General features: G+C 38.9%; 1 protein-coding gene across 7 annotated transcripts; it reads left to right on the plus strand.

Annotated features, from left to right (window-relative positions):
- Positions 1 to 33,946: 33,946 nt before the first annotated feature.
- Positions 33,947 to 117,835, plus strand: ikzf1 (IKAROS family zinc finger 1 (Ikaros)). Of its 7 annotated transcripts, XM_063043943.1 has the most exons (10): positions 34,048 to 34,065; positions 34,489 to 34,974; positions 35,679 to 35,713; positions 37,143 to 37,205; positions 50,651 to 50,770; positions 92,101 to 92,361; positions 92,960 to 93,127; positions 102,309 to 102,434; positions 108,852 to 108,983; positions 114,343 to 117,835. In XM_063043943.1, exons 3-10 carry the CDS (start codon positions 35,689 to 35,691, stop codon positions 115,065 to 115,067), a joined length of 1,620 nt encoding a protein of 539 aa, XP_062900013.1. In that variant the 5' UTR covers positions 34,048 to 34,065; positions 34,489 to 34,974; positions 35,679 to 35,688; the 3' UTR covers positions 115,068 to 117,835. The 7 variants fall into 7 exon arrangements, with proteins under 7 accessions (XP_062900018.1, XP_062900012.1, XP_062900019.1 ...); XM_063043942.1 differs by having other exon boundaries at positions 33,948 to 34,974; positions 35,607 to 35,713; XM_063043946.1 differs by having other exon boundaries at positions 33,951 to 34,974; positions 92,101 to 92,283.
- The last annotated feature ends 25,246 nt before the right edge of the window (positions 117,836 to 143,081 follow it).

The raw sequence follows: 143,081 nt of genomic DNA on the forward strand, positions 1-143,081 counted from the left end.
TGAAAAAATATCTGATAATAATAAGAATGACACTGGACTGCTTAGCCTTAAGATATACAGTGTAAAAATTAACAACAGACAAGCAATGTGGCTTACACTAGAAGTGAAGAGCAAATTAGTTAAAGTGGAATTGGACACTGGCTCAGCTGTTTCAGTCATTCCACAAAATACTTTAAATGGTATTTCAAAGATACTGAACCAAAGCCTGTAGAAATTCAATTAAGAACTTAAACTGGAGAAAAAGTAACTCCAGGGGGAATGACATTTGTAAGAGTGGAATACAACAACCAACAAGCTGCACTCAGTTTGTATGTGGTAATAACAGAAGGACCAGCATTGTGGCGGCATGATTGGCTGAGACATCTACAACTTGATTGGAGATCCACCCACCATTTGCTTGCCACAACCCCTTCAATGAAGCCAATTGAAAGCAAATTAAGAAAGGGACAGTATGAGAATAAATAGATGTTGGTGCCAACCTCTGTTCCTCTGGTTGGAAAGCATATTGGACCAAGGAAGGACCATGCTGCTCAGAGGTTTCATGAAAGTGCCAAAAGCAGTGGTCCAACTACAACAGTTTTTGTAGGCAATATATCTGAAAAAGCTTCTGATATGTTAACCAGGCAGTTACTTGCGAAATGTGGCTTGGTTTTAGGCTCGAAGAGAATTCAAGGAACACCAGGAAAGTTGCAAACATTTGGCTTTTGTGAGTATAAAGAACCAGAATCTACTCTGTGTGCATTAAGATTATTGCATGAACTTCAAGTGGGCAACACAAAGCTGATTGTAAAAGTAGAATACAAGTACAATCAGCTGGATAAAAGGAAGGCTAAAAAAAAGGGGTCAATGGAGATATGAAAACAGATGATTTGTCAGATGATGTTGTGGATGATGAAACCAAGAGGAGAGATTAGATCATAAAGGGACCAATAGAAGGGTTAATAAGAGAATTCTCCACTGAACTAAATGCACCTACCCAGGGTCAAAATGCACAAACTAGAAGAAGAAAAAGGAAGAAGAAAGGTGTCAATTGCTGTCAGAACCACTTCCTGTAGTCTCAGAGTCACAATGTGAACTCGTACAACCACTACGGAGGATGGCCCAGAACCTGAGATTGTTTCACAGCCACAGGTCTCACTAGCCAAGCAAAGTGACCTCCCCCATCCCCACCCCACATCAGGAAAGACGTTATCCCACAAGGGTCAGGATCCTCCACTGCAATTAAATCTTTAGCCTGAATGGAACAATTTAAAATTTACTGTTCTGTGGATGCCTGTATATTAATTTATTATATAGTATACCATGTACAGTATATCATTGAGATGCACTGTATTGAGTTGGAATTTAGAGCTAAGCAGGGAGAAAAGTTGTGTATTTAATATTTAAGTGATGTTTAAATATTCTTGTATATATTTTGGTTGACTAAATATTCTTGTTCATTTAAATAAGTCATTATGGGTTATATGTAAAAATACCTTAATTGTACATGTCATCACGCAACCACATGATAAGTGCACACCTCACTTAAAGTAAACTCGAAGATAGACCTGCATTTCAGACTTCTGTGTCTTCTTTTGAATGAGTTTAATGTTTTGAGTACCATCAAGTATTGACATGCAACCTACAACTTTTGTAGACCTGGACACAGCCTGTCCTGGGGTTAGAGCCCTGTCTCTGAGTGTGAGGGGATGATGGAGTGGGAAAGGAGTTTGTTTTGCTATTGTTGTCTTGTTTTGTTCTATGTTGTTGTTGTTGCTGCTTGTGCTGTCCTGCTGAACATTGTGGCCATGCTATGTTGAAATGTGTGCTGACACTTGCAGGCTGCCCCCAGCACATCCTTGGGTGTGTTGGTCCTTAACAAAATTATGCATTTCACTATATGCTTCAATGCACACGTGCTAAGTAAATGTAACTCTGAATCTGCATGTTGAGTAGTGCAGTAACAACAGTTCAATGTCAGTAAAACTAAAGAAATGATTGTTAACTTCAGGAAGGGGAAGGAGAGTGAACGTGTACCAGTTTACAGTGGATGATGGGCAGTGGAAGGTCAGCAGCTTTAAGTTCCTGGGTGTTAATATATTGGATGATAAATGGGCTCGAGTCATAGATACAAGCATAAGGAAGGTGACAAGTATCTTTACTGTCCTAGAAGAGTAAGGAAATTTAGCATGTCACTGAAATTCTCTATCAAACCTCTACAGATGCACTACTGAAATATCCTGACAGGTTGCATCGTGATCTGCAATGGACATTTGAAAGTGCAGTTCTGTCAGAAACGGCAGAGATTAGTTGACTCAGCCCATTACGTCTCATCCCTCCATCAGAGGTATTTACATGAAGCACTGTCTCAAGAAGGCAACTTCTATCATCAGAGATTCCCACTATCTGGGCCAGGCCATCTTCTCATGGCTACCCAGAGCTATAGAATCCTGAAGTCCCACATCACCAGGCTTAAGAACAGCTACTTTCTTTCCACCATTTATTTCTTGAACCATAATCACTACCTCAGTATGGCAAAACTATGACCACTTTGCACGACAAGATAATTGTGTTCTTCCTTGTATAATTTGGTTTTCATTTATGCTTTTCGTCTGAATGTTGTTTCTCGAACGCTAAGTGACTGAGATTTTTTACTGCACCTTTGCATACAGGTACTTGTGCATATACGCCAATCATCTTGATTTTGGCTTTGATCTTTGTCTCAGTAATGAACCGGTGCCATTGCAGCATGGAACTTGATCTCTTGTGATGATCATGCTTGGATTTGGAGTGGGAATTGAATGGTTATCACATACATCAAAGACATGTTTTGTCATCTCCAATTTTTTTCCCTTATCTCTGTGGGAGCCGCTTGAGATAGCCTTGAAACTTCCCATGAATTTTCTTAAGGTTGAGGCCCACTTTTCATGACTCTTAGCATCAAAGACATAAAATCATGATTTCCATTGACCTCTAACATCAAGGACTGAGCACTGGGTTTTAACAGAGTAGTCAGAATGAGATCCACTCTGGTTATTAAAGTTAGTAGCTCCCATTATTTGGTGGTTCCATCTCTGTACCAAACAAGAATGCCTCTTATTCTAAGAATGAGACCCTTGGTTCTAGAGACCTCATCAAGTCCTGAAAAAAAAACATTTCGATGAGATCACCTCTCATTCTGCTAATGACAGATATTACAGACCCTTTGTCTATCCAGTTTAGACTCATAGAGCAAACCACGACCCGAGGCACCAGTCTGGTGAATCCTCATAGCACTTCCCCCTTAGCAAGTATATCCCACTAAGGAGACCAGAACTGTACACAGTACAATCAAGGTCTATACAATTGCAGTAAGACACCTTTACTCTTATATTCAAATGTTTATGTAACTAAAGCAAACTTGCTATAAGATTTCCTACTTGTATTCGGTACAAGTATATCTATTCCCCACTGGACACCAACAACTCCCATTCTGTTCAGCCTCTTTCTATTTCAAAATTACTGCATATTTTACTTTCTTTCTGTGAATTATCTCAATTTACCATATTGTACTCCATTGTTCATGTCCTCAAATATTACCCCAGACATTCCATAACCCTGAAACCTCTTGATATTCTCCTCACAGCCTATTTTGCTACCATAGTTTGCGTCATTAGTAAAGCAAAATCCTTAAGTTTTCTATTTAGCTGGATATTTTCAGCCCATTTTTATGTAATGCAACTGTTGCATGCATATCATTTTGTATACTACTCTATTGGGGGAGAAAGGTAAACTATTTAGATAGTTAACAACAGGAATTCTGCAGATGCTGGAAATTCAAGCAACACACGTAAAAGTTGCTGGTGAACGCAGCAGGCCAGGCAGCATCTCTAGGAAGAGGTGCAGTCGACGTTTCAGGCCGAGACCCTTCGTCCTGACTGCACCTCTTCCTAGAGATGCTGCCTGGCCTGCTGCGTTCACCAGCAACTTTTATGTGTGTTAATTAGATAGTTAGTTTGATACCGAATTTTTTTTAAAAAGTAGACTCTTTTAATGTAAAGTGATAGGAAAAATGTTCAAAACATCAGTTTGACAGTATCTGTGGAACAAGAAACAGATTTAAATTTTCAGGTTAGAAGCCCTTTGTTAATAATTGCAAAGGAGAGATTTTAAAAAAGAGTCTACTTTTAAATTGTAGAGCAAGTGGTGAGATGGCTGGAGAGAATGAATGGAATATCAGTGATAGTGTGAAAGACCAAGTCAAATGGGTTAATGGGTAATTTGAGAGTGATAATGCTATTTTGTTTGCATCATGTGTTGCTCATAGCAGGGCTATATGACATGCCCAGCAGGTCAGGCTGTATTGATGGAAAGAGAAAGTTGAGACAATATCACAAATGGATAACTTGCATGGAAATGGCAAGTTCCAATGCATCCTTATTGGTCCATTAATGCAATCTGCAATTTAAAATGACGTCATTTTTATCTCATTTTCCCAGTTCTTACAAGTAATCTCTGACCTGAAGTTGCTGCCTCTGTTTTTCCTTCTATAGATGTGGAGCGCTTCCAGCATATTCTGCTTTTAATTTAAATAAGAGTCTTCCCTACATACCGTAATGTGGAACAAAGATCACAGAAGCTTGCTTTTTGTTTTTTAAACTTGTGTATTTTTTTTCTTTTGCTTCTGGAATGACTATGAAACTACCATGACCTGCTTCCTAGTTCTCTGTTCCTTATGCTACAGGAATGGGAAGCTACAAGTATGCTAGTAGCCATACTTAGCAACATTATGTATGTGGCATTATAGCTCAAATCTATTTTTCTGTTCAGTTGTCTACTTCAAGACAGATTTTACTAACAATGCAGCATAGATTTGGAGCAAAATCTACCTTTTTGTTTCTTTTATATAGTTTTAAACCAGAATTTGCTACCTTCTCTAAATGTCTGTTATAAAGATCACAAAACGGTTTATGTGGGCAGTAACATATGATAACCACAAGATGTGCCTTCACGTGACACAAGATTTAACACATTCTCATCACTGAATAATAAGTCTACTGCTAATAAAGATAAGATACTCTGAGCCAACCAAACTACATAAAAGATGACTCAGCACCCCACAGTATGTAAAATCTTGTGTGTAGCATTGCATCATACATTTCCAAGAAGATTACATATCAAACATTAGAAAAGTATAAACACAAGAAATTCTACAGATGCTTGAAACCCAAAGCAATGCAAACAAAATGCTGGAGGAACTAGTAGGTCAGGTCGCATCTATGGAAATGAATAAACAGTCAACATTTCAGGCCAAGACCCTTCTTCAGGGCTGTAAATTAAGGGGGAAAGGGATAGGAAAGGTAAAGGGCTGGAGAGGAAGCAATGGGATACAAGAGGAGGGTGGACCATAGGAGAAAGGGAAGGGTGAGGGGACCCAGTGGGAAGGTGAGAAGTGAGAAGAGGGGAGGGGGAGGGATATTACTTTTACCAGAACGAGATATTGATATTCATGCCATCAGTTTGGATGCTACCCAGATGGAATATATCAGGTGTTGCTCCTCCTCGCTGAGGATGGCGTCACCATGGCATAAGAGAAGGCCATGAATCGACATGTCAGAACGGAAGTGGGAATCAGAATTAAAATGTTTGGCCACCGGGAAGTTGCGCTTTTGGCGATGGAGCATAGGAATTCAACCAACTTCTCCTCTACTTTACAATTGGTCTCAGCAATATAGAGGAGATCTCGTCAGGAGCACCAGACACAATAGACAACCCCGGCAGATTCACAGGTGAGATGTTGCCTCACCTGGAAGGACTGTTTGGGGTCCTGAATGGAGGTGAGGGCAGAGGTGAAGGGGCAGATGTCACACTTTGACCACTTGTAGGGATAAGTGCTAGGAAGGACATTATTGGGGAGGGATGAATGGACAAAGGAATCATTGAGGGAACAATCCCTGCGGAAGGCAGGGGAGGGGGGTAGGTAAAGATATGTTTGGTGGTAGGATCCCTTTGGAGATGGCAGAAGTTGCAATGAATTATATGTTGGACGTGAAGGCTCATGTGGTGTTAGATAAGGACAAAAGGAACTCTATCACTGTTGAGATGGCAGGAAGATGGGGTAAGCGTGGATGGTTGGGAGTTGAAAGAAAGGCAGGTGTGGACAATATCAATGATGGAGCATTCTGGATGATTCTGCTCTTGGAAAAAATACTGCTTTCTATTGATGTAAAATAGAAAGTTCAGAATGATGATATTACACACAAGTGGCTAATTTTTGGCAATGTGGTTTAGCAATGTAAACGTGTTTGTAATTGTCTCAAGTTACAAAAGAAAGGAAATATTTAACCATAGTCACTATTTAAATGTAGAGTTCAGTTAGTTATTTTCAGTAACAATTGCACTTTCTCAAAATTGTAAAATGTAATAGGCACAGGGAAACTAATGTACTTCATTTTAAGGAAATCATCTTAATCTCACTTGATACAATAAATTGTACAAGAAGTTACATTTTAGTTTGAAATAAACTAGACAGCTGGGCAACCAGACCAACTTGGAAAATGGGACTAAAATAGATAGAGTTAAGATTAACATAATATGAGGGTTCAGCAAGCTCCAAGCTTTTTGACTGTTGCATGGAAGCTGGAGATGGAGAGATATTCTGTATTCATAGGACAAAGAGAACAAGAGCCTGCAATGGATAAACCCAGAAGTTAACCTAGATATGGTACATTGAAGATTTCACTGGCATTTAAATTGGTTTAGTATTGTCTCATGCACAATGAAAATCTTTGTTTTGTGTGCCATCCATACAGATCATTTCAATACAACAGTGCATTGAGGAACTATAAGGGAAAACAATAGCAGAATGCAAAATACAGTGTTACAATTATAGAGAAAGTGCAGGACATGCAGACAGTAAGATGCACTGCCATAACGAGGTAGATTACGGGGTCAAGAGTCTATCTTGTATTAAAGGACCATTCAAAAGTCTTATAACCGTGGTATAAAAGCTATCTTGAGCCAGGTGGTACATGCTTTCAGGCTTTTGTAATGGGAATGTGGAGAAGAGAGAATGTCCAAGATGGATGGGATCTGTGACTCTGTTGACTGCATTACTGAGACAGTGAGAAATATAGACAGAGTCAATAGAGGGGAGGCTGGTTTCCATGATGTGCTGAGCTGTGTCCATAATTCTCTGCGGTTTCTTGTGGACTTGAGCAGAGCAGGTGCTCTATCAAAAAGGATGGGTTTTTTATGGTGCATTGATAAGAATTGGTGGGAGTGAAAGAAGTCTTCTTTAACCTTCTGAGGAAGAAGAGCTACCGGTATGCTTCATTGGTCATGGCATCCAAGTGGATACACAAGTTCAGGCAATTGGTGATGTTCATTCTAAAGAACTTGAAGCTTTCAACCCTGCAATGTAGAAAATTGCTCAAACAAGACGCAGATTAAATCTAATCCAAAAAAACTACAGTGTGTTCTCAATCTTCATCTAAGCTACAGATGATGTCATAGCAAAATACTATTAATCAATAGGAAGTAATATTTGTGTGAACAGTGAATGCACCTTTAAATGCCATATCTCACAACACACCATCAGGCTTGGACGCTGCTAAATTCACCAGATTTGTCACTCTCCTTTCACCAATCTATAGGCAGTCAGGGCTCATACCTAATATTCATAAGGCTCACTACATGCACCCTACATGCTTAACACCATCTCATAACTTGCAAATATTACCAACTATTCAAACATGACATCCTTTACTGATTTCTTCCTTCCTCTTGCAAAACTACAACTAGAAAATAGAGGCACAAGGAAAGAATGTGTATAGTTGGACAGCTTAATTGCTATAATGAAAACAGTACTACTCCTTAGTACATGGGCCTTTGCTAATTTTCTGGGCAGTATTTGGGCTGAGTCAAAGACATCTTCATTTTTCATCCTCCTTCCCATATCTCACTTTTCATTAATTTCACTGTCTCTTCTAAATCACATGTTGGAGATCTGACTACACTTGTAGACCCAACCAGTTTTATGCCCATGATATCTTAGAATCAGAATCAGATTTATTGTCACTGATATAATGAGAAATTTGTTGCTTTGCAGTAGCAGTACAATACAAAGACATAAAATTTTGTAAATTACATAAATTAATAAATAATGTAAATTAGGGAATAATGAGGTAGTGTTTATAGACCATCCAGAAATCTGATGGCAGAGCAGAAGAAGGTATTCTTAAATCACTGAGTGAGGGTCTTCAGGTTCCTGTTTACTACTCTGATAGTAATGAGAAGAGGGAATAATCCACATGGTGTGTGCCCTTAACAATAGATGCCGCCTTCTTGAGGCACAATCTCTTGAAGGTGTTTTCAATGGTGAGGGGAGTTGTGCACTTGATGAAGTTAGTTGAGCCTTTTGTGATCCTGTGCATTGAAGGCTCTATTCCAGGCTGTGATGAAAGCAGTCAGAATGCTCTCCTACAGACATGTATAGAAATTTGCAAAGGTCTTTGGTAACATAGCAAATCTCTTCAAACTGCTAACAAAGTAGAATATTGATACCCAGGGAGTTGAAGCTGCTCACCCTTTCCTCTGTTGGCTTCTCAATGAGGAGTGGAGAGTTTTTTCCCGACTTCCCCTTCCAGACGTCCACAATCAGTTCCCTTTCTTGCTGAAAGTGAATATAAGGTTGATGTCGAGATATCACCAAATCAGTCGATTTATCTCACTGCTGTCAGCACTCCAGTTAGCATGATCCAAGAAGTAGTGTGGATGACCAGCTGCAGCAGTAATGGACACTACAATCTACCACCTCAGAGCAGAGCATAGTTCTCACTTTATGGTTCCAGTCAATGCAGTTAATTAACCCTGATTCAAAGAGGAATGCAAAATGCCAAACAGCACCAGGAATGCCTAAATTGAGATGATAACTTGGTGAAGTTGCAACAGAGAGCTACATGTTTGCTAAGCAGCAAAACTCCATGAAGTAGACAGAGCTATGTGATCCTGCAACAAATGAATCATAATCATAATCGAGTTTATTACCACATATGTCATGAAATTTGTTGTTTTGTGGCAGCAGTATAGAGCAATACATAAAAATCACTATAAATTACAACAACATAAATAAATGGTGCAAAGTGAGAGCAAGAAGACAGGGAAGTCAGCTCCCCTGAGACCTACCATTCACTAACACACTGGATACAATTTATAACCATATAACAATTACAGCACAGAAACAGGCCATCTCGGCCGTCCTAGTCCATGCCGAACTCTTACTCTCACCTAGTCCCACCAACCTGCACTCACCCCATAACCCTCCATTCCTTTCCTGTCCATATAGTTGTCCAATTTAACTTTAAACGACAACAGTTGGAAAATTGGAATAGTCCAATTTCCATACGTAATTGAAAAAAAAATTACAGCGGCCAATTAACCTATCAACCTCATACATCTTTAGAAATTGGAAAATCTGGAGGAAATCCATGGGAGAAACTCCACATAGAAAGCACAGAGAGCACTAGAGGTCAGGACTGAACCCAGGTTGCTAGAACTGTGAAGCATTGTTCTACTAGCTGTGCCAGTGTGCAATTGTTCAGGAATGGTCAATGAACAGTTGAGTTTTCACCTTAGTGGTGTTTTGGCCTACATTGTTCAGTCTGCATGGTAATTAATAAGATTAACAACAAGATAAAAAGCATTTGAGTGGTGAGAAAATAAAATAGATTCCTAGTTGTCACTTGTTCACCTTGTTGTAGTCAGAAAAATAGCAAACTACAGAGGCAGCATGAGTGGATTAACTTTAGAATGCATATCCTAAAGGTTTTGTTGATCCAATTGTAGTATGTAAACAATGGAGTGAATTTAGAAGGCAGGTAGAGGATGAGTTATACTTTTCACAATTCAAAATTATGCCACGTTCCATCATGATATAGACGGACAATTCAACAGCTAAAAGGAGGAATCGACTCCAAAAATAGCTCCATCCTCATTGGTGGTAGGCCCCAAGGCCATAAGAAAACTGAAGCATTTGTAACCATAATCTGCCAGAAGTGCCAAGTGGATGATCCAGCTTCAATTCCTCACGAGATTCCCATGATCACAGAAAGCAATTCTCAGTTAATTCAGTTCATTTCACATAGCACTAAGTGACAATTAAGGCAATGTTGGATAATGCAGAACTAGATAATATCTTAGCTGTAGTACTGCAGAAACAGGCTCCGGAACTAACAGTTTTTTCTAGCTAAGTTACTCCAAAACAATTAGAATATTAGTTACTCAACAATATAGAATAAAGTCCTGTCCACTTAAGCCATACAAATCCAATCTGGATAGCTACAACCCAATCACTGTATTCTGAATTACCAACAAAATGATTGAAGGTGTTATTGAAAAGTAGTATCAAGTGGCACTAACCCTCCAATAATCTATTCATCATTGTCTACTTTGGTCTCAGCCTGGACTATTTAGTTCCATATTTGAGCCAAGACTATGGTAAAATAAGGACAAAATTTTGACATGAATTTGAATTGAATTTGAATTGACTTTATTTCTTACATCCTTCACCTACATGAGGAGCAAAAATCTTTACATTATGTCTCTGTTTGAATGTGCAATGTGCAAATTATAGTAAGCACAGCAAGATATACAACAGAACAGTCAATATAGCTTAGAAATACAATTGTGTCAGCATGAATTAATCAGTCTGACGGCCTGGTGGAAGAAGCTGTCCCAAAGCCTGTTGGTCCTGGCTTTAGTGCGGCAGAACCGTTTCCTGGATAGTACCACTGGAACAGTTTGTGGTTGGGGTGACTCGAGTCCCCAATGATCCTTCAGGCCCTTTTTATGCACCTGTCACTGTAAATGTCCTGAATAGTGGGAAGTTCACATCCACAGAGCAACCCTCCAGGAGAATCCAGGCAGAAGGCTTGTTATTTAATCATTCCAATGGTCTCTTCAACAACATGCACAAAATGCTGGAGCAACTGAACAGGTCAGGCAACATCTATGGAGGGAAATGAACAGTCTACATTTCAGCTTTCATCAGTACTAGGCCTGAAACATCCACTATTCATTTCCTTCCTTAGATACTGTCTGATCTTCTGAGTTTCTGCAGCATTTTGTGTGTCGCTCAAGATTTCCAGCATCTGCAGAACTTCTTGTGTCAGTAGTCTGTTTAATCTTACTTGATCATTTGTGTGGCAAATGATCTTCATTGTGTGAATGCAGTAATATATTGATGGGTCACATACAAGAGTCATTAGCCTTGTCATTAGCAGATAGCCCAGTCATAGATCAACCATTCTTTGGTTTGCTGCAGTGGCTCAAATGCAACTGGCACAAAAGATGGTCACAAAGTGAAAGTGTAATTGCTGGTGCAATCAGGCTTTATCATAGATGTTGGGCAGAGTCCCCTCCAGTTCCTACAGAGGACAGTGTTAATATGTAGACATGTGAAACAATATATTCAGTTTTCTTACTGGTCTCTCTGTAATAATAGACAGCCTACTTTTGATATGTTGTGAGAATTTGTAATTTCAGCCTGAAACAACCTAGATGCATTAAAATTTGTTGTCAAGATCAATTCAATACCCACGGGTAATGCAGTCATACTTGATGGTTATTTTTGTGGTTGCAGTAGCTGGAAAATTTTATTGAGGGCATCTTCATTGAAATATAGATGCATTATACACTTTTGCTTGCTGAATGTCTGATATTCATGTGGATTGAACATGTGGATATAGCCTCTGCTCAGAGCTCCTCTTCCATTAGTTCTACTCCTTCCTTATTTAGTACCTTGTCTTGGACCGTGCCCTAGTTCTTATTCTTTTGCGCAAGTTATATGCCATGAGAAATCATTATTATTACCAATGTGTCTGAAAAAACTGGTGCAGAAGACTCGAAGTCAACAAAAAGATCTTCAGCACCTCCCACACCACTTCCTGTAGAATTTTGCAACTGAAAACAATGATAAAAACCACTAAGTCCTTGTAGAATCATAACAGCCAAACAAAATCGACAAGTATCTAACCTTTGATAATCTCTTTATACAGAACTGGTGTAGGGCCCTTCCTGCAGGCAAGGGGAAGAAAAAGAATTAGGTGGGTCAATGAGTTCCCAAATGCCAGGTGTTGAATCAGCTTGCATACCGATGGAGATCTGAATCTGCAAACTTCCTCTGAACATTCAGTGTGCCCACAAAGAAACCCTCCCATTATGGTGTCAGACACATTTTCTTCAAGGACGCACATGTGCCATAAAAGCCATCTTTGAATTCTAAGAGCATTGAAGGCAATCAGTAAAATATAATGGTTTAGTTTCTCACCTCGTCATTCTCCTACAGTGAAGAAATTCAGAAAATCACTCTTTCGTGATGTATTGGTGTTAAAGAACTTTTAATAATAAATGATCATCTGAATCTTCCTTAAGATTATCATAAGGAAGAGTCGTTAATTTAAAAACAACTTGTGGCTCATTAAAGAGATAAATTGGGGATATATTTGGAATTTTAGATAACCAAGTGACAAAATTAGTTTCTATATTACCTACAATAGCTGGCACATTACAGATAGAGAACAGCTTAGGAATGAGCAGTGGCAACTTCTTTAAAAATAAAACTGCAACAAGTGATCAGAAATCAACATTTTCAGCTCTGAAGTATCTTACATGCTTTCAATGTTAAAAAGCTAAATATACAATTTTTCTTTAAGTAGTGGGTGAACAGATGTATTTCTTTACTTGTAATGAGTATTTGCTTTATTAAATATTTCAATTTATTATGCCAACTACTGGGGGATAACATGCTTTTGACAGGAAATTACTGAAAATTATTTTTACATTGAAGTTTTAGTTTTGCATAAACAATTCAGTAAATAATTACTAATCACAATGTGTAGTAAAATCACTGTTGTATTAATACAACTTGTAATACATATAAAAAACTTCAATAATTAAAAAATAAATTTTCAAATGATCATTCAAGATCTCAAAAGTGTTTAAAATAGTGTAATAAGTATTAGATGAAACATTCTGTACCACAAAAAATATTTTAGAAAAATAATACTTAAATAATGTTGATCTAATGAAAGGAATAGTGAAATTAAAACTGCATAACCTTTGAGTAATAGTGAAACTCGATATTTTCTGAATAAATCTCCAATCAATTTGAAGAGATCATTCTTTCAGGAAGGTTAGAAGCTAAAATAATAGACTATTGCTTAGATTAAGGGTTTTCACAAGTGTTGAAAAACACAGGTGTCAAATTCAAAAATTCTCCTTGTTAAGAGGCAAACCTTCAACAAAGAACCACAATGAGACTGGGTCACAAGATGCGATGATGATATACAGTACTTCTCCCAAACAAATTTCCTGCTGAGTATCAACAGAATCATGGAGAGGGGGCTAACATCACATTTAAAAGCAAACTGCTACATACTGTATATATCCCAAAATTTCAAACATGCTTCACTTAAACAATTATAAAATATTCAGCTGCAATATCAAGAGAAATAGATAGAATTCAAAACTTTAGAGGAATTGAATTTAAAACAAAGTTAAGTTAAACTGAAATTCTATTTGGAAAGGACTGTACTACATACAATTCTGTTTTCTCTGTATTATGGAAGTTCTATAGGTATAAGAGAAGATGTAAAAAAAATCAGAAGGATACCACCTGAAATAAGAGAAATGACCAAACAGCCTAATGCTCTTTTGTCTAGAAAGAGAAACTTCAAAAGTTGATCTGTTAGAGGTCTTCAGAAATATAAAGGGGTCTCAGAGGAACCCCTACACATGTGCTTTTCAGTAACAGTGCAAGAAGGGAAGCAAGTCATTTGCTGCTTCATCCTGTCAGAAGCTTGGGATTCTGGTTCACCCAATTCATTGTTCACCCATGATCTGTCCAGTGGCTACATTTGTCCTCACTAAATTCCCAGGATTCTGGCCACTCCCAATGCGCTCTCTGTCGTCTACGAGGTTTCCATCATTATTTCTACACTTGTCTCTGCTGTTTACTTCATCCCTTAATCAAATATCTAATCAGGCATCAGCATTCAGACATTCTAAGCACTCCTATCCAAACTTTGAAGTACAAAGGAATGTTTTAAAAAAAGAATATTTAAATAATTTAATCTATCAAAAGAAACAGAGAAATGAATATCATTTAACCTTTCTATTAGCAATGAAGAAACTCGATTGCTTTTGGTGAGATCACCTTTTAGAAGAACTTGGACCTAAAACAACAGATTCACATTTAGATTAAGAGTTTTCCCAAATATCAAGCAACACAGGCATCAAATTCAAAAATTCTGCCCTTCCTCAGCAGCAGCGTGGAAGGAGGGCGAATAGAATAATGATTCTTACATATTTTGGATCTTGGTCTTGGTCAGGAGTTCCTGAAAATATGCTGATTAGATGAAGGGAACTATTGGGAGAAATAGGATATAAAAGCAGAGTTTAAGAATATTGCTTAACATTTTGAGCAATCTCATTTGCTCTCAGTAATGATACTTATAACTCTACCTCTCTGATCTTTCTGGATCTCTCTTTCTCTATTGAAGAAGGCAAAACATCCACTGATATTTACTATAAACCCACTCACTCCCACAGCTACACATCCTCCCACCCTGTCTCTTGTAGGAATACTATCCTCTACTCTTAGTTTTTCCATTCCCTCTGCATCTGTTCATGAGATGAGGCTTTTCACTCCAGGACATGTCCGGAAAAGCCATGGAATGTTGTTGGAGCTAAAGATGGTGCGCGCGGGGGCGGGGCGCGATTTCTCCCAGCTCAGCAGCAAAACAGTTAAATTCTTCCCATTCTAATGTCTGTACTTTCCTTTCAGGGTTGCTGGGTCCTATTGGCATCTTTGATCTACAGCAGCATTGTAAGACTGTGGTTCTGCACGACAGCATGTTGCCATACCTGGGGCTCGCTGATCAGCTGCGTTTCAGTCCAGATTCGGCCTGACGTCAGGAGCCTTCTGGTCCTGCGTAGCCCTGTGGACGTGAATTCTTGCCAGTGTCACATTCGGAAGCATAGCGGGAGCCGGAACATTGAAGACAGTGAGAGTGGCTCTGCACTGAGTAATCACTTTGCCGATTCTCAAGTCAGGGAACTTGAAATAAAAAAGCAAACTGACTGTAACATTGAAATAGCGACTGTTGCCTCTCTGTCACTGTGGAAGGAGCAATATCTGTTTCTCTCGTTAGTGAGAGAGAGAGCCTGTGGGATGTTGAACTGTTGGATTGAGCAGTTAGTTCTTGATGGACTGCAGACCATGGTCTCTCTTCGGGGGCTTTGCTGCTGCTGGCACGGTGGGTGGTGGGAATGCTGATGCTTTATGCTAGAATAAGTGGGGGAAGTGTTGATGCTGCTTGCTGCTGCTTGAGTGTGGGTGAGGGTTAGGGGGCTTTGGGGTTGTTATAGTTTTTCTGTCATTCATTCTCTGGGGTTTTTCATCTGTTTTTAGGATGTCTGCAAAGAGTAAGAATTTCAGGTTGTATATGGTAAACATTCTCTGACATAAAATGGAACTATTGAATTATTGAAATGTCCTCATTTTTCAGAAAGCATGTTTTTTTTCCTCTACATTAGTTGCTGGAGCCCTCATCCACATCTCCTCCATTTCCTGCATTTCTGGTTTCACCCCAAACTACCCACAGACTGAACAGAGGGAGAGTTCCATTGGCCCTTACCTTTCAATCCACCACCTTCTGCATCCAGCGCATCATTCTTTGTCATTTCCACCAACTGCAATACGATCCCACCACTGATCCAAGCTCCCCTTCCCCAACTCTTGCTACTTCCCACAGGGACCAATCTCACCTTCCCTCCCTACTTCATTAATCCTTCCCCACCCATCCTTACCTGTCACCATGCATTTTTCCCCTGCAACCATAGGAGAGTGCAAGACCTGCCCCTATATCCCCTTCCTTACCACCATCCAGAGACACAACCAGTTCCTCCAGGTGAGGCAGATATTCAAATGCACATTCTTCAATCTTGTTTATTGCAATCAGTGCTTTTGATGCAACTTCCTCTACATCACTGAGGTGAAACCCAGACTGGGAGACTACTTTGCCAAGTAACTGTGCTCTTTTGGCCTGCTTGAGCTCCCTGTCGCAAAGCATTTCAACTTCCCTCCCCATTCCCAAACTGACCTATCTGTCCTTAATCTCCTCTACTGCCAAGGAAAGGCTAAATGCAAACTAAAGAAACTATGTTCTGCCTGTACCGTCTACAACCGGGTGTGAACATTGAATTCTCCAGATACAAATGATCTGTTCCCCTGTGTTTCTTTTTCTCTTTCTTATCCATAGTTTCCCTCATCACCACCTCCCCCCACCAACTTTTCCAATGCACACCACCTCGGGCCCTTATTAGCCAGTGTTTTCCCCTTGCTCTCCTGGTTCCATCTGCCTATCACTCACACACAGCCAACTTGATCCCCTATTCCCTCCATTTCCCCATCCCCCACCATTCCCATCCTACCACTAACTCTCCTTTATCTGATTCCATTTATTACTTTCAATAATTGGCATCCATTTGTTATTGCAACTAATCACTTCCCAGACTCTGTCACTATTGCCATCACTCCTTCTCCCAGCTATTTCCAATTTCCCATCACCACCTCCGCAGCTGGATCCACACACCAACTGCCAGCTCCTGCTTCATCCGTCCCCCTCACTTCTTTCCTCTTAACACTCAGTCCTGATGCTAGGCTTCAATACAAAACATTGCCCATCCCATGCCTCCACAGATGCTGCCTGACCTGCTAAGTACCAGCTGCTTTGCAGGGGGCAGTCTGATGCGTTGGCATTAACTTTCAGCATGTTTTTTTTAACTTCTGTGCTCAATGGTCAATGTGATGGCTGGATACATCAGGCTGCCAGCCAGTGTTTCTGTGCCCCTGCTTCAATACTTGTATCGTAAATCCATGTTTTTTTTAATTCAAGGGGACCCAACATCAAAATATTTTGAATCATCCATCTACCATCTTTATAACTGCATAACAGTAAACTTTCCCTGTAGCGCCTCTCATTTACTGCTCAAGCATCTGTCATCTAACAAAATATTTGATGTTCCACACAAATCTTCAAAAGCCCTTTGATTTCAGACCAGTTATATTCATTGAGTGTTATATTGCTGTGCCTTGTGATACTGAGTCTGACTTCAACTGCTTTACTGACTGATTTATCTAATATCATTGAAAAGTTAATATTAAATCTGGTTCTACCACCCTCTTCAAATAACAAACTCTCTGGAATTTTGCCAGTTTTCTTAAACCTTTGCCAATGCTTCTGAACTGCTCGTATTCCTCCACTGTTACTTCATAGAAAATATGGAGGGATGTCTTTATCAAGCTAAATTAATAGCAGTAACAAGCAGAGGAATTTCTTGGACGCTAACTTTAGTCAAAGACAAACAGTGACTCAGAAAGCAAAGTGGGTAAGGAAGAAACTCCAAGAGATACAGTGACAATTAAATGTAAATAACAACACTGGGGATTTCCTTTGGGGTTCTTCTGATTGGTCACCAGAAGATTTGCAGAAACCCCATCTGTGCTTCTATCAGTAGCTTCCCTGTTTGCCATACCAATGATAGACAGAACCCCAGAGGAATTTTTGGGAAACATTGTTTTTGATTAATTTCCAATACCTATCAAATATAAGATTAATTTCACTTTCCAGCATCTGTAAAAATAATAAGCATACGATTTAAGCATTTTATTGATTGTTGTAGGACATATAAGTCATAACATATTATGAATGTTTTTACATTTCCAACATTGAGTAATTGGGTGCCTCTACTTTGTTCATTCATCTTCTTCACAGGCTGTTTGTTTTAAAGGATGGAGGGTAGAATTAGTGGCCAAGTCCTTATAAGGGTTTAAGCAAAACTGGTTGCAGAAGGCTCCCTCCATTACATATCTATTTTCAGGAACTCACTCATTTACATAACATTTATTGATCATACTCTGTTCCTCATTTCTGTCTATATTTCAATCCCAAGATGAGAGTTCATGTCAACAGGAAAATCAGTTTTTGAATTCACTCTACAATATACTATAATTTGTCTTTTTCATTGAAACATGGAATGCACTATATTAAATTGGTGAATTGTGGCTTATTGTAATTAGAGGTTCATGACTTAAGCTGACTTCTGTGAATGCCTAGACAATGTTGGGACTTGAAACCATGGTCTGAAATGCTGCTCAACTGCAGGAGTCACAGAAGGCTGCCAGCCATGTTCCCGAGATTCTTTCTTTCATGCTGGACCATTTGTCTAAGGTTGGCTCCTTATGCCTGCTTTCTGGCATACCTGTGGCTGATATACAGGGGTTATTAGATGTGGCATCACCATGAATGCACATACTTTACAGTGCTTCTGTAGGGAAGAAATTCCTTAACGTGCTGAATGGGAGCATAGCTAAGGGCAAAAAATACATTAGACAGGGAGAAGACAGCCTCTTGGATGTGCGAGCATAAGATTTCAAAATCAAGAGACTATTTTTGTGAGGTACAGCATTCAGTAAGGTGCCTATGCATTGTATTCAGTATGCACGTAGAACTACAGTATCCTTCGCACTTATTTGTTTAGCTACAAATATTCTTTCTCATTGAATCTTAAAGAAGATGTGGCTTCATATCCATAGATTAGGATCATTGCTGGAGAAGATGAAACCAGCAGAAACCAAATCGGTTAAATTTGGTCAGAACCAAGATCAATGCTCATAAGTAACGAGTGCCACCTGGGACTGGGCGGGGGGCCTTGTGGTTAATGAAAGTTTACATTAGAATGACTCTATCTTCTCTGCAGCCGAAAGACTGCAAAGGAGAAAAGAAGGAAAGAAATGAAAGACACAAGAGGAAGAAGCAAAAATGGAAGGCAGAAAAAACAAAGTTGAGTGACAAATATTTCAGAAAGACAAATGAGAAGAAAAAAAGGGTGAGATGGTGTTGCTTGTCAGGAAAGAAATCAATGTAATGGAAGAAGAAAATTGGCTCAGAAAATCATGAGGTGGAAACTGTGGGCTGACCAAGGAAACACCAAAGGGAAGAAGACATCAATGGTGATTGCCTGGAAGCCCACAAGTAGTAGTACTGATCTAAGGAATACAAATCTAGGGAAATGAGGGAAGAATACAAGAAGCATACAAATGCAATATATAGGTCAAACATGATTAACAATAATACTCTGAAGGAGAAATTCCTGGAATGTCTACACTATGTTTTTTAGATTTTACGTACATTGAAGACTCAGTGAGAAAATAAAAAGCCAGCCTGGACTGGATACCTGAATAGGAAAGTAAGAATTAACAAACCTGTTATATATGTCCTTTAGGAATGAGTAACCAGATCATGACAACGTTCTACATTAAGAAGGAGAGTGAAATAATAGAATCCTACACTAGGATCCTAAATCTGAACAAAGGAAACTACAATGGTATGACAGATTGGGCATCCTTATTAAATGGGATGAAGGTGGCTAGGCATGATAATAAGTACCTGAGTTACAACAATTATTCGTACTTGTCTGATATAAAAATAAGTCATCAAAGAAAGCTCAGCTATGGATTACAAATGAAATAAGGGTTAATTGTAGACAGGCATATAAAATTGTCAAAGAAAGCAGCAGGCCATGAAACAATGAGGCATAGGAGCAGAATTAGACCAGTTGGCCCACTGAGTCTTTACCATTCAATCATGGATGATATATTTTCCATCTCAGTCCCATTCTCCTTCCTTCTCCCCGTTACCTTTGACACCATTACTAATCAAGAACCTATCAACCTCTGCTTTAAATAACCATCTGCAGCCATGTTGGCAATGAATTCCACAGATTCATCACCTCTAGCTGAAGAAATTCCTCCTTATCTCTGTTCTAAAGAGATGTCCTTCTATGCTGAGACTATGTACTCTGATCCTAGACTAATGTCCACTCTATCTTGGACTGAGGATTGGATGTCCTGACGAATGTTATCGGCCCAAAACGTCAACTGTTCCTCTTCCTGGAGATGCTGCCTGGCCTGCTGTGTTCACCAGCAACTTTGATGTGTGTTGATTGGGTGTTTGGAATTTAATAGTGGATCAATTAAGATGGAGAAGATGGAATATAGGGAACATAAAAACTGACTCAAAACTTCCATAAATATGTGAATAGAAAGCTTAGTGGAAATAAATGTAGATCCCTCTACATTAAGGAACAGGGGAACTTATAAATGGAAGCAGAATGGTAGAATAATCAAACACATAGTGCACTGGTGATCATCATCCTAAATTCTTTAGACTGGTGCAATTTGTATAAGGTTGATGTTTGGTAAATCAGCCTTATGAATTAAAGAAGGAAGATTAAAAACTGGGAATTACAGACTTGTGAGCTATTATCAGTGATGGAAAAATGCTGGAATTTATCATAAATAACACTTGAAAAGTATTGAGTAAGATCAGCATAGGTTTACAAAATGGAACGCATGTCTAACAAATCTGAGTGAGTCAGTGGGTGACTGAGGGCCTCCATCGGTCAGAGCTGTCCATGGATATTGCATCCTAGATGTCTAGATACACAAGCATGGGCAGTACGAAATGGAGAGCAAGCTGTTGCCCATGAAGCAAACACACCCTCCCCACACCCCCACAGAATCTGATGAACCCAAAGGGACCACAGAGACCAATACACTTTGGTACCAGCAGCATCACAGGAGTTGCCAGTCAGCATTGAACTCAAACTTAGGGCCATAGGGACTCCAGCTTCAGATTTTTCACTCAGGGTTTACTCCTGAAGCCTTCCCCATGAGTCGGTAAAGACGCAAGGCAGTGAAGGTTTGAGATCAGAGTTTTCCTTCTCCTAGATGAGCTGTCAACCTCAGCTAATGAACCCCATCTGCCTGAAATGACTGGTTTTAAGGCGGCAGTAACTCGCTTTTTCCCCTTTTGCTCAGTAGAAACAGTTCTGCTGGGCTTAGTAGCTAAGCCACACGTGAAGACCAGGAGCTGGACTTGGATATCAGAGGCTTCTTGAGACACACGCCTTTGGGAGCATTTAATAGGTCGTGGGAACTTGTCACCGTTACCACTCCCAGTTATAACAACCTTAAGGATGCTACTCTACTCATGTGTGACAAAGAAGATTCTGCATATTCTGCAAATCTTGAGTAACACGTACCAAATGCTGAAGGAACTCCTTGGGTCAGGCAGCATCAATGGAGGGAAATAAACATCGACATCTTGGGCTGAGACCCTTCATGACAATTATGTGTGATAGGTGGGGGATTTTGGTGAAATTGGGTAACAATGTGGGAGGGATAGAAAGTGTGAAAAAAGGGAGAGGGAACCTGAGCAGACCAGTAAGAATGGGAAAGCAACACAGGCGAAGCGGGTAACTTCAAATTGCAAAATTCAATGTTCACACCATTGGGCTATAAGGTACCCAAGTGGAATATTTTTACTACGGAAATATGTCAAGGCATCTGAGTACAACCTTCACATCATAATTCTTTAGGAAGAGATCATATAATTGAGGCAGATAATTATTGACTCCTCTGAGGGCACAGCACAACTTTTGTAACACCATGTTTAGTTGAAGAAAATGAGGCACAGTCTTTCTAACAGTTTAAGCAATGCACTGTGAGCTTCAATTGATTTATTTATTTAAAGATACAACACAGTAACAGGCCCTTCCGGCCAAAGACAGTTACTGATTTGGATATTATCATTGTTTCCTGCAGAATATTTCATGTCCTATAATCTACTGCATTACAAAAATTATTTTAACCTAATCACTATTGATACATTATCACACCTCTTTATACCATTCACTTAGAAGCATAGAAAACCTACAGCACACTACAGGCCCTTCAGCCCACAATGCTGTGCCGAACATGTGCTTATTTTAGAAATTACCTAACGTTACCCATAGGCCTCTATCCTTCTAAGCTCCATGTACCTATCCAAGTCTCTTAAAAGACTCTATTGTATCCGCCTCTACCACCCGTTGCTGGCAGCCAATTCCACACACTACCACTCTCTGCGTAAAAAAACTTATCCCTGACATTTCCTCTGTACCTACTTCCAAGCACTTTATAACTGTGCCCTCTAATGTTAGCCATTTCAGCCCTGGGAAAAAGCTTCTGACTATCCACACGATCAATGCCTCTCATTATCTTATACATCCCTATCAAGTCATCTCTCATCCTCCGTCGCTCCAAGGAGAAAAAGTCAAGTTCACTCATCATAAGGCATCCTTGCCAATCCAGGCAACATCCTTGTAAATCTCCTCTGCATCCTTTCTGTAGTTTCCACATCCTTCCTGTAGTGAGTGAACAGAATTGAGCACAGTACTCCAAGTGAGGTCTGATCAAATATGATGGTAGAATATAATATTAATGGTAAGACTCTTGGCAGTGTGGAGGATCAAAGGGATCTTGGGGTCCGAATCCATAGGACACTCAAAGCTGCTGTGCAGGTTGATAGTGTTGTTAAGAAGGCATATGGTGTATTGGCCTTCATCAAGAGCCAAGAGGTAATGTTACAGTTATATAGGAACCTGGTCAGACTTGAACTTGCCTTTTCTGAATCTGCTTATCAAAAATCTTTGTAATCGTAAATATTTTATCAGATTACTTTCATGTTTTTTTTGTTCTCACAAAGCCCTATCTTTTTTTTGATATTCTATTACTTTACTGATGGAATGACATGCACGTATTTTCATATCTTTATCAACTTCCCCAGACTTTTTACCGCTTCCTGTCCTGTACTCTAAAAAAAGAATCCTTTCTTTTTTATACATGTTCTCTTATTCTTTACCTCGTATTTCATTACACCATGGTAATATTTATTTGGATTTCTACAAAATCTGCAAAACTACTCAGAGATTAGCTACGGGAAAATGCCATTGATATGAATAAGTACATAGAAATGGAAGACAAAGTGAAGGAATGTGAAGTTATTGTTTCATTGGTTGAATAGTGCCGGTACAGCACTGAAATGTTATAGAACATGGAACAGGCCCTGAAATCTGAAAGGCCCTTCCTTTGTGCAATGTTTGAGTTTTTTGAACAATAACCATAGAAGGTTGACGAGGGGGCAAACATAACCTATAGGTCTTTGATAAGGCTCCATATGGTAGGCTGCTATAGAAAGTCAGATGGCATAGTATCCAAGTATACCTAGCTACTTGAATACATAATTGACTTGAAGGTAGGAAGCAAAAAATGATGGCAGAAACATGTTCCTCAGAGTAGAGGACTGTGACTAGTGGTACGCTTCAGGGGTCGGGGTCACTTGAGTCAACTATTTGGATGAAAATGTACCATGGTTGGTAAGTTTCCAGATGATACAGAAATAGGTTATGTCGTAGATATTGAAGATGGCAATCAAAGGATCTTGATCAGCTGGGTAAGTTGTCAAAGAATGGTAAATGGAGTTTAGATAAGTGCAAGGTGCTACGTTGTGATAAGGCAAATTAGGGTAAGCTTTTCACAATGAAGGGTAGGGAAATGAACAGTGTTGTAGAGCAGAGGGTCCTAGATGTACACAGATGTGAATGGGACACCCACATGGTATGGTGCCAGGATCAGGGATGTCTCAAATTACGTCCACAAAATTTTGGAGCAGGGCGGGAGCAGCCAGATGTCTTGGTACATATTGGTACCAATGACATAAGAAGGAAAAGCAATGAGGTCCTGAAAAGAGAATTGAGGGAGCTAGGCACAAAGCTGAGAAGCAGGACCTCCAGGGTAGTAATTTCTGGATTGCTGCCTGTGCCACATGCCAGTAAGGGTAGAAACAGGATAATTTGGCAGATAATATGTTGTCGAGAAGATGATGCAGGGGGCAGGTCTTCAGGTTCTTAGATCATTGGGATCTATTCTGGGGTAGGAATGACCTGTTCAAAAGTGATGGGGTGCAACCTGAACCCAAGGGGGACTAATATTCTTATAGGCATGTTTTTTAGAGCTGTTGGGGAGGGTTTAAACTAATTTGGCAAGGTGTGGGAACCAGAATGAAGGGACTCAGGATAGGATAGACGGTAAAAGAGTAAAGATAACATGTAGTCAAACTGTCAGGCAGGGCAGGCTGACGTTGGGACTTAGTTGCAGCCAACTAGCTGAGTATCAAAACATTAGGGATACAGAACCAGAAAGGATAGCAAATACGGTACTCAAGGTGCTGTTTCTAAATGCGCGTAGTATAAGAAATAAGGTAGATGATCTTGTTGCACTATTACAGATTGCCAGGTGTGATGTTATGGCCATCACTGAATTGTGGCTGAAGGATGGTTGTAGTTGGGAGCTGAATGCCCAAGTTTACACATTATATCAGAAGAAAGGTAGGCAGAGGGGGTGGTGTGGCTCTACTAGTAAAGAATGGCATCAAATCAGCAGAAAGATGTGACATAGGATTGGAAGATGTTGAATCCTTGTGGGTTGAGTTAAGAAAATGCAAGGATAAGAGGGCGTTGAAGGCGGTTATATACAGGCCTTCCAACAGTGGCTGGGAGGTGGACCACATATTAAAACAGGAAATAGAAAAGACAAGTCAAAAGGGCAATGTTATGGTAGTCATGGGAGATTTTAACATGCTGGTCAATTGGGTAAATCAGGTTGGTAATGGATCTCAAGAGAGTAAGTTTGTTGAATGCCCACGAGATGACTTTTTAGAGCAGTTTGTCATTGAGCCTACTAGGGGATCAGCTATACTGGATTGGGTGTTATGTAATAAACCGGAGGTGATTAAGGAGCGTAAGGTAGAATGATGCTTAGGAACCAATGATCACAATATGATTGAGTTCAACTTGAAATTTGATAGGGAGAAAGTAAAGTCTGATGTAGCAGTATTTCAGTGGAGTAAGGGGAAAAACAGTGGTATGAGAGAGGAGTTGGCCAAAATAAATTTGAAGGAGCTGCTGGCAGGGATGTTAGCAGAGCAGCAATGGTGTGCGTCTCTGGGAAAAATGAGGAAGGTGCAGGACATGTGTATTCCAAAAATGAAGAAATATTCAAATGGTAAAATAGTACAACCATGGCTGACAAGGGAAGTCCAAGCTATTGTAAAAGCAAAAGAAAGGGCATACAACAAAGCAAAAATTAGTGGGAAGATAGAGGATGGGGAAGTTTTAAAACCTGCAGAGAGCAACTAAAAAATCATTAGAAGGGAAAAGATGAAATATGAAAGCAAGCTAGCAAATAATATCAAAGTTTATAGTGAAAGTTTTTCAAGTATGTTAAAAAGAAAAGAGAGTGGATATAGGACAGCTAGAAAATGAGGTAGGAGAAATAATAATGAGGGGCAAGGAGAAGGCTGATGAACTAAATGAGTATTTAGCATCAGTCTTCACTGTGGAAGACACTAGCAGTATGCCTGATGTTGTGGTGTGTGAAGGAAGAGAAGTGGGTGCAGTTACTGATACAAGAGTGAAGGTGCTTGAAAAGCTCAAAGATGTAAAGGTAAATAAGTCACCCGGACCAGATAAACTGCACCCTAGGGTTCTGAAAGAGGTAGTGTTAGAGATTGTGGTGGCATTAGAAATGATCTTTCAAAAATCATTGGACTGGAAAATTGCAAATATCACTCCACTCTTTAAGAATGGAGGAAGGTAGCAGAAAGGAAATTATAGACCAGTTAGCCTGACCACAGTGGTTGGGAAGATGTTAGAGTCAATTGTTAAGGACGAGGTGATGGAGTACTTGGTGACGCAAGACAAGGTAGGACAAAGTCAGCATGGTTTCCTTCAGGGAAAATCCTGCCTGATGAACCTGTTGGAATTCTATGAGGAAATTACAAGTAGGATAGATGAAGGGGATGCAGTAAATGTTGTATATTTGGAATTTCAGAAGGTCTTTGACAAGCTGCCGCACATGAGACTGCTTTCCAAGTTAAGAGCCCGTGACATTACAGGAAAGTTACTAACATGGTTAGAACATTGGCTGATTGGTAGGAGGCAGTGAGTGGAAATAAAGGATCCTTTTCTGGTTGGCTGCCAGTGACTAGTGGTGTTCCACAGGGACGGTGTTGGGACTGCTTTTTATGCTGTTTATCAGTGATATAGATGATGGAATAGATAACTTTGTTGCCAAGTTTGGAGATGATACGAAATTGGTGGAGGGGCAGGTGGTGTTGAGGAAACAGGATGCAGATGGACTTAGACAGATTAAGAGAATGGGCAAGAAAGTGGCACATGAAATACAATGTCGGTCATGAACTTTGGTAGTAGAAATAAATGTGAAGACTATTTTCTAAACAGGGAGAAAATCTAAAAGTCTAAGATGCAAAGGGACTTGGGAGTCCTTGTGCAGAATACCCTAAAGGTTAACTTGCAGGTTGAGTCTGTGGTGCGGATGGCAAATGCCATGTTAGTATTCATTTCAAAAGGTCTGAATACAAGAGCAAGGATATGATGATGAGGCTTTATAAGGCACTGGTGAGGCCTCACCTTGAGTATTGTGAACAGTTTTGGGCCCCTCATCTTAGAAAAGATGTACTGGCATTGGAGAGGGTCCAGAGGAGGTTCACAAGGATGATTCCAGGAATGAAAGGGTTATCATATGAGGAACATTATAACCCTCTGTACTTGCTTGAATTCAAAAGGATAAGGGGGGACCTTATTGAAACCTTTCGAATGTTGAATGGTCTAGACAAAGTAGATGTGGAAAGGATGTTTCCCATGGTGGGAGAGTCTAGGACAAGAGGTCACAGCCTCAGGATAGAGGGGCACCCTTTCAAAACAGAGATGCAAAGAAACTTCTTTCGCCAAAGAGTGTTGAATTTGTGGAATTTGTTGCCACATGCAGCTGTGGAGGCCAGGCCTATGGGTGTATTTAAGGCAGAGATTGATAGGTTCTTGATTGGGCATGGCATCAAAGGTTATGGGGAGAAGAACAGGAACTGGGGTTGAAGAAGAAAAAAAAAGGATCGCCATGATTGAATGTCGAAGCAAACTCGATGAGCCAGATGGCCTAATTCTGCTCCTATGTCTTATGGTCTTATACATGGTTCCCTGAAAGTGGCATCACAGATCAACAGGCTGATGAAGAAAGGTTTTGGCATAGATTGAGTATAGAAAGTGGGAAGTTATGGTGCAGTTGTAAAAGACATTGGTGAAGTTGTGCTTAGAGTATTGTGTTTAGCTTTGGGTACCCTGCTACAGGAAAGAGTACAGAGAAGATCTACAAAGTTATTGCCAGGATTCAAGGTATTGAATTATAGAGATAGATTATGCAAGCTTGGACCTCATTGATTGGAGTTTAGGAGAATGGTGAAAGATCCATTAGATGTGTATTAAAATTATAATGGGCATGGTCAAAGTGGATTCATATACTCTCTTACTCATGGTTGGGAAATGAAGAACTACGGGACACAGGTTCAAGGTGGAAGGGGTGAGATTTAATATGAACCTGAGTGGAAATTTTTCACCCAGAGGTGGTCTGGTAATACGAAATAAGCTGATTATTTAGTGCTCAATAACGAAGGTTATGAAGATAACTGAATCTCAGACACAGTCCTGAGGAACTCAACTCGTTATCATTGGTGAGCAACTTATTGTGAGTAAAAGAAGACTGAAAGAAACTCAAAATAGCTTCTATCCCAGTTATCAGACTCTTGAACTGATCTTTGCCAAAAAATAAACTCATGGCTCTTGATCTCTCAACTTACCTCATTTTGGCCCAGTGGACTTTATTTACCAAGCTATAAATGCAACACCAATGACATTGGCATTGGTAACACCATACTCTGCATTTTTATGCTTACTACCTTGATGCCAAACATAATTTATAAGGCTTTTCCTCAGCCTCCTACATTTCAGTGAGGATTAACACAGCCTACTCAATCTTTCCTTGTAATTCCAGTCACATGGTAGGATATCAGGACGTCCAGTGAAATCCCATGGCAGCTGCACATTGACAGCATCAGAGTCAGAAACAAACCTGAGTTGCTGTGGCTGCGAGGTAGCAGTGCTAAATGCCGCATTACTATGCCTCGAGGGAAAGATTCTGACTACCTCTCCTATCTATGCCAAACATAATTTGTTAAGACTCTATAAGGTTATTCCGCAACCTCCTACATTTCAGTGAGGATAAACACAGCCTATTCAATCTGTCCTTATAATTTCAGCTCTCCAGTCCTAGTGAACCTCTTCTGCACACTACCACATCCTGTAGTGTGGTGACCAAAAATGAACACAATACTCTGAATGCAGTCTGACCAATGTTTTGTACCACTGCAGTATGACGATCCACATCTTATACTTGATTCCTCTGTTTGTAAAAGGAAGAATATCATATCCTTGTCCATTTGCCTCTTCCCACTAATCTTCTTCCTGCAAGTGGCCAAAGTGCTACACCTGCTCATTCACCTCCTCCGTCATCTCCATTCAGGGCCCTAAATAGTCCTTCCAGTTGAGGTAACACTTCACTGGGGTCATCTATTATGTCTAGTGCTCCAAATATGGCCTCCACTGGTGAGACCCGTTGTAAATTAGGGGACACTTTGTCAAGCATCTCCATTCCATCTGCCAAAAGCGGATTTCCCTGATAGCCAAACATTTTAATTCGGATTCCTATTTCCGTTCTCAGGGTGGAGGAGCAACCGCTTATATTCTGTCTGGGTAGCCTAGACATTTCCTAGATTTCTCCTTGTGGTAAAAAATACTTTCACTCCCCCTCCACTCTTCTTCTATTCCTCACTCTGGCATCTTACCTCTTCTCACCTGCCTATCACCTCCTCCTGGGTCTCTTCCTCCTTCCCTTTCTCCTATGGTTCACTCTTCTCTCCTAGCAGATTCCTTCCTCTACGACCCTTTACCTTTCTTACCCACATGGCTTCACCTATCACCTTCTATCTATCCTCCTTCCCCTCTGTCTACCTTTTTATTCTGGTGTTATTCCCCTTCCTTTCTAGTCCTGAAGAAGGGTTTCGGGCCAAAAAGTCAACTGCTTATTTCTTTTCAAAGATGCTTCCTGACCTACTAATGCCTCAACCAACAGGCACTTGAACAAAAGAGGATAACTACACTCATCTATTGCGATGTCCCCACAACCACTGATCTCCTTTTAAGGCCTCTTTATCCTGTTATTTCATGCTCTTGTTATTTATTGCTTTTTATTTACATTTGCACTACTTGATCTTTCATTGATCCTGTTTAGAGTTACTATTCTATAGATTTACTGTGTATGCCCACAGGAAAAAGAATTTCGGGACTGTGTGTAGTACATGTATGTACTCTGAGAATAATTTTTACTTTGATCTTTTGAAAGTTGAACTTTGAGTTCGTACAGCATTTTCTGTATATTGATAAGAATACCATATGCCTATATCACAACCCTATCCACCTGTGTTACCATTTTCAGGGAGTTACAGATTTTCATCCCATGATTTCTCTGTCTGCCAATCCCCCGAGGATTCCTGCCATTTATTCTGCAGCATAATTTAACATCTGCAAACTTAATAATCCTACCCTTTATATTCTCAACCAAGTCATTTATCATATTACCGACAACAAACCTAAAATACCAATCAGTGCAGTACACACTTGTTGCAGATTTCCAATCAGATAAACACCTACTCTTACTCTCTTCCTCCTATCACCCACACACTACTGGATCCAGTTTGCCAACACACCTCAGATCCTTTGTGACTTGATTTTTTGGAGCTTCCTACATTGCAGTGCGTTATCAAGAGCTCTACTAAACTCCAAGTAAACCATGCCTACTGCTTTGCCCTCATTAATTTTCCTTATCACATTCTCAAAAGACTTTACCAGATTTGTGAGACTTGATCTCCCATACACAAAATCCTGCTGAAAACTCGTAATGAAGTGAAGGTAAGTCCTGTTCCTCAGAAACTTGTCCAACGACTTTTCTATCAGTGATGTAAGACTCACTGACCTATATTTTCCAGGCTTATCCCTATTGCCATTTTGAACAAGAGGACTACATTAGTTACCTGCCACTCTTCTGCTACCCTACCCAGGGCGAATAAAGATGCAAAGTTCTCCCTCAGAGCCCCAGCAATCTCCTTCCTTGCTTCAATTACATCCTGTCAGGCCTGACAATTTATCAGAATCAGAATCTGGTTTAATATCACCAGAATATATTGTCAAATCTGTTAACATTGCGGCAGCAGTACAATGCAATGCATGATAAATATAGGGGAAAAAACTGAATTACTGGAAGAGTGTGTGTATGTGTGTGTGTGTGTGTGTGTGTCTATGTGTGTGTGTGTGTATTAAGTAGTCAAGTTTAAGTAAGTAGTGCAAAAATAGAAATTAAACAAGTAGTAGTTTTCATGGGTTCAATGTCCATTTAGGAATTGGATGGCAGAGGGGAAGAAGCTGTTCCTGAATCACTGAGTGTGTGCCTTCAGGCTTCTGTACCTCCTTCCTGATGGTAAAAATGAGCAGAGAGCATGTCCTGGGTGGTGGGGGCCCTTAATGATGGATGTCGTCGTCCTGAGGAACCACTCCTTGAAGATGTTTTGAATACTATGGAGGCTTGTACTCTTGAAGGAACTGACTAGCTTTACAACTTTCTGCAACTTACTTCGATCATGTGCAGAAGACCCCCCCCCCCCCATACCAGACGGTGCTGCAGTCAATCAGAATTTTCTCCATGGTACATCACATCTGTGGAAGTTTTCAAGTGTTCAAGGTGACAAACCAAATCCACAGAAATGTGCTCCAGTATATGTGGCACTTCCTCCTTCCTGATACAGACTTTCTCTGGAATATCAGAGTAACCTTCTCTTAACTATCCAACTTTTATTTCCTTTTCCCTACTGAACAGCAATAAAAAGTATTAATTTAGCATCCAGCTCATATTCTGTGGCTCTGCAAATACGATTACTCCTTTCAAGCCCTGAGGGACCTATTTCTCACTTAGGTTCTCACTCTCTCTTCAAATATACATATAAAAGACATTCAGGATTTTCCTTACTCCTGTTAGCTTGGGTTCTTTTCACCTTCCTAATTTAATTTTTGTTTTCTTTTCTATCCTCAAGTGACTTATAGGAAATAGGTATCAAATAAATGACATAAGCCTCCTGATTACCTGATTAAGCCTTTAATATCCATCATTAACCAAAGTTTGCTGAACCTACCATCCTTGTTTCTTACTCATACAGGGGTATACTCACATTAAACTATTACTATATTGCTTTTAAATAACTCCCACTCATCAGCCCTCATCCACCTCTTGTTTTACACAATTGGAATCTACTGCTGATGATTAAAAATCAACTGAAGAGCCAGAATGGATTTGTCTCACAATTTTTGCACAAGAAATTACTATATTTACCACTTTCATGGATAGATACAAGTTTTGTAGCTGTATCAAAGTACTTTGGCTTGAATAATGACATATTAAATTGCCTGATTTTAAGCTACTTCTTCAAATGTTGATATAGTTGACACTTCTGGGCCAATCTTTTCTCTTGAGTAGTTTCTCTGCCAAAATTTTGCAGACAGCTCAGTACTTCCTTCTAATCAAAGTTACTATTTTCAGTCAAGTGCACAGCAATTTGGTGAAGGCACAAGTAATTGCCACATCTGTGCCATTTACTGTTTCTGGAAATGGACTAACTTGTAATTGTGGTTCACAGCAGATACACAACTACAATTTTTGTCCTGAAGCTCAAAAAGTATCACACAGATGGAATAAAAATGGTTTGTTAACCAGAACAGGGGCCATCTCTCAAGAACTCTTAAGAGGTAAATTAGAAGGTTATCTTAAACATAAAAGTTGAATGTAAAAGATAATCATTAGCTATCCAGTTTGCCCACAACAATATAAATAACAATAATTTTTTAAAGATAGGTTTTTATGAAAGCAAAAATCTCATGTACCCATCATACATTACTATACTTTCATTGCAACAGAGCAACATAGTTAAGTGAGTCTTGGTGCAATTTATGCTTTTTTTTGCTCTGTTGATTTTTTTCTGGTAACTTATTTCATAATTCTATTACTTCTTCAAACATCTAGCTTACTTTCATAATCCATATTTCCCAACAATTATTTCCTGACGCTTGGCATACAATTCCTTCATCTCAGCAATTAGTTGTCATCAGTTATGCTTCATCATTCCTTTCTATCTTATTTCTTTAAAACATATATGACATTCCATTTTTAAAATTACTCGGTAATAGATCATACAACAAAAAAATTGCAATTGTTTTTTTCTGTCCTGTTGCAGTTAAAGTCTCACAATAACCTGTTCAAGAAAATGCTTTAAAAGTTAAGTTATGAATATGTGTACATTGAGATCTAATTGTATATTAGCAGTTTGGCTCTCTCCCTGTACCAGATGCTATCTATTAAAATGAAACCTGAGAACTCTCACAATCCAATCTGATGCCCCAAATCCCTTACAGTTATGTATAATATGCTGATATTTTTGGACCCAATATCACTGAAATTTTGGCTCACTCTCCATCCTTCCCATCCCTCTCCATCACAATGACCATCACCACCTGCAGGTCTTATCGTGTTAAGTGAAAATCATTGCCACACCGAGCAGGTGTCATACTGTGCTGAAAGGTCTGATCTGATAATGTTACCATATAAAATGCTACATCTGCACCAAGTAATGAATAGCTGGAAACGGCTGAGAAACATCAAAGGGTTGGACGGAAAAGCAAACTGGAGTATGGTGCTAGGCCTTACCTCTGTAGAAGGAAATGCAAGCAAATGGCGAAGACCATGAAGGTTGTTGGGGGAAGGGAATTAGGGGGTGAGCTGAGAGTTTAGACATGTTCACAGTTCAGGATAAAAGTGGAGACCCAAAAGGTTAGATCAAAACTCCTGAAGCCAACCCAACTCCAAGCATACTGGATTCTGCTTCTCTTTAGGATCAACAACTAGGCCAGGAAGGGAAATTTATAAAAGAGCATCAGGATCAGGCATTTTGGTATCAACTGACAAAGCCTTTGGAATCAATTGTAAAGGATACTCCTTTTTCACTAGAAAGAATACCATCAGTCAGTAAACTGAGCTGCAATATTGACCATCACTGGGTAAATACTAATGACAACAACAATAAGTAGTCATCTACTTCTGTAGGGCGAAGCAGGTCTCATTATTTGCTTATCACGGTGCAGAGCACCATACTCATCTTCAAAATATTGTGATGGTATTGGGTTTGTTGATCACAAAGTTCTAAACTCAAGCCCTGTCCGATATAAATAGCCATGGGGCACCTCCACTAAAGGAAGGTTATACTGTAACTACCAAGCTTTCAAAGACTAGTTCACTTCCCTGCTAATCCACCATGGTGAGTTTAGCTGCCAACACCCACTATTTGAGAGGCATATCCCCTCTTCCTGCCCAGAAAGAGGTGCTTTCAGCCATCAAAGTAGTTTAAACACAGTTCACTTATTTTCTGTGATTCATGTTTAAAACATTGTTAAAATATTTAAAACTCACAGAAGATTTCCATCTTCTAAAATACTTGCAAGTTATAAACCATTTCTAGAACACAAAGTATTTCCAAAACACAGATACATTTCCTATAAGCTAAAAAGACATAGCCATGAACCACAGATAAACCAGTCATCTGTCACAGGAATCGAAGACAGAGGAATGGATTCCAGTTCATCCCATGTTTCTATCATGCTTCTTCATGGCCATTCCTAATAAGTCTGAACTGTCGTCTGCATTTATACTATTTTTTGCTACTGAGTGATTTCACATGTGATATTTTTCCAGATACTTTTTAACAAAAACTGTTTAAAAGCTTCTGAAGGCAGAAATCCCAGGTGCTCACTATTAATGCCATGAAGCTGACTCCTGAGTACACGTACCTTCCAACTATTAACAGATCAGCTATTTGAAATGCTAAATAATAATATCCATCTGGTCTGCAAACATCTATGAATTAAACAACTTAGCTAGTGTTGTCTGTTTTGAAGCAAACCAAAATAAGCAACCCATTGTCTTACACTGAATCTCTTCAGCAGTAAGCCCAGGTGATACGAGCTAGTATCCTGTGTTCTACAGACAGTGTGTCTGTTTACAGAGCTGTCTAACTTCAAACTGAATACTGCTTGCAATTGACATTAAAACTGAAGATTGGTTCCCGTTTACAACAAAAAGCTAAACAAAAAATATTGGTTGGACATTTAAATTATCAAAAACAACATTTTGATCTTTAGAATTATTAGTTGCTGTGTTTAGAAAACTGAGCTTGACAAAAAAATTAAAACTCCTGGCCCAGGACAGTGAATATTAATCGCAGTATCATCTGTTAAAATGAATCAAATCCTGACGTTTAAAAATCCTGACAGTGTAATTCAATACAGTGAAATATGAAGGATCGCTGATTTTATAAGAAAACAAACTTTTTTTTAAAAAGTAACTGCTAGAGGAACTTAGCAGATCAAACAGCATATGTGGATGCAAAGGGATGGTGGAAGTTTTGGCTGGGCACCCTGCATCGGCACTGTTCTTCCATTTGCGAAGAGGTAAAGCCAAGAAGGGAATTTGCCGTAAAATTCGTCGCTACTAAAATTGATCTTGTGTGCTTTATGTTTTAGTTCACGAGAGTGGAGAAAAAGTGGTCACTTTGAAAAAAGGTGAAGATGTCTGAAGTAATTCGAAGCTGAATGCACAACCATAAGGTGACATGGCTGACAGTTCAATCTTCGACTTCTTCGGTGTTCCTCATTCTTGGAATAACAACCGGGCGTGTGTGGTCCACACTTCCCCATTGCCCCTTACAACATGTAACAAACCCGCCGTGCTGACACCGCTGCTGCTCCGAAGCTGTCTGTATACACATACCGCGATGTAAGGAGGAGCGCCTGATGCCTTCTCCCGGCACTTGACAAAAAGGGCATCTGCCGCCAGCGAGCCCTGGGCTCTTCCACCAATCCCAGCACGAGGGTGTGTGCGCGTGGCCGGCGCATTGGAAGGAGGAAGTCGAGCGGGGAGCGATGTACAGCTGCGGGGACTCCAAGTGCAGCCTGCACATGGAGCAGGAACTGCCGGGCTGTGTCTGCCGCCAGCGACCAGGGATCCAGGTAGGAAAGAACAGCCGTACAACTCGCCTAACTTTACCCGAAACTTCACACGGCATAAAAATGGCACATACATACACGAGACTACAATGTTCTGGGATTGCCATTTGCCAAAAAAATGCGGAAAGTCTAATATTATTTTGTCATAGTTTGTTGGAGACACCTGTTAGCTTGGTTGCAATGCCTTTCTGTCATTGTTGTCTCGAGTAGTATATGGCCGAAACGATTTCGGGAGCTCATCATCAAAAATTTGAATATGGATCTTTAACGGCCTATCAATCTGTCTATCTATCTATTTATCTACCTACCTATTTATTTGTTTGTCTATGTATCTAGAAGTTTTTTTTTGGTGGGGTGTTATTCATATAACTTTGTAGCGTTGCAGAATCCCTGAGCACGTTACAGCCAATATTAAAAACTGTTTCGAAAGAATAGTTTCCATTATAGCGTATTGTCGGAATTTGAATATGAAACTATATGTCTCGGTAATCTATTGAAGTAATTTTGCAGTGAGAAACGATTATGCGACGTTGTCGTTTATTAATTCTGTTCAAGAGCTGACACACAGGCCACTTCATTTTCCAGCGCTGCTTGAGGAATTTGTAAACTACAGTGGTGCACTTCTCTCTTCCCAGGATATTACACTACTGAAAGTTTCGAATAAACGTAATTCTGGAGATTAATTGAAGACTTTTTCCCCCCATTAGAATCGCTAACATGCACGGTCTAGAGAATGAGGAAGGTTAGTTGAACTATCTTGAGGAAGTTGTTTAAAACAACTTCTGTTTTTCAGATGCGGTATAGAGAACTTTAATCGATCGTTAATTTCAATAAATTCCGACTTATAGCTATTTGCGGCCACCTGTAATTTATCCAGATTTTCAGATAATTTGGGCAAACGTTTCTGTGTGCAAGAAGGATGCTCACCTAGATTCATTTCCACCTAGAATTTGAAAATTAATATTATTCTGTAAAGTTGTCAATTCATAATTAGAGTTGGGATGTGTAGTAGGAGGAACTCGTTTATTTTGAATGCTTGCTATATGCCAAATTAGTATTCAGATATTTGCATAAATCTTTATTTGTATGGGCGGGGTGGAGGACACTAAAATGAACATTGGACATTTTAGAATTTGGTCATGTCTGACAAGTTTGTAGATGATGGCTTTAAAATTGTTATTTGATAATCTTGATAATATATTGCAATACTGGTTTTGCAAGGTTTAGTTTTGTAATTGCTGAGTATGAAGGCTGACCACATTTCCAACTAACATGTCTGGATATCAATCAAGAGAAATTGCAAACCTACAAAAATCTGTAAATTATTTCTACCCGACTGAACCTCAAGCACCTATTCTCTGGTGCTTGCAGTTGCTTCGAACCAGTGTTTAGAACATAAAGTGCTATTGCAGAAGGGTTACAGCTTCCCACCATTTGTTCCAAATCTGTGGAGCCATCTGTCAGTAAAACAGGAAGGCATGGGTCCCCTTTCTCTCCTAGGCTTGTTTCGCTATTTTAGGGAGATTCACTTCTCCCTGTGTAGGAGCAAACTAACAAAATTGGTCACTGAGACTTCCCGAAGAAAGGACAGCGTCTAAAGCTGCTTTTCCGCCCATCTGCTGCTGTATGAGGTGTATTCATTATTAATCAAGGCATAGCTGGTGCTGCTCAAATATGCAGTCCTGCTTGGGTAAATGAGACATTCTTCTGTAAATTGCTTCATTTTTGATTGCTGATTGTATAAGTGTCACAAAGCTGACTCAAGGTTCATCGATGCATGCTCAGTAAATTAGAGAGAACATAACTATAGATCAACCAGAGAATGAATTCTGTGCTTCTCTTCACATACAATGACCTAGGGCCATTTAATTTTCTGCTTAATTTTGTTGCAGTCAGTTTGCATTTTTGGGTTATTATGGAGTGGGAAATTAACAATAAATAACAAATTTTGTCAACCTCTGCCTGTAATGAAATTTCTATAAATCTTTGTAATCTGTGAAAGATCAGGATCTCCTTGTCAGAAAGTAATGTGCAGGGTTTTTTTTTAAGAGTATTTGGAACTGTAGAAAGAAGGGCATATTTTTTCCATATTACTTAGCGAGTTTGAATAGTAAAAAGTTTCATTATCATCTATCTAGTAACACGCCACATCATTCCTTTCCTCACAACAGAGTGCCAGCAAAATATGGAAACTGAAGAGGCACAGGACGTTTCCCAACTGTCTGGTGAGACAGGTAAATGGCACTTACGTATTTGCTCCAAACTCAAAGAGTTTATTTCATTGATTAAGACATATTTGCTCCTGAATTTTTTTCATTTTTAATATTTTGTGTGATATTATATGAAGTTAATTTCTCAAGTTTTGCATTATTGCACATATGACAGTTGAACTCTCATGAACTGCTGCAGAAAGGGCGGAGAGTACACACCCGCAGGCAGTGTTTTAGATAACACTTTTTTAGGCTGATGGTTGGCTTGCAAAACATGAGCAAATCCCTATTAACAATATTTTTCCATGAATAAGGTCAACTGTTAACAAAAAGATTTGTATCAGTAATGGAGAAGTATTCACAATGGATTGAGGAACAACTCATAGGATCGATTGCACAATGTGAAAGAAAACAAAATTTCTACTTTGTATGAACATGTTATTTTAATATTGTAATCAAGATTTAGTGTTTATTTCTTTATAATACAAAAACACATTTTGAACAATTTTTATGCTTAGAGTTTGAATTTCCTTTAATTTTAATATTTCATTTGATTATTATGTTGTTTAAAACATATTTTCTTCCTTGACTTTAAATATATTGAATTAATAAATTTTATTCAGTCATTTATTTTGAAATATTACCTGTTTAATTCCTTCAGATTAAGACTTGTTTCTCTGCACCCTTGGCATAATTTTCCCACACATGTGGTACACATATAAAACATTAAATACAATGATTAGCGTCACACATCCACCCCCACAAGCACACCACACTATCTTCAATATTGTTCCACGTTAGCCACTGAGTTTTTGAGTACCAAATTCTCATATTCACAATGATAAGACAGTGTTTCTCCAGCACAGTTCTCTACTCTCTATTTCCTGAGCTGTTAATATTTAATTTGTTGTGTGAAGATAAACTGTTAGAAATTAAATAAAATTGCAAAATACCTAGTTTTTTAAGAGTTACTTGGTTATCTTTGGAGAAAAACCGTGTTACTTGATAGAAATATATAATGTGCGTATTAATTCTAATTGTAATTCTGGATTTATTTCACGTGTGGCAGTTATTCCCCCAAGTCCAGGTTCCTCCCAACAGCTGCTTATCTCCTTGTCCCATTCTTAATATCAACTGGTCAGCTTTCTCTCCAAGTCCTTTGAAACAGCCACTCGTTCCCTGGTTAAGGTCTTTTCCAGGACTTGTATTTGCTCAAAGCACTTTAGCTTGCCGATGAATTCTTAAATATGCTTCCAATGTTACAATCTTTTCATTGGAGTGAACTGTGATGCTTTTCTGATTTGTTTACATCCTGATGTCAAAGTCAGCAAGGAATGGCAAAATAAAAATCAAATGACAAACTTTGCATTTACAGTCAAATATTTTAACAAACAGAACATTTTCACCAAAATATTAAATATAACAGGAAAGATAGGAAGGAAGGCAGCACTTGTGGAGAAGCATCACCACTTGACCTGTTGAGTATATCAGGATTTTCTGTTTTATGTCTGACTTCTAGGACCTGCAGTATTCCAGTTTTAAACCAATCTATTAAATTTGGGCCGTTGACTTTGTATATAGAAAACACTAATAACTTGAGTATCTTTCAAAAATAGTTAGCATATATTTTTTCAGTGTAAATACTTTCTTGCTTTCTACCTCGAACTCCTTTATTCTCTAGTGGCCTAAAAAATTGCAGTAAAGAAAAGAAAGGATTTCACTTAAATAGTATTTTTCAAGACCTCAGGATGTGCAAAGACAACTTATTTGTTAATAGTTATTTTTATATAATGTTTTGTGCTGCAACACAATAGTCAGAATCAGAATCAGCTTTATTATCACCGGCATGTGACATGAAATTAGTTAACTTAGCAGCAGCAGTTCAATGCAATAAGCAGCAGTTCAAACAGCTACCAGAAAAGATACTGGTCTAGGTTTCATCTTGAGCGCCAAATAAATATCATGGTATTTTGTTAGGTTTGTATTCATCTGTAGAAGATGGTTTTCTTTGAATTTTGCATTTTGTAAAAGACGTGTACCACCTATAACCAACCAAACTGATGGAAAATAAGCAAAGGCAGGTTCTGAACTAGGAAGTGTTAATTAGAATAATAAATTCAGTGTCAAATTAGTACAGGAAGTAAAATAAAGAAAAGAAAGAATAAATTGAGAAGGAGGAGGAAAGAAAAGCAAGAGCACTATCTTAATTAAACAAAACCAAACTTGGAAGCTGAACAAAATTGAGTTCATATTTGTAACGGTTACATTTTAATTCCTGAGACACAATTAGAACATAACACCCTTAAAAGAGTACCCTTACAGAAATGAACAAGCCACAATTTGGTGCTAAACTTAGTATGAGAACTTAATGCAGCTTAACACATTTGGAATTAGATTGCAGGTCGCTACTTCTTCAGTTATCAATGAAATAAAATGTCTGCAATTGCTTTTGCCAATGATACCATCTTCAAACTTTGGACCTAGTGCTAGAAGATGAGATGATTCTTATTTGGCTCAGACATGCTCAATTAATCAAATAGTCTTATTCTTTATCTTTTTTTTTATTAATGCAATGATTGCAGTCAGTCTGAAAATCTGCTTCAAAGGGCATTCTATTTTTCCATGTAACGAGTTTTAGGTAAGACGAGCAACATTTCTAATGCAGTGCAGCTAAAGTAAATGTACTAACTAGGCATCTATACTAGACAAAACTTGCTGACTGAATTGCATGTAAATAAGAATGAGTGCTGATCAACTCATCAGTATTTTCACAGCAAAATCTGAAACACGCACACTGAATCATTTATTTTAGCTGCATTGCCTTGAAGGTGCTGCTGTCTTACTGAAACACCGTTGTAAGGAAAGTTAGAGTGTCTTCCAATACAGATTTTCAAGGTGATTACAAACATAGAAATAAGTTAAAAAGTGCAAAACTTATGGCATAGAGTGGCACTATTAGATTCACTGAACTTAATCCCATCTTCTAACAGTATATCTATAATTCAATAATATTACCATTGGCAAATTGCCTGTATTAGCAAATTGGGAATCACTATTAAGCAAGTAATTAATTGCATCAGCTAATTGAACACTGTGACTAAGCAAGGTGTATACTCTGCAGTAAGTGTTGCAACTTCAGGTTTTCCAAAGCCTTTCACTATCTATAATATTGTATAGTGGAATATTCTTGACAAGTCTGCTTGAATGTTGTTCCATCAACACTCAGTGCAGTAAAACAGCATATTTAAAAATAGCCTAACATCCGTGTTAGCCATTCACTCATTTCAGCACCAGCAGACAATAATGGATTGTGCCCTCTCTATAAGGTCCAATTTAGGCATCTGCCAAAGCATCCTTGACAAAGCCTTTGAAGCATGTAACCTCGGCCATTGAGAATAAAGCAACACACACACAACCACAACTCCACTTCAAAGTAATGTGCTATTCTGTATTTATAATATTCTTCTATTCTTCATTGACTTGGGTCATAATCATGGGGCTGTTTACCTTCTTACACCATGGTGTACCTTCACTACAAAGACTGCAGGATTTATGAATTCAAAGCATCACTAGTTTCTCATAGGTAATTAAGGAGGCAGCACACAGCTGTCTCTCTTCTTAAGCAATGTCTATATTTCATGAATAAATCAAATTTCAGATATATTGTTGAAAAAAGTTATAAATGCAACCAATACAACCAAGCATAATTTGTCACTAATATCACTCTGGATACAACAGCAGCCAATTTGATGTTTCTCTAAAGGCTATTTTTTCACAAGTTTCAAGAAAAGTATAATATATGGAACAAGCATCAAAATTTGGGATTTTTGTCAAGATATTCAATTACTTTTCTCTTTCCAGTGTGTTTTCCTGTGATGTAGTGTGAAATAATGTACATATTATATACCCTCAGTGACTACTTAACTAGGAATCTCCTGTACCTAATGAAGGAACAGTGAGTGCATGTTTCTGGTCTTCTGCTGTTGTAGCCCAACAACTTCAACGTTCGGCATGTTATGTGTTCAGAGATGCTGTTCTGCATGTCATGGCTGTAATGCGTGGTTATTCGAGTTACTGTCACCTTCCTGTCAGCTTGACCCAGTATGGCCATTCTCCTCTGACCTCTCTCATTAGCAAGATGACCTCAGGGCATGGATCAACACATTGAATTATGATATTGTAGCTATTAGTGAGACTTGGTTGCAGGGGGAGCAGGACTGGCAGCTGAATATACCAGAGTTCCATTGTTTTAGACACGACAGAGTGGGAGGAATTAAAGGAGGAGGACTGGCATTACTAGTCGGGGAAAATGTCACAGCAGTGCTCAATCAGGACAAACTGGAGAACTCATTTAGTGAGGTGTTATGGGTGGAAATGAGGAATGACCACATTAATATGGCCATTAATATGACCATCCAACAATCCGCAGGATTTAGAAGACTTGTGGAGGGGTTGCAGGCTTTTGCTATAGAAGGTGATTTTAACTTTCCATGTGTTGACTAGGTCTCCCATACTATAAAAGGAGTAGATGGGATACAGTTCGTCAAATGTGTTCGGGAAAGTTTCCGTAGTCAGTATGTAGATGTCCCAATGAGAGGGTATATGATACTGGATCTGCTGTTAGGGAATGAGACAGTGCAGGTGACAGAAGTTTGTGTAGAGGAATGCTTTACACAGTGATCATAGTGCCATTAGTTTCAAAGTAAATATGGAAAAAGACATGTCTGGTCTGTGGGTTGAGATTCTAGATTAGAGAAAGCTCAATTTTGATGGTAACAGAAGTGATCTGGCAAGTGTGGATTGGGACAGGCTGCTTTCTGGCAATGGTGTACTTCAATGCACTTGGTAAGTGGAAGGCCTACAAAAGTGAAATTTTGAGAGACAAAGCTTGTATGTCCTTGTCAAAATAAAAGATAAAGATAACTGGTTTCAGGAACCTTGGTTTTCAAGAGATATTGAGGCCCTAGTTAAGAAAGATGAAAGGAGGTGCCTAACAGGTATAGGCAGGTAAGAACAAATGAGGTGCTTATGCAGGTTAAGAAATGCAAGGGACACTAAAGAAAGATATCAAGAGGGCTAAAAGAACGCATGAGATTGCCCTAGCAGACAAGGTGAAGAAGGATCCTAAAGGATTCTACAGATATATTCAGAGCAAAAGGATTGCAAGGGACAAAACTGGTCCCCTGGAAGACCGGAATGGTAATCTGTGCATGGAGCCAAAAGAGGTGGGGGAGATTTTAAGTTAATTTTTTGCATCTGTATTTACTCAGGTGACAGATTTATAGAAGTGAGGCAAAGCTGCAACGACTTCATAGACCCTATACAGATTACAGCGGGTTTGCTCTCTTGAAGCAAGTTATGGTTGATAAATCCCCAGGGCCTGACAAGCTGTTCCCTTGGACCCTGTGGGAGACAAGTGCAGAAAATGTCAGGGACCTAGCAAAGATAACTAGATCATCGTTCGCGACAGGTGAGGTACCAGAGGATTGGAGGATAGCTAATGTTGTTCCGCTGTTTAAGAAAAGCTCTAAAAATAAGCCAGGAAATCATAGGCTATTAAGCGTGATTTCAGCAATGGAAAAGTTATTGGAAGGCATTCCAAGGGACCAGATATATGAGTATTTAGATAGATGTGGACTGATTAGGGATAGTCAACATGGCTTTGTGCCTGGTAGGTCTTGTCTAACCAATTTTTAGAGTGTTTCAAGGAAGTCACCAGGAATATTAATGGAGACAAGAGAGTGGATGTTGTCTACACGCCCTTTTGAAAGGTATTTGACAAGGTTCCTTAAGGGAAGATGGTCAAGAATGTTCATTCACTCAGTGTTCAAAATGAAGTAGTAAATTGGATTAGACATTGGCCTTATGGGAGAAACCAGAGCGTCGTTATAGATGGTTGCCTCTCTGACTGGAGGCCTGTGGCGAGTGGAGTGCCGCAGGGATCGGTTGTCATTTACCGTGTATGTCAATGATCTGTTAACTGGATAAGCAAATTTGAAGATGACACCAAAATTGGGGGTGTTGTGGACAATGAGGAAAGCTATCAGAGCTTGCAGTAGGTTCTGGACCAGCTGGAAAAATGGGCTGAAATATGTCAGATGGAAGTTAATGCGGACAAGTGTGAGGTGTTGCACTTTGGGAGGACCAACCAGGGTAGGTCTTACACAGTGAATGGGGGAGCACTGAGGAGTGCTGTAGAACATCGTGATCTGGGAATCCAGGTCCATAATTTATTGAAAGTGGAATCGCAGATAGAGATAGGGTTGGAAAGAAAGCTTTTGGCGCATTGACCTTTATAAATCAAAGTATTGAATATAGGAGATGGGAAAGTTATGTGAAGTTGTATTAAATGTTGATGATGCATAATTTGGAGTATTGTGTGCAGTTTTGGTCACCTACCTATAGGAAAGATGTATATAAGAGTACAGAGAAAATTTGTAAGGACATTACCAGCTCTGGAGAAACTGAGTCATAAGGAAAGATTGAATAGGTTAGGACTTTATTCCTTGGAATGAAGAAAGTTGAGGGGAGATTTGAAGGAGATATACAAAATTATGAGGGATATAGATAGGGTAAATGCAGGCAGGCTTTTTCCACTGAGGTTGGGTGGGACTACAACTAGATATCATGGATTAAGCGTGAAAGCTGAAAAGTTTAAGGAGAGGGGAACATGAGGGGAAACTTTTTCACTTAGGGGGTTGTGAGAGTGTGATTCGAGCTGCCATCACAAGTGGTGCATGTGTGCTTGGTTTCAAAGTTTAAGGTTTAAGAGAAATGTGGATAGATACATGGATTGGGGGTATGGAGCGTATGGATATAGGTCGATGGGAGTAAGCTGATTAAATAGTTCAGCACAGACTAGATGGACTGAATGGCTTGTTACTGTGACTCTATGACTCTATAACAAGTTGTGTTTGTCCACAGAACTGCCACCACTGGTTGTTTTATTTGTTTCGTGCTCCATTGTCTGTAAACTCTAGAGATTGTTTTGCGTGAAAATCCTAGGAGATACTCAAGTTACCCCATCTGACACCAATAATCTTTCCACAGTCAAAGTCACTTCGATCACATTTCTTCCCCATTCTGATGTTTGGCCAGAACAACAACTGAACCTCTTGACTATGTCTGCATGCTTATACATTGAGTTGCTGCCACATGATTGTCTGATTAGATACTTGCATTTGCGAGCAGCTGTGTTTGTGTACCCAATAAAGTGGCCACTAATTATTCGTGATTTCTTTGAAGTAGTTAAAAAGGTGGAACTTCATCTGAAATATATCCATTTTTTAGTTATATATAAATTTCGATGAGATCAATATATTGAGATCTTTAGACACATGTTTGGCTGGAGCAACAATAACAAAGTTAGGAAATTTTAAGTCCATAATGCTGAAGTACAGAGATATATAAACAAGCAAGCCCAAGTTTGTAGACAGATTTGAGATGAGTAATGTCAAACAGCTTGGATGTACAGTAGCACTGTCCAAGATGGGTACACAGTTTTAATTGAAATAAGAGATTAATACAGGATGAGAACATGACTATGCCCAATTAACACTGGTCCTGGAACTGGAACTGCAGGTTAATAAGGTTAATCTCAATCTATTCTGCTCAATGCATGAACATTTTCATTCCGGATATCATTTCAACCAATGGAGCACTTCTTTCCATCATGTAGTTATCAGTGCTCCTTGTTACCACCTCAAACATTCAACCACATTGGTAACATATGACTTTCTCTTAATGAAGACATGCTGGTTGTACTTGATCAACCTGTGGCTGCCTATCTCCCAGTTTTTGTTTTTAATAATTTTCCCACCACTGCCATCAGACTAAGTAACTGCAGTTACTTAGTCTATCCCTTTTTACCCTTTCAAACAGTGATTCCACATTAGCAGTCTTCATTTCCTCTGCACCATGGCTGTAGTCAGCAAGAGTTGGAGAATGATCACAAGGGCATGTGTTACTCCTACTGTGAACTTATTTTAGAACCTGATACATATTTTATATTGGGCTGGAAATTTATCAACATTTCTAAGCTCCAGAACCCCTTAAAATATCCTCTGTGGTTATCATTCAACAGACACTAAATTGGTCAGGTGGCATCTAAGGAGAGGAATAAACAGTTGATGTTTTGGGATGAAACCCTTCATCAGGACCTTTATATGTGTTTATAATTGTCATTTCTATTATTTATACTCCTCTATTAACTTCAATGCCCTTCTCATCCCTACTAACCTTAAAGCCAGGGGCAATGTTTTCAATTAGAAGCATTTATTATCTTCCTCCTCCCACACACACTGCTTTGGTCTCTAAAAAGACCTAATCTTTATTTTACTCTTTTCCTTGGCATTTTTTTGGAACTTACCTGCTTATGACTTGTTGTGCTGTCTTTGTATTCCAGACGCTTCTTCTGTTTGATCCCTCTGCCCTCTAGTTATTCTGTAGTGTCAATCTGTCAGTGTTGTGATAACCTCTATTTTATTTACCTTATACTGTACATTCTGTAACATCCACTGAGATCTTAATTTCTGAGTTTCCCTTATTCTTTAACTGTGAACATATTTGGTCTGGACTCTTATATCTCCCACTTAACTTTCTCCCTGAAACATCTACAATTCTGGTGGGTCCTGAGTTGTTTTGATCTGGAGAGGATGTTTCCTCTTATGAGAAGTTGCATGAGGTACCTAATAAAATGGTCACAGACTGTATTTAACATTAATTTTAAGTAAAGTGGAAGAGAAGGCATATGGGATGCTTTTGGAAGTCAAGAATTTATATTCATGCTATAAGTTCAAATCTGCTTCATGCAGAATGGTTTTGACTTTTTTATAATCAGCTGCCGCAAATAACTTCATGGGCCAGATTTTACCATCCACCATTGGTCAGTGTGTCCTTGTCTTCCTCGTCTGCCCACTGCAATGCGGACGAATGGAACATGCCAAAAATGAGATCGTAAGCTTATCCATCTGACCTCCCTCTCTGAGGCCAGGAGTGGAGTTAAGTCACATTAAGCTGAGGACAATTTTTATCTGGCTCCTGACCATCATGGTGGTTGGCAACCTGACATGACCCTACTCTTTTAAGAGGGGTTACCAACCTGGAAAGGTAAGTGACTTATTTCTTCCTTTATTTTAATTAATATTAATGTTTTAGTTCATTAAGTCAAATGTGTTTTAATATATATTTATTATTATTGCTACCTTCAATAAAATTATAATTTTTAAAATTAGTTTAATCTATCCCCACTGTTTTGTATATCCTGATTAACAGAGACAAGCAACAACAACTGAAAGGACGTTTGACACATGAGCTATCAATGTAGTAAGAGTGGGGGTCTCAGGTACCACCACCTGGGATCAGCTTGCTGCTCTCGGCAAGTTCTATTTCATGGAACAGTTGCAAGAGTTAAACCTCACGCTCAGTTAAATGTGCAGGTTACTGTAGCCTCTGGAATAAGGGGAGATTAGAAGTGCGGAGGTTGTGATGGGGCAGGTCAATACCGACAATACCATCCGCTTTCCGTGTACTTACCTTCATGGATTCTAACTTTATAATAAAAAGCCAAGACTCAGTGGCCTGAAGGATCAGTTTCCATGCTGTAGGACACTTTGACTCATTAACTCTAAAGGGATTTCTTACCCTTTTACACTTTGTACCCTCTGTTAAAATTACTTTCATTTTGCACCATAATTAAAATCCAAGTATGATTTAAATAATAGAATAATTCTAGGTCTGATTTGAATGGTTGTATAAAACCTTTGCATTCTGTCAAGTAAATAACCTGTTAATGATTTCAAACACTTTGATGGCCAGGACATTTTCCTCAAGAAAAGGCTGTAATTTAAATTAATTCTTAAAGTTTGTGAGACAAGAAAAATAAATCATTGCTTTTCTTTAGTAATTACACCTAGTAGAACACAAATCATTGAAAGCATTTGGATTCATCTGAGTTCAGAAAATAATTTTGTACGTAATATATTTAATGTGTTTGGGACTCATGGGGTTGAAGGATTTATGTTATGCCAATATTGGGAAAAAAAGAAAATATCAGGTAAAAATGAATAAGTCTTTTGCATCCTGGTAGCCTTTTACATGCTGAGTGGCCACAAGGCTCAGTGAAGGACCCTTAGCTAATTACACTGGGCTGGGCATTTCTGGCATGTTTGCCTCCCTGAGTCAGCCCACTTCCCCCATCTTGAGGGAAGTACACTGTGATCTAAACATCCATCTTCAGATCTATTTCTTACCAGTGATCATCTTTCCCACCCCTTAAGATCCCCATGTGCCTATATTTAGCTCTCTGCATATGAAGATCTGATCTTGTGGATGCTCCAGTCTGCATGTCGACTAGCTACAGGGAAGATGACCCACAGCATGGAAGTAGGCCCTGTGGTCCATCTAATCCGTGCCGTCCCGGCTTTCTACCCAACCTCATCTACCTGAACCCAGACCACAGCCCTCCAAACACCTCTCTCATCCAAACTTCTCTTAAATGTTACAATCAAACCTGCATCTACCACTTTTGCTGGCATCTCGTTCCACACTCAGAACACCCCTGAGTGGAGTAGTTTCCTGCTTAAATATTTCACCTTTCGACCTAAATCCATGACTTCTAGTCCTAGTCTGACCCAACCTGAAGGAAAAAAGTCTGCATGTGCTCACTTTATCTATGACCTCTCGTAATTTTGTATACCTCTAAAGATCTCCCCTCATTCCCTTTGCTCCAAGGAACTAATCTATCCAAGTTATCCCTGCAACTGAGGGCGTTTGCTTTCCGTCAATGCTGTCATGTTAACAATTCTTGTATTCAGATACACAAAGCAGTTTTAAATAATTGTAAAACATTAAAGATATGAAAAATATTTTCCCTTCACTTCCTTTTTGAATCCGCAGGCTTAGAATACTGACTGAACTCATTGGAGACTCAGATTTTCAGGGCATAGGTTTAAGGAAGAATTAAAGATCTAGGCACATTTGAAGATGTCTATTTTCATCTAAAAGGTGGTTGAAATGTTTTGTAGAATTTCAGGTGTTGGGGGAGACAGGTAGTTTTACAGTATTTGTATTTGGATGAGAACTTGAAACAGCATTTCAAAGGCTATGGGCTAAATGTCGGAAAATGGGCCTGTTCTTTTCTTTAAATTACAATTGTGACAATTTCACAGTCAAATCATGTCAATCATGAAATTTGCCTGGGCATTCCTATTGTATCACCCTATGGTACTAATGTAGTTTCAGTACTATAATGTAGGCAATGATGTTGCTCGTTTAAGTGCTCTGGTCAGAAGACAGATTTTTAATCCCAAGGCATTGACCTATAAGGACTGTAGATAATGTAAGTCAAATAGTTGACAACATGTTTGGATCCCTCTACCTACTCACCGAACGGACCTTCCTGAACCTACCCACCCTCCCTCACATCTACAGTTCACCCTGACCAGATGTGGATCTGGTTTCCCAGCCCCTATATAACTAAATGTTTTAATCAATCCTCCCCTGACCCACATCCAATACCATCCCAATTCCCTTTCCACCCATGGACAGTGCCATACTAATCCCACTCCCCTGCCGCATGGAGAAGCAGCTTGATTTCCCTCTCTTTCCACATTCAGCACTCTAATACCTCATCTCTACACATCTAATTGATCCCACTCCCATATATTGTAGTAGTGTACTGTACTGAACCTTCATCACTACCCACAGGGAGTGATTTCATAATCCCATCCTCTATCCATATGCAGTGTATCATACTTCCCAACCCCTACACTATGAAGAACTGGCCCAGTGTGCTCTCCTGCCAGTATGTTGAGACATCCTGTTCCTTCTCTACTATCCACATGAAGAAGCAGCCTGATACCTCTCCCCTGGCCACACATAGTGCCCTCCATGCTCATTTACTGCACTGTACCGATTTCCTTCCTTACATGCATCGTGTACAATCCGGCATCACTCCTCTCGTCACCTTGAGTTCCATTCCAAACAGCACCCCCCCCCCCCCCACACACACACACACACACACACACACCACCAGCTCCTGACTTAATTGATATCTACAATTTCCCCCCCTCCCACTTTGCCACTGAACTCCTCACCTTAGACTTTGAGTGGTATGTTACCTGGGGTCAAGGTAAGTTCCAGAAATATTCCACCAACCCCATTATAGGCTGAACTGCCATATCCAACCTGACCTGATAACGCATTATCAAAAAGATGGGATGCATTGGGATTTCTAAGGAAATATCGTTAATATGATACCAGTAAATGTCAGCTCACAGAGGGATTTTGATCTGTTCTTTCATGAAACATAGCAACTTAATTTACAGGTACAGTACGACAAAATATATGCTGGCTTCAGTACAAGGGAATCTGATGTTTAAGAATTATGAATGTTACTGAATGGAGCTTTTATGTGACCAATCATGGATTTTTGAAATTTTGTGTAGAAATTGGACAACATAATGCCTGGTTTTAAATGTACAAGTGATTGAAAAGAGAATAATATTGTGAATATGTATTTCATTGCTGAGTTGCACAGTTTGGGGAATTGCAACAGCAAACTGCCAGCACTGTTTTATACCAAAGTATGTCAGATGTTTCTCTCAGGATGCATGGAGTACCACTATTCATCATGCAGCACATGCACTTTGAACTCATTTTCAGATGAAATGGGGTCACCATTCCTATAGTAGATAACATGAAGCATGTTGTCTTATCACTTTGTCCCTTGCAACTACCTGATGGAAAAGGACACACCTTGTAGCTCTGTGGTTTAAAGGGACAATCAATTAACTGACATGTAGATTCAGTTGATTGATTTATGGATGTGAAGATTATTATATAGGGAAGAACTGAGAAAGATTGTTTTGTATTCTCTTGAGAAGCAACGTCATGGAATCCTTCTGAAAGGATTGACAGGACAGATGGCTTTCTCCAATTAGATTTTTGAGAGTTAGGAGGTTGAACCTCAGGATAACAGGTAATTTTAATCTGCGATTTGCAGAATTTTCTTTTACTGCCATGATGAATCTTTGGAATTTTCTTTGTCAGAGGGTTATAAATGCTCTGTTTTTGGCATTTATTTAAGACTAACATGAATATAGTTTTGGACATGGGGAGAAATGAAAAAGAGAGTGGGTGGGAGTAAGGCCTGAGGCATGGAATCAGCCATTGTCTATTTAATGCTAGAACATTATTGCTAGCTCTACTGTCTTTTCATACTTCTGTTCACATTATATTCTTATGATGGATGGAAAAAGATCATTTAAGAACAATTGCCATTATTCCACAAGCAAACTTTCCTCCCAGTCATTTGACATTATTCTAATGAAGATCTCTCATCTGAAGGGTTATCCCTGTTTCTCTTCCACGGATACTCTATGAGTGCAACTTTTTTTGTTTACGATTTCTATTTTCTATGATTGACATTTGTATTGCTTAGTTAATGTAATCAATTCATTTTTGATTAGGGAATAAAGAAGCTCTTCCCATAAATGACCAAGCTGAACAACTTGAGCAGATGCCCGTCCCTGAAGATCTATCAACCAGTGCTGGGGGCAAAAGCAACCCACAGGGTGACAAGGTCATTGGTAAGTGTAAAAATTTTGGTGTAGTTACTCGGGGTGGTGAACCTGTGGCACGTGTGTCTAAAATTACACACACAAAATTTTGTTATGATGCGGTAAGCAGTGCTGCCCCTCAATTCTTTAAACCTCACCCACAGGAAAAAGATACATAATGATTATCTTTATTACCAAATGAGGCAGCAATTTCTTTTACTGTCTATTCACATTTCTTATGTTATGTATGAGATACAATAACAATACTATTTAGAAATGATGTTTCTTCAATTTTCTTTTTACAAGATTTCTAAATGACTTCATTGATTTCAGTCTGTCTCTGTTATACTTTCATTAACGGTAAAATAATGAATACAGTATATGAAAATAAGCAAATGACTCAGCCTTCTTTTCGGTAAAAAGGTCTGCAATTATTGTTACTAATTCATTAATCAATGATAATCTCCATTCAAAATTACTATAGCACACAAGAAAAATTTTTTAAAAGATTATCTTCAATTTGGGCGCATGCTCTCAAAAAGATTCATCACTCTGGAACTGTGCAGGTCATTCAGACAAACTGATTCCTCTCCCAAAGTTAATGGAACTCCTCATCATATTTTTTTACCAATCTTTACCATCTTTAACTACTTTTAATCTTTTCTCTCTTATGTATTTATCTGGCTTCCTCATAAATGTACTGTTTTAATAAAGACAGAGATAAGATGCTATTAAAATGTGTTGTCTAGAAATTCATCCCTAATCAGTATAACCATATAACAATTACAGCACGGAAACAGGCCATCTTGGCCCTTCTAGTCCGTACTGAACTCTTACTCTCACCTAGTCCCACCGACCTGCACTCGGCCCATAACCCTTTATTCCTTTCCTGGCCATATATCTATCCAATTTAACTTTAAACGACAAAATCGACAACTAGAAGGTTTAGCTAGAAGGAGGTGAATCTGTAGAGTTCTTTTCCACAGTTGGCTATGGAGGCCAGGTCATTGGGTTTAATCATTCAACGTATTATATAGCAGTGGTAGCTCAAGGTACTCTGCTAACAAAAAGTCACATTTTGGAGGCAGTAAACTTTGTACTTTGTATCATGATAAATTGTATTTAGCATTAACAGCTGGAAAAGGAATTTGGTTTCAGTAAGCAAACTACCAAGTAAAGAGAGCTTTAATGAGTATAAGCGCATAATGAAATATGCCATACAAAATAGCATGTAATTTTTTGGAAGTGCAGAAGGGCTCCAAACAATTCTACCCTGGTCTTTTATTGTAGAGTCACAGTGTCATGGAGTGTTGTAGCATAGAAACAGGCTTTCTGGCCCATCTAGTCCTTGACAAACTGTTATTCTGCCTGGTCCCATCAATTTGCACCTCTTGCATAGTGCTCCATATTCCTCCCATCCATGTACTTATCCAAATTCTCCTAAATATTGCAGTCAACCCTGCATCCACTACTTCTGCTGGCAGCTTGTTCTACACTCGCATCACCCTTTCACCCGTAACCTATGACCACTAGTTCTAGTTTTTTTCAGCAGAAAAAAGTCTGCTTGCTTTTACCCTATCTATACCGCTCGTAATTTTGTATACTTCTTTCAAATCTTCCCTCATTCTCCTGCACTTCAGGGAATAAAATCCTAACCTATTCAACCTTTCCCTATAACTCAGGTTCTCAAGTCCTGGCAACAACATTGTAAATTTTCTCTGGAGTCTTTCAATCTTATTGATACCTTTCCTCTAGGTACGTGATGAGAACTGTATACAGTACTACAAATTTGACCTTAACTACGTCTCATACAACTTCAACATAACATCACAACTCCTGTATTCAGTATTCTGATTTATGAAGGCCAATGTGCCAAAAGCTCTGTTTACGCTCCTATCTACCTGTGATGCCACCTTCAAGGAAGTATAGATCTGTATTCGCAGATTCCTTTCTTCTACTGCACTCCTCGGGTCTCTACCATTCACTGATAAAGTCCTACCCTGGTTTGTCCTCCCAAAGTGCAAAACCTCACACTTGTTTGCATTATATTCCAACTGCCATTTTTCCACCTGGTCAAAATTTAAATGTGCCCAGTGATTTTGTTCCACAACCATCCAGGGCAATGAATTCCAGATTCACCACCCTCTGATTAAAGACATTCTTCCTCATCTCTGTTCTAAAAGGACATTCTTCTTTTCTGAGGCAGTGCCCTCTGGTCTTAGACTCTCTAATTACTGGAAACTTTCTCTGCACATCCACCCTATCCAATCCATCCACTCTAATCAATATCGAAACTCCAGTGAGTTCAGACCCAGAGAAACACTTTTTTCATTCCTGCGATCATTTTTGTGAATCTCCTCTAGACCCTCTCCAATGGCAGCATAGCTCTCCTTAGATGAGGCGCCCAAGATTTCTCATGATATTCTCAATGAAGTCTGACTAAAACCTCGAAAAGCTTCAACATTACACCCGTGCTGTTATATTCCATTCCTCTCAAAATGAACGCTAGGACTACATTGCCTTCCTTACTACTGAGTCAACATGCAAGTTAGCCTTCGGGGAATCCTGCACTAGGTCTCCCAAAACCCTTTGTTCCTCTAATTTCTCAATTCTCCCTCCATTTAGAAAATAGTCAATGCCTTTATTCTTTCTACCAAAGTGCAAGACTATATTCTGTACATCTGTGCACTGAATTCCATCTGCCATTTCTTCATCCATTCACCTAATCTGTCTGTGTCCTACTGCAAACTCCTTGCTTCCTCAGTACTAACTGCCCCTCAACCCATCTTTGTATAGTCTGCAGACTTGGCCACAAAGCTATCAATTCTGTCATTCAATTCATTAAACACAATGTGAAAAGTAGCGAATCCAACACCAACCCCTGAGGAACACCAATAATTACCAGCAGTCAACCCGAAAAGGCCCCCTTTGATCCCACTCTTTGCTTTTTGCCAGTCAACAATCTTCTGACAATGTTAGTATCCTTCCTGTAATACCATGGGCTCTAATTTTGTTTAGCAGCTTAATGTATGGCACTTTGCCAAAGAACTCCTGCAAGTCGGAGTAAAAACATCATCTGACTCTCCGTTGTCTGTCCTGCTTGTTATTTCTTCAAAGAATTTCAACAAATTTGTCAGGCAATATTTCCCCTTAATGAAAACATGCAGACTTCTGCATATTTTATCATGTGCCTCCAAGCACCCAAAACCTCATCCTCAATAATGGACTCAAACATATTTCCAACCACTGAAGTCAGGTGTATAATTTCCTGATTTTGCCTCCCTCTCTTCTTAAATTTCCAGTCATCTAGAACTGTTTCAGCGTCTAATAATTTTTGAAAGATCATTACTAATGCCTCCACAATCTCTTCAGCTGTCACTTTCAGAACCCTGTGGTGTAATCTATCCAGTCCAGTTGACTTATCCACCTTCAGACCTTTCAGCTTCCAAGCACTTTCTGAGAAATAGCGACTTAATTCACTACTGCCCCCTGACTATTTTAGAATTCCTTGCATACTGCTGGCGTCTTCCACAGTGAAAATTGATAAAAAATATTTACTTAGTTTGTCCACCATTTCTCCCCCCCCCCCACCATTGCTGCCTCTCCAGTGTCATTTTCCAGTGGTTCAATATCCACTGTCACCTGTCTTTTCGACTTTATATATCTGACAAAATTCTTTTACAGTGCCTTGTAAAAGTTTTCAGCCCCCAGCACTTTGTTCACATAAATGACTATTATAACCAGGGACTTTGATCAATTCAACTGAGAAATTTTATTTGTGAATCACGTGCATCTTTTCTTCAAAGTAACGCCCAAAAAACAGGGCAATTTGTAAAGCATGAAAAACTAAAAATTCAAAACCTGAAATGTCAGCAGTTCACAAGTATTCATTCCCCTTTGCTCAGTACTTCCCGCAGCTATTAGAGCCAGTAGTCTTTTTGGATAAGTCTCTATTAGGTTTGCACAATGTGATAGAGCAAGATTTGCAAACTTGCTCCAGGTTTGCCAGGTTAGTTGGGGAGCAGTGGTGGCGAGCAATATTGTTGTTTTGCCAGACATGTGTGATTGGGTTAAGGTCAGGACTCCGACTAGGCCTCTCAAGAACATCAGTTTTCTTCATTTGAGCCACTGTGTGGTTGCTCTGGGTATGTGCTTTGGGTCATTGTCCTGTTGAAAGACAAACTTCCTTACCAGTTAAAAGTTCTGTGGCAGAGGCTAGCTGGTTTAATCCATGATTTCTCTGTATTTAGCAGCATTCATCTTCCCAGCAAACCTAACCAAATTACCAGTCTCTGCTCCCCAAAAGTATTCCCATAGCACGATGCTACCAATGCCATACTTTACAGTAGGGATGGTGTTACCTGGCTGGTGCACAGTATTAGATTTACACCACTTTTACCGCTTAGCATTAAGGCCAGAAAATTCTACTTTAGTCTCATCCGACCTTCTTCCACATCTTTACAGTATCCTCTAAGTGATGCCTTGCAATGTTCTTAAGGGCAAGGATATGTTTTTTTTCAGTCAGATGTTCTTCCTTGCCACTCTTCCATAAATACCCTTTTTGTGTGAAGCCTGAGAGATTATGGAGTCATGGATTTCATCTCCAGTTGCAGCTACTGACCTCTGCAGCTCACTCAGAGTGACTGTTGGCATAGGCTCTCTTACAAGTGTCATTCTTCTCCAGTGACTAAGTTTAGATGGGCAGCCTGCCTAGGCAATGTGGCTGTGGTTTCAGACTTTTTCCATTTATTCATGATCAAATGCGCTATGGTCTGAGATATGTTCCGTGCTTTTGAGATGGTCTTGTACCCTTCCCCAGATTTGTGCTTCTCTATTATCATTCCCCTGACTTGTCTTAAATGCTTGTTTGTCTTCATTTTGGTTTGGTCTGTTGAAAATCTACCATATGGTTGGATCTTACAAAGAGAGAAGATACTTATTCTTATGAATTCACTGAAAACATGTGATCCACCAATTTTCTACCTCAACAAATAGGGTGAGTTGGTAAGGTAATTTAATGTACCTATGGGATGTTAGCAGAGCAATTGGAAAGGAGATGAATACTTCTCCAGCCTCACAATTTTGTTTTTAATTTTTAGTAGATTGTTGGCAGGTTTTAGAATTTTTCTTTTGGTTTGACATGATGCACAATGTTTTGTAGATTAGTTCAAAAATCCTACTTCTACATATTTTAGATTTAGAAAATAAGAAAGCAAAATGTGAAAATAGTTATGGGGCTGAATACTTTTTCAAGGCACTATATTGTCTAGCTTGCATTCATATTTCATTTTTTCTCTCATTGCTGTTTTTAGTTGCCTTCTGTTGGTTTTTAAAAGCTTTCCATTAATTTTGCTGTATTGTGTGACCTCTCTTTTGCTTTTATACTGTTATTGACTTCCCTTTTCAGCCATGGTTGCCTCATCTTCCCTTTAAAATATTTCTTCAGATTTGGGATGAACCGATTCTATATCTTCTAAATTACTCCCAGAAACTCTAACCATTGCTGATCTATTGTCTTCCCTGCTAGTGATGGTTGAAATGGTTCAAATAATGGCAGAGGACTACATAGACCAGGAATATTCATATGTGACCACTGGGCTGTGGTGATTTCAAACATAGAGGCCAGGTGTGACAAAATAGATTTGAATCTGTTTTGCGGTGAGCCTACTGATTTTAGCTGGGGTTACGTTCAGGACAGTCACAGGAGAAGTCAGGCAGGTTTTCTGAGAAGTGGTAATTCCTCATGCAGAGAATGTGAGGAAGGCAGACTGAATAGTCTTGATGTTTACTATGGTAGAAAAGCCTGCTGGCAATTGTTTGCTTCATTCTGAGAAGACAATTTGTATAATGAATTCTAAAGATGGTGAAAGACAACCCAATCCCAGGCGAGTGCTCCCACACACACCATATTAGCAGAGATATTTTTAGGTGCCCATCCTAAAAATGCCTGAATGCCTGAAAAATCATGTGATCCTAAGGTCAGAAGATATAATTCTGTGGAATTGGTCCTTTATCTTTCAGCCTCTTCATGATTATTTTACCACATACCTTTATCATTTTAAACACTGCCATCTGATTATACTGCAAAGTGCTTTAGTCCTTTGAAGAATTTGGAGGACTATGAGAAAAGAATAGGATTTACAGACATCCCACCTCTCCTGGAACTTCCGGGAGTCTCCCGCATAGTAATACTGGCTCCCTGATGCCCACAAATTATGTACCACATCACAGAAATCAATTCAATTTTTTTGAGAGCGAGCGAGAGAAAAGCAAGAGAGAATGTGAGAGCGACCACGAGAGAGAGCACGCGCGCGAGTGAGAGCGAAGGCAAACGAGCGTGCGAACGAGAGAGCGAGAAAGCGAGAGAGAGCGAGCGAGTGAGAGAGAGCGAGAGGGAGAGAGAGCGAGCGAGAGAGAAAGCAAGCGAGAGTGCGTGAGAACGCACGAGCGACCACAAGAGAGAGAGAGAGCACGAGCAAGAGCGCGCCATGGCAGAGTGTTCCAAAAAAACATAAAACGTACGTCACCCCAGACTACACTAAAGTGTACCCCTGCCTAATAGGGGTCAAAATAATGACAGTGTTGCTCGCTGCACTGTTTGCAACAGTGACTTTTCTATTGCCCATGGTGGGTTAAGACTGTAAAAGACATGTTGAGGTGAGTTTAACAGGTGTCATTCATTCATTAGCATAGCTAACGTTATTTAAACTAGCTAACCAGCTGCTAAGGAGCTACTTTATTGCAGACATCCCACGTCTCCCGGAAGTCTCCCGCAAATTGATGGTGCTACCTCCCTGACATGAGTTTTTGCAGGGTGGGATGTCTGGATTTACTCCAGTTGAATATTCTTCTTATGGTGCAAATCAAGTATGATGAGGCAAATGGCTTTCATGTTATCTGTAACCCCGTTAAACTCGGGCACCACCTTACTGTGTTCTGAGTTCCTTCTAAAACCAACATATCTTTGCTACTTGCACAATCCAAAACTAGGATTTCTAATGCAATCTGACTATAACTGTGTGGGGCCAAATTCTTTGCATTCCAGCCTGTGTGAAATGGAACCTAGAACTGCTCCGGAATAGACCCTTGAGCCCACCATCTCTATGTTAACGTGAAGCCACTCATCTGCCTGCACATGGACCATATCCCTCAATTCCCTGCCTTTGCAATGGCCTGACTAAGTGCTTCTTAAACATTGCACTTCCATCTGCTTTACCACTTCTCTGGCAGGTATTCCTGGTGCCTACAACTCTGTGTAAAAAAAATGAACACATAAATCTCCTTTAAACTTTCCTGCACACAGCATAAACCTATGCCTCTAGCATTTGACAGTTATATCCTGGGAAAAATACTCTACCTACCCTGTCTCTTATAATTTTAAATACTGCTGTCAAGTCACCATCATCCACCAATACTCCAGAGTAAACAACCCAAGTCTGTCCAACCTCTCCTTGTAGCTAATACCAAGCAACATCCTGCCAAATCTCTTCTGCACCCTTTCCAAAGCCTCCACATCCTTCCTGTAATGTGGCGACTTAAACTGCACAAAATACTCCAAATACGGCTTGACAAATGATTTACACAGCTGCAACATGATTTCCTGACTTTTATATTCAACACCATGACTGCCAAAGGCACATTTGCCTATCTACTTGTGTTGCAATTTTCAGCAATTTGTTGTCTTATACCACACTGTACATCAGAACTTCAAAGGGTCCTGCCATCTACTGTATACTTTTGTTTACATTTGACCTCCCAAAATGCAAGCTTGTCCAGTGTAAACTTAATCTGCAATTCCTCTGCTAGCATTTCCAACTAGTTTAGATCCTGTTGATAATATTTTTCACTATCCACAATGCTGTCAATTTTTTGAGTATTTGCAAATGTATTCATCATGTCACCTACATTTTCATCCAAATCATTTCTATGCACAACAAACAACAGAGGTCCCAGCATTGATCTTTGTTTAACACCACTGGCCACAGACATCCAGTCAAAATAACACCCCATCACCACTGCCCCAATTGGTCTACTATGACAATGCTAATTTTGAATCTAATCTAGCGAGTCATTATGTGCCTTAATATTCAGGATCTGTCTTCCATCAGAGACCTTGTTGGAAGCTTTACCGAAGTCCATGTTTACGACATAGATATTTTAAATGGATTTTTGCATCTGTGTTTACTCAGGAGATAGACACAGAGTCTATAGAAGTGAGGCAAAGCAGTAGTGAGGTCACAGACTGTATACAGATCACAAAAGAGGAGTTGTTTATTGTCTTGAGGCTAATAGGGTGAATTTGGGCCTGGAGCCTGGCAAGTTGTTCCCTTGGACCCTGTGGGAGGCTAGTGCAGAAATTGTAGGGGTCCTAACAGAGATATTTAAAACATACTTAACCATGGGTGGGGTGTCAGAGGAAGCTAATATTATTGCGTTGCTTAAGAAAGGCTCTAAAATTAAACCAGGAGATTATAGGCCGATAAGCCTGACAATAGTAGTGAGTAACCTATTGGAAGGTATTCTAAGGGACGAGATATATGAGTATTCGGATAGATATGGGCTGATTTGCGATAGTCAACATGGCTTTGTGCATGGTAAGTGAGCTCTAACCAATTTTATAGATTTTTTCAAAGAGGTTTTCAGGAAAGTTGATGAAGGCAAGGTAGCAGATTTGTCTATATGGATTTTAGCAAGACCCTTGACAAGGTCCCACATGGGAGGTTAGTCAAGAGAGTCAGTTGCTTGACATTCAAGATGAGGTAGTAAATTGGATTAGACATTGTGGGAGAAACCAGAGAGTGGTAGTAAAATAGTTGCCTCTCTGACTGGAGGCCTGTGACGAGTGGAGTGTTGCAGGGATCAATGTTGGGTCTGTTGTTGTCTATCATCTATACCAGTGATCTGGATGTCAATGTGAATGGACCAGCAGGTTTGCAGATGAGATGAAAATTGGGGGCATAGGGGATAGTGAGGAAAATTACCAAAGCTGGTAGCGGGTTCTGTACCAGATGGAAGAATAAACTCAGGTGGATGAAATACACCACCGTTGTGGGCCGAATCAAAGGTGGTGATGAATCAGTATCCAGGAGGGAGATTGAAAATCTGCCTGAATGGTGCCACAACAACAACCTCTCACTCAGTGTCAACAAAACCAAAGAGCTAATTATTGACAATAGGAGGAGGAAACCGGAGGCCCATGAACCAGTCTTCATCAAGGTACTGGAGGTGGAGAGAGTCAGCAATTTTAAATTCCTTGGCATTATCATCTCAGAAGACCCATCCTGGGTCAAGCATGCAATTGCCATTACAAAGAAGGCACAGCAGCACCTCTGCCTTCTTTGAAGTTTACACAGATTTGGCATGTCATTAAAAACTTCAACAAACTTCTCTAGATGAGTGGTGGATACTATACTGACTGGTTGCGTCATGGCCTGGTGTGGAGCCCTCCCCACCATTGACCACAATCACAAGGAGCACTGTCACAGGAAAGCAGCGTCCATCTTCAAGGACCCCCAGCATCCACACCATGCTCTCTTCTCACTACTGCCATCAGGAAGAAGGTATCACACCACCTGACAGGACCCTCAGGTATCACACCACCTGGTTCAGGAACAGTTACGACCCCTCAACCGTCAGGTTCTTGAAGAAACAGAGGGGATAATTTCACTCACCCCTTCACTGAACTGATTCCACAACCTATGGACTGACTTTTAAGGACTCTACAACTTGTTTTCTGGATATTTATTGCTTATTTATTTATTATCGTTATTCTATCTTTTTGGTTTCCCCAGCTTTTTGTCTTTTGCAAATTGATTGTTTGTCCATCTCTGTTGCGTGAGGTTTCTCATTGATTCTATTGTGTTTCTTTCTATTTTCTGTGAATGCCCACAAGAAAATTAATCTCAGGTAATGTATGTGACATATATGTACTCTGATAATAAATGTATTTTGAACATTGAACTTTGATGGGCAGATGGAAGTAGGTGAGGAATAACAAGTCTTAGTAACAAAAGAGAGAGGGATGGAGAAGGTGAATAATGGGACAAAGACCTTGGGTGGATGGTTTAGAGTGCGAAAGGAACATAGTGGGAGTATGTTTCTTGAAATTGGGAAAATTCATTGTTCATACCATTATGTTATAGAAAACTAATTGAATGAATTTCCATGCTTAAAAGGAAAGCCTTTTATACATTTTGAAAGAATTCATCAGATGTAAACTGTTACAAAACTGTAGTCCTAAGTTTTGACAACAACAACAAGTGTAGGCTTTGTGAATTCAAGCTAAAATTATAGCATAGAAAATCTTGGGGTCATATCACCAAACTGATGTCTCACAGCCAGATTCAGTACATGGGAACATGGCTTACAAACCTTTCAGGTGCCAGGTAACTGAAGCGTATAAAAATAGCAAATAACTAAACAGGCCAAACAAGTTCCACAATGGAGCCCCACCCTCAATAGAAATCAAACATCTTTAAACCTGTCCTACAACAGCCTACGTCAACATCATATTGATATATTGTGACTTGAAAAGAAATTGTTTTAGTTCCCTTTTGTTCTCGTAAAAATATTCATTTTTGTTTTTGTGTGTAATAGGAAAACGTATCATGAAATCAAGAACTGAAGTCAATGAGCCATTTTATTTCCCATTCATTAACTTATGGGCATATGTATCCACACCCAAATTCCTATAAGCATTAATCTGTCATACTGATACAAGGATGTATTTAAAGTACTTTAAAACCTTTGCTGTCTGGAATACTTGTGTACTCAGGGGGTGAGTTTCTATTAAAGATTGTTTGATGTCACTTCCAGCACACAAGTGTATAGGAGAATGGAATGATTGTTATTCCAGATTTAATAAGGTAGCTTATATAGATAAAGTATATATAAAGTGTACATAACATGACACTAGGTACAGGAGTGAGTGTACATAAGGCAACTCTGGCAAGTGTGTGGTGGGGTTGGTGAGTGGGTGGAGGTGTTGATCAGCCTTACTGCTTGGGGAAGGTAACGGTTTTTGAATCTGGTGGTCCTAGTCTGGATGTTAGGTGGTCCTGATGGGAGTGGGACAAGCAGTCCAGAAGCAGGGTTGGGTGGGATCCTTCATGACATTGCTGCCTTTTTCTGGCACCTCTCTGTATATATGCCCTTGATGGTGGGTATCTGGTTCTGGTGATGCATTGAGCGGCTTGGCTACCTGTTGTTGAGACTTCCTGTCTGCTGCAGTGCAGTTTCTATACCAGGCAGTGATGCAGCATGCTCGGGTGCTCTCTACTGCGCACCTGTAGAAAGCTGTGATTATTGATATGCATGCTGAATCTCCCAATGATCTGTGTTACTAATGGAGAAGCAGACCATTGCAGAATCTGCCTTTTAATTATTTGAACCTATGTTTCTATGGTTTGTTATGGAATACTGACTGTAGTAGTATAGTGGGCTCTACTTATAATCAAAATCTAGAATCACTGTAAAATAAAAGTTATTAAGCATGCAATTTTATGATAAATAAAGCATTGGATAGGTTTGAAAAGTGCTAAAGAAAATTTTGATAATTCTAATTGAAATCTTACTGATTGAAATTTTACTTCTATATCCACATTTTAACAATACCAATATTTTAATAATGGAAAAATGGATTGTGGTATTTACTCTTTGGGCATTAAATATAAGGAAATTTTAGCCTGGATATTGCCTGGTTTTACTTCCATTGAAATGAACAGAAGACAAATCCACAAACACGAGGAAAACACGAGGAAATCTGCAGATGCTGGAAATGCAAGCAACACACACAAAATGCTGGTGAACGCAGCAGGCCAGGCAGCATCTATAGGAAGAGGTACAGTCGACGTTTCGGGCCGAGACCCTTCCACTGCCACCAACCTTATAGTTCCCTGAAGGGTCTCGGCCCGAAACGTCGACTGTACTTCTTCCTAGAGAAGACAAATACAGCAAGTTCTACTTGGGTCATCTCGTCTATCCAGCGGTTTTCGGATGTCTTCATCAATGATCATGTAGTAAAGGTGGCAAGATGCGCTTTAGAGTCACTGATAAATTATCTTAAATGGCTTCAATATATTAAATCCAATATATTAAGAAAATGCTGTAAAAACCCATGTACTTACTTCTGCAATTGCACTCAATCATACGGAATATTTGGCATATTGGCTTCAAAAAGGGAGAGAGACAATAAAGTTAATGATTCAGCATCAGGACTTTCATCAGAACATTTTGAAGGAAGGTTATCAACCTGAAATATTAACTCTTTCCTTCTCCACATATTCTACATCACGTCAGTATCGTTTCTTCTTTTTAGTTAGAATTGGAATCAGAATCAGATTAATGTAAAGCCTATTCAAGATAACTAGAGATGGAGCATGTTTTGGAGCCAATAATCCAAAACAACATTATTTACCATTCAGAATATTATTGGCTAATAAATGGATGCCATTGTAGAATAGAAAGGCTAGAACTAATTTAACTGAGTTATCAGATTGGATAACATTAAGAATTGATGTCTACATGGACATTTAAAACCCTCATATTAAATACTATCAAATAGATTCATTGTCAAAACCCAGGGCACCTGTGAATAGCAGAAGTTTGGAGATGAAATTGACAATAGAGCAAAATTAAAGTATTTCACCCTGCATGGCTGATCCTAGCAGATACTTCATTGATTTAAAAGGGTGTGGATTTTCTCAGTGGTAAGAATTAGTGGTAATATCTCTTGGTGAAAAAGTTTTGGGTAAACTATCATAGATATGAGTACATGTTCTCGCAATTAAGTGAATGGTCAGATGATCTACTTTGGGTACTGGTTAAGTCATCAATTTTTGACAAAGCATTTAGCAACTTTTGTTCAGGTGGGATCATTCAGAGGTGAAAATATTTTGCACTAATAACATACGGTCTACTTATTCATTTGCTAATGTACTTTACACTATGCCTGATTTTCTTTCCCATATAAAATGACATGAAACACTTAAAAGATTTGGCTGGAGTACATTCTGTGCTATTTTTACCTCTCTGTTATCTCTGTTTGTACACACACCTGAGAGGAAGAGCAAGACTCAGTTTAGTAACCCATTCAAAAGACAGTTCCAGCTGCTATCAACTCCGAAGTATCAGCCAAGATTGTGACCAGATTGCTCAGATGGTGCTTCAGCCATGAACACTTGTGATCCGTAATCAAAACTATTACAGCTGACCTTAACCCTTAGCATCCTAAAGCTTTGATTGTTTCATTCTTGCTGCATACTGACAAATAATAAGTGAAGTTGTACATGTGTACACTTCTTGTAGTGCACTTACAGCAGGAACATTTTCATGTGAGGTGCAAACAAAGCAAATTCTTCATCACAAAACAATTCATTTGACCAATCAACTCTTCATGTGCATAGCACCTATCCCTGCACATGTTGGGATTCTGTGAATTCAGCCAATCAATTAATACTCTCAGAGTAGGTTAAAATGTCGGCACACCAGTGTGGGTCAAAGGGCCTGTAGTGGCCGAAAAGTGTCCTCCACCAAGCTGTTGTACAAAGAATGTGCCTGCAGCCATGAAAGAAAATGCATGGATCAAGAACAGAGTGTCACTGATTGGGACGCAGGAAGGTCTGCCTCAATATATTGGTGGGGATCTGCTTGTTTTCTTTTTATTGTTACCAAAGCTGACCAGCTTCAGGCACTGAATGAGTGCTCAGTGCCCACCCATTGGCTCATAAGGCAGAAAGTCTGATATGTGTGGTGTCAAACTGGTTAACTGTCCACACCAAAGGTCATTGAGTGAGAGACAGAACTTTGATTGCTGTACACCTATGCAAATCACTCTTCTTTCTGAATATTGCTCTTTTTGTAGCTCAAAGCCTGTGAGAATTGCCTCAGACAGTGGTTGTGGACATTGACTTATAGATGTTTTTCACTTGTTTCAGTAACTCTGGAAGCATCTTTTCAAGTCATGCCTTGTCTTGCTGATTTTCATGTTGCTCTTTTGTCACAGACAAAAAGGTGCTTACATATGGCCCATATTCTTTCAAGTAACTTCTTTCCTTTGAAGGTTACATTGTGTACATACAGTACGTACCTCTTAGTCTGATCCATCATTTTAGTGCTGCTGATCGTCACCTGATTTGCCTTTTATATGTTTAATAGATTTATACAGCGAAACAAAGAGCACCACAAAGACCTTAAAACCCAGATGTGATATAAACATCATCCTCAGACAAAATGCCTATGGTTGTAATTTTTTTTTCAAAATAACATAAACAGTATTTTACTCTGAATCATGTCAAAATGAGTTGAGTCACTTGGCAAATGATTGCCAGCATAAAGGAATCAGAATCAGGTTTACTATCACTGACATATGTAGTGATTTTTTTTGCTTTGTAGAAGCAGTGAGACTTAACATTTACTGTGAATTATGGAATTAAATAAAAAGTGAAAAAGAGGAATGTGTTCATGCATTAATGAATGTTCAGCGATCTGATGGCAGAGGGGAAGAAGCTGTGGGTCTTCAGGCTACTGTACTGACTCATTGATGGTAGTAACGAGAAGAGGGCATGTCTTGGGATGGTGAGGCTCCTTGATGGCGAATGTCACTTTCTTGAGGCATCATCTCTTAAGATGTCCTCAGTGGAGGAGCAAGTGATACCCATGACAGAACTGGCTGAGCCTTCAATCCTGTGCTTTGGAGCCTCCACACCAGGCAGTGGTGCAACCAGTCAGAATCCTCTCCATCGTGCATCTGGAGAAGTTTTCTAGACCCTTTGGTGACATACAAAGTCATGCTCAAACTCCTAATGAAGTTTGTGATCACATCAACTTGTTGGGCCCAGGATAGTTAATCTGAGAAGTTGAAGCCCAGGAACATTAAGGTGCACTCCTTTTCGACCACTGGCCACTCAGTGAGGCTGTGCACGTTCTTCTGACCTCCTCTTCCTGAAGTCCACAACCAATTCCTTGTTGAGTACAAAAGGGTGTTGTTGTGACACTATACAACCTGTCAATCTATCTCATTCCTATACACCATATTGCCATCTGAGACTCTGCCAACAACAGAGGTGTCATCGGCAAATAATATAAATGGCCTCTGAGCTGTGCCCAGCCACGCAATTGCGAACGTAGAAAGAAATGAGCAATGGAAGCATGCATCCAAACTGTAATTGATAAACAACATCCTGATGTATGTTTTACTGTTAGTTAGATGCACCAAAGCCAAGTAAAGGCCCAGTCAAAATGCATCCACTGTAGACCTATTCTTACTGTAGGTGAATTGCACAGATCCAGGTCCTCACTCAGGCAGGAGTTAATTATAGCCATGATCAATCTCTAAAGTACTTCATCACAGTAGATATGAGGTTACCAGGTGATAGTCACTGAGGCAGCTCACCCTGCGATGACACGTAAAGTTTGTGGCATCACAGAGTTAATTACCTAATGAGTCTTGAATATCATAATGTTTATTATACAATAGACACAATTAACATTGAGATTACTATGGAACAGGTTTTGATAGAAGGAAAAAACTGAAAAAATATAATGGAAGTGTATTGCCTATAGAGTTGTGATAGTTATTGAAACACAAAGCACTTAAAATACAATGGGCCTGCATTTCCATGTGAATTCTCCAAAATTTTTACTGTAACTTCATTTGTGGGGGGAGGAACATAGATTTCAGTAGATAATTTGACAAACCACTGGAAATTAATAACATCAATGTTCATATTTTTAAATGCATTCTAAAAATAGTGATAAAATTCTCAGACTCATGGATTATTTCAGTCATGTCTCCTGCTACAAAGTTGCATGCTGTTCTATCAAAAATTTAACAGGTTTATCACACTGATAATAAACTAATAACTATCATATACAAAATAGAACATAGAACAATACAAGCCTTTCAACCCCAATGTTGTGCTGATATTTTATCCTACTTCAAGATCAATCTAATCTTTCCTTCCCTCATAGCCCTCCATACTTCTGTCATCTAAGAGTCTGTTAAATCTTACAACCGTGTCTGCCTCTGTCACCACCCTTGGCAGTATTTCCTATGCACTTACCACTCTGTGTTAAAAACTACTTCTGAAATTCCCCCTATTCTTCTCTTCAATCACCTTAAAATTATGCCCTCTTGTATTAGAGATTGCTGCCCTGAAAAAAGTCCCTGGCTCTACCTATACCTCTTATCATTATGTACAAATCTATCAAGTCAACTCACATCTTCCTTCGCTCCAGTGAGAAAGGCCCTAGCTCACTCAGCCCTTTGCTCAAATTATATTTTCAAATATAAGAACATTTCTTAACAATTTCCCCTCTTGTTGAGTTTCTCTGGTCTTATCTCCTTCTTGGATGTCCTACAGTGTGAAGATAAATGGAAGTTACAAAATGCAGCTGCCATACTGTCATACAATATTTTAAAACACATTTAAAAGTTCCTATTGACAGTGCAGTGCTTAACAGACAGTCTTCATGTATACTCATTTAAAAACAGATGCACTGAATTACAGGCCTAAAGCCTGTGTTCCAAACAGAAAGCATTTCTCGAGAAGGTACATTTATTATTATGAAAATAGCTGAGTGTGCAATTCATGAATACAATTTCCTGATCAATGAGGCATTTTCAACTCCACTGAATACTACTTTATAAAACAAAAATTCTCACTAGAATAGTTAGTGTGGCTAACATAGAAACATAGATCTTTAGGCCTTCTTCACAATTCAAAATGATCGTAGTTGATTTTCTACTTTAGTAGCCTGTGCCCACTGTAATGTATTGTGTGAATATTCGTAGCATCAGAGTGCGTATGACGTCAAGACGTGGAAAAGGGTTTTAAAAAAATGGAAGTCTGGTGAATAAAGGTTGGTTGTTCAATCTACACCGGTGTCCGAGTCACATAAATATTACACCCACTTTCTTCCCACATCACCTGGGTTCCTTTATCATTTGCTCTAATTGCCTGCTGTGGTAGAAATTCACACAGGTTCACCAACTTCTTCTTCTGATAAATAGCATTCCTCTGGCTCTAAATTCTGCAGCTGTCTGGAATAATATCATTGTATCTAGTCTGTCTAGTACTTGTGCATTTTTCTGTCTAGATTTCTGGATTAGAGTTTTAGTTAGGAATATAAAGTACATAAGCACTACATTATTATGATGATATTAGCTTTAGCTGTTTTCCTAAATAGAAGTAAAAGAAAACTCATTTGAGAATCTGGTTAGTTATCCAAGGAAGTCAAAGTAGGAATTTCAGTAGATGCGTATTTGCCAATTACAAGGCCTATGACTCGCACAGTGTCCGACTTTAAATGTGTTTTCTTTCTATTGCACATACGCTATATGGAAGTGAACGTAGCTGATAAGGTGTTGCTGTAATGGAGTTGTCTCACAAAATGCCCAATACAGTGAAGGTGGAAAACATTTTGTGGATTGTCCAAGAAAAATCAAAGGGAGTTTTGCGTAATAAGTACAAGACAGAGGATAACAATCCAAAACTGTGAGGATATGTTTGTGGTGGTTATATTGGAAAAAATAAAAATATTTGATTTTATTGTCAATTGTTCTTTGAGACTGTATGTCAGTGTGAGGCCACAGGAAGAATATCAGACACACTTTGTTCCAAATCAGGAAAAATAATTTTTAACTACTTATACCTCATTGGTGTGGCCACCCATTTGCAAACCTTTGTGCAGCTTTGGCGACTCGAAAAGGATGTAGCCAGATTGATAGGGATACAAAATATATGATACAGATCATTGTGGAAGGATTATTACTGGCATTAATCCAAAAGAATCAGAATTTTTTTTATACGTGTGTAAAGACAAATCAGGGGCAAACTGAGTGTAGGTTTCAAATTGATGAATAAAATAAATATAACACAGGTACTTTTAAATTGTAATTTTAATTACAGCATAGATTAAATATCATGTGTTGATGGCCATTGTGGAAATATTCATTCTCAAAGTCATTGACAAGTCGGATGATGTTCCATCAGAATCTGTTAATACTAATTCACTGAACTTCATATAAATTATTGTCAGGCAGTGACTCTGAACTTATAAAAATGTTAAATATTTATTAAACTCGTGCAGAATGGTATTCAAGTCAGGCATATTTTTGAAATTTCATTGATGGAGGAAATTTATCTTGGATAAATTAGCTTCTTTAAGAAAATGTGGTCAAAGGCAGTAAAATTGTGGCTGTACATTTTATTATTTTGGAGTGAATTGATAGTAGCCTTACTTTATTCAATAGTTCCTCATGATTTAAGTTCTTAAAATGGGTATTATTGTTTCCTGCTTAAAAACAAAAGATTTTTTCAGAATTATAATGAAGTAGTATTTCCCTTGGGTTTTGACATAGAAATTCTATTTCTGTTTTAATAATGTAGCCAATATTCCTTTTTATCATATTAAGAAAACTTGGTTATTTTTCTATTGTCTCCAAGGGTAGGCGGCAGATGATCTATCAGGTGAAAAACTAGTAAAATTTTATAATTCCTTCCCCCAATGAGATTTAACATCTTAACACTGTGTGATATGGAAATCTGTGCAAATGAATCTGATTGTTAAGTAATTCCTCTCACTGATGTGTGCGAAAATAAGTAAAAAAAAGTTTTGCAAAAGTAAGATTCCCAAGTTGAAGCTGAGTGATGTTTAATACTGAACCTTTTTTTAACAACCTTTGCAATTGTATTTTGAATACTGTATTACTTTGAGCAAAAATATTCAAATCTTTTTATTGTAATTAGTGCAGATTAAAGGTTAGGTAATATCTTTGATATGCCGTGTCCTATCGAGTACCTAATTGAATGTAGTTCAATTGAATTTTAATTAATTTGTTGAACCTGTATCACTTTTGTTTCCCTGCTTATTATATTTTCTCTATTTTTTTGCCTAATATGGGATGCTTCAAGATGTAATGGATATTTGATTTTAAAAATAAAAATAGGATCAACAAAAGGGAACTCAGTAATAAAATATTCAGGAAGAAAATGACACATTCAGCTTGACCCATAGTTTATGCTGCAGTATATACTATTTTTTTGGCAATAGTAAGTAAAAATTGAAGTTTTACGTATTGGTTAAGCAACAGTCGTTGGCTTCAGCACACTCTGAATATTGTTTTTTCCAAAAAAAAATTATGGAAACCTTTAAGGAATTTATCTAGGAAACCTATTAACTGAGAAAAGCTTTTGTAAAATGTCTTATGCCATTACCTAAAAATTGGTTTTCATTACATCATATTTTGTGCACAATGTTAATCAAAAATAAAGCACAATTAAATGTTGGGAACAATATGTGAGTTTTCTGTTGTTTGTGATCTTCAGTCTGGATGTTCTGTGTATCTGATGCACTGATACACAGGTGAACCAGGCATTCAGAGTCCTGTGGCGTACAATGAACACCTGAACTTAAGTTCATCAGTTCCATAACTCTAGTTTGCATCATCATTGTCTGTATGTACCATAGACTACCTATCCATGGACTACCTATCCAGAAATGTTAAAGCCGCTCTGCAACTTCCATTAATTTGATTTAAATAAAAACTCACTGAACAGACCCCTGACTTCAAGAGCTAACAATCTGAACTTCCTTCCTTTCCCACCTCCATAACAACTGACCAATCCTCATTTCCAAACTATTATCTCCAATTGTACATCCACAATTAGCAAGCCCTCCCCAATATTGTCACCCTAATAACCAGTGCTACTCAACTTCACCATTCAACTACCTATCCTATCCCACAACTCCAACCTCAATCCTGAACATGACTACTCTTTTGATTACCAGTTTTGTATCATAAATTCTTTCCAGCAACGTGCGATTCTACCCTCTTTACCCCCACCCCACCCCCTACACACCCAACAATTGAATTTCCAATCTTCCAACCTCTTGTTTCAACCTCAGGTGTACTCCTCTATATTCAACCATTTCAGATTGACCTAATCTCTTTTGCATGCCCTGCAATGCTCATGCTTCTTAAAGGCCTTCAGTGTTCAAGGTCTAACCATTTGATAAAGTACCATTGGTTTTGTATGCTGCTGAATTCCCCAGTAACACAACTGCATAACTCACCTTTCCAGGATCAATTTTAAGGTATCAGTATTTAGGTGATTATTGAAATGCAATTTTGTTTCTTAAAAATATAAATATCAATAGTGATTTGTGTATGTATGAATTAGAGAAAGGTAGAAAATGGAAGAACTTACAAAGAGCTCTTGAAATAAGGCACAACGCTGCTATCTTGATCATTTTTGTATTTCTGCAAGCAAGCTGTAGTTCTGTACTACGTTGGATAAGATTCTGAACACTTAAATGAGATCAGTATTATCTCAATATGAATACCATGGAGAAATCTAATTTTTTTGATTGCTGTTATGTGACATGCCAAGTCTGACAATGTTTTTTTCTGAGCAGTACTATTTACAGAATTAATGTTGTTTTAATGAGTATACATTGGTTACTGAAGCGTTACCAATGGCAGTGCAGGTGTCAGCTGTTAAATGTCAGTGGTGAGCAGAAAAGGTACAAGCTTGTGTTATTTATGACAGAATGATTAAGGCCACAAAAACTGATAAACTCAGTCTGCCTGAGAGAAGAAGCTCTTTGCTGTGTGGCTTCTGCTCACATACTGTGCTTACTGATCTAATCTGCAGCAAGAGGAAGTTGCTTTTATCAGAGAAAAACATATCTTCTGTTCAAATCAACCTCATCTCTCTGGAGAGCTGAATTATCTTGCAGAATCTAACGGTGACTGCAACAGAGCTCAGGCATGCAATGAACAGGGAGTGGAATTTTTAAGTGCACAATAAAGAGCTCGTGGCAGCAGGTTGCTAACCTCAGTTTTTTTAGCTTTAAACTCTGATATGTTAACAACAGGAAAATGTTATAGTTTTCAGTATTTATTCGGTCTGATGCAGGGATGAACAATGTATTATCACAAGGTTTGATTCTACAATTTCGCAGTATTTTTATGGATCTATTTGGGTGGGCTGTATCTGGCCTATATTGTAGAGACAACATCAGATGCATTTAACTTCTGTAATAACACAGTAGTGTATTCAGAGGTAAAAGAGATGATTATACACTACCTTGAAAATAAAATATAATATTCTATCTCTAAGCTTAAATGGTTTCCAAAAAAAGTTGTTTGTAATTGACAACTTTTATTTTGTGTTGGTTATAAATTAAATTCACAATAATGCATGCGTTGTGTATTTATGTTAAATAACAGCAGTTTTAAATTATTTCAGCATCAAATTCAGATTTTGAGAGAAGTCACCGATCTGGAAATAATATGATTTTCACCTGTCTAGTCAGTTCTCAAACAGTTTTTTATAAAAACGTAATTTCACTGAAAAAGCAAGCAGAACATCTTAGTATAAACATGCTGAGCTTTTTTGTGTCGCTTTTCACATGGAATTACTTCAAATATAGCTCTGCATAAATGCTTGTGATAATGTATATTAGCTTAAAAATTGGATTGCACAATTTTGGATTCTGCAAAATATGATTACATTTAGAATTGAAGCATGAAAAATCACAAATTTACCCGAAGTGCAATGTGAAACTTCATTACGACCTGAAACAAGACCTAAAATGGAACCCGTGCCACCCAACTCAACACTAATCTTGACACTCAGCCGTACAGCAGTCAGCTTCAGTTTTCAAAGCAACACCCACATCACTGACACACAGTAGCAGCAACATTTTAGCTGCCATGGTGAAGACAAAAAGAAGCTGCAGAGAAGAGGGAAGGAACTCTGAAGTTCATTCACAAGGCCTTGCGTGACTTGATCAGCAAGTTGTAAAGTAGGATACAGGTCCTCTGACTACTGGAGCTGGAAGACTCACTAGGCTTACCAGAGGAAGCACCTTGAAACATTTGGCTGGAGGTGTTTGTTGATATGCCAGTGTCTGTAGCGAGACACCCCACACATTTGAGCAATGTAGAAAGAAAATTGCCTTTGATAAAATATATTAGGGTGGTCTGTATGTCACTGTTTATACCTGAAGAGTGGAGTTCATTACAAGAAAGTGTATTTATGTAACTGGAGCTACCGTACATTCATGTGCAATAATCAGTGCAGTTAGACCTGCAGATCAAGATGTGTAGGATTTTTATCTGTCAGCTCGCTCGCCTTCCCCACCCTACACCTCTTTGACTCTATCTAATTATTGGCGGATTTTGTTCATGATAATATTTGGAATATGGAGGGGTTATTTAATTGGATTTGGGAACTATAATTTCACAAATACCGCACAAGGAGTATTTCTCTTTCAGCGAGTCCATTAAACACATTCTGATAATTCTTCTGTACTCCAGTCAGCTGAGAAATGAGATGTGAATGCTGTGTCGGGATCCTCCTCCAATTCCTCTGTGTCTCGCTGTGCAGGCTCTACCTCCTGGTCTCAGACTCCCGAGCTCTTCCTCTGGCATTAGATAGGTCAAAGTTCACAAGCTCTAAGTTCAAAGTATATTTATTATCAAGGTACATATATGTCACCATGTACAACTCTGTGATTCACTTTCTGGCAGGTATATTCAATAAATCCAATAACCATATTAGAATCAATGAAAGACCTTACCAGCAGGGGATAACAAGTGTGCAAATACAAAATGTAAGAAAGAGAGAAAGTAAGTAAGTAAATAAATAAGAAACAAGCACAGATCTTGAGAACATGAAATGAAGAGTCCTTGAAAGTGAATCCATAGGTTGTGGGAACAGTTCAGTGATGGGGCAAGTGAAGTTATCCCCTCTAGTTCAAGAACCTGGCAGTTGAGGGGTATAACTGTTCCTGACCGTGGTGTGAGTCCTGAGGCTCCTGTACTACTTTCTTGATGGCAGTATCGAAAAGAGAGCATGACTTGAGTAGTGGGGTCCCTGATGATGGATGCTGCTTTCATGCGACAACACTCCATGTAGCTGTGCTTTACCCGTCGGTGATGGACTAGGCTGTATCCACCACTGTTTGTAGGGTTTTCTGTTCAAGGGCATTGGTGTTTTCATACTAGGTCAATATACTCTCCAATACACATCTATAGAAGTTTGTCAAATTTTTAGATGTCATATCGAAACTTCACAAACTTCTAAGGAAATAGAGCTGCTACTGTGCTTTCTTTGTAATTACACTTATGTACTTAGCCCAGGACATGTCCTCGGAAATGATAACATTGAGGAATTTAAAGTTGCTGACCCTCTCCACCTTTGATCCCCTGATGAGGACTGGCCCATGGAGCTCTGGTTTCCTCCTCCTGAAGTAAGTAATCAGCTCCTTGGTTTTGCTGACATTGAGTGAGAGGTTGTTGTTATGGCACCACTCAGCCAGATTTTTAATCTCCCTCCGATATGTTGATTCGACACCACCTTTAATGCAGCCTACGACAGTGGTGTCATCAGCAAACTTGAATATGGTATTGGAGCTGTGTTTAGCCACACAGTCGTAAGTGTAAATAGAGTAGAGCAGGGGTTTAAGTACATGGGTTCCTCCATGTTTCCATGTTCAAAGTGAGCATAGGAGAGGTTGAGCTCATCAGGAAGTGACCTGTTTCACTTGATTTCATTTCTTAAGAGGTGTTAGCTTCCAATTCCTCCCACAGCTATTGAGCACCCTTCATTTATTCAAGCTTAGTCTGGAAGTGCCACTTCGCCCAGGAGATGGCTTTCTGGAGATTATGTGTGGACTTCTTGGTCACCAGACTTGAGTGCCTCTGATCTGGCCCTCAGCAGATTGTGGATGTCATGGTTCATCCAGGACTTCTGGTTAGGGAAGACTCGGAATGACACTCGTCTACTACTGTCCAGGTAAAATATGGTGCTCCGAGATGGATATATCCTTGCTTCCCACCGTGACAAACCCTGTCCAAAAATGTCTGTTGTGTCACTACTGACAGACCCCAAAAACCATTATCTGTGCGGTTGAGCCCTAGGGAGCATGTTCCCTATTAGTCTTTCTACACTCTGTTGACTTAGGAAGGCATCAGAATGTCTGAACAGCCTGCAGTCATTTATGATGCTGCATACTCTGATCTCCCAATCTCAGAGGACTGTTTCTTTAAAAGCAACAAATTGATAAAGTACACTTCCTCATTCTTCTGATAGTTTTCCACACTGGTTGAAGTGTGGAGTTTTGGACTTCATTTTTATGTTGTTGTAGTTGGGAACATGTGGCATATGACTCATAACATTATTCGGAACATGTCTGGAAATGATCCAGATTTATGCTTAGCTGTCTTTCAACTGGAAATGATGGATTTACTCTAACTAAAATTTAAATATTTGTGATTAGTTCCAAGAACTGGGTACTGCGCAGCTGAATTACTCTGGTGTTCAATTGTGTACAATATGGATTTTGCTTGTTGGCACATCTTGGCCCACCCAGAATTAAATTTGTACAGTGCCATCTTCAAACTATGTAAGCATTTTTAAATGATCCCTAAGTCACTGTATGAACTATCCAAACAAAAAGATATTTCCAGATATTTGTCATTCTTGATGTGAACTAAGCTACATTGGTTCTAACTTAGTTCAACATTACTCTTATGATTTATTTTGAAGACTTGTCCTTGCATTGTTTGCTACTTTTATTTCTTTTTCTTCATTTCCTTTGATTAACTTTGTGTAAAATATACTTCTACTTTTTACATTGGCTACAACAGCAAACCGAATGAATATTTTTCCCAAAACTTTGAATTCTGGACCTGCCTTTAAAAAAGAATGCAAAGAAGCAACTGTTCATTCACACTGTCAGTAATATATTATTTCCAACACAATTGTGAAATTTTTGAGCATTCCACAGGATGTAAGTCGATTTCTTAAACTTTGGAAGTTTCACAGGATGTAATACAAATTGCTTAATATGTAAAATGGCTATGAATTCTGACAACTTTATTGAAGACAAATTCCAGAGTACAGTTCCAATTAGGACAGATTTAACACTTCGATTATTTTAGTTTAAAAACACACTGAGAAATTGTGGCTGCAAAATTCATCCACTGTAGTTGCCTTTGTTTGGACTCATATCAACATGGTCAGAGCAGCAAATAATCCCTACAAACAGTTGTTGGTATCTTTGTGCTAGTCCCAATATTGTTGAGAGGACTAACAAAGTTCAAAGTAAAATTTATTATTGAGTACATACATGTCTCTACATACAACCCCTGAGATTCTTTTTTTCTGCCAGCATACTCAGCAAATCTATAGAACAGTAACTGTAAACAGGATCAAAGAGCAAGAGCTTAGAAGACAACAAATTGTGCAAATGCAAATATAAGTAAATAACAAGCATGAAATAATAAAATACAGAGTGAGACCATTGGAAGTGGGACCACCAGAATGTCCAGAACACCAGTGGAATGGAATGAGTGTCATTATCGCCTCTTGTTCAAGATCCTGATGGTAAAGAATAGTAATTGTTCTTGAACCTGGTGGTGCGAGTCCTGAGGCACTTTCACCTTCTGCATGATGGCAGCAACGAGAAAAGAACATGGCCTGGGTGGTGAGGATCTTTGATAATGGACGTTGTTTATCTAGGACAATGCAAAGATCTGCACTGAAGGATGGAAAACTGGTGGATTATGATATCTGTGACTGTGCGCTGATCAGTTAGTCATAGAGCTGAACAGAGCAGCAACAGGAAACCATTCCTGTCCGCTCCCACGTACCATCAGCACTGTTTAAGGGGATCATCATCAAAATCAAGCAGTCTTATCGCCAATTGATTTTTTTACAGGGCATTGCTATGGTGCCACTAGAGCTTGGCACTTCCATGCACTTTATTAATGTTGCTACAGTCCACAAGGAATATACTAAGGGCCTTGGCATTCAGCTTTTATACATAAAAACTGATTCCAGATACATTGTATTCAAAAACATTTCCTTTGAAATGGAACATGATTTGGAAAATGAGGAAGGAGCATGAAGTTGCTAGAAGGGGAAGAAGGAATGGGAAGAGTAAAAGCATTTGGCAAGGGCCCATACCAACTGTGATTTAAGAAACAGTTCTCTTCCGTGAACCCAGGTAAGGTAGAGTGTGTAAGTATCTCTGCTTCAGTTTTAAAAAAAACAATTGAACTAAACCACTTGTTGAAACTAGAACTTCAACTTAACAATAAAGGCTGAATATGGTTCTACCAGCAGGCAGCATGTGAAACTAGCTTCTTGGTAGTGCAGGGAGCTATTGACTTGCATGTATGGTGTTTTGCGGGAATTACACTTCATCTCAGTAGTGTAATGGAGGATTCCATCCCCTCAATATCCTGCCAGTAAATGATGAAACAAAGCTAAATATTCAGTGATCCAACAGAGTTAATTGTACTTGAGCCATCATGCAAAACTAAGAGGTTGTTACTGAGCAAAAAGGACACCAGTGCTTCTTTGTACTGTTCTGTAGGAACCATGTTGCACTCAGTAAATAGACCATAAGCTGTATATTGTTGCACAACTCACTCACTGTTGCTTCTACTTCTAATATCCAACCATATAGCAAGTGGCTCCAAAAGCACATGAGGAAGGGATAGTGCAACCTTGGTAGCCTATTTCTGCACAGATGAGTTACGGCAGATGTACCATTCCCCTTCATCAATAGCTCCACAGCCTGCGATATTGCTCATCCCAGTCTTCACCTGGCTGCCAGGGCAAAATAAAACCAATCAGAAGGAAGTTTTTCAAACAGAACTTATCAATCAATGATGTCAGATTGTACAGAAAAGTGAACTAAATGCTTCTGTGCACTCCTTCAGTATGTATCTCCAGCATACTAAAAGTTTGTTCAGCTCCTATCCGGGTGCCCCCTTCAGGACCACCCCAAGGGCGGCAGTATGGCTGGTCCATGACTGCTGATAATCATTTGAAGAGACTGCAATGACTTTGGAGGATAACCTCAGGTATCTCTGGGCCAGCATGAGCAACATGTAGTCTGACAGTTAATTAGCTGGCTGACAGGCAACAGCAAGATTCCAGCACACAACAAATGTCTTTCCCCACAAAAGCATCCAGAAATCCTCATAATGTTGTGAAGGGCAGAATTAGTACCATCCAACACCCTTTGAATGCCACAGCAGCACTGATATAAACCAGGATGGCAGAGCATACAGCTTGTGCGACGGATGTATGAACTTCCTGGCAGCACCCCAACACTGGTTGCCGTCTGTTTGTGTGAAAATGGAAATGAGTTTGCCTGGGGGGAGGGGGGGTGCTCATGTGTACAGTCCATGAGATCCGCAGAAAAAAATATGGACTGCAAACTCTACACAAAGCCCTGTTCTCCTTGCTCCATACATTGAGTTCAGGCTTGTTGGAACACCTGCCAGTCAATATCCATCAGCCTTCTTCTGTAGCAGGGGTTCCCAAACTTTTTTATACCATGGATCGTTAAGCAAGGGGTCTGTGGACTACTTTGGCAGTCCAACCAAAGTACTCACCTAAAGTCTTTGCAGCAAAAGTAATTATGATTTAACATTCAAATTTTGTTCTTTTTCTGTATGTTAGCTAGTAAATAAATGAGTGAAACTATATGGTGAAACTAGTAAGTGTTACACCAGGTGGTGGAAGCCTTCATCTTTCTCCCTGCATGACCTTCTTGGCCTGAAGTCAGTATTTGACTGTCTGAAAGGAGGAAGGGGAGCATAAGTCAGTGAGGACAACTTTACACAATCTTTCTATTGTTGAAAATAAATTGGAATGAGAACCAGTAGTGAGAAGGAGGATGACGTTTGAATATATCACTGTCTTCTATGTCTTTTGTCCAGTGGCTCATTATGGCAGCATCATTTGTGGTATTTATTACTAATCCCTTCAGTTCTGTTCCCACTTCTCCTGCAAATACAAAATGGCAGTTCACTGACTATCTGATAATATGTTTACGTCATTTAGTTTTTGTTCTTGAATAGCTGACAGTGTGGGGAAACTGCAGGACACAGATGTGTGGTACACGGATGAAGATGCAAAGAAGCACAATTTATTGAGATTGCTGGCAAGTCAGTAATGGTATTGAACAAATTAGAACACTACAAATACTACTACAGTACTATAAAACTGTGTATTAGTTCCTAATATTTATTGACAGAGGAATTCAGCCGTGTTGTGTTCCTGTGACTGTAAATGAACAAAGTCAGCGCAGGCACCTGGTGCAGATAATAGACTGCCTTCATACAATGCTTTCAATGATCGCATCCTCCAAATCTTCATTTTCATTGTAACGTTCAGATGCTCATCAATACCTTCAAATTCTTTGTGGGTGAAGTAGTGAGGTCATTTCTTTTTCACTACCAGCCATTTCTTGCATCTCCAAGCCTGAATACTTGAAGCTGCATTGAGCAACACAGTTGTGAATTGTCGTACTGCTTATTTCTCACTAACTATCAGTGACAAAAATCGCTGCTTTTTGAGCACAAATAGATGCAACTGACACTATTTAAAAACTGTTAGCTCTAAGCATGGTATAATGTCTAACAGTTACACAAGTGCATGCATCTCTCGAAGCTGTTCGGCAACGGTCTCCTGTCCCAATTTAGCAGCAGTTCATGCCTCTAAGAGCTGTTGAGACACGGTGTCCAACACTGGTTATCACCTTGGAGCAGGATCGTGGTCCCAAATAAATGAAGGGAACCCTGGCTATTTTCTCAATTAGATTTTGTTCTTTAAGGGTTGCCCCAAATAAGTGGCTGCTCTAATTAACTGACAGCCCAGTTACCAGGAAACACTGTATTGCATTTGAACGTACATTCTCTGACCTGGACTAAATTATTAAGCCTTTAGTGACATTGCATCCAGATCCTTGAAGGTTGGCTCTGGGCATTGAAAATCACCATCATCTCCTCACACTACATTCTTTGTGTAGCTGGAGAAAATCCTGCTCCCTTTCGAAAATCGTTAGTTTCCACCCCCTGCCTTTTGACTGTGTCCTCCTCTATACTATTGAAAAACTGTGGAGCTTGCTTTCCCCCATGTGGCACCATTATGGAATGCTTCGCAGAGCATATAATTATTTGTGGAATTCTTGCCAATACCTGCCATAGACACAATGCACCAGTGTGTCTGCAGCAAGCCTGGCCTTCAATAGAATGGTCTTGATTTAACTGGTGCTTAACAAACTTGAATGTGGACCCACATGGGAGGCGATTAGTCAGTGGAGTTTGATAAGGAGGCAGTTTGATATACTGACTGCATTTAGTGGAGGAAGTATGGGTTAATTACATATCTGTAACAGCTTACATGATCCAGTCCAATGTTGTTCCCTAAAAGTAGGGTAATGAAGTTGCTTTTGTGTGAAATAAGGAAATTGTGAAATATCTTAGCACAAGTTTGATGTGTTCAGAGGGAGTTACAATTATTGCCATGGAAAATTTCAGCAGCTGAAAAATGATTTTTAGTGTATCACCAAATGTTTCTCAAAACATTATGAATTTCTGATACAAATTTCCTTATTATGAAGACAAAGGAGATAGGATACAAATGTTAAAGTTCACAACAATTTTAAAACTGTGGCCACAGTTCATAGATTCTGTTTAGATAATGACCTTTATTTTACTTTACTTTATTGTCGCCAAACAATTGATATAGAGCGTACAATCATCACAGCGATATTTGATTCTGTGCTTCAAAGTGAAATTTTATTTAAGGAATGTAAATCTTATTTTTATAAGTTACATTTGAGCTCTCAAGTTAAATGTAGCAGTGAAAATCCTAACACATCAGTGAAAATGAATTGAAAACTAACTCTAACCTGTACAGGTATTGCAAACTAAACAAATGTAATGATGTCTAGATGATGCCCAGGCATAGGGAGGTGGTCTGGTAACGTTAGTGCATTTTACTTGGTTAAAGCCATTCACATACAAAGTCAATTTCAACAGTAGCAGCGTGTCTTAAAGTAATATTGAGAACTTATGTCGGCATTAAAATCCTACCCTTTTCTGGATGAAATGATGACTTCATTCTTTCCAGATGTTCCCAGCCTTCTTTCTGTAAGGTAAGATTAAAGTCCTTCATAGTTGGGATGCCTGACCTCTCCAAAGTGACAACCAGTATTTGACAGCATATCCCAACAGCTTTTAGAGGCACAAACTACCCCCATCCATCAGCCACTCAACATACCAAGAAAAACTGCCCCAAAATATTTCAGAGCAAGTGTTATTACAAGAAATAATAGAGCATATCTCCCACTATTTCACCTCTGTATGTGTTTAAAACACAATTACATGCTCTTATCCATAAATAGTGTGAGGGTTTCATATAAGCACTACGTCACGGATAAGTGCCAGGAGGGAGATCAGTGGGGAGGGATGGGGGGGACGAATGGACAAGGGAGTTGCGTAGGGAGCGACTTCCAAATTAATATCCGAATATCCAAATTAATATCCCACCACTAAGCACATCATTCCCTCCCCCCCTCTCTCTGCATTCCGCAGGGATCGCTCCCTACGCAACTCCCTTGTCCATTCGTCCCCCCCATCCCTCCCCACTGATCTCCCTCCTGGCACTTATCCGTGTAAGCGGAACAAGTGCTACACATGCCCTCACGCTTCCTCCCTTACCACCATTCAGGGCCCCAAACAGTCCTTCTAGGTGAGGCAACACTTCACCTGTGAGTCGGCTGGGGTGATATACTGCGTCCGGTGCTCCCGATGTGGCCTTTTATATATTGGCGAGATCCGACGCAGACTGGGAGACTACTTTGCTGAACACCTTCGCTCTGTCCGCCAGAGAAAGCAGGATCTCCCAGTGGCCACACATTTTAATTCCACATCCCATTCCCATTCTGAGATGTCTATCCACGGCCTCCTCTACTGTAAAGATGAAGCCACACTCAGGTTGGAGGAACAACACCTTATATTCCCTCTGGGTAGCCTCCAACCTGATGGCACGAACATCGACTTCTCTAACTTCCGCTAACGCCCCACCTCCCCCTCGTACCCCATCTGTTACTTATTTTTATACACACATTCCTTCTCTCACTCTCCTTTTTCTCCCTCTGTCCCTCTGAATATACCCCTTGCCCATCCTCTGGGTCCCCCCCCACTTGTCTTTCTTCCTGGACCTCCTGTCCCATGATCCTCTCTTATCCCTTTTGCCAATCACCTGTCCAGCTCTTGGCTCCATCCCTCCCCCTCCTGTCTTCTCCTATCATTTTGGATCTCCCCCTCCCCCTCCAACTTTCAAATCCCTTACTCACTCTTCCTTCAGTTAGTCCTGACGAAGGGTCTCGGCCTGAAACATCGACTGCACCTCTTCTTAGAGATGCTGCCTGGCCTGCTGCGTTCACCAGCAACTTTTATGTGTGTTGCTTAAACCAGATAAACATGTGCCAAATTGCACAATTAGTGATGTAGCATGCTGAATTTTCTAAGTGGCCCTTGCTGATCAGAAATTTGTACCCAAAGTCTCTTTATACAGCATATGCAATTCAATCATTAGTTCACCTCAGTAGCTTCTGGAGAGCAAATCAGCTGGGTTTCTTCCAAATGGCATATGCATAGTTAAACATGCACAGGCGATGTTTGCTGCAGAATGTTGCAATTGTCCATTATGTTGAAATATCCATGTAGGCAATACATTAATATTTTTCATACTCAGATGCTACCATTTGGTCACAACTAACCTCTTTTGCTAGCCATACCTTCTGATATTTCCTATAACTTGACAAGTTAAACTTCTTCAAGCACCAGAGTACAGAGACTCTTTGAATTATTTTTGTCACGTGGATACATGGAGCTTTCATTTTAACTGTAATCCCTGAAAGCTATTTTAGAATTAATTTGTGTCTTTCACAGTAGAGCCATAAAACATTACAGCACATTACAGGCCCTTCAGCCCACAATGTTGTGCCAACCTTTTAACCTAGTCTAAGATCAATCTAATCTTTCCCTCCTCCATAGCCTTTCATTTTTCTATTGTCCATGTGCCTAACTAAGAGTTTCTGAAATGTACCTGAAGTATCTACCTCTATCACCACAGAGTATTCCACACACCCACCACTCTGTGTAAAAAAAGCTTACCTCTGACATCCCTATACATTTCTTCAATTGCTTTAAAATTATGTCCCCTCGTATTAACCACTTGCAAAAATTTCGAGTATTGTCTGTGTATGATTCTTCCAGTGGATCAACATTTTTACACAATAGGTAATGAATTCCAGGTTTGTACTAATCGAATTGATCGTATACAGAGCAGTGGCTAAGTGTCCTCCATGCTTCTGAACGACGAGGTAGTCCAAGATCATTTTAAGACCTCTGGCTGAAAGAGATGTCACAATCTGCTGCCACCAACCTGGCCAGTTGATATGTTCCAAGTTGCCATTGACTGAGAAGGATGTTGCTTTGGCAAGACTTAATACGTTTTGCTATTGTAGGTATTCCTGGAATATTGTTAGATTATTGTAATGCTCCAACTGATTCAGAAAGCATGAAGGATATTTAGTATCTTTACTAGCGGTGACATATAAATGACCATTGCTCACCTAGGTTGACTCTCATTTGCCCTTAGATGTGTCATAGCAAGCCACCTAGTTGATCATACCACTTGTGGGTGGATAATAAATACCAGCCTTGTCAGCAAAACCCACATCCTGAAAATGAATTAAAACAATGCCAGAGGAAGTCATTTTTTAAATGAATGATTGATTTTAAAATAACTTCATGCATTCATGCAAATGTGGCTGTTGTGGCTCACAAATACAGGCTTTGTGGAAAAAGCTTCAAACATAATTTAGTTTAGCTCCCTTAACTTCCCCAAAGACCTGGTATTTTTTAAACAAATGATGCTGTAAATAGGGAGCAGAAGTTTTTCTACTATTCAGCCTGGCAGCTTTCATGTTTATTTTTATTTTCTATCTTTATTTATAGTAATGTTTGTTTGTATTTTGACGAATTTGGCATACTATTACTCTTCAAGAGCGGCTGCTTGCAACTTTCCTTCCTTTTGCATGTATGCTGCTGACAAGGAATGGCTTTACTAGGAAAGTGACTTTCAGACATTAGGTCATATAAAAACTATCCCATAATTTTTACAACTATAAAAATGCAGGTTGGGAGGACTTTCTGATCTTATACCTTTCACTGAATTGGTGTTCCAAAGTGAACCAATTACTATTTCCGTTCAGGGAAAAAGAGGGGCAAATATCTAGATACAGCGTGGGACAGTGTTTGTAATTGATACTCTGTGAATATGAGGGAAAAAATTGCTAATTCACTAATACTTGACAGATGTGTTGAACTAATTGCAAATCTCACAAAGCTTTTAGTTACGATAATTTCAAGGATCATTTTTTTTTTCATTAGCATGTCACAGATATTATAATTAAAAAAGCAGTTCTTCTTAAACTGTACCCTCCTCACAATGGGAGAATGGATCATGGGGAATCATTGCATGAATTTTACTCAAAATTAATGAAGAGAAATTGCATGTTCATAAATTGGAAGCACTGATTTAGATTTTATTTCTTGTTACTTATTACTCAAAACTCTATGCTAACAAGTGGCAAACTTTAAAATGTCCTCTTGCATTTAGCTGTGCATTGTGCATTGTATGAAAACCCCCATGGTATGTGCCATAAAAGCCAATTTTGGAATGCAGACAGCAGTGACTTTCATTTGTAAATCGTATTCTCATGCACCTTATATATGTGAGAGTGGGTGTGTGCTCATGTGGGGGTGGGTGTGAAAATGTTGGTGAGTGTGAGTGGGTGGATTTGTACAGTATGTGAGATGCATGGCTGTGTGTTTTGAGTTGGTGGTGTAAGTTTGTAGAAGTCATTGACTGCAACTTAACCTTTCTGCATTATGACCTAGACCATGGGCTGATAAACAGCAAGTTAACATTTGTGTATGAAAGCGCCAAGCAATGACAAGAGGAAATATGATCACCTGTTATTCCATGGTCTTCCACCACCAATATCCTGGGCATCACACACTGTACATACCATACATAGAGGAACAGGTCAGAAACTGGGTATGTGACTTTGAGCACGTACAAGGGATAAATCACAAGTTCTGCTCCAACTCTCAAGAAATTCAGCATCTTCCAAAACAAATTAGCCATTTTGCTTGGCACCATACCTTCCGGTTCAGCAACTACTTGCTGGTGGCCAATGAAACAAAGCAAGCAACTAAATACTTTGCTATTCACACCTTTTCTAGAAAACAGTTGTTACAAATAGTGGCCTGTGGTTTCCCTGTCGGGTTTGAGCTGAACCACCTGTACAACCTGGCATTTTTATGGTGTGTGCTGGGGTCTCGGAGAGGCAGGGTGGTTGCCGCGTGTCCGGGCCAAAGTTGCTGGAGTGGACTTGGAGGCAATTCAATGCAGCAGAGCTGAGGCGAGGCCAAGTTGAAGAAAGATCTGTGCTTTGATCAATTTAAGAGCCGAGCCGAATTGGAAACGTCGGGTACTGGCCGAATTGAATCTGCAGAGTGCAAGCCCAATGGCGTAGCAAAGTGGCAGACAGTGAGGAACGACCGAGGTGCAGATGGTTTAAGCATTGAGCCAGATGAAATGGTCAGGGTGTTGGGGTCGGAGGTAAGAGATGGTTTGGCTCACTGCTACGTGGAGTTTGCTCGACTCTGTGTGGGACTGAGACTGTGGCCTGAAACTAGTGGACTTCTGGATCGGCTGCACTGAGGCCTGGCTTTGTGAAATTCAGTTCTGAAAGTTGTTTGCTCGCTTTTATTGTTTGCACAATTTGTTTTTTTTTCTCTCTCTGCATGCTGCGTGTTTGACGGTCTTCTTTTATTTTTAATGGGTTCTGTTGGGTTTCTTTGTTTCATGGCTGCCAGCAAGGAGACAAATCTCAAGGTTGTATAAAGTATGCTTACTTTGATAATAAATGTACTTTGAAGTTTGAACTTGAAACATTCTAAACATTCATTCTCTTCTCCACTGTTGCACAATGGCTGCATGATCCAAACCTGAAACTTCTACAACCACAGACAATGGCAGTTTCTTCTCTAAATTTGAGGAAGGACATTCTAGCTATTGAGGGAGTGCAGCGTAGGTTCACGAGGTTAATTCCTGGGATGGCGGGACTGTCATATGTTGAAAGATTGGAGCGACTGGGGTTGTATACACTGGAATTTAGAACGATGAGAGGGGATCTGATTGAAACATATAAGATTATTAAGGGATTGGACACGTTAGAGGCAGGAAATATGTTCCCGATGTTGGGGGAGTCCAGAACCAGAGGCCACAGTTTAAGAATAAGGGGTAGACAATTTAGAATGGAGTTGAGGAAAAACTTTTTCACACAGGGGGTTATGGTTCTGTGGAATGCTCTGCCTCAGAAGGCAGTGGAGGCCAGTTCTCTGGATTCTTTCAAAAAAGAGTTAGATAGAGCTCTTAAAGACAGCAGAGTGAAGGGATATGGGGAGAAGGCTGGAAAAGGCTACTGATTGTGAATGATCAGCCATGATCACAGTGAATGGTGGTGCTGGCTCAAAAGGCTGAATGGCCTACTCCTGCACCTATTGTCTGTTGTCTATTGGCAGCAGGTGCACAGAAACCTCACCCACAGGTTCCCATTCAAGTTGCTTACTATTGTCTGTCCTTCATCCACACAAGTTCTAAATCTTGAAACTCCTTAACCAATGGTTTTGTGGGATACTTTCAGCAGAATGACTGTTGTGATTCACCACCATGTTCCCACGCATTGTTAAAGATGGCCAATAAATGCTGGGCTTGCCAGTGACACCCAGTTAATTAGAATTAAGCATTGTTTGGTGATTTTCCTTTATTCATCTGAATTGCTCTTCATTACATGAGTATTTTTATTAATTATTTTAAGTTTCGTTCTGCCATTCAGGTGTGCCTGCTACAACTACATTGCTAAGAGATGTGCCATGTAACACATTGAAGCAAGATCAGTAACCTTTCCAGAACACTTCCTTGCTGAGTGATGTTTCATTTCTTTTTCCCTTAAGTAATTTTCTGCACTGGTGTTGTACTTGCGCTACTGATTTCAAACTTGTATATTGCCTATGGAATTTTTGTTGAATTACAGCAGGAAAGATTATGCTTCAAAAAATTATAGTCTGCTATTTTTATAATTATTAAAGCTTACATTTACTTACATTATATGGCCCTTGCAGGCCCTATTAGAACAAAGTGGAGATATGCAAAACTTAACCATTTGCCTGCTTGTTGGGGAATAATATGGGGAACATAACATCCTTTTATTTTATAGGCCACAATAAAAAGGCTGTTACTTTTCATTCTCACAAGAGGCTGTAAATACTTTGAAATTTTGAACTTTACCTCAGTGTTGCAACTTGTGAATCTGCCCAAGTTACTGATTCTATTGCTAATCACTACTTGGACACAGTTATTAATATACCCTAATTCCCACAAACACACGCTCTCCTCAGCTTCCTTGCTCTGACAGAATCATACAGAAACCTATAGGATCATTCCTTTTTTCCTGTAGACACATAGATCATAGCCTTTCTTTGTGTCCTTATTAAAAAAGATAGTCACCAATAAATATAAGTGCGATGCTGAGATCAGAAATGCAAATACAGAAGTACTGGAAATACTCACTGGGTCAGGCAACATCTCAGTGTTAATATTTCAAGTTGAATATTCTTCATCAGAATTCAGTCATTGGTCTGAAAGAATATTTATTTTTCACTCCACAGACACTGCCTGACCTGCTGGGAGTTTCCAGCATTGTCTGGCTTTATTTTTAAACTTCATTCCTTTTTATTCTTGTAAATACAGTAATACTTTCTGTTGGCGTGTGGCCAGGTGGTTAAGGTGTTCGTCTAGTGATTTGAAGGTCGCTAGTTCGAGCCTTCGCTGTGGCAGCGTGTGTGTCCTTGAGCAAGGAACTTATCCACACATTGCTCTGCGACGACACGGGTGCCAAGCTGTATGGGTCCTAATGCCCTTCCCTTGGACAACAGCGGTGGCGTGGAGAGGGGAGAATTGCAGCATGGGCAACTGCTGGTCTTCCATACAACCTTGCCCAGGCCTGCGCCTTGGAAACTTTCCAAGGCACAAATCCATGGTCTCATGAGACTAACGGATGCCTACAGTAATACTTCATAATGATGTCCGTAACACCTCCAGATAGTTTGCACATTTACTGAGAGCCTTAGAGTCTCACAGCATGGAAGTAGGTCCTTTGGCCCAACCCATCCATGCTGACCCTGTTGCCCAGTGAGCTACACCCATCTGGCTGCACTTGGCCCGTAGCCCTCTAAACTTTACCATCCATGTACTGATGTGGGTGGCTCTTAAATGTTGCTAAGGTGCCTGCCTCAGCCACTATTTCCAGAAGCTCATTCCAATATGGAACCATCCTTGTGTGAAGAAGCTGCCCCGATATCACTTTGAAATCTCTCACCTCTGAGCATAAATCTACACCCTTTTGTTTCTCACTATAACTCCTTGCCCATCCTCTGGGATTTTTCCCCGCCCTCCCCCTTTCTTTCTCCCTAGGCCTCCCGTCCCATGATCCTCTCCCTTCTCCAGCCTCGTATCCCTTTTGCCAATCAACTTTCCGGCTCTTAGCTCCATCATTCCCCCTCCTGTCTTCTCCTATCATTTCTGATCTCCCCCTTCCCCTCCCACTTTCAAATCTCTTACTACCTCTTCTTTCAGTTAGTCCTGACAAAGGGTCTCGGCCTGAAACATCAACTGTACCTCTTCCTATAGATGCTGCCTGGCCTGCTGCGTTTACCAGCATTTTTTGTGTGTGTCTCTCATTAACAAGGTGCTTTTGCCCAGGGAACTGCTGCTCACTGGAAAATTTTTTTTTTTGCTTTTTGCACCATTTTCTATAAACTCTAGAAACTATTGTGCTTGAAAATCCCAGGAGATCAGCAGTTTCTGAAATACTCAAACCACCCTATCTGCCACCAATAATGATTCCACAATTAAAGCCACTTGGATAACATTTGTTCCCCATTCTGATGTTTGGTCCGAACAACAGCTGAAGCACTTGACCAATCTACCATGTTTTTATGCACTGAGTTTCTGTCACATGATTGGGTGATTAGATATTTGCATTAACAAGCAAGTGTAGAGGTATACATAATATGGCCACTGAGTATATTTCTTGAACTTTTATGTGGTATGTTTCTCCCATATTAGAAATAATACAAAAACTGTCTGTAAAGTACATCTCATACCCTAATTGTAAAATGCCAAAGTCAGAGTTCATCAGCATTTATATATTAAATTACTGGCATTATCCAGCATAGGTACAGCAAGTTTCGGATTCCTACACAAATGTCAAAATCACTAATTGCTGGCCATTCTCTGCTGTCAATTCACCCTGTACTTTGCTGTTGAAATTCTCCTGGAGTCCAGGAGCAAAGAACAAACGTGCTGCAGTTTCACAATAGTATGAGAGAGCGTGCCCCGTTAGACCTAGTGCAGGAAAAATGTCTATTTGACTGTGAGGGACCTAGATAAGTATCAGGTAGTTTCTGTTTTTGAATTCATTCTGTTCATTCAGATAACTATTTAAAAGTGCTTAATTTAATGTTTAATCAATTTTAAATTTTTGATGATTTAATTTAATCACAATTGGTTTTGAATGTTTCTGAATGCCAAAAAAAATTCAGAGGCATTCAGAATTTTTGAAAGCTTTGACAGACGGCTAAAGCTGGATTGAATGGCCTTGTTATATGTCGAGAGGGAATACAAAATAAGTACAAGTAAATTGCCTCGTTATCTGCCAGAGTGTTTGGTACTTTGGACAGTTGAGAAGAGTGAATAAGAGGGTAGGTGTGGCACCTCCTACAATGCAATGGTGGAGGAAGGGAAGCAGTTATTATTGTAGTTGGAAAAGTGAATTCTGAACGGATTTGTTTACTTGTGCTCAGATATTCCATTTTTTACATCAATTACAAAATGATGAAATGATCATCACAAATCACTCAATCTAGTGTTGAACTTTTACACTCTTTATTTAGACTGGAAATTCAGATTCTGTTCTATAACAAGGCAGTAAATTGGAATAGTTTAACAAATAGTTCTGATTTTATTTCTGGAAATAGATGTTAAGTGAAATAGACTTTTGTTAAAGTTAAATCCTCAAAATATAGTCGTATGGTCAGCTGATTGGGAATAGAATAGAATATTGGGAAACAACTGGAGCAAAGTGGTGAACACTGGTGTGATAGGGTGACAAGAAAATCAATGGGATTTTCCTTTCGGGATTATTGATACTGAACTTTCTCTTTGGATTTTAAATGTGTTCAGTGAAATCCCTACCATGATATATGTTATCTTTTACATTTCTGAGGAGCAGTACAGATAGTTGGCTGACAGCATGTATCCGACTTCTTTTTTAGAAGTCTTGGCGTTTTGTTTAATTATATTATTATTGTGGCCATTTTACAGAAATGGCTTCTTTAATATCACTGCACAATTTGAGTCTCTTTTTTCATAAACAACAAATGAGTAGATGTGAAAGCATGCGTATCAGTAGAATGGAATTATGGCTTCAGTTGCTCTTAATTGAAAATAACTTTCTTAAAATTATAATTCAAGTTAAACTGAATTGCTATGAAATATAATTATGAAGAGTTTTATGTGAATAATCATTAGAAAGATTTATTTCCATGATTTTGATTTTCAGAACCTCCCTTTACATTCCTTCAACAAAAAAATTAAGTTAAAATGAGAATTTGTATTCCCAGTTTTTTATAGGAGTTTTCATTTTAGGTGTTGATACAGGAAGGAAGAAATTGTTACTATGTTTTATGATGAAAACAGCTTATTTGGATTCCATTCTAATTATTTTTCAATGATTATTATAACTTAAATTAGCTTATTTTTACAGTGAAGTATTTTTTAATTTAAATTATTCAGATAGATTAAATCTATACTTATTGAGTATTGAAACTAATTAATTGTTAAAGTTACAATTGAAACAGGAAACACAATGAAACTCAAATCAACTGTATTTCGCTGTAGATTGATAGTAACACACAGCATCCTTCCTGAACCATATCCAAAATTAAACTCCATTTAAATGCGCAATGGATCAGTCAGTATGTAAAGGAGAAAGGTTAATATTTTAGCTGGAATATATTGCAATTGAGTTTTTAATTTATTTGATTTGATATGCAAATTGAAGCCTGTCAGTTTGATTGTAATATGGATGGCAGTACACGAAAAGGCTACGATCCAAAACTATAAGAATGATAGGATTTAATAAGCTCTGGCATAATATTTTTGTTGTTCCATCTCTCAAAGTATGTACTTTACTGGTAGCTACAAATGTGGCTCTCAAAACCATCATTTGAAAGGTGTATTAACTAATTTCAAATTGTAAAATATATGAAGTGTTCTATAGTGAATCATAGGTTAAAGATACAACTGGAATGAGTGAATGAATTATGGAAAAAAAATCTTTAAATATGCTGAATGCAGCTGCCCGGAAAAGACCCCCTTTTTTTTCCCTGTTCTCAAGAATTATTTTTTTCATCAGAGCTCTGAACTTGATGTAATTCAGTTTCAAAATGTAATAATAATTGGTGTATTTTCAATTATTTTTGATAATAACGTTTTAATTATTAATTCATTTTATTATTAACAATGGCATCAACCTAAAGCAAGATGGAGACCTAAGTACTCTTTTGAAATGTATACTAAGAGTTATTGCAGATAAGCTAGCTAACTACAGCTCATTTCATGTTGGATACGGAACAGCAGCTATGCTCGGAACTGAAGACTACAAAATTAGAATCACTATGATTTAAAGGTGCCATTGTTTCAATTTATGGAAGAAATCATTTGTAGCTATTCCTGCCTTCCAGGAAACATTTGGAGTTATTTGACATTACCCTTTTAGTGAAAGGGATTGCATATCCTTAGAGCACTTAATTAGCCACCAAGCTAAAAAGTTGCTCTTGACTCTGGTATTGTGGTGCACAAAATAATTTTAGGAGATAAAACATGTGAGAAAATTTTCTGCTTGTTGTTTGGGGGAATACTATGTAAAAACTGCACCTGTGCCAGAAATTCTTTTTATTATTTGATGAAGTTTTACAAATGTGTTCAAGTCTATTTAAAGTTGGTCATTCTAGACTTGTAGCACACAAATAAATCTCTGATAGCTGAAGCTAATGATGATATGGAAAGTGGCTGTTTGATCCATCAGGTCCGTACTGACTCCCAGGAGAGTAATATGATTAGTTAGTTATATTTTATCATTAATTTATCAATTTATCTTTAATTTATTGATTTAACGATGGATCATTAATCATCTTTTTCTAAACTTTTCTAAAGAATAGCGCATTTAAAAGTGAAATATTTTCCCATCTCCCTTTCCTATGTGCAAGTTATCATTGGTCTCTATTTCACTGACCAAGAAATCTACATTATTTATATTTTGCTTTTTATTTCTTCCAGCAAATTCTATTAAAGTAGAAACTCCAAGTGATGAAGAGAATGGAAGAGCCTGTGACACAAATGGTGAAGAGTGTGCTGAAGACCTGCGTATGATAGATACATCTGGGACTAAATTGAATGGACCACACAATGGCCAAGGCAACAAAGCATTTTCTGGAGTTGGTGGCATTCGACTTCCAAATGGCAAGCTGAAGTGTGATATCTGTGGAATAATTTGCATTGGCCCAAATGTCCTCATGGTGCACAAACGTAGCCACACTGGTAAAAACAGGCACCGCTTTTTTCTGTTTTTTACCTTCATCACTTTCATTTGGGTTTTACTATGCCGCATTTTTGCATGTCATTTCCAAAGTTATCATAACCGAAATAGTACAATGCTTCACATTTAAAATAAGAATGTGATGCACAAATTAAAGTCAGAGCCTGAAATGTATTTTTAATAAGTTTCCTTTTTTTCACTTACTCATTGGCATTTCTTTTTTTTAAAAGAACCATTCGAAAAGACAAATTAAAAAAAATACAACATGCCACAACATTCAGAAATCAAATCTGTTTATTTGGAAACTGCTGATCAGGAAGAGCAACTCTTAACACACAATGATGCAGACACTCCATTTAAATGAGTTTGAATCTTCATTGTGATGTGCCATTTTGATTTATAAAAAAAATAGATTTTTCAGATCAAATTGACCCAGCCACTGAAGCGTTGAGAAACTGGCAAGTTTAGTCTGAATGCCTCATGTTATATCAAATGTGCAGCTGGCAGAAATTAAAGAACAGCAGCAAAGATACATCTTTTTTTCTGAAATTCCACACTTAACGATATATTTTTTGCTAATAAATATGCTCTGCCTTGCAGGGGAACGCCCCTTCCAATGCAGTCAGTGTGGTGCATCTTTTACTCAAAAAGGCAACCTACTTCGTCACATTAAGTTGCACTCTGGTGAGAAACCGTTCAAGTGCCATCTTTGTAACTATGCTTGTCGTCGTCGAGATGCACTTTCTGGTCATCTGCGGACTCATTCTGGTGGGTATAATTGTCAATATTGTATGCATTAAGTTATTTGCCTAATGGTCAAAAAGGGGCACAGTAAGAAAATGAAACCTAGAAACTAATGTTGCTGATAATACGGAGAAGTATTTACCATGTCCATAATGTACCCCCTCTGCATTCTTTTAAATGTGACATTACCTTCCATTAAAATGATGAGCAAAGGACATATTAACAGACAATGTGAAATTTAAGAGACAGTAATTTCCAGACTTCTTGTAGCCTTTGAATTGACTCTGATCTACAGTTAATTTTCTTTTATTTCCCCTGAATTTCCTGATTCACTGTACTGAGACCAGTTAAAATTTATGTACAGATGACCCAGCAGAGATCAGATAACTTCTTTTCTATAAAGTTTGTTCCACACACCACTTTTTAATGAAGCCATTAGCAAAACTATTACATTAGGTGCTATTTAACAATAGGAGGTATAAACTTAATATTACTTTATATGTCTTTAAGCATCAGGCATGGTGCCTATGTAACCTCTGAGTCATTTGAAATGTTGCTGAATTGAGAGACAGGAGAGGTCAGTGAGCATGAGATTGGTAGATCAATAGGAATTGACACAAGCCAGGATATCAGCTGCAGAGCTTTGGATGAACTGAACTAAGGATATATGCTAAGGTATTAAGCTATAACTAAGGTATTATTCAGGTTCCTGTGTAAACACACATGGGGAGTCAAGATCATGTGTAGGCTTCATGTGAAATAGCTTTAAAGGTCAATGTATAATTGGAGTGAGATCTGCAGAAGCAGGTTCTATTTCTGAATTGTGTTTAGCTCACAGAAGAAAAATTGTTGATTTTCCTTCAATTCTTTCTTCAAAAATTATATGAGAAGAGTATCTAGGTTAGAGCACAATAGATTAAAGATTCAAGTTTATTTGTCATGTTTACAGTACATCGAAACATACAGTGAAGTGTGTTGTTTGTATTAACAACCAACACACACGAGGGTGTGCTGGGGACAGCCCACAAGTGTCACCACACATTCTGCCGTCAGCATAACAGACCCACAATGCTCAGATGAACAACACAGACCACAACAAGCAACAAAACAAGTGCAAATGCAAGCGCCATTCCTCCACCCACCCACACACATATACAAACCTTCAAACCCAGGGCGGACTTCCAGCCTCCAGCCTCCAACATGGACTCAGGTTTGCAGACAGTGGGCTTTGGCCTTTCCAGCAGACTCTCAGAGATTTGCTGACCTGATTCCAGCCAACAGACCTTGACTTCTGGACTTCGGGCATCAATCCTCAGCATTAATCCTAGAGCGTGCCAATCATTGAACACTAGGCCTTGAAATCTGGAATTGCCAATGATGGGACCCCAAACATTAAGCAATGAACTCTGGTCTCACTGATTTGTGAACCCAGGGGAACATCAGAACTCGTTCCACTTTCCAACACATAATTCAGACTCCAGAACCCACTGACAAAACACTTACCTGGAGGAGTGTCCTCAATCACTCTCTGCCTGTCCGGCATCAATTAACCGGCATCTGAACACAGATATCCCACATCTGATTCTCTGGTCTTCAATCATAGAGTAGGGACTTAGACTTCAGCTGACCTCTCATTCCCACACGTCCCTAAACCCTAACCTGACTTCTAACTTCCCTCTTGTCCACAAAAAATTATGGACCAAAAAAAAAATTTTAATTAAATTAAACAATTTAAAAACAACTATATCTGAGCTGATAATCAATGGAGGTTGCAACTCAGTGCCATCTAAAAAGATCAGATTTCCTGAAAAAAAGACAGTTCAATTAAAGGTAACTGTATAGGCCAGGACCTTAAATAAATGTTGACCCTAAAGATGCCTTTTATAATTTGTTTGAGATGCTGATGAATCTGGCATTTTTAAAATGCAAACATTATGTTTATAACAGAGTGCTGGTAAATAACATACCATAAGAACATATGCACAACGGAGGGTATTGTAAAACTCGAGGTGGTCTAGTGGATTCTCTGTGGTAGTTCGAAAAACAATCAAATAGACTGAGCTGAAAATGAATTGCTTTAAAGAGCAGGACTCTCAGCAAAATTTATAGGCTTGTATAGTGCAACTATTAATAGAGGAGTATTAGTCTCCATTTGTATTGTAGATTAGAATTCCTCCAAGTGGTCTACTAATCCACAGATCAAATCCAGCAGAAGATTTTGAAAAACAAAGCAATTTTTGATTCTGTGTGATACTGGAGTTTGAGATCAGAAGATAAATGTTGTACATTGGATCCTGGACTCAACCTAAAAATTCTCCCATTATGTTCCAGTGCTTTTTTTTTCCTGTGATATTTCTGTAATCATTACAGTCCTACAGTACTGTGAGCCCTCACCCAGTTCCCAAAAAGTTTCTATTCGGAAGTTTCCTGTCCTGAAAGCCACATTTTCACCCAGGCTTTTAGCCACTTTAATCTCATACACTAGAAATAGCTCACTACCTTTGCAGTTCTCACTCCCTCTTAAGGCTCACCTCTGACCAATTGCCCAGGGTAGAATGAATTTAAGTTTCAATTTCATTTTTAACTTAACTTAATGTATTGTTCAAAAACTGCATCTAGTATGCAGCTATTCTTCAATCTTCAATTTGGCATTATTAATGGACAATTACTAAAGAAGTTCAACTTGTTTGCATAAGAAGACATGAATAAATGGGTACAGGGGCGTTCTTTAGAATTTTACATTTTGGGTTATCCACTCTCTTTTCCTTCCTTTACCTTAGATATATTTCATGACATGACGTTTGTCACTACTGTAGCTAGACACGGGTCACTTCTACTCAACTCATAATTTGAGTCCAGTGGAATAACTTATGCCAGCCAGTGGTGTAGTGGCATCAGCACTGGACTTTGAGGCGAGTGGTCGCAGGTTCGAATCCAGCCAGCTCCTTGCATGCTTTCCACCCATGCTGGGTTGAGTATTGAGTGATCAACTCAGCCTCAGTTAAAAAAAATGCTAAACTAATGGCAAGGTTGCCAACTGATCCACCCACAAGGCATGGAGGAAAATAAAAATAACAAGAATAATTTATGTCCAAATTATAATACAGACCATTTGAATCTCATACTGACCACTAAGCACTCATTTGTCCCACTGATTCCATCCTCAATCATGTTATTCTTACAACATTCTCATCAATTCCTTTCTAATTTCCACCAGTCATCTTCAGACTGGTGCATACTTCTGGTGGTCAAATAACCTCCCAAACTGCACATTATGGAAGGAACCAGAGAACCTGGTGTAGAGCATACATGGTTTACTATTACTATTTCTATTACTATTTATTATTTATGGTGCAACTGTAACGAAAACCAATTTCCCCCGGGATCAATAAAGTATGACTATGACTATGTCACAGGGAGAATGTAAAGCTTTGCACAGATGATGCCGGAGGTCAGGATTGAACTGTTCTTTCCAGAGCTCTGAGGCAACAGCTGTACTAGTTACACACTGTGCTTGTACTCTTCTCAAGCTTCCTTAAATGCTATTTCTTGGAATCCTCTCAGTATATTCCTCTCCTACATCATCCAACACTAATCTGGATTCCCCTTAGATGCATTCTTTACCTCAACTATTGGTATAACAATGTTTTCTATATTCTTACTGCTCTTTAGATAAAGTATTTCTCTTGCCTTTCTTTGTGGCTCAGCTCACATATGGAAACAACTTTATTTCATCTACTCCTTCAATTGCTTCATTGATTTACTAGACCTCTGTTCTGTCACCTGTCAAATCTGTGCTGTGTAGTGGCCCTATTACCAATGTGAAAATTGCTTTTCATTTTTTTAACTCTTTGGAGTTTTTCTTCTATTTACATGAAACAACAGATACAGAAATTGGAAGATCCTTCTGTGCCTAGACTGCCATACAATAAACCAACAGGGTCATTTTCCTGGGCTGCCCCAATTCCACTAATGCCTTCAAATCTGTTGAGCTCTATTTACTTAGTGATTCAGTCTGTACACTCCTCTGGGGAAGTAATCTCCAAAGAGTGAAGACATTTCTTCTTCACTCTCTCTTAACTTGCTCTTGGTACATGGTTCCAGTCACATATCAAGCTCTGTATCTAGCCTGTCAAGTCTAATAGAAATTTTATACATTTTGAGACCATTCTCATCTCTTGTTTAAGGAGTCATTAAGGTCTGTTTTAATTTCCCTCCCAAACAACAATCCATTCATCCATCACAAGTACATGCTTCCTTAAAAAGGGCAATCCTAACTACATGCAGTATTCCAGGCTATATATAATTGGAGTAAAATATCTCTATCCTTATACTCAAATCTTCTTGTGGCGACGATCAACATATTCCTTGTACAAGAACAGGTGTTTCTGAACACATCGAACTCTGATTGTTTAGAAAGCTGTATTAACCTGTCTGAACATATATAATCCCCAATGCCATAGATTGCAATTTTTTTTCTTTTATGTGGCACTTTACTGAAGGCCTACGGAACATCCAAATGCACCACATCATCTGGTTGGCCTTTATTAATTATGTAGTTATAACCTCAAAAAATTCTATCAAACATGGTTCCCCTTTCATAATTCCATGTCAAATCCTGTTTTTACATTCAAACAGCATCCTTATTAATAGATTTTAGCATTTTCCCTTGCACTGATGTCAAGCTGTTTTCTTTCACCCTCCTTTCATGAATAGTGGTGTTATATGAGCCAGGTTCCATCCTGTGTAAACAGTTTTAGAATAGACACCTTGTACAAATGCATTTACTCACCTTACTCAATATCTCATTGCTCTGGTAATTTGCTGATTTTCTTTTCCTGGCTCCTGAATAGAACCTCAGAGCTTGTCTTTCACTTACCTTGCGAGGCGCAAAAAGGAACTTGCCGGAACTTAATAAGGGCAATTACGATTCTATGGGAACAGATCGGGGAATTAAAATAAAGAGATATTTGGTAAATCCAAGCAGAGGTGTAAACCAATGTGAAAGGAAAGCTTAACAAGGAGATGCACCATTTCTGGATAAATCATGAAGTTAAAGATGCTACTAAATTGAAAGAAAAAGGCACACAATGTTGCAAAAATTTGTAGTAGGCTAGAGGACAGGAAACTTATTAAAAAGAAAGTTGGAAAATATGGGTCATCCACTTTGGAATGGTAAATGAAAATTTAAATTGGAATGAAACTACACATTGTTACAAAAGGGATCCAGGTGTCATAGGACACACCCATGTGCATGTTATCAACAGGTATAGCAAGAAATGAGGAATGCTGCTGGAGTGTTGGCCTTTTATTGCCAGAAGTCTAGAAGATTGTGATGCAAATTCACAGTGTATTGACAAGACCGCACATTGTGTACTCTGTTGGATACAAGCTGTAGTAGTTTGATTGCTGGGGTGAAAGGAGGTGTTTTCCCTGGGAACACAGTGACAAAGCTATTGTATCTGAATGCATTGTATCTGAAGTCTAATAGGAATTGCAACTCAAACATCAGTCAATGTTTCAACCTCACAACATAGAAAACAGATATAGCAATAGACTAGCAACTAACACACATTCAGACATAGCAAGTTACAACTTTCATTGGCCACTGTGTTGCCCTTGGTGTGTGCAAGTATGTGGTAGAATCTGGAAGAAATTGACAGGAATGTGGGGAGAGCAGGGAAAATTAATGAGAGGATGAGAGTGCCCTTTGAGCCAGAATGACTGACAGGGTCAAAATGGATCCCTTCTATATCATGAGGAAATATGGGAATGAAGGTGTTGATATATGAGGAAAGATAGAGGAGTTTGACATGTACTATCTGTAGTTTACAAGAATGATAGTGACAATTTAAAATAAAACACTGAAGGGGTTTGAGTGTGTAGATACTGAGGTTTCTTCTAGTGGAGGTATCTAGAAGCAGGAGGTCATATTTCCATAAGGGGTTGCCAAATTAGGATAGAGATGAGAAGGAATTTTATCTCTGAGGGTCACATATCTTTGGATTATCTACCCCCGAATCCTGTGGAGATAGACTCATTGAATATATTCAAGCTGGATATTGACAGATATCTGCTGCCAAGACTGGATCACTCGTGACTTTATTGAAGCATGGAAGAGACTCGAGGAGTCAGCTGGCCTGCTCCTACTCCTGCTTGTAGTGACACGTCACTAACATGATGCAGCTCAGTCTGCTGAGTTCCTCCAGTAGACTGGATGTTGCACCAGATTCTACCACCTGCAGTCTCTTGTGTCTTCATTCATCTCATTTACAGTTGTCCTTGTGCACATCTGTTGTCACATTTGCCTTTTTAACAAAAACTTTCCTCTGAGAAGTGTCCATTGGCTTTAAGGATGCAGAATTCTGTTCCTTTACTAAAAACAGTGTGTCATCTTGCACAGATGAATCATTTTCCGCTGCCTCACACTGTGTGTCACAATCCATTTAACTCTTCATTTTACTGAAAATGATCTTGCAATCAGCACTAGTGATCACTATCTAGCATTCTGTAATGAAAGTACTGCAAGTGATCAGCATGACTGGAATAACTGTTCTTCCCACTAGTAGAAGACCAGCCAATGCTATAGGTAATATCTGATAATGTTGCAGTGTTGAAATTGGGTATCATTAAAGTAATTTACTAACCAACATTATGGATATCAATTAAAGATGAAGGCTAGATTTTTATTTTACTTGTATATAAAGTGACATTTTTTCAAAGATTTCATAAATCTTGTCATATTGTTCAGAATTTGGCCCTTTCAGGGCATTGCTAGGTACTACATTGCTGTGTTTATTTTCCGTAAAAATATGGATGAATTGTCATTTGGCAGTTATTGAGTGGATTGCTATAAACAAATTTGTCATGGGTTCCCTGAAGTCACACCTTTTACAGCCATGCAGTTTCCAACAACCTCGAAGCTGTGCAGTTGCAAACCAGAGGGCTGTGAACAGAAAGTAGGCCACAATCACACTGAGCTGTCAAAAGGCCATTTAAAGTGTCTCTGAACACCTAGATAACCAGACATTTAGAAACAGCAAACATGTATTTCAATTATTAAAAATATTAAAGCTGTTGGAAGTGAGTTTTAACTATTAAATCTATTTTAAGACATGTTCTATTTACTTTGGTTGAAAATATTAATACTAATTAACGCAAAATTGAAAAAAAAAACTGACTGCAATTGCCTTACAATAATGCTTGACAATCCATTTCCAATAGAGTCATTATTAAGGACCCCCATCACCTAGGGCATGCCCTCTTCTCTTTGTTACCATCAAGGAGGAGGTACAGAAGCCTGAAGCAGTTCAGGAACAACTTCATCCTCTTTTCCATCTGATTTCTAAATGAACATTGAACCCATGAACACTACCTCATATATCTGTTTTTGCACTTTTTAATGTTTTCAATATACATATATATACTTATTATAATTGATTTACTTGCTTATTTATTCTTTCTATATTATCATGTATTGCATTGAACTGCTGCTGCTAAGTTAACAAATTTGACAACGCATGCTGGTGATAGTAAACCTGATTCTGATTCTGATTGCTGCAGCCAGAGCAAGCTTAAATCTCAGTAGAATTCGGATTCTGTAGAGAAAAGCTGAACGCACTGACAAGTGCTCTGTAGCAAGCTAGTAGTTCCCTATAGAAACACTGGATAGCTGTTGACATGATCTAGCCACTAATGTGACAGGTTATTTAGTTTAATACCACAGCACATTCAATGTAGCAAAGCTCTCTAATGATCACAGAGTCTTTCTCCACACTGTAAGAAAAGCTGTTTTGCTTTTTTTAATCACTGACCCTACCAGAACTAACAGAATTCAGGCTCCCTTCACTATTCACATTTTGCAGGATGTTATCATTTATCCAACATACATAAATGATACAACAAAATCTAAAATGATTTTCAAAACAAGATATTCCAAAACCTCACTACAATGTTTTCACTATTTTGGCAATAACTTTAAAATATCTATTTTTATTTGTCTGCTTGCTTCTTTGAAATGTTGACACTATTCTTCTCAATATCTCATATATTCATGAGAAAAGTTTAACATGGTAAAGTTTGTCCTGAGTGGTTTATAAGACATCTCCAAGACCTAGAATCTCACGAAAGGCATAGAAGTCAACAGAGCAAGTTCTGATAAGTGGGATGAGTTTAAATGGGTACTTGATAGCAACTGTAGACATGATGGGCCAAAAAATTCACAAACAAGAGAAAATCTGCAGATGCTGGAAATCTAAGCAACACACACAAAATACTGGAGGAACTCAGCAGGCCAAGCAGCATCTATGGAAAAGAGTACAGTTGATGTTTCAGGCCGAGACCCTTCAGTAGGACTGGGAGTCAGAGTCTGAATGGTGGGGAGGAAGGTAACACAAGGTGATATGTGAAACTGGGAGCAGAGGAGTGGTGAAGTAAAGAGCAGGAAGGATACATAGCTGTGGTAGCGAGTCTGGGTGAGCATATGGTCAAAGAGTTGGAGGGCAGCAGAGATCACAGAGGGGGGAGCAGTGGGAGGGGGTTTCACTGAATTTCTGTCAAAGGGAAGATTTATTCTTCCTCAGGGTAAGCAAACCTGGAAGAATCTTTGCAATGGAGTAATCCAATCACAATGATTTTTTGTTTGTTGGTTGAATTGGTTTCCATTGTAGCTGACTCTATGACACTGTGATGTTAACAACCCAACACGCTGGAGGACCCAGCAGGTCAGGCAGCATCCATGGAAATGATCAGTCAATGTTTCGGGCTGGAACCCTTCATCAGGACTCAGGGTTCTGGCCGGAAATGTTGACTGATCATTTCCACGGATGCTGCTCGACCTGCTGAGTTCCTCCAGCGTGTTGTGAGTGTTGTTTTGACCCCAGCATCTGCAGAGTATTTTGTGTTAACCTTAACCCATGTGGATCAATTAAGCAGTCTGGTCAATTTCATAACTGCTTTCTGAAAATGGTAACTGTTTAGTAGCTCAGGAGGCTAGCTTAATCAAATGAATAATTTAATCAGGAAGACCTTGGGGTTTAACAAACATATTTTACATTAATATTTTTCAATTATTGTTCTGTAAGATATAGTTTGAGCACAGGTTAATACCTAATAACTTAGTAATTAGCTTACAGTCAACAAATTTAAAGAAAAAGTGAAGTCTATTCTGCGTAATCCTTTCAAGGCTCTTTCTGTTTGTGTTTAGTTGGAAAACCTCACAAATGTAGCTATTGTGGGCGAAGCTACAAGCAACGCAGCTCACTTGAGGAACATAAAGAACGTTGTCATAATTACTTGCAGACCATGGGACTGCACAGTGGTATATATTCAGGTAAAACAAAATGTCCTTTTCATGAAATCTGATGCTTTAGCTAACATGTTATGTAACACAATAATGATCCCTAAAAGATGAATAAACAAGGAAAGTCCTAACTGCAGAAACAGAATTATGTAGCTTGTTCTTCAGCATTGCTTTCTAATAAGTAAGACAAGAGACTGCAGGTGATTCATTCATCAGCCTGATGCAAGGTCTTGACCCAAAACCTTGAGTTTTGCATTTTGTTTCCAGATTTGAATTGACCCACTGAATTATTTCAGCATTCTGTTCTTACTGGTTAAAAAATACATCGGACTGAATGAAATTCCATAATGGCCTTCTTCCAACCACCATCCTCCTTCCTAACCTCCGATCAGCAGAGACCCCAAGCCCACCAGTTAAACCAGTGAAGACCTTAATCTCAACCCCTGGTTGCAGCAAACCTAATTGTGTTCACCAATCAGCCCAATTAATACATCTCTACAGGTGCCTTATCTGGTTGCACCCTGTGCTCCAACCAAACTCCTGTTTCTCTCCTTCTTCCTTGTGGCCTGAGCCTGATCACCAAACTGGTCCCCTGTGAGGGGAGGATGCATAAGGCATGTCCTCCCTTCCTTGTGTTTTCCATGATCTCCATTGCAGCTTTTGTATGACTGCTATGTAGTGTGCACGTCAATGGCCTGACATTCTTCTCATGATGGTTACAATGGGAAAGCTGAAAGCAGTTGTCTTTAGAATCACACAAGGCTCATTTTAATCCATCAGATTGGAAGAAAAGCTTGATTGTTTTTAAAAATAATTTTCCTTAACTCTGCGATTTTTTTCAGGTGTCTCCTGATTGGGTACTGGTACTAAATACAAATTACTTTACCATTTAAGGGTGTAATCCATTTTCCGGGTTAAGATGTTGGCATAGTGCTGGGTCGTTTTACTGCATATAAAGTCAGGTGTGTGGCATTCAGATGAAATGAGACTCAAAAGCAACAATGAGCTTTGCAACATAGATAATGAGAGGGGGAAGCTGGAGTAAATGGGTTTTGTTCACTTCCTGTGTACTCCACGAGAAATCTGGATCAGGATTGCTATTACTGTTCGTGATTCATAGAATTGTACTTAACTATTACAAATAAAAGAGATATCTTAGTGCTTTCATTTCCCTATTTGATAACGCTGAAGTGTGAGGTGTTATGTGGTCCACAATCATTTTCCCAAGACTCTGTATCTAAGATCAGTATCAGAACTTGTACCATTATATATCATTATTCCAAAACAGAATGTAGGACACACTCAGTCAAACAGCATGGGTGCAAACGAAAATATGATGACTAGACCAGAATGAGCAGCCTGCTTGACAAAACTCACCCAGATCAGATGTGGAGAGCCAATCTCACAAGCACTCTGCACCTTTGAACTGGGCTCAGAGGTGGCAGTGGTGAGTAGGCCTCAGGCAGTGTAGTACAGAGATCCTGCTCCAGAATACCTCCAAAATCTCCTCAAAGATGTTCAATCTTGTTGCCTTCCTGAAGTATTTAAATTTTTTTTAAATTAAGTAAATAAATTAATAAACTATATTTTACAAGGATCTTTAATTACCAATATTAAACTAAAGTAAAATGTAGGAAGATGTAGTATCCTTGTGGGTAGAGTTAAGAAACTGTAAGGGTAAAAAGACCCTGATGGGAGTTATATATAGGCCCCTAAACAGTAGCCAGGATGTGGGCTACAAATTGCAATGGAAGATGAAAAGAAACATGTCTAAAGGGCAATGTTACAATAGTCATGGGGGATTTTGATATGCAGATAGACTGGAAAAGTCTGGTTGGAGCTGGATCCCAAGAGAGAGAATTTGTAGAATACCACGAGATGGCTTTTTAGAACAGTTTGTGGTTGAGCCCACTAGGGAAAAAGCTGTTCAGGATTGGGTGTTTGTAATGAACTGGATTTGGTTAGTGGGCTCAGGGTAAAGGAAACCTTAGGACATAGTAATCATAATACGATAAACTTCATCCTGCAATTTGAGAGGGAGAAGCTAACGTCGGATGTATCAACTTTACAATGGAGTAAAGGGAATTATGGAGGCAAGAGAGAGGAGCTGGACAAAGTTGATTGGAAGGGAATACTAGCTGAGATGAGGGAAGAACAGCAATAGCCGGGGTTTCTGGGAGGAAATCAGAAAGTGTAGAATAGATACATCCCAAAGAAGAAGATATATTTTTAGAGCAGGATGACACAACTGTGGTTGACAAGGGAAGTCAAAAGCAACATAAAAGCAAAAGAAAGAGCATATAACAGTGCAAAATTTAGTGGGAAGCTTTTAAAAACCAACAGAAAGCAACAAAAACGTCTAAAGGGGGGAAGAAATGAAATATGAAGGTAAGCTAGCCAGTAATATCAAAGAGGAACAAACTCTTCTTGGGCTTCAAGCCAGGTACAGTTATCGATTATAACCAATGTTTCGATGACATACTCTGCCATCTTCTTCAGGGATGATACCTGAGCATGTCTAGTCCGAAGGTATCTATAGCCCCGTATTCCATCTCCCCGACTGGTTAATCCTCATTCAATCAGGTTTCTATTCTCCAGGCTTGTTTACAATCGAATTCCAGTTCTTACTTAGAGCGAGACCTTCTATAGCTATTGACTTCGACAGCACAAAACTACTGTGTCGCACCAGTGGCTTTTGGGACCACCTGGTAAAGGAACCATTGAAATAAAATTAGAGGAAAAGAATTTTAACAAAGACGAAGATCTCACTGTAAGTAAGAACTGGATTCTAAGCAAGGTGGGAGAGTGGAAACCTGACTGGATGAGGACTAACCAGTCAGGAGGGATAGAATACAGGGGTATAAATACCATCGGACTAGACATGCCCAGGCATCATCCTTAAGAAGGTGGCAGAGTCTGTCATCATTACATTCGTTATAATCAATACCTGTAATCATCTGGAAGCCCAAGAAGAGTTTATTCGTCATATACACTGGGAAAGCATTAGATCCTTTTTCAACATCAAAGAGAATACCAGATACCAAAATATATATATTTTCTTTATATATTTTTCAGATATATAAAGAATAAAAGAGAGGCAAGAGTAGATATCAGACTGCTAGAAAATAATGTTGGAGAGGTAGCAATGGGGGACAAGGAAATGATGGATTAACTAAATAAGTATTTTACATCCGTCTCCACTGTGGAAAAGAGTAGCAGTACGCTGAATGTTCGAGAGTGTCAGGGGGCAGAAGTGAGTGCAATTGTTATTACTGGGGAAAAGGTGTTTGGGAAGCTGGAAGGTCTAAAGGGGAATCAGTCACCTGGACAAGATGGACTGCAGCCCAGGGTTCTGAAAGGAGTGGCTGGGGAGATTGTGGAGGCATTGGTAATGATCTTTCAATAATCAGGGATTCTGGCATGGTTCCAGAGGACTGGAAAATTGCAAATTACAAGTAGGGAGGGAGGAGGAAGAAAGGAAAGTATAGACCAGTTAGCCTGACCTCAGTGCTGGGAAGATGCTGAAGTCGATTGTTAAGGATGAGGCCTCGGTACATGATAAAATAGGCTGAAGTTTCCTTAACAGAAAATCTTGCCTGACAAATCTGTTGGAATGCTTTGAGCAAATAACAAGCAGGAGAGAACAATGAGAATTGGTGGATGTTGTGTACTTGGATTTTTAGAAGGCCTTTGTCAAGGTGCTGCAAATGAGGCTGCTTAACAAGATTGGGCCCCGTGATATTACAGGATAGATTCTAACATGGATAAAACAGTGGCTGGTTGGCAGGAGGCAAAGAGAGGGAATAAAGGGAGCCTTTCTTGGTTGGCTGCCAGTGATTGGCAGTTATCGGTGTTGGAACCACTTCATTTTATGCTATATATTAATGATTTGAATGATGGAATTGAGGGCTTTGTGGCCAAATTTTCAGGTGATACAAAGATAGGTGGAGGAGCAGGTAGCGTTGAGGAAGCAGGGAGGCTGTAAAAGGACTTGGACAGACTGGGAAAATGGGCAAGGAAGTGGCAAATGGAATACAGTGTTGGGATATGTATGGTCATGCACTTTGGTAGAAGGAAAAAAAGTAGAGACTATTTTCTAAACAGGCAGAACATTCAAAAATCAGAGTGCAAAGGGACTTGGGAATCCTTGTGCAGTATTTCCTAAAGGTTAATTTGCAGTGAGGAAGGCAAATACAATGTTAGCATTCATTTCAAGAGGACTAGAATATGAAACCATGGATGTAAAACTGTGGCTTTTTAAGGCACTGGTGACGCCTCACTTGGAGTATTGTGAGCAATTTTGGGCCCTCTTTCTAAGAAAGGATATGCTGGCATAGGAGAGTGTTCAGAGGAGGTTCACGGGAATGATTCCAGGAATGAAACGGTTATTGTATGAGGAGTATTTAATAGCACTTGGCCTGTACTTGCTAAAATTTAGAAAACTGATGGGGGATCACATTGAAACATATTGAACTTTGAAAGAAATAGATGGAGTGGATGTGGCGAGGATGTTTCCTGTAGTGGGGTAGTCTAGGATCAGAGGGCACAGCCTCAGAAATGAGAGATGTCTGTTTAGAATGAAGATAAGGAGGAATTTCATTAGCCAGAGGGTGGTTATTCTGTGAAATGCATTGCTGCAGGTGACTATGGAGGCTAGGTCATTGAGTGTATTTAGGTGGAGGTTGAGAGGTTCTTGATTAGTCAGTGTGTGAAAGGTTACCGGGAGGAGGCAGGAGAATGGGATTGAGAGGGAAAATAGACCAGCCATTATGAAATGGCAGAGCAGACATGATGGGCCAAGTGGTCCAAATCTTCTCCTGTCTCTTATGGTCTAAAATAGCTTAAAATACATGCCTTTCCTTTTGCTTATTAATCTGCAGACCAAGAATCCCTTTTGATTTTAATAAGGTTCGAAGTTCAAAGCAAATTTATTATTAAAATACATACATGTCACCACATACAACCCTGTGATTCATTTTCTTGAGGCAATCACAGTAAAATAAGACTCAGAATAGAATCAATGAAAGGATGCACCCACAGGACAAACCAAAACTAATGTGCAAAACAAAACAACAAACTGTGCAAATACAAAAAGAGAGGAAAAAATAAATAATAATAAATAAGCAATAAATATTGAGAACTTGAGATGTAAAGTCCTTCTGCCAATGGATTGCACCGGAAATTGAACAGCAGATCTTAGTGACAAATAATCACCAGCGGTCATATATTAAACCTTGAATTTCCTGGCTGATAGCTCAGCTTAGAAGTAAAAGATACTGTATTATGAAATTTTGCATCTGCCATGACTATCTACCTAAATGTTCTCCAGTACTCCGAGTTGGAACGCCATATTACGTCTATACAAGATATTGGTGAGGCCACATTTGAAATGTTCTGTGTGATTCTGGCTGACAGGCCACAGGAAGGCTGCGATTAGTTAGTGAGGGTGTGAAAGAATTCCACAAGGATGTTTTCAGTGATAATAAGTCTGATTCTGATTATGGAAGGCATAAGTTCTCAGAAGGGACTGGGTCAGCTGGAATTGTTTTCTCTGCAGTGAAGGGGTCGAAGGTTATAGAGACTTTACACAGAGGCTTGTGGGTGCTTACACAATGCTGCTGGGAGAATGGTAGAAACATATACAATATCAGTATAAGGAGCATTTGGACATACACATGAACAAACAATGAATGGAGGGGAGTAGACCACGTGCGGGCAACTGGCATTAGTGTATATTGGCATCACGGTCGGTGCAGGCAGTGTGAGCTGATGAGCCTGCTCTTCTGCTATACTGCTTTATGTTCAATGTTCCATAAGTGTTTGAATACTAATATACTTGCAGTTCCTTATTTCTTCAAAGTCCTTTCTGCTATTTTGCTCCTCATATTTCAGACTCTATATTGAGGAAGCTAAATTTGTGCAACATCTGAGGCACTGTCAGCAAACTCATCCTGTTCTTTACTGAGTTGCACAATATTCCATAAAGGAGTTCTTCATTTTTTTTTCACTTGTTTTTCCAAATTCAGTAGGAAATGCCTTCATAATAGAGCAAAGGCAGGCTGTTCTGTTTTGCTGAAAATCTTACAAGAACATCACTGAAAAAAATGCAGGAAACATAAAATTGTCTTGTGGACTTTGTTCGGTATTACTGTCCTTAAGTTACTTTAAACTATAAAACACTATCTACTGATCCCCATTAATTATTCTGTAAAATACCATGAAAGTAAACTAGCTAAATGATTGTAGTTTGGACTGGTCCATCATGCAGCAACACACAAAATGCTGGAGGAACTTCACTTCAGTTATAAGATTTAAAAAGCTGAAAGAGCCAATAACAAATTAGAAAGGCAACTAATATTAAATGTAACTCATTAAAAGGGCTGGTGGCATGATGGTGGCCTTTTTGCCTCCGTTTAAAATTGGATTTTCATTTTCTTTGTTTTGTAGTGAAAGAAGAAAGCAAATCACATGAGCTAGCTGAAGGAGTAAGCAAGGTTGGATCAGAAAGAGCTATGGTACTGGACAAACTTGCAAGTAATGTTGCAAAACGTAAAAGTTCAATGCCACAGAAGTTTGTTGGTAAGCATGAGAGAAACAAGTGCAATATTTGTTATATACAATTTCTCACATACAAGCTGTACACCAGTGGGCACTGGTTTACCGTTTGTTATTGACAGAACGTGTAAGTACCATTTTATAATCTGACCTGGCTGAATTTGAAATGGCTTTCTCTCATTTAGCCATTCATTCAAGGCCTAAAAGTCACTTTTAATTTTATGCAGTTCAATATTGACACATAGCTACAATTTTAAATCCTTTATTAATAAGTTCCAACTTATTTTTAAACAATAATATATCAAAAATTCTTTAAAATTTACTTTTATATTTTTGTCTATCAAGTTATCTTTTTAACATGAATCAAGAAAATCAGGTAATGACATGGAAGTTAATTTCTATCTACTTATAGGTGCTAAGTTTGTAATAGTAGTGGCTTGAGTAGGAAAGCTCTGTGAATTTAATATTTAATAACAAAATTTGAATAATATTGAAGTATTCAGAGTAAGGTGAAATATTACTAGTTGTAATGGGAAACCATAAAGGAATTTATGTGATTGACATAATTTTACATAAGACAAAAATTGAAATTCCTTGCTGAGAAAAGTGTAATTCAAAGCACATGCAAATCCTGCAAATATTATCTAGATTTTAGGGGTGGACTGATGGAACCAAGTTAATTCTGGTAATATTCAGTTCTTCTATATATATGAGATGAGTTGCTAATTTTAAAACATTTATTTACTTTGGTTCATGTGTTGTTTGAGTGAAATGGGACCACAAGTCTTTTTACAATCAGAATGGACTGGTCATAATGACATACTGAATGACTGTTAGAGGTACAGTCAACTTAGTAGTTTGCAACTGAAGGCATGATCACCTATGGCAGAGTAAGGAAAAATTGTAATTCAATGTATTTATCAAACTATATTACGTTTTGGTATTTAGTTACGTTTTCTCTGTAGAATTAAACAAGAATGGTCAATTTAATTTTCAATAGCTAATTTTACAATGAAATGCTAAATTAATTTAAATAAGCTTTTTAGTGTTATTCTAGTTTTATGGAACTTCATGTAACTTGACTTGCCCAAAAGTATGATGAATAGGGATTTGATAAGTGATTCACAGTTGCTAAAAGTCTTCTTCAGACAGACCATGGAGATATAATTTAGGTGTTGATTGCCTTCAGTGTCATTGTGGAAACTAGCATTTTGTCAGTTGTTTGGGGAGTATGTCAATGACAATAGATTTGAAAGTGGCATCAAAGATGTGAGAGAATCAATACCAGTATCTTGAAGGGAACTTGGATGGTCAATATTTAGTAGGAATAGGGTGGAGGGAGCAGGAAGTGTCTCCTAGACCAGTTGTGATGATTTTGCAAAAGGCATAAAAACATACAGGAACAGAAACTAGAGAAAAGTATGAGTTTGGGACCAAAGCTGGAAAGTTTTTTTTTATTGAGTCTGTTTAAAGTGTAAGAAGAAATAGGACAGTACAGTCCCATCCTTAGCTGAAAAGAGTACTTCTTATTGGAAGTGTGACTGGATGAAACAGGGAAATATCATTTAAGAAGACAATTTATAGTAAGCAAAAAAAGCAGTGTGTTAATTCTGCAATCTGTGACCCTGGTTGATAGGGCAAAGACGTGGCCTTACTCCATTCATAACTGCTGACGGATATCTAAAGCAGTTAACTGCCCTGTCTGTTAAACTTCATATCTTCAATATTAATACCTAATGATTGAACCTAAAAAAAAGAAGAAAAAACACCGAATTATAGGAAAGATTTCAACAAAATTGAGAGAGTACAGAGAAGATTTACTAGAATGTTACCTGGGTTTCATCTCCTAAGTTATAGAGAAAGGTTGAACAAGTTAGGTCTTTATTCTTTGGAGCATATAAGTTGAGGGGGAATTGATAGAGGTATTTAAAATTATGAGGGGGATAGATAGAGTTGATGTGGATTGGCTTTTTCCATTGAGAGTGAGGGAGATTCAAACAAGAGGACATGAGTTGAGAGTTAAAGGGCGAAAGTCTAGGGGTAACATGAGGGGGAACTTCTTTACTCAGAGAGTGGTAGCTGTGTGGAACAAGCTTCCAGCAGAAGTGGTTGAGGCAGGTTTGATGTTGTCATTTAAAGTTAAATTGGATAGCTATATGGACGGGAAAGGAACGGAAGGTTATGGGCTGAGTGCAGGTCGGCGGTACTAGGTGAGAGTAAGAGTTCAGCAAGGACTAGAAGGGCCGAGATGGCCTGTTTCCATGCTGTAATTGTTATATGGTTATATATGGTATATCTTCATATTCCTTGGGTCCTGAGATGATGTCTGTATGAGGGTAGTGGATAGGATAAGAGAGAGTAATGACTTTAATGGAGGGAAGGACTTTTGTTAACAAGATCAGTAGCTGCAGTAATGTGGGGAGGGGAGGAGAGGATGAATGATTATACAGCTGAGTTTAAAAAATTCGGATTGCTTTATTATTGTCACGTACTAAGATACAATGAAAAGCTTGTATGCATATGGTTCATACAGATGAAATCAAATCAACAAAACAGCTTCAAGCGAAATGATAGATTTTTGCAGTGGTTGATACAAAAGTAGGATTGGAAGGTTGGTGGAGGTTTTGGGGGCGTGAGTTTGGAGGACAACTAAATAAATATTAATAGCTCTCTCTGTGACTGAGACAATATGGAAAGATAGGCCATGGGAGAGGTCAGGATCATACAGGAGTCCGAGAATACAAATTGGAAAGTTGACATGGAGGATTCGTGGGTACAGAACTCCAAGAAAAGTGAACACATTAAGATCACCCAGCTGAGGGAGGAAGATAATAAACACTTGTCCTGAATGGCAGTTTAAAGTGAGAGGCATGGTAGTGGAAAATAATGAGAAGCTGAAGAAAGAGAAAGTACTAGAATAAAGAGCAATGTTGTAAATGAATGACATGAGCCAGATCACCTCCAAGATACTTGGAGTGGTGCAGTGGTTGGAACGTATAGCCATTTAGGAGGAAGTTTTCATCACCTACAGTTCACATTTCCAGCAATGCACACATTTGCAGTAATCTTGTGGTTGGTAAGCAGATTTGTTTTTTAATTCTCAACTAAGCAGGTATATTTGAGAGGTGTACAGAAAAGAGCAGTGATAGCTGCTACACTAGCAAAATCCACTGGATCAACACCAGTAGGATCAGCTGAACTGGAAGGATAACAGAAGGTGAGGGCACTGTAGGCAAGAGAATAGGGTATGTTATTAATGGTTCTGTTAATAAAGAGGCAACATTGGGAGGCATTAAACAGAAGATATATCTGGTCAATAGCAAAGTTTTCTGAATTTAAAATAAAATTGAGATTACCCAATGCAATAGCAGAAATGAACAGGTTAATACACATATAATTCCTGTTTTAGCTATTAAAACAAAAGCATTGAACTGTCTGAAATATCAATTACCTAATTATTAAATGCATCCAAAATTATACAGAAACTATAACCTTTGTTATCAAGGCATAAAGAGCACGCTGTGCAATTTAAACTGAGTATAATTTAACTTATAAGAAAAAAACTGATTAAACTTTAAATTTTGATGCTCCTTGTGCAAAGCTTTACAATGCAAACAAATAGTGGAGATTTGGCTGTGTAACATTCCATGCAGCTTCCCAACTCCCTGCTCAATTAAATCCCTTTGCAATGAGTACTAATTTTACATTTATACATACATAGCCAGATCTGTGTATTGTCAATGCATCTTAAGTAAGCATAAGCACTACCAAAAATGGAAATAGTAATAAACAATAAGACTTCTGAGTTACTAACCTTAAATTTTCTACAAAGATTTAGAAGTAATGAAAATCAAACACAAAAGGCAATTCAACCCATTGTGCATGTTCAGCACTTCAACCAGAAACGTTTCTTAATGCCTTCCATAAATTTAACGCATGTTTTCTTAAAAAGTTGCAATATGACATTTACCTGAGTGCTTCATTTATACAATCTAGGATTACCACAAAGAATAAATCTAGGTTTATGATCCTCAATAAAATCCTAGTGATAATAACTGATTGACTCTGGTTAATAAAATACTTCCATTACTTTCCATAATGACAAATACACACCAGGGCCTAACAATTGGATTATCTGCTTCTTGCTGTGCTAAATTAATGCTATGTTTAATAGTAAAGCCCAGCTGGGTTGGTGGGATTACTGAAAATGTTGAGAAATTAGGATATCCTGGCTTTCAGAATTCATTACTATACAGCTTTTCCCTGTTCCCTACTAGGAACCAACTCAAGTCACTTAAAGGGCACTTTCTATGAAGATGATATATGTGAGGTGAATTTGGAAAATGTCTGGGAACAGGAGGAGAAGGAGAAGGTGGCATTCAGGTCTCCTCATTGAGATACTCCTATATTATTAAATATATGATGCTGCCCTGAGCTCCAAATGATCCCAGGCAATGGGACCATCCCTGTGGGGGTCCTTGTAGTCACACCTGATTCCTGACTTCCTGTGTGTTTTCCTGCTTGTATCACTGTGAGTGAGAAACAGAGGTCATGGGTTGTGGCCTTTTGATCCTTTTTCAGTTTGAAATTCAGTGATGATAGCCACGCACAGTGACAACATGCTGGTAGGGAATGTTACCCACAAGCTGTTAGAGTGAATTGCAATCAGAAGTGGCTTGTCCAATTTCCCAGTGGGGTGGGACCTCAAAATAAAATGCGTGGGGAAAAACTACAGAATCAGTAGAAAATAACTTCTTATGCTTAATTCATGGATTTAAAAAGAATGTAGTTGGGTCAAGTTTCTAAGCGTACAAAGTAAATACATTCTGTTTAATTTTCTGTCCATTTTTGTGGTTTAAATTCCTTACCCATTCCCATCTGCTTATGGCAGATCTCATCATTTCTACTCCTAACACATAACTTTAGTTTGCTTTATCCCTTCACGGCACCTACCTTAGACACCCAGCTGTAAGCTCTATCCTTCCTCCTATTGTACAGTATTTCAGTTTATCCTCCATCATCACTGTACTTATTCCATGGATATATCAATAGCAATTTGGTTTTTCAGTATTCATATTTACTAATCTATGAAGAATGCTCATAAATGGATTTTAACTGGTTTGCCTTTACCACCAACCTTAAAAAATATGGATTTTATTTAGTATAAACATCTGTATTGTAGTTCCCTAGAACACATAATGAATGCCGTTTCCAAATCAACAGTTCAAGCTGACGTTTTTTTTCTTTTCAGACTGAGCAGGTTTCTTTATGGCTTATACAAGTTTTACAGCTGTGGGATCCATTAGTTGTATAGCAGGAAGTCTTACTTATCTAATCCTTGTAAAGTAATACCATATTGGTTGTTCATATGCTAATTACACAGGTGAAAAGACGCTGCAGCTTGGTATTTCAGAGCTTCAGTATGACGCTAATTCAAATTATGAAAAGGAGAATGAGATGATGCAGAATCATGTTTTGGATCAAGCAATTAACAATGCTATCAATTATCTAGGGGCTGAATCCTTGCGTCCACTTGTCCAGACTCCTGCTGGAAGCTCTGAAGTTATACCGGTAATAAACAACATGTACCCTATGCAAAAATCACATTCAGAAACTCTCAGTCATGCTAACAGTGCCACAAGCCAAAATGGTGCAGTTGAAAATCTAATATTTATTTCGCAAGCTAAGTCGCAGTCATCAGAAAGAGAACCGTCTCCAAGCAACAGTTGCCCAGACTCAACAGATACTGAGAGCAATAATGAAGAAAGGAACAACCTTATCTACCTAACTAATCATGTAGCTCCACAGGCAAGAAATGGTTTGCCATTGATAAAAGAAGACCAGAGATCCTATGACATTATGAGAGCAAGTATGGAACCTAATCAAGAAATCTTCAAAGTGATTAGTGGTGATGGAGAACATATGAAAGTTTACAAATGTGAGCATTGCAGAGTTCTTTTCCTGGACCATGTGATGTTTACCATACACATGGGGTGCCATGGATTCCGTGACCCTTTTGAATGCAACATGTGTGGGTACAGAAGTCAGGATAGATATGAATTTGCATCGCATATAACAAGAGGAGAACATTGTTTTCACATGAACTAGTGAACTGTTTCAGACTCCCACTTTGACTTTATTTCATTTTGTGCAATTTCAATTTGCATAAATAATAGGAGGAAAAAGAAAGGAGCAGAAATTCTTGGTGAAATGTTATTTTTATTGAACTCCATTTGCTTCTCTGATCCCAACTGTTTACTGTAAAGTGCAGAGTTTTATACACTGAACAGTTTCATACTACTCCAAAGTAATACATCTGAAAGACAATTCTTGAAATTGTATTTATCATAATATGGCACTTAAATTATTACTTAATGTCTATCATCAATCGAATTGTATATGTGAACAGTTAAGTGGAATCCTCAAATACATGGATACATAAAAGCTTGCATTTTTATTAGTTTCTAAGGTACAGTCCCTGAATTTTTAAACAATTTCAAGCTCTTCAGTTTAGCATTTTTTTAATGGATTGATCAATAGTGTGTGAGTAGTTTAGTGTTGTAAATTGTAGAGTTAGGCACACAAATATTCCTGTTTCTTGATACATATCTTTATGTATATACTTACCAGTTTAAACTTAAATAACATGATACATGTTAAAACTCGGTGATATCTAAGTAGCATCTTGAGTTTCATTGTGTATACAGAATACATACTTAATGACATTGGCTACATTATAAGAAATAATTTCTTTACAAAAATTGTCACTTTTCATTGCTGTTATAAATGTATGTGTTTATTAATGTAAATCTATATTTCAATGCCAATAATGTATGATTTATTTATTACAAAATGTGTGGATTAATCTCCTGGCATTTCTAAATGAGTATTGATTGGATAGTTGTTTCTTAATAGAAAGTTAGAAGTACAATGTAAGTCAAGTTAGAATATCTCAAACTTCAAACTCATCTGGTAGGGTTGACACTGTACACTGAAGATATGTCCAGACCCCATACCTATTTAACATTTCCATTTTGAAGATTTATCCTCTTTTATTGAATCCCGCCATTATTTTATTCTAGGAAATGTTTTTACCTTAATAACTGCATAAATATTCAGTATGTCTCAATTTCTCCTGACCTCTTTATTGCTCTTTGGGTAATGATTTTGCTGTTGCATTACTTGTTACCAAATCAACTACCCATTGGAAATGATTGTCTCAATTTATCTTCACAAAACTCCAAAAGTTCTGAATCTTTTATCACATTACTTCTGAATCTATTTTGCTCAGTTCAGAGAAACCATAAAATATCTATTTGTTTTCTCTAAAGTCTCCTATTATTGATGGAATTATGTAACTATTAAACATAGTATAGCTAGATGTCAGGAGGCTATACAAGGTTATTGACCAATAATAATTCATGTGATCAGAGATCACTTGTAGCTTGAAAAAACTATATGAATGGACTTGAAGTAGACAGTTGGGAAAATGGGACTTTTTCCAAGTTGTCAGAATGGAATCACTGCAGTAATCACTGGAGTGCCACAATCTACCTGCAATCTATATTAATCACTTAGAAAGGACAGAGTACAATGCTTTCAAGTTTGGTTATGGTATCAATTTCACTGATAAATTGACCTGTGAGCAAGATGCACATAATCTGAAAAGGGATATACTCTAGATAGAATGTTTGCAGGCATGAAGACAACAGATGGAGCATAATGCTGGGAAATGTTAAATTATTTCTTTTGGTTGGATCAACAAAAGTAACTGAATACTTTTAAACTTTGGGAGACTACTCAGGGATGCGTGAACCACAGAGATTAACGAACAAAATCAAGAACACATTTGGAGAGGCAAATACTATTTTGCATTAATTGCAAAGGTTGTAGTAGAAGATTAAGTGATACACAACCTCTCCTTTACTACTGCAGATGTTTGGTTCACCCAATTGATTACCAGGATGAGAAGGTTTTCCGATATAGAGAAGTGTAGTAGTCTCATCCTCTACACAAAGTATTTTCCATTTTCTCTATTTACTACTTTCTACCTCTAATCCATTGCTAGGGGGAAAAAACTAGCCATCAGATGCATTATGTCTTTTCCATTTTACATCCATAATATTAAAATGCAATGCATTCATTGTTAAATTATGGAAACATATATTAAGCTGATTCTATTCCCTAATATTATGTATTTACAACTGGTAATCCACTTCTGGTAGTTCTGAAGTCTGTATATTTTTGAGATACATTCTATTGATGAGAAAAATGCTACAACATATAATTATGGCATAAAAGTTCTTACATGCCATTTTGACATCATCAAAAATGTAAAAATCAAGGTTTGCTGTTTAAATCAATCCTAAAATGTTTCTACTACCCATTACAAATCAGCCATGCTCTAATTGCTTAGATTCAAGGTACTTCTGCTTCTGTGTTCCTCTTCAAAAATTGTTCTTTCAAATGTAATGCAGAAAATTTCTAATATTTGAAGTTTTACATGTTGTTATAAGAGTCCTAGATTTGTTGGATTTTTATTGTATTCAATAATTCTACCATGAAGCTATCAAAAAATACAAAAAAAGTTTGTTTCATAATGTACATGTGTTCTTTGAAAGAAGACAAATACTTTTTTTTTCAAAACCCAGGTTATTTTGGTACAAAGTACACACCAAGCATTTACATTTTAAAATACAGTATGATAACTTCATGCTTACGCAGTTTGTTAATCACTTTTAAGAGATAAGGTTGACAGAAATGTAATGTTTCATTTTTCAAGTTTGTTTAGAGATTGTATTATAGTGGTCATTTTTATCTATGAAAAAGTAGACCTTGTCTAAAGGAAGATAATTAAAAATTATAAAATCTTTGAAGTGTCTATCATGCGTTGTGAAATACTAAGGCAACCTATGTAAAATTCTATGCCTAATTATACAGTATTCATACTTATATTTTGATTTCTGTGGATAGATTCATAATGTTGAGAAATTATCAATGTCATTCACTCGGCAAAGTGGATTCACAGCACCCTATTGCAACTTCTCATTGCCATTATTTGAGAAAGCCACTGGTAGCTGACAAGAGAAGATTCCATTTCATTTTAAGTATAAATTTAAAAGATGATTTTAATTCAGTTATAATTCTCTGGGAGACTAATTCACCAATGTCCCACTGCCCATTTAGCTTTCCATGTTAAGCTGCTTTGAGAAGGTATATCCAAAAGAACAAGTGGCATTTTTCTTTAAGTTTGTAGATTGATTGGTGCCCACATAATATTCTGGCTATTCAGCTGAAAAATGATATCATGGCAACTGTCCCACCAGAACAGCATAACAGAAGAAAGGCAGTCTGCATCTTCTATCTAGAGTTTCCAAGCCATTGCAGATGTTGGAAATCTGAAGTTTAAATTAAAAGCTGGAAAAACTCAGCAGATCAGGCTACACCAGTGAGTTGAGAAATAGTTAATGTTTCAGGTCAAAGAACTTCATCAGTTAAGAGGAAGGGAGAGAACATTTTACTCTATATGGAATTTCCAAGAAATGTATGTCACTAAAAACTCTGCCTTTATTTACCCTGCAGTGGGGACGGAGGGATGAGGGCAGGTACCGGGACGTTCCTTTGCCTAATGAATAGCAACAGGGTATCACAGCAAAGGATTCTCATCCATCAAGGAAAGGAGAATCCAGCCATCTGGTTCTGACTGATGTAATGGCAAATCAGTTTCAGATCCAGCCTCATGATGAAGCTTAATCTTGCTGTAATTCTTTAGTATTTCAACTGTAGAATAATTTTCTATGATCTGGAACAGGTTCGGTTTGGTGAAGGACCTGCAACTCACGGTAAAGATCAGAACAATGAACCACCAATTTTATGCCATCTTAAATAAGTTGAAAAATACATAAGCCTTGCGCGTATAAGGATGCACTCGTTTACATCAATGTCTTCTGCCGCAGAAATGTAGCAGTGAGGTTTATCTATACCAAACTCACTACCTTAAATATTAAAGTATTTTGGAAGGTGATCAAAAGTTCTAATTAAACTCGGCTGACAATCACAATCTCCACTACTCACTTTCTTGAAATCCTAGACTATTTGTGTGTTGGATCCTTGGACTGAAGAGGTGTGGATGATGAGATGGGGCAAGTTTTAATTAGTGAAGATTCATCTTTCACAAAAATGATAGAATTCTTAATAAACTAAAGAGTAGTTTTGTATTGGTCTTTCTAATTACTGACCTTACTGGTTCCATCAGCTGGCTCTTAGGCTGTTCCCTATTTGAATTTAGTTTTTTTGCACCTGAACTCTTTTTAATTTTGGTATCTTCATTAAAAACAGCATTTTGGTAGTAGTGGGGTATGTTTAAATGAATGAGTGATCTTTGGTAATGGACAAGCTACATCAACTTGATCATTAGAGGCAACGAGATTTTATCATGTTCATGGATTGTATCCATTTGGTCAATATGTTTATGAAACCTGAATTTGTCACAAACGGTAGAACATAAATCAAGCATGAATTTCAACTAAATGTCATTTCCTTTTGGTCTATTGCTGAAAGTTTATGGGCAAGACATATATCCTTAGACACTATTTCAACAAATATTTTGTCAGCTGTAAAGGCCTTTGTGTTGTCCTAAAGTCTTGAAATGTATAATACAGATTAATGTATTTTTCTAAATGTATAGAAGGCAGTCATATAAAAGTAGCAGAGATTGTGAAAAAGTCTCCTATTTCGTGTCTTAACTCAAAAGGCCAATGAAATCCTGAGGAATTTCAGCTTCTGTTCCAGAGGATTCCAAAGATTTCAACATTTTATGTCCTTATTGCAAGGGAGACCATTTGGTCCATTAATTCTATGTCAACTCTCAGAACAATCCAATTAGTCATCTTCCAAAAATTATTTCTATGCTGTCTTATCTCTCACATGCCCATTGACTCTCTCAGATTTTTCTGCCATCTACCTACATAAGGAGTAATTATCACAGTCTTTAAGCTACCTCCTAACAAATAATTGGCCTGTGAGAAGAAATTAGTGCATCCAGGGAAAATCCGCGTGGTCAGAGGAGAATATGTGGATTCCATGCTGGTTGTACCAGAGACCAGGATTGAACCCAGGTCACTAGAACTCCAAAGCAGTTCTACCTGCTGCACCACTGTGCCACTTCGTTCTCCTGAATAAGCTCATGGTATTTTATTGAAGATAATGTGATCTATCAAACAATCTAAAAATGAATAATATGCACGAAATACACTGGCTGAATTTTAATTGTATTTCACTTACATTTTCTACTTTGTTTAATTATTATCAGTTTTAGGACATAATGAAAAACCCATTTAAATTGATCCAAAATGAATTCACTGACAATTTCTCTTAAATGAGCACAGGTACGCTATATATTTTTCAGCTTTCTTATCTCTTACTCCCAACACTATGCCTTTGCCTTTACTTTAAATATAAAAAAGTGTCTACTTGATATAAATTTATTCTCTGACCACACAAAATGCAAGTTTCAGTAGTAGTTTCCATCCTGTGGTGGTTAATTTTGGGGTGTGGGCCTACACCCAGGGTAATGCAACAAGCAAATTCACTCATTCCAACAGTATATTTGTATGCTTAGACAGTGAGGCTGGGAACTTCTATATTTTTTCTCAAAAAAGCATAACGCATCAAAGATTATATCCCAAAATGACTGTGTTTCTACTGCCCAGTGGGCAAACGGCTGGTATGAAATCAGTGAGCCTCCGTGCATTAAGGAATGGAATTACCACTTCCATTTGATGGTCTTACGCTGAAGTAATAAATATATGTGCAAACTAAAAATACGCTAATTTTCAACACAAAGTTTTTTTTCATTGCCTTATTTGGCCCAATTTGAATTAGATAAATTGAGGATATTAAATACCGAGTCAGCACAGAACCTGAGTGTAATGACGGTTTAAACTATATTCTCAACAAAAATAATGGGATAAGGCTTCCAATGTATATATTTGTCTGCCTTCACAGCAAAAAGAGCTTACAGATAGCTTCTCCAATTCCAGGAAAGAAAGTAATAGATATAAAGTTAGCTCATCTGTGGTAAAGATCTACGAATTGTTTGATTTTTCTATTATTTAATGAACTTTACATTAGTTTGAATCCAGAGACAGGAAATTGTTATTTAGAAATATATTCTGTATGTTCTGTCATATGCAAAGAGGAAAGAAACATTCTCCAGCTTTATCTACTGACACCATACATGACAAGTATGATTAAGATCTACACTACTGCTGTTACTGACTGGAAGTCACACATAGCAGCACCTTCCTGTCCCTCAGGGCTGAATAGAAAGTTCTGCTTTGTGAGTTAAAAAAAAACAAGTAAAAAGTTACAGAAGCAGTAGAAGCTAAGGTGGCAGAGTAAGGAAGTTGAGCTGAGGCAAATGGGCCATTCGGGATGAGGCCAAGCAGATGGTCAGGTTTTTCACTTGAGAAAACGGGAAGCAGATGCATCACAGCTTCTTTCAGTGCATAACTGGAAACAACCCAGTCACTGAGAACATTTGCATAAGGGGATAATCTAGTACACAAATTGTCCCTTTCATATTCACCATGGATTTAAGCAAAATTGGCTGCTTTCACTTCTTATGTTAAACATTTCTGCCCATTGTTCAGCGTTTAGACTCTGTGTTTTCACGTGTCTTTGTACATGAAGTAGAACACCTGACCACGGGAGTACACTTTTTAGTCAACTCATCGGAGTACTGGATTCTGTTTGAGTTATTTTCAAGTGTTAAGCAGGCCTACTGAAGTAAGACTGAAAAAAAATTAACCAACAAAGGAGAGTGTCATTTCCAGTAATGGGGAAGGAGATGTAACACCCTGTTCTTGTCTTTCTGCTGGATCATGTATTTTTTCTCTCTGCGGAAAAAAGGAAGAAAGGAGAAGAATGTTTTCCTTTGCTTCTTCTTTTTGTTCCCAAAATTGCTTGCCTCATTTCCTCTGTTTACAAATTTACCCGTTTGTAAAAGAAATTCAAAATCAAGCTCCCTGTTTCCATTTTCAATTTCATAAAGTGTCTGATCTTTTTAGCAGTGAGCATTATTGGTGTCTTAAATGTAACTGTAACTAAAATTCAATTTTTAAACATCAATAACAAAGGAAAATGACAACTTTGAATCCTAAGTAGAGTAACTAGTGGCATATTATTTCTATCCATTTGGTTTATTCAGTAGATCCAGTGAGGACATTGTATCAGTATCTAAACTGAGCACATAGAAAGCAAGTGCATGGCAATCAACGTGTATGAAAAATACTGGTGCCCTAGGAGAGGAATGATGAAATGGGTTTTGTGGAGGATATAAAAATGAAGATTTATGCATAGATTTATAAGAAATATAATTCATGTAGCTTGTAACAAGGAACTGGGGATAATTGTGCATGCAGAGTGCCTAATCTTTCCATAAACTTAAGTGCAGATATGCAAAAATCTTGGAGAAATGGCATAAATTAGCAGTAGTCAGTTATGTGATACTACTGATCTTTCATCGGAAAATTCCAGCTCTTTATTTTTGACAGTTAACAAAGCCAGAGGAATATAAGGAAATTCAGAATCAGAGGACTGATGTGCAGGAGGGGTTTGACGTGATGGCAGAGATGAAGATGAACAGAACAATGAGATATTTATTGACTCTGAAGGAAGGAATGAAGACTTAGAATAAGAGGCATTTAAAATGATGTAGCATGTATGCACCCAATCGCATTGTATCACATGGAGAGTTAGTATCTGATGGTTGAAACTCATAAACATTAGAAAAAAATCAATTAAAATTTTCAATAGTGATTTAAGGATGGATTTATGAAAATCACTAAGGCAGGAATGCAGCTTACAGGTGAATAGTAACTTATGAACGTATTTGATGCAAGTTCATTCCACTGTTGTGCATCATTTATGTGAATGTTTTGGATGAGAACATGGCTGGCAAATTTGCAGATGACACTAAAGCTGGTGATATAGTAAAGAAGGTTATCTAAGATTATAATGGATTTTGATTAACTGGGTCAGTGGGCTGAAGAATGGCAGATGGAGTTTAATTCAGGTAAATGTGAGGTGCTGCATTTTGGTAAGACAACCCAAGGGCAAACTTGTACTGTAAATGGTGGGGCCCTGGGGTGCTACAGTGGTGTAGTGTTTAGCACAGTACAGTGTTTAACAGCATGGGGCATTGGAGCTCAGAATTCAATTCCAGTGCCACCTGTAAGGAGTTTGTGTGCTCTCCCCGTGACTGTATGGGTTCCCTCCGGGTGCTTTAGTTTCCTCCCACAGTTCAAAGACGTACCGGTTAGTAGGTTAATTTGTCTTGTGATTAGGCTAGGGTTAAACAGGTGGGTTGCAGGGCAGTGTGGCTCATTAGGTCAGAAGGGCCTTTTACACGCTGTATCCCTAAATTTTAAAACATAAATAACTAAACAGAGAACTAAGGGTGCAAGAACACAGTTCCTTGAAAGTGGCAACACAGCTCGACAGGTGGTGAAAATGCTCTTGGCACGTTTGCCTTCCCCAGTTCGAATACTAAGTATGGGAAATGAGTCATCATGTTACAACTGTACAAGCCATTAGTAAGGCTATATTTGAAGTATTGTGTGCATTTGAGGTCTCCCTGCTTCAGAAAGGATGTTATTAAAATGGAGAGAGTACAAAGTGGATTGAGAAGGATGTTACTAGGGCTGGAGAGCTTAGGTTATAAGTAGAAGCTGAACAGGCCATGATTTTTTTCTCTCTAGGGTGAAGAAGGCTGATTGACCTTGGAGAGATTTATGAAATCATAAGGGGCTTTGATAAGGTGAATAATCATCTCCCCAGAGTTGGGAAATGAGACTTAAAATGAGAGAATAAAGATTTAAAAAGGGCCTGAGAGGGAAGTTTTTCACACAGAAGGGGTTGAGTATATGGAACAATCTGCCAGAGGAAGTGGCAGAGGTGTGTACAATTATGACATTTAAAATGCATTTGATAGTTACATGGATAGAAATGCTGTTGACAGGCAAATACGACGAGCTCAGTTAGGCAATTTGGTGGGCACCAACAAGTTAGACCAAAAGGCCGGTTTCCATGTCAATGACTCTATGTCTCTAATAAGATAAAGGCCTGGATAATTATTTCAGTCTAATGGCTGAGCCAGCAGCAATACCAAGTTTCATATTTTGTAGCAAAGGATCACATTCTAATGTAGTAAACTACAGGCTACTATGACTCTGAGATCTTAGGATCCCTTCAGATCCTGCCTCTAGTGCAGCCTCAGTTTTAATTCCATCAACTGTCTAGGGCATTGAGATTAGGTGTCACTACAATCACAGCACAAATTCCTAATTTCTCTTTTCTAACTGGAGACTTCATAAATAAATTGAGAAGTCAGAAGCAGATTTATTATCACTGAGATATGATGTGAAATCTGTTATTTTGTGGCAGCAGCAAGGCACGAAGACATAAAAACCTATAAATTGCAGAAATAAATAAACTGTGAGAGCAAAGGAATAATGAGGCAGTGCTTATTGGCTCATGGACCATTCAGAAATCTGATGGCAGAGGGGAAAATGTGATTCCTAAATTGCTGAGTGCTGGTTTTCTAGCTCCTGTGCCTCCTCCCTGAAGGTCGTAATGAGAAGAGAGCAAGTCACAAATGGTGAGAGTCTGATGTCTAATGAACTGTCCTACTGCAATGTAATTCGCTGCTCGACTTTCCAAAGCAGTAGTGCAGGATATAGGACACGTGGTGCATTCTTTCAACCACCGTTATTAGATATCTCTTCATAACGTGAGAGCTTTGCTATACCTTGTGATGGTGTAAGGAAGGCTAAAGTTTCCCCAAGGATGATGACGGTTGTGCCTGAAGTTGGTATGATTGACATGTTAAGCTATAAGAATAGAACATATACAGAAAGACTTAAAAGTATTGTCATGAAGAAAATTACAATGGAGAAATGCCTATAAACACACAGTATAATTGCCAAACAGCAGGAGTATGGTTTGGCTCTCTAGCTCAAAATCCTTTCCATTAGTGATTCATAGCTGAGCAAATATACTTCAACAAAAACATCTTAAACACTGACTTGACAAACCAATCAGCCCAGCAAAGTTCTCATAGTTCAGTTACAATTAATAAGATATACTGTATGTAACAAATGTATTTCCAGTGTTAGGTTTAATCTTTTGCTGTTTGAAATTTCATTTACTGTTTACAGTATATGATTCAGCAAATATATAATGAAACATGTTTGGATGCCTTGATTAATAAAAAAAAAGCATGAACTTCATTAAAACCAATGAAAATGCATTTACTGATCAGATATAAACAGGTCTGAAAGTCAGACAATTCATAAGTGATAAGTGTTTTGCTCAGAGGGCCAGTGATCAACTGGGAGGTGGGTATTACGTTTTGCTGCAAAATTTTATGTCAATCAAAAGCTTGCAAAGAAGTTTGAGTTAGAATGTCTGATAACCATCAAATTGTAAAGGTGCTACTTGAAGATGATTTTCACTTCACACACACTTTGTCTATCTTGAAGTATTCTGCTGTCCCTACCTTACAAGCATTTGTTTCAAACTAAACATAAGACACAATATGAAGATATTAGACCCTGCTTATGTTGCATTCTAACACTACTGCAAGATTTTATACCAGCTTAATGTATTATTTATTCTGCCTTCAAGAATAGTCTTCCTGTACAGGAGAAAGTAGCTTTGAAGCAATCCTTCAAATGTTCAATGTCTAACTCAGCAATACAACGTTTACCTTATTTCAACTCAACAAACCATATCATGGCAAGAAATTTCAAGCAAAGGCTTCTCTTTGTACACAATTCATTAAAATGCTTAAAATACTTAACCTTGGTCTCCCTAGTCCATTTCAACTCATCTGTGACCTTAAACACATTAAGTCTAGACTGGGGGCTAGCTTCCTTATATATTCTGATGAGGCACAGCTTGATTTTTCTCTTCTACTTTTGTTGCTGATATCCAGTCTTGAATTGGTCACAGATCCATAGAGACCTACAGTATAGAAACAGACCCTTTGATCCAATTCATCCGTGCTGACTAAGATGACAATCTGAGCTAGTCCCACTTACATGTACTTACCTTTTCAGAATCATAATCAGACTTAATATCACTGACATATGTAGTGAAATTTGTTGTTCTGCATCAAAAATAACTTCCTCTCTGACAGTAATAATAAGAAGGCATGGGTGATGGGAGTTCTTAGGATGCAGAAGTGGGCTAAGAAGTGGCAGATGGAGTTCAACCTGGAGAAGTGTGAGGTGGTACACTTTGGAAGGACAAACTCCAGGGCAGAGTACAAAGTAAATAGCAGGATACTTGGTAGTGTGGAGGAGCGGAGGGATCTGGGGGTACATGTCCACAGATCCCTGAAAGTTGCCTCACAGATAGAGAGGGTAGTTAAGAAATTTTATGGAGTGTTAGCCTTCATAAGTCGAGGGACAGCGTTTAAGAGTCACGAGGTAATGATGCAGCTCTATAAAACTCTGGTTAGGCCACACTTGGAGTACTGTGTCCAGTTCTGGTTGCCTCTCTATAGGAAGGATGTGGAAGCATTAGAAAAGGTACAGAAGAGATTTACCAGGATGCTGCCTGGTTTAGAGAGTATGGATTATGATCAGAGATTAAGGGAGCTAGGGCTTTACTCTTTGGAGAGAAGGAGGATGAGAGGAGACATGATAGAGATGTACAAGATATTAAGAGGAATAGACAGAGTGGACCGCCAGTGCCTCTTCCCCAGGGCACCACTGCTCAGTACAAGAGGACATGGCTTTAAGGTAAAGGGTGGAAAGTTCAGGGGGGATATTACAGGAAGATATTTTACTCAGAGAGTGGTTGGTGCGTGGAATGCACTGCCTGAGTCAATGGTGGAGGCAGATACACTAGTGAAATTTAAGAGACTAGTAGACAGGTATATGGAGGAATTTAAGGTGGGACGTTATATGGGAGGCAGGGCTTAAGGGTCGGCACAACATTGTGGGCTGAAGGGCCTGTACTGTGCTGTACTATTCTATGTTCTTTGTTAATGATGCCTTTTTGAGGCATTGCCTTTTGAAGATGTCCTTGATGCTCAGGAGGCTGGTGCCCATGTTGGAGCTGGCTTTTGTATCTATGTATCTGACAAAATGCTTTTTTAATATCTTACAGCACAGCTCTGGTAGCTTGTTCTATATAACCACCGTGCTCTCTGTGTGAAAAGGATTTCCCACAGGTCACTTTTAAATTTTTCCCTCTCACCAGAAATCTATGTCTTCTGCTTTTAGGCTTCCCTCCCTGGATACATGGACTGTGATCAACAACTTTATTTATGCTGCAATAAGGTCATCCCTCAGTTCCCTATTTGCCAGGCAAAAGTTCTAACCTATCCAGCTTCTGTTTATAACTCAAGCCTTCCAGTCCAAGTAACATCTTTATGATTTTTTCCTGCACTCTTTCCCTTCTTAAAAACATCATCATAGAATGGGGTGACCAGATCTGTGCACAATGCTCCAAGTAAGTTGCACCAATGTTTTGTACAATTGTAACATAACATCTGAACTCATGATAAAGATGATTATACTGAATGTCTGTTGTCACTTTCAGGAGATCGTTTGTACTTGTATCCCTAGGTCTCTCTGATCTACAATACTCCCTGGACCATGCCATTGAATGGACAATACCTGTCTTAACTTAGACCAAAATGCAGCACCTTGCCCTTGTCCGAGTTAAATTCTACCTTCCATTCCACCACCTTCCCCAGTTCATTAGATCCTGTTACAATCATAGATAGCAGTCTTCACTGTCCACTATACCACAAATCATTATTTCATCTGCAGACTCATTCAACATGTTAATGACGTTGTCACCCGAAAATTTAAATATGGTGTTGATTACTGTACAACTGCTAAGAGTGGAACATTATTGATCACTGTACACTCTACTGATAGTGGAACAGTATTGATCATTGTACACACTGATGATAGTGGAACAGTATTGATCACTGTACACACTGATAGTGGAACAGTATTGATCACTGTACATACTGATAGTGGAACAGTATTGATCACTGTGACCACTGATAGTGGAACAGTACTGATCACTGTATACACTGCTTGTAGTGGAATGGTATTGATCACTGTACACACTGCTGATTGTGGAATACTATTGATCACTGTACACACTACTGATGGTGGAACAGTAGTGATCACAGTACAAACTACTGAGAGTGGAACAGTAGTGATCACAGTACAAACTACTGAGAGTGGAACAGTAGTGATCATAGTACAAACTACTGAGAGTGGAACAGTATTGGTCACTGTGTACACTGATAGTGGAACAGTAATGATCACTGTACACACTGCTAAGAGTGGATCTGTATTGATCACTGTGCACACTGATAGTGGAACAGTATTGATCAGTGAGTACACTGATAGTGGTACAGTATTGATCACTGTACACACTGCTGATTGTGGAACAGTATTGATCACTGCACACAGTGATAGTGAAACAGTATTGATCACTGTGAACACTGCTGATAGGGGAACAGCCTCTCCCAATATGAATTTGAAAGTTACTGTCTCATGCCTTCAAATTTTGTCTTTCTCTGGTTTAGGATTCTAATTTGTGAACCAGTCCTACCTTCCTCTATAACTATAGAATTATGATTATTGGCCCTAAAGTGATTGCCCACTGACACTTCTGTCAATTTCAGCTTCAAGGTTGTGAAGATCTTTCTACAGAATCCAGATTCTTCCAAACAGTTCCTCACTCAATATCTGATGTTGAGCCAGGTGTTTACAACTTCAGTACCTCATTGGATCCTAAGTTGGGTTACAAACCACATATTACAGCCCTCATAAGCATTTCTACAGCATCACCCAGGTCACTCTGCATGGGACTTTTAAAAATAGTTTTCATGTCTTTGCCACCACTAAACTTTGCCATGTTAATGCTCTGCAGGGTAGGCATCCCATCTTTCACATTATATTAACTTCAGTCCTTGTAACACTCACCACAGGAAATTCTACTCAACCATCATTCTTCTCCATAATGGTTCATTTCAACAATACTATTACTGGTGAAAGAATTGAAAGGAAGAAGTGAATGATTGTGTTGTGGAAATAATATTAATCATGCTTTTCACAAGTAAATTCCTCTCTATGATGAAAGGAAGAAAGTCAATGGCCAGAATTAAAATTGAAATGATGAGAAATTCAAAGTTTTCTAACATATTAACATTATGGCAACCCAATCATTGAGACTAATTTGTTAACTGTGTTGCTTTTTCCTCTTGCAATAGATTGTAATTGATGGAAAATCGCTTGAGACAATATTAAAAGCTGTTCAATGACTATAATCCCAGTAGACCATTAAGTACTTAGTTCTGCTCAGGGTGAAATAGAATAAAGAGTATCCAAATAACTTAACCCACTCTTCATATCTTCAGCTGAAAATGTCACCATAGGCTTGAGTCATAATAGGACAATTATTCCTGCCTAAAATCTTAAATCCTAAAGATTCTATACATGAAAACTATTTTAATTATGCATTATTGCATTACTCTGAATGGATGTACAATATATTAAAATAGGTTCAAAAGTACTATTTCACAGAGGGAACATGCATTTTACTACAGTTGCACAAAATGAGCATCTCCATTAAAGTGAATCCTGCAGTACCATATGTTACTAAAAATTCAATAAACTGCAACAATGGTACCCAGGATGATGTAGAAATACACTCACAGGTAGAACTAAAGTGGGATTGGTATATTAATATGTAACCTCAGGTTCGGCTAGCAGCTTACTCTAGGGAAAGACAGCCCCCAGCCCAGCCAAACTTAAGAAATCTTGTTTGGGTGGATGCTGTGAGATGTGTTCCCCTGTTACAAATTCAGTAATCACAAAATAACAAACAGTACACAATATGCAATTAAATGATTTAAATGATTGAGCTTTATAATTCCTAATTAGAGAATAGGGTTAGTAAAGAAACAGACAAAAAAAAGAAAAAGGGCCTATTCTCATGAAACAGTCTATTTTGCAACGTTGGAGCTCACGGTTTTCCCGTCGATTCATTCTCCCTCGAGTTTCTCCCCAGGCGTCGACTCCCAACCCCATTCCTAGTCCACTCCGTCCTGCAGTCTATGACCTCCTCATTCTGGCATCTTCTCTCTCCATCTTCTGCCGAACGAAGCCTGTGAATCCCTTCTCTCAGCCCCACAAGAAAAAAAAGCAACATGCCTCTCATTGGATGGCACACATTCCAAAGCCCCCATTATAGAAACATAGAAAATAGGTGCAGGAGTAGGCCATTCGGCCCTTCGAGCCTGCACCGCCATTTATTATGATCATGGCTGATCATCCAACTCAGAACCCAGCCTTCCCTCCATACCCCGTGACCCCTGTAGCCACAAGGGCCATATCTAACTTCCTTTTAAACATAGCTAATGAACTGGCCTCAACAGTTTGCTGTGGCAGAGAATTCCACAGATTCACCACTCTCTGTGTGAAGAAGTTTTTCCTAACCTCGGTCCTAAAAGGCTTCCCCTCTATCCTCAAACTGTGACCCCTCGTTCTAGACCTCCCCAACATCGGGAACAATCTTCCCGCATCTAGCCTGTCCAATCCCTTTAGGATCTTATACGTTTCAATCAGATCCCCCCTCAATCTTCTAAATTCCAACGAGTACAAGCCCAGTTCATCCAGTCTTTCTTCATATGAAAGACCTGCCATCCCAGGAATCAATCTGGTGAACCTTCTTTGTACTCCCTCTATGGCAAGGATGTCTTTCCTCAGATTAGGGGACCAAAACTGCACACAATACTCCAGGTGTGGTCTCACCAAGGCCTTGTACAACTGCAGTAGTACCTCCCTGCTCCTGTACTCGAATCCTCTCGCTATAAATGCCAGCATACCGTTCGCCTTTTTCACCGCCTGCTGTACCTGCATGCCCACTTTCAATGACTGGTGTATAATGACACCCAGGTCTCGTTGCACCTCCCCTTTTCCTAATCGGCCACCATTCAGATAATAATCTGTTTTCCTATTTTTGCCACCAAAGTGGATAACTTCACATTTATCCACATTAAATTGCATCTGCCATGAGTTTGCCCACTCACCCAACCTATCCAAGTCACCCTGCATCCTCTTAGCATCCTCCTCACTGCTAACACTGCCACCCAGCTTCGTGTCATCCGCAAACTTGGAGATGCTGCATTTAATTCCCTCATCCAAGTCATTAATATATATTGTAAACAACTGGGGTCCCAGCACTGAGCCTTGCGGTACCCCACTAGTCACCGCCTGCCATTCTGAAAAGGTCCCGTTTATTCCCACTCTTTGCTTCCTGTCTGCTAACCAATTCTCCACCCACACCAATACCTTACCCCCAATACCGTGTGCTTTAAGTTTGCACACTAATCTCCTGTGTGGGACCTTGTCAAAAGCCTTTTGAAAATCCAAATATACCACATCCACTGGTTCTCCCCTATCCACTCTACTAGTTACATCCTCAAAAAATTCTATGAGATTCGTCAGACATGATTTTCCTTTCACAAATCCATGCTGACTTTGTCCGATCATTTCACCGCTTTCCAAATGTGCTGTTATCACATCCTTGATAACTGACTCCAGCAGTTTCCCCACCACCGACGTTAGGCTAACCGGCCTATAATTTCCCGGTTTCTCTCTCCCTCCTTTTTTAAAAAGTGGGGTTACATTAGCCACCCTCCAATCCTCAGGAACTAGTCCAGAATCTAACGAGTTTTGAAAAATTATCACTAATGCATCCACTATTTCTTGGGCCACTTCCTTAAGCACTCTGGGATGCAGACCATCTGGCCCTGGGGATTTATCTGCCTTCAATCCCTTCAATTTACCTAACACCACTTCCCTACTAACATGTATTTCGCTCAGTTCCTCCATCTCACTGGACCCTCTGTCCCTTACTATTTCTGGAAGATTATTTATGTCCTCCTTAGTGAAGACAGAACCAAAGTAATTATTCAATTGGTCTGCCATGTCCTTGCTCCCCATAATCAATTCACCTGTTTCTGTTTGCAGGGGACCTACATTTGTCTTTATCAGTCTTTTCCTTTTTACATATCTATAAAAGCTCTCTATCTCTAGTCATAACCAGAATATTGCTGCTGCAGAGAAACCATTACATTAGCAGTGAAACATTACAGAGAGGCCATTACAAATATATGGTAGAAGAAGGAGAGATTAAAACATTTTTCTCTACATGATTGTTAAATTTGAGATAATACACTTGCAATTTTGCTATCTTTATCTTTTAAATTAAAATACCATTTTAACATTATGTACAAAATAATATGAATTATGATGAAGAAATACTTAAGAAAGTGTTCTAAAAAAAATTAAGAGCTCAGCTTTTGTATTACCTCAATCTCAACTGTAAATGTGAACTGAGTATCCAACATTTGGTTGCCTTAGAATAGAATTTATGAACTCATAACTAAATGATATTGGAGTTCAAATTATTACAGCATAACTGAATAAAATGCTCTAAAGTATGACTATTTAAAATACAGTGGTTTCCAGTTAGTTGGGATACATCAGGACCCAGTGCATTTTGGCCTAATTAAGCAGCTGCCCCAATTAGCCACATTTTCATGGAAATTGATATAAAGGTATTAAAAAAATTTGAGTAACACATTAATTCAAATAAAATACAGAACAAATTAGAACACTACTAATACTACTACAGGAACTACTACAGTGTACTAGTTCCTAATAGTTATTGATGGAGGAATTTGTCTAGTATAATTTCATTTTCACTCCCAACCATCTCTAGCATCTCCAAACTTGAATGCTTAAAACCGCAGCAAGCAAAACAGTTCTGACATGTCTTAAAGCTTATTTCAAAACCAACTATCAGTGACAAAAATCACTACATTTTGAACACAAACACATGCAAATTACGCTAGTTAAAACTGTTGACTCTGAGCATGGTGTAGTGTCCAACAGGCCACCCAAGTGCACACAACTGACGTTAGTTAGAAACTCTTTGGCAACAGCCTCCTATCCCAATTAAGCGACATGGTGTCCCAATTAAATGAAGGGAGTCCTGACAATTTTCTCAATTAGTTTTTGTTCTTTAAGAGTTATCCAAAATAAGCAGCTGCCCCAATTAACCAGTGGTCCATTTAACTGGAATCCACCGTACTTACATTCTTTGATTCACTGTATTTATTCTCTTGTGAGCAGTACCACCTAGTGGTTTATTATCACAATGCCTCTACATTCTGCATTTTAGGTGAAATGATTTTATTTTATCCAGTGAGAAAACTTCAAATGTTGTCTAAACAGCACAACCTTTTCTCTCACAAGGATATAATCATGGTTAATGAAGAGTATTTAAAAAAAAATCAGTCTTCTGACTAATTAAAAACTAAAGAAGTGTGATTGAAGATCAAAAGAGAAGGTTAATCTTTTGTGAAAAGGAGATTCATAGAGGGCTCTGCAAGACTATCATGAATAGAATCAGAAAGGAATATGTTTTGTACTGAAGTATGCATCAGGAATTGCTGCAAGCCATGATCATGTTGTAGTAACAAGATATAGTGTTAGGCAACATCGCGAGAAAAATTAAGAATGCTCTTAAGGAACAGATTGAAATAGTTTTATGCAGAGAACAATGAAGGTGAATGGGACACGATGTGTTAGCTTAGATTTGCTTGCTGGAGTTAATGAAACATGCAAAGCCTGCATGAAAACAGAAGCTTGGAAGACAATTTCAGTGGAAGAATATATGAGATATAGATGAAAGTAAATACTTTGTATGAAAGCAGTTTTATATTAGTTTCCACTGATTTTAGTTCACATTATATGCCTTCAATATTTTAGACCATTAATGTTTAAAGAATCATCAAGTTCACAGTCAGTACGATTCTTGGTACAAAACATATATATTTATTTGCAGCCTTTCATCTCATCAGTTCTTAACTATTATAACATTTCTGCAGATGCTATATGTCACAGGATTCTAAAATGCACCATTAATGACATCAACACTGATCTGACTTATACAGATTTCAACCAGAAGATTACACATAACCTGGAATTTGGGAGAAGCCTAATTCCTAAATTTGTAAGATGCAAAATTGTTGCACAATTTATTCCAAACCCAAGTCCAGACTCTGAAGTTACCAATGTCTCATACATATGCCACTACCTTCAAAATCAGCCCAAAGCGTAAGAGGAAAATGTGAATAGCACGTGCTCCAAACAAAGGAATTCTGTGAGACGCTTTGTTCCCTCATCACCTCGTCAAAAAATTCAATCATGTTAGTAAGACACGACTTGCCCTGACTGCACAAATCTAAGCTGGCTCTCCCTAATTGGGCCATGATTTTCCAAATACTCATTAATCCTATCACTAAGAATCCCCTGCAGTAACTTCCCTACCACTGATGTGAAACTCACTGGTTTATAGCTTCCAGGATTATCCCTGGAACATTCGCGGACAAAAGGCAAGACCTTTAACAGTGTTGATGAGCAGAGTGATCTTCGGGTCCAAGTTTATATCTCCTTGAAAGTGGCTAAGAAGGCATGGGGCATGCTTGCCTTTGTTAGTTGAGGCACTGGATGCAAAAGTCAGGAAGTTACGCTGCAACTTTATAAAACTCTAGTTAGGCCACATCTGGAGTATTGCATACAGTTCTGGTCACCCCATTATAGGAAGGTTTTGGACAGCGTGCAGAAGAGGTTTACCAGGAGGCTGCTGGATTTGAGGACTTGTGCTATAATAAGAGGCTGGACAAATTTGGGCTGTTTTCTCTAGAGTGGCAGAGATTGATAGGGGTTTATAAAATTATGAAAGACATAGACAGACAACATCTCTTTCCCAGGGTTGAAATGTCTAATACAAAAAGGCGTGCATTTAAGGCGAGAGGGGGTCATTTTAAAGTGGCAGCTTTATTGCAGATTGGTGGGTGACTGGAATGCGTTGCCTGGGGTGGTTGTAGAGGCAGATACATCAGAATGAGAATCAGGGTCATTATCACCGGCATCTGTCATAAAATTTGTTAACTTAGCAGGGGCAATTTAATGCAATACATAATAACAAATCATTCAGTCAACTACGGTAAGTATATGTATGTATATTGAATAGATTAAAAATAGTGCAAAAACAGAAATAATATTGATTTTAAAAAAAATGAAGTATTGTTCATGGGTTCAATGTCCATTTAGGACTCGTATGGCAGAGGGAAAGAAGCTGTTCCTGAATCTCTGAGTGTGTGCCTTCAGGCTTCTGTACCTCCTTCCTGATAGTAACAATGAGAAGAGGGCATATCCTGGGTGATGAAGGTCCTTAATAATGTATGTCACACTTTTCTGAGGGCCTGCTCCTTGAAGGTGTCTTGGATACCATAAAGGCTAGTACCCAGGACATTAGGGACTTTTAAGAGACATTTGGACGGGCACATGAATGTGAGGGAAACAAAGGGTATGAACATTGCATAGGCAAAAAGGATTAGTTTAGTTAGCCATTTGACAACTAACTTATTTGGCTTGGCTCAATATTTTGGGCCAAAGGGCTTGTTCCTGTGCTGTGTTCGGTGCTCAGTACAATAGAATGAAAAGAGAAATCAGTGCTTAGATAGGGATAATCTGGTGAAATACTTCAGTGATGAACTCCCCATACACCACCACCCACCCCAGAGAAACGGTGGAAGCTTATGCCACTCATGCAAATAAAAATTAACATATTATTTAGGGAAAATACTAATTTGTGATACAACCTATTGTACTTTGAAGAACACTCACATGAATTTGTTGGTAATTTGTTTATTATTAACGCATGTACCAAGGTACAATGAAAACTTTTGATTTACATGCTATCCATATTGACACTGGACAACAAAGATTTTGCTTCCTGAATACTTTTGGATGTATCTTATGGATTCTACTGCTGATCATGAAAATTGCCATGAATTTTCCCTATTATACATCATTGTTTTTTGGAAGGTCCTATATTTGTTATTTCAATTAATAATTGATGTCAATTAAAATGTTGCCCACATGTAAGTTTTCTATCTTGTCCAGGCAAGTCTGGGAACGCTTTGGGTTGCCAGCATGACCCACAGCAATGGTGTCTTTTTATTGATTCTTCAGCCTGAATGCTGTGCTGCCACTCAACGGCAATGTGCACCCTTCAACACCAATTGGCTGTACAGTACACATGCAGATAACACCGAAATCTGGAAGTCTTCTTGAAACATGTACATACAGTACAGCAACTACCACTAGAACATCTGTGGTGATCTGAAAGTGTGGCACTGCCACTAGGAATGCAGCTCAGATACATGAAGTAATGTTGTTTCATTTGGAAATGGACAGCCGTGCTAAAGAATCTCATTACATTAAGAAGGATTTTCCACTCTGTATGTAGTTAGTTCCAGGGCAGAAATGTACGGCACATAACCCACTTGTAGATCCAACAAAGATACCTTTGCCTCCTCTTCATGTAAAACTGGGGTTTGTGAAAATTTTTCTGGACGTGATGAACAAGGAGAGGTGAAGGATTTTGATATTCGAGGCAGATGTCAGAATAACTGCCAACATGTCTGCATACCACAACTCTATTTTATGCCCCTTCTTTTCAGTCCCTTCCTACCTACATCCATGACACTTCACATGTTTCGATCTTTTCAATGACCTTAAGTTCCCTGGCCTTGATCGTCTCATTTTCACTCTGGATATCCAGTCCCTATGCACTTCATTCCCCCCAGGAAGGCCGTAAAACCCTCCACTTCTTTCTGCACAACAGACCCAACCATTTCCCCTTCACTATTACTCTCCTCTGTCTGGCATAACCCTCAGGTCCTCACCCTCAACAATTTCTCTTTCGTCTCCTCCCTTCCTTGAACCCAAGGTGTAGCCAAAGGGATTCGCATTGGTCCCAGCTATGCCTGCCTCTTCACTGGCTACATGAAACAGTTCCAAACTTAAACTGGCATCACTCCCCTATTCTTCATACACTGCATTGACGACTGCATTGGTGCTGCTTCCTGCATCCATGCTGATCTCGTTAATTTCATCAAATCAACCTTGCACCCTGCCCTCTAATTTACTTGGTCCATTTCTGACAAGTCTCTCCTCTTTATCAATCTCTCTGTGTCCATCTCTGGAGACAATCTACCTACCAATATCTTATATAAACACACTGACTCTCACAGTTATCTTGACTATATCTCTTCCCACTTGTAAAAACATCATTCCCTTTTCTCAGTTCCTCCATCTCCATCGCATCTGTTCTCAGATGAGGCTTTTCATTCCAGAACAACTGACATGGTCCAGTTTTTCAATGAAAAGATCTGTTTCATTTCCTCCACCATCAATGCTGCTCTCATCCACATCTCTTCCATTTTATGCACACCTGCCCTCACTCCATCCTCCCGCTGTCACACCAGGGATAGGGTTCTTCTTATCCTCACCTACCACCCCACAAGCCTTCACATCCGGCACACAATTCTCCATGACTTCCACCATCTGCAACAGCATTCCACCACCAAGCACATCTTTCCCACTTTACCCCTCCACTTTCTGCAGGGATTGCTCCCTACGTGACTACCTTGTCCACTCATCCCTCCCCACTGTCGCCCTCCTGGTACTTATCCTTGCAGGTGGAACAAATGCCACACCTGCCCCCACACTGTCTCCCTACCTACTGTTCAGGGCCCTGAGCAGTCCTTCCAGGTGAGGCGACACTTCACCTGTAAGTCTGTTGTGGTCATCAACTGTATTCAGTGCTCCCGGTATCACCCCCTGTATGTTGGTGAAACCCGACAGAGATTGGGAGACCACTTCATTGAGCACCTTCGCTCTGTCCGCCACAAAAAAGGGGATTTTCCAATAGCCCACCCATTTCAATTCTGCTCCCATTCCCATTCCGACATGTCAGTCCATGTTCTCCTCTACTGCCATGATGAGGTCACATTCAGGTTGGAGGAGCAACACCTTATATTCCAACCTGATGACAAATCAAGCAGGTCATTAATGACAGGCAAGTCAAAGAACTTCTACTGGGACCAAAGAAAATCACATGGAAGACATTGTGCCAGAGGCATTGTGGAATATCCAGCTGGTCTTTTGCAAACTTGAAACATGCAGCAATTTTTTTTTTGGAGAGCAGCACCTCCATGGTGTCCTTAACTGAACACCATTCTTGTTCAGTGTTTTTCTTATAGTGAACATGTGAACACATTTTAGCACATTCCAGAGATTTCTGCAGGTCTTTTGCTGTTACCCTTGTGTTCTTTGTCACCTCCTTCAACATTGCATGTTGTGCTCTTGGTGTGATCTTTGCAGGTTGCCCACTTCTAGGGAGAATAGCAACAGTACTTAATCTTCTGTTGTAAAAGAGCGCCTGAAGGCTTTGTGTGTCAATGCAAGGAGCATTCATAACAAGGTGGATGAATTGAAAGTGCAGATTGTTATTAATGATTATGATATAGTTGGGAACACAGAGACATGGCTCCAGGGTGACCAAGGATGGGAGCTCAACGTTCAGGGATATTCAATATTCAGGAGGGATAGACATGAAAGAAAAGGAGGTGGGGTGGCGTTGCTGGTTAAAGAAGAGATTAACGCAATAGAAAGAAAGGACATAAGCCGGGAAGATGTGGAATCGATATGGGTAGAGCTGCGTAACACTAAGGGGCAGAAAACGCTGGTGGGAGTTGTGTACAGGCCACCTAACAGTAGTAGTGAGGTCAGAGATGGTATTAAACAGGAAATTAGAAATGTGTGCAATAAAGGAACAGCAGTTATAATGGGTGACTTCAATCTACATGTAGATTGGGTGAACCAAATTGGTAAAGGTGCTGAGGAAGAGGATTTCTTGGAATGTATGTGGGATGGTTTTTTGAACCAACATGTCGAGGAACCAACTAGAGAGCAGGCTATTCTGGGCTGGGTTTTGAGCAATGAGGAAGGGTTAATTAGCAATCTTGTCGTGAGAGGCCCTTTGGGTAAGAGTGACCATAATATGGTGGAATTCTTCATTAAGATGGAGAGTGACATAGTTAATTCAGAAACAAAGGTTCTGAACTTAAAGAGGGGTAACTTTGAAGGTATGAGACGTGAATTAGCTAAGATAGACTGGCAAGTGACACTTAAAGGATTGACGGTGGATATGCAATGGCAAGCATTTAAAGATTGCAAGGATGAACTACAACAATTGTTCATCCCAGTTTGGCAAAAGAATAAATCAAGGAAGGTAGTGCACCCATGGCTGACAAGAGAAATTAGGGATAGTATCAATTCCAAAGAAGAAGCATACAAATTAGCCAGAAAAAGTGGCTCACCTGAGGACTGGGAGAAATTCAGAGTTCAGCAGAGGAGGACAAAAGGCTTAATTAGGAAGGGGAAAAAGGATTATGAGAGAAAACTGGTAGGGAACATAAAAACTGACTGTAAAAGCTTTTATAGATATGTAAAAAGGAAAAGACTGGTAAAGACAAATGTAGGTCCCCTATAGACAGAAACAGGTGAATTGATTATGGGGAGCAAGGACATGGCAGACCAATTGAATAATTACTTTGGTTCTGTCTTCACTAAGGAGGACATAAATAATCTTCCAGAAATAGTAGGGGACAGAAGGTCCAGTGAGATGGAGGAACTGAGCGAAATACATGTTAGTAGGGAAGTGGTGTTAGGTAAATTGGAGGGATTGAAGGCAGATAAATCCCCAGGGCCAGATGGTCTGCATCCTAGAGTGCTTAAGGAAGTAGCTCAAGAAATAGTGGATGCATTAGTGATAATTTTTCAAAACTCGTTAGATTCTGGACTCGTTCCTGAGGATTGGAGGGTGGCTAATGTAACCTCACTTTTTAAAAAAGGAGGGAGAGAGAAACCAGGGAATTATAGACCGGTTAGCCTAACGTCGGTGGTGGGGAAACTGCTGGAGTCAATTATCAAAGATGTGATAACAGCACATTTGGAAAGCGGTGAAATCATCGGACAAAGTCAGCATGGATTTGTGAAAGGAAAATCATGTCTGATGAATCTCATAGAATTTTTTGAGGATGTAACTAGAAGAGTGGATAGGAGAGAACCAGTGGATGTGGTATATTTGGATTTTCAAAAGGCTTTTGACCAGGTCCCACACAGGAGATTAGTGTGCAAACTTAAAGCACACGGTATTGGGGGTAAGGTATTGATGTGGATAGAGAATTGGTTAGCAGACAGGAAGCAAAGAGTGGGAATAAACGGGACCTTTTCAGAATGGCAGGCAGTGACTAGTGGGGTACCGCAAGGCTCAGTGCTGGGACCCCAGTTGTTTACAATATATATTAATGACTTGGATGAGGGAATTAAATGCAGCATCTCCAAGTTTGCGGATGACACGAAGCTGGGTGGCAGTGTTAACTGTGAGGAGGATGCTAAGAGGATGCAGAGTGACTTGGATAGGTTGGGTGAGTGGGCAAATTCATGGCAGATGCAATTTAATGTGGATAAATGTGAAGTTATCCACTTTGGTGGCAAAAATAGGAAAACAGATTATTATCTGAATGGTGGCTGATTAGGAAAAGGGGAGGTGCAACGAGACCTGGGTGTCATTATACACCAGTCATTGAAAGTGGGCATGCAGGTACAGCAGGCGGTGAAAAAGGCGAATGGTATGCTGGCATTTATAGTGAGAGGATTCGAGTACAGGAGCAGGGAGGTACTACTGCAGTTGTGCAAGACCTTGGTGAGACCAGACCTGGAGTATTGTGTGCAGTTTTGGTCCCCTAATCTGAGGAAAGACATCCTTGCCATAGAGGGAGTACAAAGAAGGTTCACCAGATTGATTCCTGGGATGGCAGGACTTTCATATGAAGAAAGACTGGATGAACTGGGCTTGTACTCGTTGGAATTTAGAAGATTGAGGGGGGATCTGATTGAAACGTATAAAATCCTAAAAGGATTGGACAGGCTAGGTGCAGGAAGATTGTTCCCGATGTTGGGGAAGTCCAGAATGAGGGGTCACAGTTTGAGGATAAAGGGGAAGCCTTTTAGGACCGAGATTAGGAAAAACTTCTTCACACAGAGAGTGGTGAATCTGTGGAATTCTCTGCCACAGGAAACAGTTGAGGCCAGTTCATTGGCTATATTTAAGAGGGAGTTAGATATGGCCCTTGTGGCTACGGGGATCAGGGGGTATGGAGGGAAGGCTGGGGCGGGGTTCTGAGTTGGATGATCAGCCATGATCATAATAAATGGCGGTGCAGGCTCAAAGGGCCGAATGGCCTACTCCTGCACCTATTTTCTATGTTTCTATGTTTCTCCATTTGTAGACAATTTCTCTTACTGTGGACTGATGAACACTCAGGTCTTTAGAAATGCTTATACAGTCTTTTTCAGCTTCATGCATCTCAGCAATTCTTCTTCTGAAGTCTTCTGAAGGTGGTATTGATCGGGGCATGTACACGCTACAGATCTTTCTTGAGAAGAGCAGGATCAATCAGGAACATGACTTTGTGTATCTTTTTTTCACATAGAGCTGTACATCTCTACAACCCACACCTCCAATCTCATCTCATTGATTGGAACCCCTGATTCCAAATAGCTTTTACAGACCGCATTACCCCAGAAGTTCACATACTTTTTTTGAACCTAGACTGTGATCGTATAAGTGGTGTTTGTGTGTTTATTAGTTTAGGCAGATTGTGTTTGTCTATTATTGTGACTTAGATGAAGATCAGACCACATTTTATGAATAATTAATGCAGAAAACCAGTTAATTGATAAGGCTCACAAACTTTTTCTTGCAACTGTAGTAAGCCATGATACATCAGGATCGGATGCTTTCTATGGTGATCTACAGAAATTGGTGAGAGTCTAGAAGAGCCAGCCTCCCAAGGAGGTAGAAATGCTGCTGTGCTTTCTTGGCCATGGTTGGACCACAATAGACTATGACTAATGATGTTTACATATAACGCTCAATCTCTCATCACTACTGATGCAAACAGATGTGTATGCACTGAACCCCTTCCTTAAGTCTATGACCAGTTCTTTTGTTTTGCTGACATTAATGGAAAGGTTATTGTCATGTCACTAAGTTCTCCATGCCCTTCCGTATTATGTCTCATTATTTGAGATGGAACCCACTAGCGTCATCTGCAAACTTGTAGATGGTGTTAAGAGCAAAATCTGGGCTCCCAGTGGGCATGTATAGGGAGTATTCTTGACAATACAGCCTTGTGGAGAACCATTGTAGAAGATAATTGCGGCCGAGATGTTACTGTCTAATCTTAGTCAGAGGCCAGGAAGTCAAGGATACAGTTGCAAACAAGGAGTTGATTTCTGGACCTGGAGCCAAGAGCAGTCTCATATAATGCCCTTATTATTCATATACTCAAGGGCAAGGAAAATTGCATTCGTCATAGACCAATTTCAGGAGTATGCAAATAGCATTGTATAAGAGCTGCCTGGGAAACTGCAGTTAGTGTGTGCTGTGGCTATACAGGTAAGATACATTAATATGGTTTCTCAATCTGCGTGTGCTGCAACTAAAACTACAAAAAAGGTCCCTAATTGTACTCTGATATCCAAGGCCTCAACAATCTCTTAACAATCTGGGATAGATGCCATCAGGCTCTGAGGACTCATCCATCCTGTTCTTCAAAAGCCCCAATATCCCCTCCTTTGCCATGTCACATGCCCTCAAAAACCCTTCCCAATCTCACTATCCTCCACGACAACCTCCTCAGTGAATACCAGAGTATTGCTTTAGTACCTTGCCCATTTCTTCTGTCTCTAAGCATACATTTCTTGTCCTTGAGTGGTCTTTCCCTCTCCCGAGATATCCTTGCTTTTAATGTATAAAATACCTTGACTCACTAAGGGCACTTTTGGTCCCATTTAGCCCTCCGGATTCCATTTAAATTCTCTCCTGCTGCCTTCATGTTCCTCAAAAGCCCTGCCCAATATCAGTTTCCTAAACTTCATATACTTCCTTTTTGCTTTTTGACTAATTTGCAATGTCTCTCATCAACCATGGTTCCCAACCCTTGTCATTGTATCTATTCCTCATAGGAACATACTGACAAGCTGTCCTTTAAATAACTCATAATCTATGTAATGCCATTCTACTATG

This window comes from Mobula hypostoma, chromosome 3 (assembly GCF_963921235.1).
Source record: "Mobula hypostoma chromosome 3, sMobHyp1.1, whole genome shotgun sequence".
NCBI classification, from domain to species: Eukaryota; Metazoa; Chordata; class Chondrichthyes; order Myliobatiformes; family Myliobatidae; genus Mobula; species Mobula hypostoma.

Coding starts and splice junctions, on each gene's coding strand:
- ikzf1 (XM_063043942.1), top strand. CDS start 35,689: ATGCACGGTCTAGAGAATGAGGAAG. Junction 50,771..92,100: donor ACAGGGTGACAAGGTCATTG/GTAAGTGTAAAA, acceptor TATTTCTTCCAG/CAAATTCTATTAAAGTAGAA. Junction 102,435..108,851: donor GCACAGTGGTATATATTCAG/GTAAAACAAAAT, acceptor TTTGTTTTGTAG/TGAAAGAAGAAAGCAAATCA.